Here is a 144,179-nt window from a genome sequence, read left to right as displayed (position 1 = left end):
CGCTTTCTGTTAGCTGGCAGCTTACTGCGAGTTAAAGGGCAACTCCGGTGGTTTTCTCATCATTTTGTGTGTTTAGTTGAATTACATTCCTCGGCATGTCCTGACTCAAACACAAAAAGTCGTTTTTCGTAATTCCTATTAGAAGTATTTTTAAAAAAGAAAAACAACAAATCGAAACCGAAACTGCTTTCGCGGCCAGAACCGACGTCCCAGGTGACGAAATGGTGACGTCACACTCAGTATTAGAAAAACACTCGTACGTACGTTGGATGGTGAAAATAAAGTATGGAAATCATGGCGCACTGCATAAAATGTCTGAAGTAGTTCAATATAAGCCTCACAATTTCATAATCACTCGCGAAGTGGACAGTAACGCCGGTATACTGTTTGTGACGTCAGAAACTCAGTGTTGCCCGTAGAAATACTCTCAACTTAAGCCATGAAAACGGCATATTTTAAAGCAGTGTTGCGCGTGACCAGATTATCGTACGGCGCCCAAATTTTGTAGAATGCGTCAGGACGGAGAAGAGAACCTGTGGTAAAATGTTTACTAGAATATTAGAATGTCAAAAAACTTCCGGAGTTGCCCTTTAAGTACCTGTGTGTCATTTTGGTATTCGCTGATGGCATCCCGTTGGTAAGTTAAGATGCCACTTTCTGCAGGCTGGCTGGTAGACAGCACCGGCCGCTTCCGGGCATGGTGGTCGCAAGCTGCTCGTAACGTCTACGACAAGCGCTCCTTTTGCCTTGCCAGGCAGTACACAGAGCACAGCAGGCTACCGGTCAGTGGAATGCACCATTCTCCGCTCTCGAGCTGTTAGATGCTCTCTCGCTATCTTCGCCTGGGATACATTCTGCGATATTCTCCCAGTGCATGAGACCAACGAAACGGCAAAGCGCTTGTGTGTCTATGGAACCTCGGGCCGACGTAAGATTTCGACATGATGGAATCAGTTGGGAGCGGGGTCGCTTTGTAAATGATGCTAGAGCGAAATAAGAAACTAATACGACGTATTGCATAGAAAAACTAGTTTTTCACTTATTGCTTCATTGCAATAGGGCTGTCACGGACTTCAACGGAGAATGTTTAGCGTGCGAAAACTAGAATCGGCTCGAAAGCGCCAGCAATTCTGCATTTCCTTGAGATGATATTCCTTCACGGCTCCGCTTGCTTCTGTTTCACTGCATACAGCACACGCTTATGGCTGCAACAACGACGGAAGTTCCGGGCTAGCTAGCGAATGGGTGCGGATATTCTATTATTTTGTACGGTGAGACGCTTGAGCGCTTATACTTCCTAAATGGTTATTCACACAGTAAATAACATTCTCCTGGTTGACCTAATCGGCATTTGTATCATATATGCGCCCAGCAGCGGTGGCGGAGTGGTTACGATGCCCGACTACTGTACCGGAGTACCCCGGTTCGAACCCGACCGCCAGCGGCTGCGTTTCGATGGAGGCGAAACGAGAGGTGTCCTTGTGCTGTGTGGTGTCAGTGCACGTTAAAGAATTTCCGGAGTCATCCACTGCGGCATCTTATATTCTGAGTTGCGTTGGGACATTAAACCCTACAAATAAAACATAATCATATATGTGCGTTGGGGGGCTTCGAAACAGCTTGGCTGTATCATTGTGGAATCAGTATCGTTTAGATGGCGCTGCTAGAGCTCCCAGTTGTAAGAGTGCATGATTGCGATTGGCAACTTTCTAGCAGTATGCTTGCAAATTTCTCATCTTTTTCTATGAATAGAAATTAAAAATGAATTCACTTCAAGAAGACCATTTTGTTTTCGCTATTTGTTGATCTTTTTTTCTTTATTTTCAGATGAACGCCACTGTTTCACTTCACGAAAATGTCCTTGACAACGTGGCCATTCAAGTTGCGCACATGGTGAGGGCGCGCAACAGTCGCAAAACTGTGCGAAGGTCTGAAAGAGAGGCATAATACGTAATGACGGCGAGTTGCTGCACGCTTCCGAGCAGTGAAATTGAAACGAAAAAAAAAAAAAAGCGTAAGGATGCGCTGAGAAAAAAACTCCATGAAAGCAGGGCCGACATGCCTGTCTGGTTGCATTGTGTTGAAAGTCAAACTGTGCATACAACGCACGCTCAATCCAATGTATATGCCCTGCGGAGCGCTCGACCAACGCAACGGGATCTGACCAGCTGCAAATATAAAAGCTCGTCACCAGTAGTGCTCCGGTCTTCGACATCCTGACACGTCAAGATGGGCCGATATGAATCGTTTAGCGGCTTACATACTGTTTGCTGGAAGGGCTGGTTTATGCAGACAATTTCGAATTGACCGCAGCGGGAACGCAAAACGGTCAGGGCCAACGCCAACTGCATTTACGCAACGAAATCTTCGCAATGTTGGATTTATTGGTTGAATTTTTATGGTCCATTGTTTGAATTTGTAATCCTGTCTTGTCGCCCTTAATAATAAGAAAGGTAGGTGATGAACGGCCCTGAGCAGGGCTCACGAATTCGGGCCTTGATTTCCCCCAGTTTTTTAGTTTGGCGGTACAGTTTGGTATGATGACATAATATCGCATTCGTGTAATCGATAGAATTTCATAATGGTACCAACTGCCAGCAGTCTAGTGGCGAATGGTTTCGCGCGAAGATAAACACTGCCTCAAATACGTCTAATCAGGGCGCAACCTTGTCGATATTTGGAAATACTATCGTTTCGGGCTCTGATTGGACCTTCGGGCTACAGGCGCAGCCTGAAATTTGGGAGCACGAAAGCCGACAAGCACGAGCTAGTCACGTAGTTATATGTATATCAAAACGAAACTCTTACGAATCCCACACACACGGCAAACGCGTTTAGGGATTTTTTTCTCAAATACATGTTCTGAACTTTCTTCCCTTCCCTTACTAATTCCTCCGAGGAGATATGAATGCTTACGTAGAAGAAATGGAGGGATTTGTAGACTGCTCTGGAAAAATGATGTCGGCAATGTGTGAACAACACTAACTTATTATTGTAAACAGAGAAGCAAATGATGTGATGGCGTAATCACGTGGGAATCTGGAGTTTCCCGCATAATGATGGGAGGCTTATATGAAAGACTAGATGTGATGAAAATAGACGAGGAAAGCATAAATAGTATTTGAAGCGACCATAAGCGACTAATTATAAGGTTTGGGTACAGCGGAAAGGATAATGCTGGATCGCGGAAACATAACGCTAAGTGCCGATTTCGGTATATGAGCGACAAACATTTGATGGCCATATCAGAACAGTAGAGATGCACACAAAAATAAAGAAAGCGTAAATCTCTCATAGAGGTATAATGAAGGGGTAGAAGTAATTTAGACGGAAATATATTTGGTGCTGAAGAAAAACCAGCGGAGAGGCAAAAAGAAACCAGAATGTTGGTGGGACGTAGATGTTAAAGAGAAAATAGCAAGACGCCAAGCATCTTCCAGAGCTCGTCAAAAAGCAAGAAAAAAAAGCGACCACTTCTTGAACATTAGCCGAAATGGGACGAATACAAAAAACAAACCATGCCAATTTTCGGTACAAGAAAAAAATCAATGCTACAACCTACAATTACATGGAAGATATTCTAAAAAATATTCAGCAAGCACCTAGAAATTCCTGAAACCATCTGAAGACACTTGGCGAGAAATCACAAGATACGAGCTGCCATATAAAGGACGAGGACTATAATGTACTGGAAAATGAAGAAAGAGGCCATGCAAATAATTTGCGAAAGGCTATACAAGGATTTTAAAGAGTATAACGACAGCGGAGGTATAAACCTTTAACGGCTCTTTACAAATAGGAAGTTTTTAACACCAACATTGACAAATTGGATTGGAAAAGAGCGGAGAAGAAGGTACATTTGCATACAGCAACACGTTTGGACGAAATGCCAAATAAACTAATTGGAGCACTCGGTAATGAAACGAAAACGACCCTTTCTGCTGCTCTAAGCGACGCACAGAAAACGAGATATCCCAGCAAGCTTGCGAGAGAGCAAAATGAGCCTTCTGTACAAAGGCGAAAAAGATTGCATCATGTCTTAAAGGTCGTTTTGTCTTTCTTATAGGCCGATACGTCTTGTAGGCCAATAATTTCTTCGCAGTCACACAATGCATTGACACCGCGGAAAATTGAAGAACGACCACTATGCATGACGTTTTTAGATATCAGAGGGTTGTGTACGATAATTTAAACCACGCTATGATGTGGCAAATACTGGAAAAGGGTGTATGGGCAAGGAAACCATAATTTAATTGAAAGAGATTTACAAGCAGAATGTAGCAGTGAAATAGCAGGCCTTGGGTGGTGCAAAACGAGTTGTGGTTGGGAGGGGACTTAGGCAGGGATGTCCTTTATAACCAGTTCTGCTTATTGGCTACATCAGAGGGATTGAACGAAAGTTATTACGTGGATTGGGTTTAGTGATGTCATGGCGGAAGGGGGGTGAATCGGAAACTAGCTGCTTACCGTGATTGATATATGACGATGATATTGCTATTCTAGCAGATAGCTAGAAAGGCCTCCAATATTTCTCAGACAGTTTTCGAAGAGAGACAGATGTTCTGAGAATAAGATTTAGCCAAGAGAAATCACCAGTCAGGGTTCCTAATGATGAACCCGGCACAATCACATTACAAAACTTGAGAAGCTTGTTATTTAGATACACGATGGCACAGACTGCTTGCGGGATCAGAGAGAGGACATTGTAAAGTATGCAAAACGAAACGCTGCTGTCATTAAAACTCGCGGGCTCTGGGGATGTAACAAATAAGTTATTCGAAAAATCTTGAAACGCGCAATGGTACCAGGCCTAACGTTACAAACGCTGTGCTTTGCGTGGGATCTGCCACTTCGGCGCTTGAAATAAAGCAAAGAACAGTGGGCAGACTTCCTTCGGGGGAACATGGAGCGACTGCTAATGAGGCAGTTCAAGGTGCTATGGAATGGTCGACGTTCGAAGAGCGGGAAGCGAAAAGTAAGGTGCACTACGAAGAGCGGTTTAGGCAAATGAATGAGAAGAGCTGGGAAGAGCTGGGCGGCAAAGATTTTCAGGTAACTGTACCGGTTCAGTATTAATACGGCCCGGAGAAGAACTAGATGGCTTGCAAATAAATACAAGTGCCGTGGGAAACAAACGATAGAAAAATCTACATGAAACGAAAAAGTAAAATCCTCAAAATTTCCAATTGGCAAATAAGAATACCGGACAAATCGACGATAGAGCTTTATAGTGCGGCTAAGACCAAAATTGAAACGAACTTCTTTTGACAATTCTAAAGGCAGTGATTTACGTTCCGAGGCTAGGATTGGTCGCTTGAGCACGAAATGCTACCGGCAACGGTGGCGCAGTGGTAAGACGCCCGACTACTGTGCCGGAGTTCCCGGGTTCGAACCCGACGATGCGACGGTGCGTTTCGATGGAGGCGAAACGAAGTGGCGTCCGTGTGCTGTGCGATGTCAGCGCACGTTATAGATCCCCAGGTGGTCGAAATTACTCCGTAGCCCTCCACTACGGCTCCCCTTTCTCTCCTTCCACTTTAACTCCCACCTTCCTCCCTTCCCTTACGGCGCGGTTCAGGTGTCCACAGAGCAAGTGTGACAGATACTGCGCCTTTCCCTTCTTGTGAACGAACCAACCAGAACATTTTGACAGTACAGATGACATTTGCTGCCCCTGCAAGCAAAGCAGGGAAACGATTGAACACATTATTATAGAATGTAAGGCACTTCAACCACCAGTGCATGACGCCGACGCAGGGATTCGAGAAGCACTCGGGTTTCGAGACATCCATGGCAGGCTAAATTATAAAGCAGTGGGGGCAAGTCAGAGGCAGCTTGAGGATTGGTGGAAAATGTCAAGGGAGTAGTGCTGGGCTGTACAGAGGAAATAATCAACTAACCTAGAAGAATATTCAGCACCCAACGTATTGCGCATAGGTGACAGATGTAACGTTAAGAGATAGGAAGTGTTCAGAGTGGGTCAGGGAAATAACTCCAGTTATTGATATTCTAGTCGTAATTAAGAAGAAGAAATGGGCATGGATAGGATGTGTAGTTCGAAGAGAGGATAACCGATTGTGTGTGTGTGTGTGTGTGTGTGTGTGTGTGTGTGTGTGTGTGTGTGTGTGTGTGTGTGTGTGTGTGTGTGTGTGTGTGTGTGTGTGTGTGTGTGTGTGTGTGTGTGTGTGTGTGTGTGTGTGTGTGTGTGTGTGTGTGTGTGTGTGTGTGTGTGTGTGTGTGTGTGTGTGTGTGTGTGTGTGTGTGTGTGTGTGTGTGTGTGTGTGTGTGTGTGTGTGTGTGTGTGTGTGTGTGTGTGTGTGTGTGTGTGTGTGTGTGTGTGTGTGTGTGTGTGTGTGTGTGTGTGTGTGTGTGTGTGTGTGTGTGTGTGTGTGTGTGTGTGTGTGTGTGTGTGTGTGTGTGTGTGTGTGTGTGTGTGTGTGTGTGTGTGTGTGTGTGTGTGTGTGTGTGTGTGTGTGTGTGTGTGTGTGTGTGTGTGTGTGTGTGTGTGTGAACAACGTCTATGATAAAATCATGCAGTTTTCTGTAGCTAGCTAAGGAGACTTTGTACGGTACAGAACCTATAGCCAAAGTTGTATAGAATTTTCTATAGCCTCCTATAGAGGTATTACAATGACACTTTTTGGTCAACTATGAAAGGCCAAAGATAGAACTTTCCCAATGAAGCCCATAGACTCTTTGTATAAGCTAAACGCTCATTGTTACTGATATGAAGTCAAGGGTTTGACTGAACTCCGTCTGGTTGGAGGTGAAAACGAAACAAAACCAATTCATGCTTTCTTTTAGCGCATAGAGGAAGAGCAATGATACTGCCCAGTCGGAAACAACTACAGAACATTTTCTGATGTTACGACACAATTTCTGTGCGGTTTTTGACGTGAAACCTGTTGCGACAACAGAACTTTCTGTAGTAACATCAGAAATTTCTGTAGTTACAACAGAAAAGTGCTACAGAACTACAGACAACAGAAATATACTACAGAAAAACTACAGGACTACAGAAAACTACTACAGAACTACAGAAAAATCTGATGGTTACGACAGAACTATAGGATATTTTATCGTATTTTTGACACAGTTCTGTAGTTTTTTTCGACTGGGTGGGCACTCTCTTCCTTTTAATTACCTTCATTCAGCCTCCACAAGAGATCAATGATTGCCCCTGTTTGTCGTCCGGCAGACCTCATTTACACAGAGCGAGAGGACTTGCAAGCCGACCGCGAAGGTGCTCGCTAGGGCCTCTTAGAGAGTGGCTACCCGCTGTCTTTCATTAGCGCCGTGGACCGTCGCTAACTGTCGTCAAAAAGTACGCACCTGTTCCCTATGTGCCCGAAATCAGCGAATCCTTACACTTTGCGGTCGTATGACGTTGAGGTGTAATTCGTGCCAGCGAAAAACTTGCGGAAAGCCTTAGTCAACATGAAAGAAACCCTATCAAACGAAAATTTTCCTGGCGTAGCCTGTATACCAAGCATAGACTGTGGTCCTGCGTATGTGGGTGAAAGCGGAAACTTTGTGCGGAGACTAGAACAGTACCGGAATAAGACTAGGAACAATAAAGTGTCGTCTAATGCAGTGACCCAAAAATACTGAAATCGCGAAGCGTAATATAGACTGGAACGACGCGTAGATTTTAAAAATATTTGTCGTCATGTACATATCGAATCTCTAATCATTAAAATAATCGATAACACCTTTGGTCGCACGCATTAAAACCCCCTTTCTTAGACGTACGCCCGTTGCCTACAGAGGTAATTTTCAAGCCTAAATAGCATGGTTTGCCTGTCTATTCTTCATTGTGAACAAGGCTGCCATCCGGGAAACGTCAGTACTTTCATTTTCCTGGTTGGTGTTTTCCTGCAAGTAACTGATATTTGGAGAAGCTGGCTGTTAAGGATATCCACATGAACCGGTGGTCAGGCCAATGGGACCACAATCTTGCATCGGGTGGTTGGTCATAGGCGTATGCATGGGGGTGGGGAGCAGGGAAGGCTGGCTGCCCCCTCCGCCCCTCGCTCCCTATCTTCCCCAATCGGCCCCGTACCTATAATCTGTCGGACCTGTGTCGTCAATTTTCAGAGTGTAGGGTTATGGCCATGCAGGTTTTTTGACGATGCTGGCTGCCGAGACCTGGGATATATGCTATGCTCCATGAACTCCTTACTTTACACCTTTTCCTCCGAAAAGCCGAGGAATCAAGGGACCATTGGGCGAATCCCTTCGTTGCGTAATTTTCAATTCTGCCTCCAAGGCGAAGATTGTTTTTTTAAGAGCGCTATATGCAGTTGCGATTGCATCACATCAAAGTATATATTATGTAAGAGATCCTCATCTTTTCGCTATGTTTTGGCTGTAAGGACCTTAGTGAGAGGTGGCTGGAGGGTGTTAGGTTTGGCGCGCGGCCCCTTGGTAGCGTTGGCCTGGCGGCTCCGTGGACGGCGGACGGCATCAAAGGTGCCAGCAAAGACGAGGCGTCTTTTAACGAAACAACCTTTACTGTAACATCAGGAAGAAATGGGCAGTGAAGCTGACCCGGAGAGATTACAGACACTCTCACACAGCTGGTGTCTAGCGTCGTGCCGACGGCGCGTCAAAGTAGTCTCTGTCTCAGCGGAGTCGGCCGCTGCTTTTTATAGTTTTTCCAGTTCACAGGGAAAGGGTAAACCCTCACAGGAAAGGGAGAGCCAAACATGTTGGTTCACGACGAATGACTCAATCGCAGATGGTCCGACCTCATCTCCTCCACCTCCTGCAGACGGGCGAGGACGGCGCCCTCTCTCACGAGCTCCAGGCTTGGCCGGCGTTTGCCCACACACACGCACGCACACACATTTGGCGCGTGGCAGGATCACGTTGAGACTTGTCGGCGGGAGGAAGCGTTGCGCGGCCGATGAACGGCGTCGAAATGGCCGATCCGCTCGCGGTTCTGCCTGTTGCTATGCGGTGGCCGCGTCAGCTGTCCCACTTCTCGGTGGAGAAACGTAACAAGGGGTGAGCGCTGCGATGAAACTAGGCTCGCCATAATGCAGAACCTTGCACCCGCCTGTGCGGTTGGCTATGGTGAGGCCGACTGCCGAGATGAGTAACATGTGTGCTACCCAAAGTTAAGGAATGATTAACGGTAACTCTGCAGCGGGGGCGGGGCAGAAGGATCCGTTCAGGAGAGGAATCTGCAATGTCCAGGAGAATTTAACTGTTAATCAGTGCAACAGCCACTCGGATTCTCCTCACGCTTATTTAGAGCTCCGGGAAGGATGGATACGCCCGGTGGAATTGAAAAGCAGGCGTAGAGCGGCAGACCAATAGCTTCAACATAGGCAGATGTCATGTTGCCCTCAGTGGAGTTTAAGGTTTTGCTTGACATAATGAACTGAATAAAAAGTTTCTAAATTTGGCCATCACCACTGACTTTCAGGTAATGCCCAAAAACACAACATGGATTTATCTGCGCGGATAAGTGGTTCAATCATTTTTATCTGGATACGTATTGTTTTATTATTATTATCGTTACAAAGATTGTTGATACTATTACGACTGTAAAGAAGACGAGCTTGTGCTCGAGCCGCGTGGTCTTCGCCTGTTCGCGCGCCTGGCTAGTCTCACTGATCGGTGACTGCTGCTACGCGTTCAGTTCTTGTAGAAATAAGCCCCCACTTTACCTTTGGTGGAGGTGCCGGTTAAGATCCATCCTCTCGCCCTGGAACTCCGCAGCCGCACGTTACCACCTCCTGTGATGCCTGAAGACGCCAAGGCGTACGAGTTGGCTCGGCCGTCATTTGTCCTGGCTCCCTCCGCCAGCGAGACCAGCCAGGCGCCCGAACAGGCGAACACCACACAAGCACAAGTTCGAGCAAGGCTCGAGCACAAGTTCGTCTTCTTCTTCCCACTGTTTCATTCGGGGATGCAATTCAAAGGTGTTTGCAGACATTCAGAAAATACAGCGAAACTGAAAGAAACGAACTCCGTCCCTCGACACTGATATCTACATGTGCAGGTCTACACGAGCGTCCTAAAGTACAGCCGGCCGCCTTTCGTGAACCGCGAGGCGCAGTGGCACTTTGGCGACAACAACATGACTGCCGAACAGCTGTTCTTCTACGCTTACGCCTCGGTACGTGAAGGCTGTGAGGGATGATGCGGTTTCGGAGAGCGAAATAAGTATTATTAACCCACGTGTCTCAAAACTGAGTTGAGGCCTCTCGGACGACGCAGTCATACGAAGAGCCAAATATTCATACCGCTACGGCGGCAAGCTCAAAACGAGCCTATTAAGCTGACATGGCTAACCGTTTACTGCTGATAGCAAGTCGCCGACTGATCGGCGGTCATTCATTTCCAACGTACCCACCGCGCTAGCTAAGCACCGGTGGCGTCCGAGTGCTGACCTCAGCGCTTGAGTTCGCTACTTATGTTAACGGCTGTATTTCGGTGGGAGAAAAGTAAAAAAAAAAAAAAATGTTCGTACGCTGAGCGAGCCATATTGAAGAAGTTATAGTGGAGCTGTTCAGTTTTTCATTTTCTATTGTGCCCTCAAGGCAAACCATCAGACCGATATTAAATACAAAGCAAGAGAAGACAATACTTGATAAAAGCAAAAAACAAAGACTGCAAATATATGAGCGACACAATAAAGCAAATTGTAAGCGGTAGCCGCCGAGGAACAGTTGTGCCAGGAATTGTCGCAATCGAAGAAGGGATGGATTGGTTCGTTTGATATGCGAGAAATAAAGGAATTCATGAATACGGTGGGCTTCAAAACTCAAGTTGCCGCTCCGACACGTAAGGTGCACCGATCAGTCATACATTGTTGCTCGGATACAAACACTAATATATATTGTTAATTTTTTGCAATTGTTTTATTGCCACGAATTCATATTTGTACAGTCATACTTTATAATTCATATTACAGTATGTCTATATACTCCATATAAAGATTCAGCGACAGCCTTTTATATAGTATTGTTCATGTAGGTTTGTGTATAGAGTCGTGGAAAATTACGATAAAAAAACATGATACAAAAGGACTCGTAGAACAGGACGAGCTACATGGCCTTCTCTTGTGTTGCTGTTTTTTTTTTAGCGAATTTCTCATGTCTTCTGAAGATGATGACCAAATAGCCCGACAATTATTGATATGAAAAAAAGAAAAAAAAAGAAAATGTGTCTCGCTACTCGACGGCGCGTTTTTCTTCCGAAACAATGTCATTTGCTTAGAAACCTTCAGCAGGTCGCCGGGACAAGTTGCAAACAGGTTCAGACATTTTGTGCCAGATTTTAACGTAACACATCCATACAGGTTGGCACAGAAAAAATTGCGGGGATGTAAAATTGACACACTGCACTAGTGACAGCTCGCAGGAAATGATTACAATGTCGTCCTTGTGTCACTTCTATGGAATCTTTAGCTACTACGCAGTGGAAATTGCTGACATCAGCAGTGCTGGTGACATCGTTTCATTTGTTTAAGTATCAGATATATATACTGCTACTGCTTGTAAGTATAAAGCTTAGGGCTCCTATATTTCTACATTAAAAGAATCTTCCCGTTGCTTTTTTCTTGATATTTAATGTTTTTTTACAGCCAGTATCTCATCAGAATCACAAAAAGCGTAATTTTTCCCTCACAGAATATGTGCTCAGCGCTAAGTTCCAGAACAGACTATGAACGCCGAATGCGTGGACCGATCGCCCCTGCGAGCTTCAGGTAAGCAGTACATACTGTAATGATCACTTCAGCCATCTTTCTTACTGTCAGCACCATTGGCAGAGAACTAACTTGGTCTTCCAATTAGCACCGACGCCCTCTATACGCGACCTCTAATACGTTGTCTTTTTGCAAAATTCGAAGATAGAAAATTAAGCTTTGCCTCCTGCGCAGCTTTAATGGACAAGCATAAGCGAACGAAACAACCTATGGCATATTGGGCACTGCACGGGCCTGTCGCAGAAAGACGAGACAGCGCTGCTCAGCTTCAACAAAGGAGAGTGTTTTGTCAAGCGTCAGGGCGGGTTCATGTGCACCTTATGTCCTGGGCCATTCTTATGGCGACGTTAGAAGCGTAGCGCGTGGAAGGAGGGGAGGGGGGGGAGAGAGAGAGAGAGAGAGAGATGGTGAAGTCATCGACTGTTTTCCCAGTGGTAACCACGCCCCATCTTCGGGCTTTCGGAATGCCCCGAGTTAAGTACGGGAAGGGGCTCGAAAGAATAGGAAAATGCGATTTTAATGCTTTTGCACTCCAACTGCGATCTGTGCAACACTTGATCGAGGGTAGAAGTTTGAAGCGTCAGGCGAGCGTGAAATGGGGCGGGTGGGGAGAGAGAGAGAGAGAGAGAGAGAGAGAGAGAGAGCAGACCAGTATGTCCAAACAGAATCCCTGGGAGGAGTCACATGCAGAGGAAGAGGCGCGGCATCCAATCAGAAGAGGAGGAGGAGGAGGAGGAGGAGGAGGAGGAGGATTGATGTTCTGGTTGGGGATGGGAGAAAAAGGGGTAACGTGGTGCTTTCAACTGTCTCCTCTATTAAGGGAATCACCACCGTTGCACCACGCGGGGAGTGGGAATTAAAGAAAAGAGGGGTTGGTTGTGGCAAAGAGGGCAAAGGGAAGGAAAAGAGCAGAGCCGCGCCAAGAGCGCACGCACGAAGTGCGAAAGAGCCGGCGGCCGAATGAGAAGGGAAGTGCGCAAGGAGCAGGAAAGACGTGGTAGGAGAGCGGCGGTGGTTGAAGGCGGATGCGGGCTCCTTCATACGCTATCCTTCAACCTTGTAGTGGCCCGACCCCTACTAACGCTTCTCTTCAATCAGGTTGGTGTCGTGATTTCAATCCGCCCACAAAAATTGAACGTGCAGTTTGATCATTAATGTTAATACACAGTCACCCTCGTATGACTCGCATTGACTGCAAATTACTTTGAGGTATTCGAACTTATACTGTTTGGAGATTATGCATGGCGCTGGCGTTGTTCTCCTTAGCCGCGACTTGTCTTGACCTTATAAAGAAACCAACAAGTAAGTATACGTGTTTACTTGTTAAGTATACATAACCAGTCTTGACATCTAAAAATTATTGTTTGCGATATTTCTTTTCATTATATGCGTCTGCTAGGTTTCCGTTGGTGGGAACGGTGTGAAGGAATACTTAATACTGAGCCAGGCAAAGAAACAAGTCGCAACTGCAATAGTTCCGCCTGGTAATACTTTCCGCAAAAGGAGAATAAATGCAGAAATGCTTTCTTTAGCATGCACAGCAGACTTTTGCGGATCTACTTTCACACCCGCCAACCGGATGTCCCCATGATAACGACCCAAGTCTGACACACCTGCACACGTTTAAAATAAGTAATTTTCTTGAAGTGTACGCGGCGCACTCATTACTCTTGGCGCACAGCTTGCACTCTGGTTTGCTCCATTGTGGGGTGGGCGAATGAATATGAAGGCAGCAAAGATGTCCAGCCCTCTAAGAAGAAACCAACCGTTTACAAAAGAAAGCGAAGTACTGAAAACTATGACGAAACGCATACAAGTACCTAAAATAGTGAACGTGAGAGTGAAATAGCTGCCATGATTTTTTTAATTTCTTTTCTCTCTTAAGTAATGTCCACAGCGGCGCTAAAAGTGAAAGAGCTTCAATAAATTCCTGTCTTATAGCAAACTGCATTTTACATTTATGCAGCACGTTTGGCGCACAATGAAGGAACTGCGTAGAAGGGAATACAGGCTGAGCAGGAACGCATGTACCATGCAGGAACGTTTCTTTTCTGGCTTACTTCAATCGTTACCTTCCTGTCGCTTTCAGGGTGAACATTCCCCTGCAGAACATGCGTGCCTTTGCGGAGACCTTCGACTGCGAAGAGAGCGCCAAAATGAACCCAGAGAGGAGGTGTATCATGTGGTAACCAGCGACTCCTCTTTCATCCCTCAGAGCCATTCCTGTGGAACACCGTACTTCCTGAGTCCAGTTAATATGTCCTAAATGAAATACATATTGTACGAATAAGAGATATTTACTGCACAACCCAACATATGTGATTCAACTTATTTTTATAGCTGCTTTCACAAAAGCGAACTGATCATCATGCGGCTTCTGTGCTTTTATTTTTCTCTATTTGCTCAATACTCCTAGCCATCGAAAACACGAGGGCCACAAGTAGAACCAGAAACCATTGCACTCTATAGCGAACACCGCTTCTATCAGCGCTTGCTTCCGAGGTAAACGGGGAGGTAACCTGCTTTACCTCGAAACAAGTCGGCTAGTCATAAACAACTAAAGAACAATGCCGAAACGATTAGGAAGCCGTACACAATAGAAATCAAGTAAAACGCATAGTTAGCGAGATGCTGGGCAGAAAATTAAAGGACAAGGGAAAAAATTACCAGGGTTCAACGCTGCTGAACCAAATATTGAGCGAAAGCATTAGCTACGGGTAACCGAGCGTTCTTATTCTCTTTTTCTTCTTCCTCAGCCACATAAAGCCCCGCTTTAACCAAGCCGTATGAACGTGCCTTAATGGCCTATAGGGGTAAAGTGAATGCCAGGGTCCTAGCAGGCTGATTCTGACATAACCGTCCCATGTGAAACGAGAGACCCAAGTTCGCAGCTCCTGCCAGCCCGTGTGTCATGTGGGGTGTGACGTCACAGCGTCACGTGGGTAAGACGTGGCTGAAGGCTCGACACCTATAGTATAGTATTGCTTTCACAATAAAAGTCTTAATTTTAAAAGTATTCCCTCAATCACCAGAAAGGTCACATACTGAGTGCTTTACCTGAGCAAGAAGACGACAAAGAATCACGTGTTCAACTCTGGTTACACTAAAGACCGAGCGATGGCTGTCCGGTGACATATATTTTTGGATGAACTCGTCGAAACCTTTTCAACGATATATCACGACGTTGCAGCATGAAGTTTAGTTATTACTCACAGTTGACTACTTAACGGTAATTAAGGCGTACAATTGGTAGAGTGTAATCATGATCAATATGGGCTATCCATCGATATGAGACATTTTTTGCAGCATAATGTTAATATTTTGCATTCACCTAGTTAAGGGTGATAAAGACTTAAAATTAGTCAAACGTCATCATACTCGAGGCAAGCTATCCAACGATATATGACGATGCTGTAGCAATCATTAACATTTAGGTTTTTATCGCAGTAAGGTAAGTAACTTAAAAATGTAGGGCTATAATCACTGCAGTGCAATTGTACTCAATATAAGCTATCCAAGTAAATAAATAACCATTGCATTGCTATTAAATAATAAGCGAGACTTGCACGAGGCAGGCTGAGTCTCAGTTTCAACCTGGCTCAGCTTGAAGGTCATCTCGATGCAGCGAGGTATATGGCTATAAACATTCAACAGAGACACTGAGGACTGCCTCCGGGCATGACGATGAAAGTTTGCTCAAACTATGCGTTGACGTGAAGTTTGTTTCCCATGCTTCCTTTTCATCTACACGTTACCACGTGACCGTTAGCGCGATGCCCTTGGCCCCTTTTCTGCCCCTTTTCTCCACTCCTCCTCTGATGGCGAACGCAACGCTGTGTCGCGTAGTGTGCTCAAGTGATTAAGCCGTACAGTTGGAGGTGCATACGTATTCGGTTCAACTCCCTATCGCTGACTACCTTCCAACTTTACTAAGAAATGCATGCTTTTAAAAGGTACTATGCGAGGGGATAAGACACCACACGAATCGTTGCCCAATAATCAGTTACGTGAAAATTTTAAAACGACCAAGGAGAAATCAGGTCAGTTAGTAAAAACAGGAGAAAGATCAGTACGAAACCATTGAGGACGAACTGCCTATGCCGCACGCTTGCGTCGTCTTTCTACTTACCACACTTTGTTGACACCTTCAATAACAACTACAACAACGCCTGATGGATTTTCGCGTATTGGGCTAGTGACGTTTTCTCCTTAATAGATGATTTAACAGAAGGCTGTCAAGAGTTGGTGGGTGTCTGAGCCAACGCCAACACTGCTGGAATATGAAAGATTTCACAATACCAAAACCAAAATTTTAGGGCCAAATCTCTTCGCATATCTCCGACTATCCAGCAGCAAAACCAGCCGTCCAGCACTCAAACACCTCAGCATGGAGTCTCAGCAGCCCTGATACTTTGGAAGGTGCGACATCGAACCAAGTGTCTTACAAACCATCTCCGCCCAGCCAATCCCCAATAGCTTTACCCCGTGTTCCGCTACAGCAGAATATTGTCAGAAATCTGTAGTCACAATCGAAGATACTTCAAATTTATTGAAATAAAATGTGTTAGGTCACTCTGGACACCCGCATTGGAGGAATGCGCAAGTACGTAATGTGTTGCTAGGCTGTGATATGACGACACGCCGGCCGTTACTATAGCAACCGCATCTTTTGTACGTGATGTGCTCGTTACTGATTTTTGGACGCCTTTTTTCCTTATGTATGCTTTGATTATATTTCCTTTGATGGGTCAACTGCCTTTACATGCTTTCTGATCACTTTCGCTCGTTTATTTGGCTATTTCATGTCCAAAAACGTCCATTTCCCGTTTATGACTTCACATCCGACGTCGATATAACTACGTCACTATTCTGACGCCCTCATAGGTCACCTGGCCGGACGTGAGGTGCCACATGCTCACTTTGGACGTCTACATTACCGCGATTAGCTATCCGACTTCTAATTGACTTAACTCTAATTAGCTATTCACTCCACATGCACCTATGTTTTCCCTGCTGACATTTTCTCATTCTCTTTCTACTACATTAATTCGCTTTTTCCTCACACTCCAAACTTCAGCGCAATTCTGCCGACAAAGTTCTAGTGACAAACTCTTCAAACATGGCCCCTACGCATTAAAGTTTTTTGTTGAGCTTGCATGCGCCCGCTAAAGAACTAAGCGATTCGGCGGCGGCGATAACAATAGTGCTCGGTGGACGTCGATATACGAAAGCCCGTTGCATCCGTCAGCGCTCAGTTTAAAGAGAGCAAATAACCATCCAGATAACCGGCCAAATGAACCCGGAAATTTATGAAACAACAAAGAATCAGATACCGAAAGGGATAAATCCGTGTCTCGCGATTACGAGCATGAACAAGATCGTTCAATACGCTACAATCACAGTGATAAGGCAGCTTGCTGGCGGCTGTTGAAAACAAGCAATAAAGCTTCCAATTGTCCGCGGCAATATTAACCAGGGGACAATCGGCCCGGAAAACAATAGACTCTTCAAATAAACCTGCCAGCATTTTTGAGCGAACCTCAACTTCTCGCATTCAGAGTTGAAGGTCAAATCAGGCTTGAAAATTACCTCTAACGAGAGGCGCAGTGCTCAACTACAGCTCGAAACGCCGCTAGGGAGCCAAATTCAGCGAATGCCAGCACCGACAGCTGCTGCGAACGGTACGGGCTGTTCCTACCCTTTCGTTTCTAAGGCCACATATCAGCTGGAGAAGAGAAATATGGGCCAAAGGAAGACAGGAAAGACACCCATTCTGGGCTACATTTGGCCCTTTGAGCGATTAATAGATTGGGACGCTCAGACACCTAGCTAAGTCTAACCCTAACCCCGATCCCTCACCGACATGCCGGCGACACCGACCGTTACCATGGAAGTAATTGTTGGTCACATCACAACCGTAGAAGAGCTCGAGTCAAGCGATTGGACGCCAGTTATATATAAAGTGAAGACCAGCCACATCAAGAAACCTACCTCACCACTCCGGCAAAGCTACCAGCAAGGCATTAAACCTGAACGCTCGACATGCGTTCCACGGCAATGCAGCCGTAACCAGCAGTATCAAGACACCGGCCCGCCATCCACCTGCTACCAAGGAGGCCCATACGACAGTGAAGCGCAGCAAGCAGCTGCCACCGCTCCCACCCAACGCTGTCCGACCGCGACGTGAACTGCGACTTCAAGATATCTCAACGCCTCGACTCCGGAAGGCAGTGCAGACAGAGCTCAAAATCAAGCTGCGCATTTACCCGACCAACAATATACTTTCACCATGACAACGACACACGTCCCAACAGTCGAAACAATCAAGACGCTGACCTCGCTCACCAATCTAAACTGAACCTTACGTGGCCTACATGGCACCCCCACCGGGGACTAACAGAGGAGTCATCACAAACGCCTATGACGATTAGAGCCCAGCATAACTACGTCAAGATCTGGTCCGAAGAGATCCACAGTATACCATACTAGTAGCCTGGCGCATGGACAAGACGCATTCCATCCCAATATATGGGAGCCATTCACAACTACCCTCCATACCGCGGCAGCCCGGACACTTCACCAACTACAGACAGCCGGGTCACCGTTATGACGGATGTACAAGCACCAAGAACAATCTCTGTCCTTGCTGTGGCACGCAGCATCCGCGACAAGATCTGCCTTGTACACCCAAGTGCATTCTGTGTGAGGGTCCTTACATTATCGCCACGGGATCGTGCAAAGGATGCAGCCTTCACCAGACACGCAAGCAGTCAATTCATTAACGAACGCAGCTACAAGAATCGATCGCACCCAAGGACAATTTTCCCCAATTGTCCGGGCTCACCAGCCCAACCAGCAGAAGCAAGCCTGGACAGTGCCGCTGAAACTAGCTATAGAACACATCTGCCTCTTCACCCAAGTACACATTCGTGACAGCGACTACGCGTTTAAAACATGCCCTTGCGAAATCTCAGGAGGCAGCGGCAGCTAAAGCAGAAGCTACAGCAGCCTGAGCCGAAGCCGCCGCCCTTAGCCAATGCACCGCCAGACTGGAAGCCCATATAAGTGCTATTGCCACTGGGTCTCCGATTCCCCCTTCCTGCACTCCTATCTCATCTCAGCATCCGCCACCTAACCCATCTACCGCTCATACGTTGTCCAACAGCTGAAAGTCTAGTTCCCCTCCTTATTTACTGTCAATGGAAGCTGACAAGGAATCCCCTATAAACTTCACTCCGTGCATAACAACCGCTCGCTCCACCCGCAACTCACTATAGAGTCATTTGCTGCTCGATTTGAGGCAAACTTTCAGGAAGGTATAACTCACATCAACCAGGAATGTGCAACTCAAAAGTGCGGTAATCCGCATAACACAAGACAACGCTAATCCTAATCAAAGATTAGAAGTCCTAACTCAAGAATTCTCCGACCGCTATACAGATGTTGAGTCATGGCTCAATTCTTACGCAACCCGCCTCCCAAAGTGCAAGCAGCCCAAAGCAGCAGGAGGACAGGGCAATCATCTCCTTGTTATAGCTCATGTTTCCCACCCCTCTTATATGTTCTCAAATGGCAGATCGAAACCGTAATCTTGCTGTTTGGCAGTGGAACTGCCGGGGTTTTAGCCAGAAGCATCATGTGGTCCACCAACTTCTGTCCGCGCGCTACGGGGCCCGATATCCTTGCTCTATAGGAACCCCCCCCCCCCTCCCCCCGCCAAACACCTATTTTGCCCGTTCGTTCTCTTGCTCCTTCTCCAGAAGCGTTTTTAGTTAGTCGCTATCTCACCACCATCTCCCTTTCTCTAGTGATCCCAGACATTGATAACATTCTCAATTGAACTTATGCCGCAACACACTCGAGCAAAGCGTGTTTTCATCTCAAATGTATACAGTAACCCTATCTGCCACGAAACCAACAATGAACGGCTATTTACACTTGAGAAGCGCGTTGCAACAAGTGTCTACTCGTTGGAGGTTTTGGCGCTCCACATACAGCCTGGGGTTACTCGCACAACACACCGAAAGGACATCGGGTGTGGTTAACTGCGCAACAAACGGGTCTCTCCCTTCTCACCGACCCTACCTTTCCTACCCGCACGGAAAACAGTGTCTGTAGAGACACTGCACGAGACCTTACTTTCGCACATCGTTTCCCTCTCTCCCTCAGGCGTCTTGGTGCAATACACAAGAGAATCTAGGGAGTGATCATTTTATCATCGAAACTCTTGTAAACATTCACCTGCCCTGTAGGCCTCCCACAGATTCAACGTTCACGAAGTAGGGATTCTTTTCGATCGTTTCGAGCAGCCCAAGCCTACGGCCGCATCACTGATATCACCGAACAGTCCAAACTGCAAAACGATGCCTAATCAGTAACTTCAACAATGAGTAACAAGTTAGATGGAAATATGAGTCTATCTCAGACTTGGAACCTTTTTATGCACTTAATAGACTTTGCTAATACTTAGACTGCCCAAAGAGACAACATCACTAATCTAATGCATACTTGCGATTCACCTCCACCGGATGTTCTCCAAGAACAACAAGATCAGTACATTCCCACATACCCTTCTGTAATGCACCCAGACTATACATATATTATGTTGAGGCGTGAAAAGGAAAGAAAAATAAAGAGCCTCTGCCGGTGCCACTTAGCATAACGGGCTACCCAGACTATACAGGATACTACAGGATACCTTAACGACTTCTTCGACCAACCCATCACAGTATAAGAGGTGCAGGGTGAGCTTCTCAGAGGCTTAACATATCTTCAGCCGCCGGTTCAGATGGAGTACACAGTAAGGCACTCCAAAATCTCGATTCCCAATTTACTGCCGCCATTACCGAATTCTTTACCGAGTGCTGGAGAAGGGACACCCTCCTGCCGCAACGGAAAGAGGCCAAAGTTGTCTTCATACCGAAACCTGGAAAAACTGCTCATTTCAAACCTCAGGCCTACCTCTCTCATCTCTAGGGTCTGCAAACTAATGGAGCTTGTACTCCATACCAGACTTTCACAATATCTAGAAGGCAAAAATCTCTTACCCACCTGCAAGTTTGAATTTCGTCCTGGCCTTTCTACACAGGACGTCTTCCTACAGCTAAAACATCCCATTCTCGACTGCATGTAGCACCTATGACACCAAAGCCATCCTAGGTGTGGATTTTGCTAAGGCATTCCATAATGGTACACACTCAGGAATCCTTCAGAACCTTGCAACCCTAGGAGTCGGCGCCAGGTTTCAAAGTTACATCCGAGGCTTCCTTAGCCAGCGCACCGCCACACTTACCTTTGGCGATCACTGCCTTCCAGGAACACAAGGTAAGCCCCCAAGAGCCGTTCTCTCCCCCATACTATTCAACATAGCACTACTTCACTGACCCGAAAAACGCTCAAATCCCCAACAAATCGGAACTAAACAATATCGTCACATATGCACGGAAACGTGAGCTAGCTTGTTCCCCTTCAAACTCAGAACTCTTTTTCTACCGCCCCGAGCAATACGACTCAGGCAGTCTGCCAATTTCCCTAAATCTAGATACACATCCGATCCCTCTAGTATCCAAAATCCGAGTGCTGGGTCTAGATTTTTACTCCCATGGCGTGCACGTAGAAGTCATAAAGACTCTCCATACACAAAGTAAACAAATCACCCGACTGATTCGCCTCGTAGCCAACATCCGGGCTGGCTTAGCGAGCGAAATGCACTTCGCCTCAATCAGGCTTACATTATAAGCCGCGCTACATATGCCCTCCCATACCTGCCCCTGAAACAAAAGGAGAGAGATCGGGTGAATGCATTCCTACGAAGTTGCACGAAAATGGCTCTAATTCTCCCCGGCACATATAACGTCTGACTTCTCAAAACTCGGGGTGCACAACACTTTCTAAAAATTTAATGAGGCTAAATAAATGGTACAAATATCCCGTTTAACCAACTGGGCTTAAGCCCAGTTACACATCTTATTGACGGCATTCCCCTTTCTACAAACATCAGCTCTAACCTCAATATACCACCCATTCCTAAAAACAGGTACGCTAAGCAAGCTGAGGGCCGCAGAATAGTCAGGGCTCACGCCCTTCACAGACAGTATAACGAGGAACAAGAGGTGTTCTACGTGAACACAGCAGAATATACGTCAGGCTCCCGCATGGTCCTGACTGCAGCCGACAATCAAGCAAAGCTTTACTTCAAGCTTTATAATCATAAATTCCACCACAAAGGCAAAAGAGGTAGCCATCGCGCTGGCTCTCATCTCTACATCTGCCACAAAAATTATCTGCGACTCCAAATCTAGCATTCTAAATTATACCAGTTGCTATATATCCCACACTGCTGCTCGCTTATTACGCTTCTGGCTGCCCCGGCGCCTAATAAGCCTTACCTGGACGCCAGCATATGCCGGCCTCTCTGGCAATGAGAAGGTTAATTCCCTAGCCCGGGGTCTCACATTCTGGGCTAGAGGAATGGAGCCTCCTCTACAGGCCGGGGAGCGCCTGCTCTCCGTCCGCAATATTTTCTCCTACTACCGGGACAAAGGAAGTAAATATGCACCCCCAGACTCATCCCTCACCATAACGCAGGCCGCACACTGGCTAAGCTTGCAAATAATAATGCAGAGCTGTGCATTATTATTTTCCTATGCTAGAAGTATGCACTAGTGTTGTATTAGTTTTTGTTTTCTCATTCTATTCCCCCACCCCACCCCCCACCCCCCTGTGAAGAATGTTGTCTGTTTCAACGTTATGTTAATTTTAGTGTGTATACTTTGTGATTGTATATTTTCTGCACTGCCGATGTGAAGCTGTCATTGTTATTGTTTTGGGGGCCTGCGGCCTTGTCAAGTTGTCATTACGACAACTTTTTCTGCTGTGCTCCCTCATCCTATGTACACATTGGGTGTAAATAAAACATTATTATTATTATTATTATTATTATTATTATTATTATTATTATTATTATTATTATTATTATTATTATTATTATTATTATTATTATTATTATTATTCCGACCGCTCCATACCCTAACCTTCTACATGCCCGATACCCGCGTGATTTCGTTCTCTCAACGGTAGGGTCTAAAGTATCAAGGGGCCTTACCTCTACCCACCCACCCACCCACCTACTTACCTACCTACCTACCTACCTACCTACCTACCTACCTACCTACCTACCTACCTACCTACCTACCTACCTCTACCTACCTACCTACCTACCTACCTACCTACCTACCTACCTACCTACCTACCTACCTACCTACCTACCTACCTACCTCTACCTACCTACCTCTACCTACCTACCTACCTACCCACCTACCTACCTACCCACCTACCTACCTACAAAATGCCGTCTGTGGGGCAATGGATTAACACTGCGTATATCAACACTGAAACATCTGTTCAAATCGTCTGAGTGCATTTTTTGTTTTTCTTTCCTGGGGTGTGCTCCCCTTTACTTTGCATTGTGTGATGTTTTTTTTTTATTCTTAATAGCTGCAAAGCCAGCCGTGACAGAGCCAGGAGGTGACGACGTGGCAGCAATTACACTATACAGTTACCTCCGTAACCGTTTACATGCATTCGATGACTGTATGTTTATCTTTAGGTTGCGTTCAGAGACGGCTCTCAGCGACAGTCGCCGTTTACCCATTTTAACTCGCTGAGGGGTGAGGAGAAAGAATTTTCGGAACTCTACCAATGATATTAAACTGAATTATGCATGCTACGCCGGCCTCCAGCTCAATGTGAAGAAATGTCGGTTTGCTTCAAAATTATCAAAGACCTTGGGCGTATATCTTCAGCAGAGATGACATCAGGCCTGAACCCGACAAATTTGCCGCTGTTGGGCTTTATACACGACCACCCTGCATCAAAGGTCTGCGTAGCTCCCTCGGACTAGCCTTATTTTCGCCGGTGCATCCATAATTTCGTACCCTTTACATTGGCTGTTTCCTGCCGGCGTACCTTTCGGTCTCCCGACTGCGCGAGACTGATTCTGGCATCAGATCCATGCTATATACCATTTTGATAAGTCATAGCCAACATTTTGCATATTGATATGCTAGTTGCCGCGTATATGGCGCGGTGGTATACAAAAGCAACAATTGACTAATAATATATGGAAAAGGTTGTCGCTTACGCCAGTCGCTCGCTGAATCCGGCTGAGCAGAACTATCTTGTCACCAAAAAAGTGCCTTACAGTTTTATGGGCTGTTCAAAAATATCGCTCTTACCTTTGCCGCCGGCATTACATGGCAGTAACCGATCACCAAGCTTTCTGTTGGCTCTCTTCCCTGTAAAATTAACTAGCCGGCACGGGCGCTATATTCTCCGACTTACAGAATTTCATTTCACGATAACTCACAAATCTGGCAAGTACCCATATTGACGCCGATGCCTTCTCTCGTTACCTGTACTTCCTTGCCAGCGCATGCAAATTATTTGTCCATCCAGAATGCGAATACCGCGTCGATTGCTGCCTACCTGACACTGCGCCGCCAACTTGACTTTAAAATGCAGAGTGGACTGCTTTATTTGCATGCATAACCTTTCGGCATAACCCTTTGGCAAACCGTGCTTGCCTATTGTTCCCAGTTTTCTTCGCCGTCAGATCTTGCAAGCCTTCCTCCGACGATCCCACCGCTGGTCACTTAGGCTACCATAAGACTTATCAAAAGCCGCTTTTCTGGCCCGGTCTCTGAATGAGTGTTACCAAGTGTGCTGCCTCTCGTGTGCCATGCCAATGCCGTAAACGGTCAACGTTGCCTCCAGTGGGCCTACTTCAACCTCTTCCCCGCCCTCTTAAACATTTCGAAGTTGCCATTGACTGCGGCAGGAAATCGCTGGATAGTAATAGCTGTGGACCACCTCACTCAGTATATCGAAATCAGCCCGTCTGGTTCCGCTGCGGAGCTAGCAATAAGCTCTTTCCTGCGAGACACGGGATCCTCATGTCCTTCTATACGATCGTGGCAAGTCTTTCCTTATTACAATCATGGCTCAAGTTCCCTCATTCATAAGACAACCTCGGCCTACCACCCGCAAATGAATGTGTCACCGAACGCTTTCATTACCCCGTCTGACACACTATCTACATACATTTACATACATCTACATACATACCCTCATCACAGTAATTGTGATTCCTCGGTTCCTTTTGTCACCTTCGCACACAACAATTCAGTTCAACGCACGGCCCGCTATTTTCCGCTTTTCTTGGTTTATGGCCGGTTCCCTGCATTCATTCTGGAAGCATCCTTCTCTGCACCTGTTCTCTCTGACACGCCCTCCTAAAAACAACTCATTTCACGTGTCACCCACTGTCGTGGACTTGCCACACTCAACGCAGAAGCCGCCCAGACTGCGCGGAAAAGCCAATGCGACTCCTCTCACCATGGGAAGGGGATTCAATCCAGGTGACCAAGTCTTATAGCGGACGCCTACCTGCACATCAGGCTTGTCCGGCAAACTTCTCAGTTGCTTCACGGGCCCATACACGATGCTCGAAGAAACTTCACAAGTCCGCTGTCAACGACCGTCGCTGTCGCGGAACTGAGATTGTGCATGTGTCTCGACTCAAGCCCTTCGCCCGCCGTTGTTGGTCGCTTTCGTCAGGAGATTGGGGAGGACCTTTTGTAAACTTCATCCACATCTGATTATCCGTCACCTCCCTTCATTTCACATAAACACGATCCCAATTTGTGAATGTTCTTTATGAACGTCCGCTCGGTACGACAGATCTTCAAAGCCATTGTTGTCCGTGTCAATAAAGCTCGATGTTGCCCAGTTCATGGAGTCATCCAGCTGAGAGCCAATTTGTTCAATCAGGTCTGTCATTCTCTCATTTGAAATAGATGCCAATGATTTCAATGAATGAAATCAGCATAACGTTCTGAAGAAACACACAACGCTGAACAAATTATGTTCTTGCAAAAATGGTACTAACTGCTTAATGTACTGCGTTGTTTTCGTCATTCAGATTATCACTTCAATAGTACATCAGCTCCAGCAGAAGGGTCCCACAATTGGAGTTTATAAGCATTCAGAAATAGTTACTTCATTACAGAATAATTTGCTCTAGTGTTACCTCTGCAAGCTTGGAGTGTCCCTGGGGTTTGTGTCATGCGTGCTTGCCTGTTGTCCATTTTGAGTTGCTTAGGAGTCAACAGTGAATCTTACTGTATACTCCCATTGAGCATCATTGGTTCCAAAACAACTGAAACATTCCAATCGAAACCGCTTGGAATGTTCAGTCAGTTCTATGTGTGCTTGAAGCCAGTTGAAAAGTTACTACCAACGATCAGTCCATTTGGAGCATTCTTATGGTTCCTGTCACTCCAATTGCCACAGCCAATTGGTTCCAAACACATAACAGAAAATTTTCAAACTGGAAAGCGAAGTTTGACCCAGCAGTTTCATTTTGCTTGGGCTGCATTATTTCAGCTAGTAGCAGCTGCACTGTAGTGGACATCGGTCATCTTTGCAGCATTCCCAATGTACAGTGCACTTTGCACCAGTGCGTACAATACCCAGAGGTCGACTGTACATATAATATGGTGAGGCTTCCCAAAAAAAACATAAAATATTGTGCCTCTGCCCGTGCCACTAGGTATATTGTAGGTAGATTGTAGAGCCACAGATGCGAAGAACAAAGAGTAACTTGAGTTTTTGCATCTTCCTTGCAGTTTGCATGACCTTCATCGAGACATGTGAGAGCACTCCAGCTCTTTGGGCTGTGGCTCAGTCTAGTGCCAATATGATCTCCTTGTGTCTCTAGTCCCCCTGATATTCTCCCATGGACTGTCAGCCATTCACACGGAAACCCAAGAGTGAGCCGTCCTAAATTTTCTTGTTACTCCGCCAGAGGCCTAGTGCAATGCTCGCAGCATCACTAATAGTAGTCTGGATAGTGCATACAAAGTGGCCCTTCGTGCCTCAACAGCACATCGGAAAGAACCATTGCTCATACCTCTAGGCATTTTGTGCATGCTTAAAGGCCAAAAAACGGAAATAGGCTAGAACTTACTGCACATTCCATTCCAAATAACCATGAGGTGACTCAGCATTCACATGCATAGTTGTATTGTCAGCAACAATAAATTTCAGTGACGTCATTTGCATTCATTTTCCACCAGTGCACCCCACTACAAATGGGTATTGACACCAATAGAAGGGAAACAAAAAACGAGCTGTGTCCATTCTTTTTTGTAAATTCATTTCTTTTGCTGCCATAGCATCAATTCCAACTGACACTGCCATTTCATTATTGTGGAATTCAAGAAAAGTACATCATAAACATAAGACAATGCACAAACATTTTGGATGCAAAAGCATCCAATGGCAGATTAAATACCAGCGCTAAGCAGACGAGGAATATCCTAAAACAGTTCTGGGGACCTAAAGTGTTCAGCACATATTTTAACAACACTAACATAGTGCACAACACATACAACGGGTTCAGCTAGAGGGATCTCTTGAAAGCCTCCCAAGCATCAACAATACATTGCATTCACATGGCGCACAGCACACACGTAAACTCACATAACCAGCAAGCTATAAAAAGCCACAAAAGAGATAGCGTTCATCCAATATATTATCAAAAATACCAATCAAAAGGATGTATGAAGACTTGACTAATGGTTCTGTTGCTGCAGCCATAAACAACTTAGAATTATTAGTAAGCAAATAAATTACAGCTGAAATAAGGACTGAAAATTATCTTTGCACAAAACACAACCTAAGTACAGAGAGGTGTAATAGCTGAAAATTAAAGAATGGCAGTCTTATTTTAATGACAATCCTTTTACCCAAAGACAATACTTCTATCAGTAGATTTGCTAGAAAATTATTTTATCCGCAAGACTGCCCTACAAAGAAAGCAGTTGAGCAATGATGATAGAACCAGTTATTTTGTATTGGGCAAGTCCTTATGCTATAGGAGACTTTGTTGCTATAGTAGTTTGGGTCCTCTTAGCAAAGTCAGCACCCAGTAATATAACTGTAGCTGCATAGAATTTCGCACCACACTTTTAGTCCAGTTATCAGTCAGCCATAAAAAGAGTTTTAGTGTGGCATCTAAATCCCTCCATGCATTCATATACACAGAGTCCTGACAAGTACATTGCTATTGCAATAAAGGCAGAAAGCAACAAAAACAAACATGAAATGAGTGCAATAAAAATTCTTCAAGCTTAACACCCTCCAGCTCACAGCAAAGCTTTCTCACTAGCACTTCAACCACTTCAAAACTTTAGTTTGCTCAGATATTTCCTATAATGTGCGCACCAACGCATTGAGCAGCACAGTTATGTGTTCTGGGTCAGTGCAATCAATGCCCAAGGAGGTTTGCGCTGGCTCTGAAAATGGCCTGTGTGGAAATCCCCGCTTGGCACTGCATGTAACTTTGGTACTGGCACATCAACAACCTAGACAACGGATGCGTTCTAGCACAAATACAAAAACTTCTCATGTGCATAACATGCTTCATGCTGCCATTTCTATACGCCAATGAAAATTGCGTTCTATTACAATTTGCGCAATTTTACTGCACATTTAGTATCATATCAGCCATCGCATTTGGAATTCTGTAAGCCTGGTCTGAATCAGGCTGTGTTTTTAATAATGTGCTCACATGGTACAAATGAATTGCTGTACACATTCCAAATTCTGTTCCCTGCCTGTCACAATTCCTTCCCCACGGAATACAAAAAACTCCAGAACACTTCTTAGAGCACGCAAACAATGCAGCCATACTTATGGTCTTTGGCACCAAAGACTGCATACAACACACTTGTCCCATAAAGACAATAGCGTGACAGATGGCAAGTGCCTGCATGTATTAAGTGCATGGCATGGATGTGCACGTCAGAACAATTCCCCTACAACTACACCACTACCTTGAGAATAAGGGAAACCAGCATAAGATGCTGTGATTGTCACTGTTCAATCAGTTCACACATGCCTGCAGTACATACAGTATGGCATATTAGACTCAGCTAAATGTATACCTCAACTGCCTTCATGATATTCTTGAATTACAGCTACAGTTAACAAATTACATTGAAACGTCAAGTTGGGCCTAGTTGGTAATTTCTTGTTGGAATCATTTTGTAGCGGTAAAAACACGGACACAAAGAACACAAAACACAAGGAACACCCGTGTTTCGTGTTCTTTGTGTCCGTGTTTTTACCGCTACAAAATGATTCCAATAACAAATTACATTTTACGTCGAAGCTATAGTCATAATTTCCTTTGATGCGCAAAGTTTTTAAATGCTAAAAGTTGCAATCCATTGGTTTAATTATACAAAACGCCCCATCACCTCGCAGGTTCTCTCATGGTACTATTTTGTTGAAAATTTCATAAGTATGACTTTGAGAGCTCATTTGGCAAATGTAGTAATATTACAGTTGCTTGGAATGACTAAAGTTCAGAGTGTTTGTATCCTTCATATCACAGCTTGCCCTGAACTCTGTCCTCTGAGCCAAGTGTGTCACTGTAGAGCCAGTATCAATAAAAAAAATCTCGGTCCTTGCACATTCTCTACGTTAAATATTCTGTCACTACTAAAAGAGTCGAAGTAAAGGTGAAAGATTCACTGCATGCAACGACAGTTTGTGTTACTCATTATCACAGTGAACTACACCATATAGTTCTGCATTTTTGGATGTCATAGCTAACTCCATTACTGTTGCCAATGGTAGCAAATGCTGTGCTCACGGCCAAAAATGTGCAGCAATCGGTTCACCTTATGAAAACATGACACAAACAACAGTCTTCCTTCAACGCTGTACAGCATACCAGTCATTCATTCACTCAAGCAATGCACTCATCGAGCAAAAAAGATTATTTTGCACTGTAGCTAGTGATGCAACAACCAACGAATTTTTCTCAGATTTTTCAGTGAACACTCCTGTTACCCCAAGCAACAAGCCGGTGGTTTCAAGGTCTCACTGTTCTTTACATGGTTCTGATCCTTACTGTTTTCAAGTGCTGAAGTACAAATGTGCTTTCGGTACCCAGTGAACACGGTAACATAAGCCCTTCTTTTATTGAGCATGGCATGCACTTATGACAAAGGCACTTTCTTTCTACAATGTCTCACATACAGAAATATATGCTTAAAACATTTCATCATACAGTCCTAGATATATTTGAATATTCCAGCTGAAAAGGTCCACTTAAGCTCCATGTTCGAGAGCTACAAACTGAGATCCTCGCACTTTCTGAGAAGATTAATGACAAGTGAAAGAAGATAGCAAGAAAAACAAGATTTCTTATACAAGTTAGAGCGTTTAGCTACACACAATAAGTTAGTGTCAAACTGAGCAGAATTTCATCCACACATGCTTAAAAGAGGCATTTCAACGCAGACCGAACTCACAGTTACGATAAAGAACTTTTGAAGAGCGAGCAATGTTTTAAACCGACCCTGAAAGAATATAGTATAATCAATTAAAGCCTATTTAATCTAGCCATGCGTAGAAGTTCGTGAGAAGTGCCAATTCACAGTTTGTTGCATCACTAGTCACAAATGAACATTTCAGGCCCCCAAACGGATCATCACGAGGCACAGAAAAAATGCCAGAAAAACAACATAAATAACATCTGAATATACAAAATATAACCGCATTCAATCTCCCTCCCACAGCTATAAACACGGAAAAACAAAAACAGATGCCAGGTGACTGAACACGGACTGTAGTACATGGCTTGAAAGAAATCATTCAAAGGCTGCGCAAATAAAACTGGTGGTGGCAAAATGCTACCATTTTTTTTAAAAGGAGGATTGCAAAATGATGCCAAGTGCAGAACAATGAAATAATTCACTGCGTGTAGCCCCTTACCACTGCAAAGAGTTGCTGTCACTTAACAAAATAATTATTTTTTTTTAATTTTACCAAATCACTTTGTGAACCGAAGTCACCAAAGGTTATGCGTCACTTACAATATAAAAGCTGTCATGATGTCTAAAACAAGAGATAATGCAGACTACAATAAGCACTAGCAATATCGTCGTCAACGTAGCGCTTCAATGTCTGTAAATTAAATACGAGCACAACAGCATCAAAAGTGCAGTTCTTGAAAGGAGCTTTGAAAGTTCCTATAGAAACAACATGCAAATGCCTCAAAACATCACACATGCTCAAGAACACGTCGAGAGTAACAGTTTGTAAATTACCTCGCTGTATGGTGAATGCTACTAGTAATTCTGACTTTTCAACCAGCACTGAAAATGATCTGTTGAGCAATTTTCATAACAAAAAGAACCCTATATGTATACGAGTCAGAGTAAGGAACCATGCCATTCACTCACTGTCATAGAGCTGCCACAAACCATAGAGCTGTGACAACTGCTGACTCTGTGCCAGCACTGCTGACATTACAGCCCTTCCGTTTTTTATTATCAGTAATGACAGTAGCAGTTCCTTCAAGCTGACAATATTTTGCGCTAACTAAATGTTCAATCCAAGCTGGTTAACTGGATGGGTTGCACCTTTGAGAAGGTGGTATCAAATTAAACAGCTCTGGTGACTGTACCAACAGATTAACAGCTGCAATTTAACTGCTGCTCGGTCTATTATGGGCAAGAAACCTATGCACATCGTATTATGAACCAAGCTGCCATCTTGCCAGAGGAAAAGTTCCCTTCAAGTTCAGCACTATTGGTATACATATATATATCTAGGAGTTACATGCCTTTCAACTTGCCTTCAAGCGTAACGTCGATAAATACTTCAGCAGATACAGGCAAGCCAGGGAAGCAAGAACAATGAACATGAAAACGCACGTAAAGCCCTCTTCTGTTCAACTGTCAACATATTCTGCAATGAGCACGTTGTCAACTGTGTGAATGAAATCTGCTGCAGACACAGACTGGATGCACCGACCACATTCACACACGCCAAAAGTATGTAGTTTTTGTCAATGTGAGTTTAGGCCTCTTTCTTTTAATCAAACATTTTTTTTTTCTAATGTGTTCCTCGTTCTTATGAACAAAGTGCTACGCAAGGCTCCTACAATTAAACGATGCATGTGACACTTTGCCTAGAGCACTTCTGCAGCCAATTTGGCACTTGCACGGAGTGAACAGCCATTCCTTCTGAATACAATACAGCCCCACAGTGCCTTTCTCATGTTATAATACATTTCTGGCAGAATTTCCTTCCTGTCACTTCTTTACTGGCACACAGCACAGACTTATACTCGAACAGTGTGCATGGCAGAGGAAAAATGGAAGCAAAAGGCTTGGACCACAAATCTACAAAGAAAAATAAAATGGATTACAGTTTTCCCCCACCAAAGCACATCATCGATACTGGTCAAGTCTGTTCAGATGGATAAGCAAAATATGGCATACTGCATTTACATGTGGCATGCTTCTGTCAGCGTTGGCACAAAGAAGATGGCTAGAGGAGACAATATCCAATGTGGAAGAAATCCACCACTGCCTTCCCTCGATAAATATATTAATTAGTGCAATCTGACCAGCGAAACAGCTCTAGAATTATAGCCCTCTCACATGGTGACTACCAAACTTTTGACATAAGCCTGCTGAAGCTAGCCTGAATTGCGATTCATAATTGTTGGCTCCATCTCCTCGCACTATAAAAATATTTCTTCCTTTGTACGCTTTCTTCAGCACATCAAGGACAAGCGAAGCAGTGGACACAATCCGTGATACTGCATTGTGCTCTCATAACTTAGATTTGACCAGCTCATCTGCACAGCCCAGGCATGCAGGCATCATCGATCCTTTTTCCATGGTTCTCAGGTACAAGCAACTACAAGACGACTCTCTGCGACACTTTTCTTCTTTTTCGTCTTTCCTAACCACGGAGCAGCAGTCCTTCCAGATCATGATCTAGTCTTTACAATCAGAAAATCGGCAGCAGCAGGTTTGATTTGCTGGATAACACAAGCACAACTTGTTGGTTAAGAAGGGCCTTTCAGTTTAATAAAAAATGACTCAAATGTAAAACCAGGAGATGGCTGTATACACAGCGCTCTTTTTAGTGACAGCTTTAGAAAATACAATAGTGATGTGTTCTGAACCCCTGACAGCCACATAGCATATCTTGACAGTTCATGAATAGAATGTCAAAAGAGACACCCTGATGTTTGAAAGGTATGCATGTCAGTGGTAATGTAAGGTTATTAGAATTGGAGATATCTGGAACAAAGGTTCTATGCTGAAGGACATCTGGAAATGATCCGTGTCTTCTTCTTTTTTCCTGTTTTGCAACTGCACGCAGTGTGGTGCTTTGATTGAAGGCCAAATAAGAGTAGAAATAATGTGAAGTAAAGGTGCCATGTCATAGCTATCAACTGCACTGCCAGCATGTAAGCTCTACATATATAGTGCTCTGCTCGCAAGAAGACAGCAGCCTGTGTTCTTCCTTCCCATATTTACAGCGCTGCACAAGAATATGAGCAACGCAAGTATATATCCAGCATGTGCCACAGTTCAGCTTGAAAAACCGAGCTAACCTTGTGGCATACTGTGTACACTGTTGAACCCTATGTGAGCCATTGCCAAAGACCAAAACTGGCAGTAGTGGGAAGAATGTCTCACGTTTTTCCGCCACTCACTATGGCACGGGGATGGCACACCACTGTTAGGGCCCACGCACTGTGGAAGCACAACGGAACATCATACGACGCACACAATTTTAAGTGACAGCAGGCAGCTCGAGCCATTTCAGAGAAACCTTTCATCAATCAATATTCTGCTGATAAACAAAGACACACACAAGAAAATGCGGCACACGGAAAAGGCAGTCTCTGGTGTCTCGCGCAACAACACTCGGTTGCTGCGCCAGAACTGCTGCAAGCTCAAAAGCCGGCTCGTTTAAGGCCACCATAAAAATGACTACTGGGGCACTGTTGCAGTGCGCGCTCGGCGACACGAGTCCACGTGTTACTGGAGAGCCCCATGACAACGACGATAGGTCAGCGAGGGTGCGACAGGGTGACGAGAAGACAGATAGATGGGCCTTCGTGGCTTGGTGCGTAAACAAGGGCCACCTCATCCAGAATGGCACGGCTACAACGATGGAGTCGCTCGGCGCACAGTGGTGTCCCATGGGCGATCAGCACTCTACTGGGACGCATCCAGCGATGGGACATGTGGCAGCATCGTCTGCATGTAATCCCCAATCCTCGAGTTGTCATTCACACGCACGTACACTTACACCTTTGAACATACTAATGCAGCCATGCGGTTCTGCGCCCAGTTCTATCACAATGCCACAAAGAAGATGCCGAGGCACATTCGAGTCCCCCGGTCACAGGAGGCGGCTCTTCTTGCTCAGGTCGCAATTGTTGATAGAAGGGAGCACGCCACAGCAATGATGAGTGCCAACGTCGCCACTTGTTGAGTTGCAGATCCAGCTGTCTTGGGTTTTGGTGTCGTTGTAGTTCCATGGTGTGGCGGTGATGAGGGAGTGTGGCTCTCTCCTGCACCACAAGAAAGGTTCACGAATCAGGAATGTCTCGAGTAGAACTCGTTGCTGGGCTGGCAGTGCATTTCTAGGTATTAAATTAGCCAACAAAGCAGGAACTAAGATGTATGACTGAATTACCTTGTCTTGTGCTTCTTCTGCCTTCAACTATAGCTTAATCACAAGGAGTGCTTCCTCTCCTTTGGCATTTTTCGCTCAGTTCAAATGAAGAAGGTGAAGCATTGTTCTACTCCTGGGTGACGTGTTATCCAATGGATCTCCATTTAGAATCTATACCTCTAGCCAAATGATGTGCATGGAATATCACTCACACCTAAATGTCCCCTATAGGACTAGTTCTAGGTCTTTCGTGTTGAGAAGGGGGGTCACATTTCATGACCTTATAATCATCATTAGTCTATTTACATACGTTATACTGGACAAAAGAGTGTCCCGCATTCCTCTAATTTACTCGACCCTGTGCCAGCTGCAAATGTACTAACCTCATCTGTCTGCCTGCCCCATGACGCAGACTATACTTGCCCGCTTGAACAATCCCTTAAAAGGCGACTCTGGAATTTTTGACGTTCACATATTGTGACACCACTTTCACAGTCTGCTTTCCTCCCTATCCTGATGCATTCTGTCTAATTTGGAAGCCGAGAGATAATTCATCTGGCGCCATTCAATTTCACAATGTGCCATTTTCGTGGCCTCAGTTCAGACGATTTCTGCAAGAACAGTGGATCTGTAACATCACAAATATTACAGCCACATCACTGCCTGCTCTTCACTTGAACACAAATTATGAGGCCTATATTAAACATCCTAGGTATTTTATGAACTGAGTTGTGATTTTCAGTCTCTGTTTTCACTAGTCGACATGCATGTGGGTGCTTCTCCTGTCCTGTATGCTGCACCGTCGATTTGTCAATTCTGGCCGAGAAGTTTCATTTTAGAGCTGCTATTTCTCCTTTCTTTTCTTAACAACTGTTCTACATAGAATTCTGAAAAACACTTTGTTGTGTTGCAGACAGAGGATATTTTAGAATGTGATGCAATTAAAAACTGAAAATGAAAAACCACCAAACTTGCTCTTTAAATGGCCATCAGTTATTTTCTCTTTACTTTACCTGTTTTGTCCATGTTCATCTTGTCTTGAATTGGACTAGAACACTGTTAACTCATATTTTTCGCCTTCAAGTTTCCCTATGTTACTGCCCTCAAATCTCCTTTCGAAAGATCACTGTGCTGGAAAGTGCCGGTAAGATGCAACTCTTATATACTTTGCTCAAATTTTATTGTCTGTTTAACTGTTGGACACCATGAGCCATTCCCATAATGCTTTTCACATCTTTCAACAAAACTGCAGCCTATAAAGCCGAAATCGGGGCTCTGAAGTGTTCTGCAGTCTTTAAGCACTGAAGAGTCAGCAGTATCCTCCTCAGTTTTTCTGAAGTACCATGCGGCCTTGGAATTCTACTCTGCTCAGCTCTCCCGACAGAGGCTAGCAGGTACCAAAACTGAACATGCATGGCTGAACCATCTGCTACTCGTTAAACACCATCATCATCATCCTCAGCCTGGCTATTCCCACTGCAGGGCCAAGGCCTCTCCCATATTCTTTCAATTAACCCGGTCCTGTACAAGCTGCATCCACTTGACCCCTGTGAACTTCTTTACGTCATCCGACCACCTAACTTTCTGCCGGCCCCCGCTACGCTTTCCTTCCCTTGGAATCTAGTTTGTTGCCCTAAACGACCATCGGTTATCCTTTCTTCGCACTACATGTCCCACCCATGCCCATTTCTTTTTCTTGATTTCCACTAGATTGTCAGTGACTTGAGTCATTTCTCTGACCCACTGTGCACGTTTCCTATCTCATAATGTTACCCCTACCATTTTTCTTTCCATAGCCCTCTGCGTTGTCCTCAACTTAAGTAGAACCCTCTTGGTTAGCCTCCACATTTCAGCCCCATAGGTGAGTACAGGTAGATGCAACTGTTGTATACTTTCCTCTTGAGCAATACCGGTAAGCTGCTAATCATAATCTGCGAGTGCTTGCCAAATGCGCTCCATCCCAATCTTATTCTTCTCGTTATTTCCTTTTCACGGTTCGGATCTGCGGTTACTACCTGTCCTAAGTAGAGATATTCGCCTACTACTTCCAGTACTTCGCTACCTAGCGTAAACTGGTGTTCCTTCCCTATGCTATTAAAAAAAAAAAAAAAACATATCTCATCAAAAAATTGCTGCAAACATCCTCAGAGCACTTTGAAAACTTTGTGCTGCAGACTTCAAGCATGTGTTGTCTTCCTGTTTGCATAGCCCCGCACACCAAGGACAACATCATGTTCATTTCTGTTCCTGGTAAAAATTTATTGTGTGGATCTGGCCTGATGCTTGCCTGGCAGCAGAAGACAAACTGACTACAGACGAAATTTGATTTTGAAAATGCAATTTCCTTGTGACCCATACATTCAGACTGATGATGTAATGACCAAAAAGAACTCCATGAACACCAGCTGGTAGTTAAAAGCAGAGAAATCTGGCTTCCGAAATCTATAGCTAAAAATTGGTCATGGTGCAGATGATGTGCAAAAGAAACTGACTGGCAGTTATGCTGGCTGTATTTTATTTCGTTTTCCGTTTTAGTAGTTTAGTGGAAATTGCCTTTCCCTTTTTCTAATCTGGCACTCTATCAAGAAAGGCCAGCTTCAGCTTGTTCTCAGTGACATACAAAGAGAATAAGACAAACAGCGTTAGATGCACATGACAATGATTCTCTGAGGATGAGCTCATACCTTCCCCACTACCAGAGCCACTGTCGTCCAAGTCCTCATCGTCGGTTGTGCCCTCGCCATGCCAGTCACCACTGCCGCTGCCTTCCATCGTGTACGAGTCCGATTCAGGCATCAGTGACACCTTGTGACCGAGTATTTCCTGCACAAAATGCAAGCACGCATCCACAGTTCACATATCGCCAAAAATATGGGGATACCTCAATCAGAAAAAATTAAAGATCTTTCACAGTGCTTTCATGGCACTAAAATGCTTGAGTCATAATAATTGTTATTACCATAGTTGGCATTAGTTTGCTCTTAGTAAATAACTGCCAGATTGCAACTAGCGCCAAGAAAGTTAAGGGACAGCATCAAAAAGGAACCAACGGTGCAGCATGTTCGGTTCCTTTTAACCCCTTAACCGTTTAGGACGAGCTGCGCTCGTCCTTGCAAAAGCCGTCCCCAAACCGTTTTGGACGACTATAGCTCGTCCTCGCTGAATATATTCTTCCCTTCAGTGTTTCGGACGAGCAGCGCTCGTTTGTGGCTTAGATGGCATTTTGCTCGACAGATGGCAGCACTGACCTGTTAATTTCGTTTTTTTTTTTTTCTTTTTTTTCTACCACATAAACGACTTTTTCGTATGGCAACATGGGTTTTAAAATGGCATCCGGCGGAGGCGACGCGTACATTGCTGGCCCGTGCTCTCGGAAACTACGCTTTTCTGCGTCGTCATCTTCTTCGGACGATGGTGATTCAGACACTGAAGTGTACATTGTTTCAGGGAGCGAGGACGACAGTGACTTTGTGCTGAGTAATTCTTCCGTATTGTGAGAAATAGTAAAGTTCAATATGCTAATTTGACTTCGTGTTTGCTTCAAATATTTTTTAAAGATCGAATGCATGCTTTTTATTGCAATAATAACCGAAATCAGGAATAAAAAAAATAAGCAGTTTTGTTAAGAAATTCGTTGATATAACAAAACGGTGAAGGGGTTAATCACCATCCCTTGTCTTTTTAGTTGCAATGTCGCATTCATTCCCTCAAACACACTAACTAGCTCAACTATCTTCTTTGACAATTATTTTCGGCCGATATCTAGGAATGCTAACATGGAAACGTACAGGAGGGCTGTGGCGAGTCAAGTACAACAAGCAGCATGTCATCAAAATGTGGCGCATACAGAGGGGTGTTTGGTGAAAGGGGAGGGGGTTACAGCAGAACTGCAGGCACTCATCATTATTCATTTTGTTGCTGGATAAGCAGACATTGGATGTAAAATTCAATAGTGGAGATACGATGCACAGCACGGTTAAGGTCTGCTACCAACCAGCGATCACTGTCAGAACCATGCTATCGGAATCACACAAGGTACACTGCACTAACCGTTGTTATTTCCTTCAAGCGGTGAGTGTGCGTGTCCACAAGAGAATCCCATGCTGACGCCTTGTGCCTGGCTTCAGGGTTCTCCTTCTGAGCACCGATGCCTGGTGCAACCACTGCCTTTACATAGCTGTAGAGAAGAGTGAACAACAAATGCACTTTTTATTGGTGCACAAAAAAAAAAACCTACTGCGAGACACAAATACAGAGGCCAAAAAAGAACACTGCAAATGTTCAGATAACATCATTCAGGGTGAGAGCAGCCTATAATCAGTGCCGCCATCAATATGATCAGTACAAAGACCTACCACAGTAAGCTTACCATCACTATCCAGTACCAAATGCTAGCTATCTGTCTTCACATGTTCTATAAATATACAATTCTGCCTACCAGCCCACTAGTTTGCCCCGATGAGCTCTGCACCAGAGGGAAAAAGCACTAGCTACTTCTGCTCTGGATAATTCCAAGAGGCTGCTGGCTGGATGAAGAAGAAGGTTACAAAGGAAGGGCAACTTTCTCTCTTCCTCTAACCCTTCTAAAATTGATCCACGCAAATGTTGGAACCACCACGCATCCTTTGTATGTTTTAAAAGCTCCGATGACTGCATTACCTCATGTGCTATCACCAGCTCACTTTGGCCTTGTTTTCCTTGATATGTTTGTGATGTCACTGCAATGACAGCTGAGACAGTGTTCGGTTTTGTGATCAATCACATGCCTTCAAAATAGCAAGAAATGCAGCGGGACACACAGGAATACAACACCACCACTGATTTCTCAGGTGCCACTAATTATTCCAGCAGAGCGGAGAATGAGCTATAATGTGGTCACTGCTGTCGACGAATCAGACATCACGCTTGGTCTGCAGAAGAATCAAGCACACCACGAAAAGGGATTGTGGAACTATGTGTTAACTCAGTTCTATTGGTGTTGGACATGTTAGCATGGGATGTAAGGGCCGTTGCATGATAGTAATTTGGATTCCTGTGCTTACACAAATATTAGGCAATAGTTGCAGTCAATGACAGTTTAAAAGTAGATTGTACATGTACTTATATTACGTGGACTTGGTATGTATCGTATGAAGGTTCAGGTATTGCCAGCGCTTAAAGTCAGGGGGTCTCGGGGGTCTGAGACCCCCTCCAATATTGACGAGCGGTCTCAGACACCTCTCGCGAGGACGTACAGGGTGGTATATATTAATACCAAACAGGCAATCTATTTTTTTAGTTTTTTGATCACTGATTGTAGAATAATTTCTGCTTTGTCGGTTCGAAAATTTCAGTGTAATTTTCAGCAAGAGTCATTTCATTATTACTAAAATCCGAGACAGAAAAAATCTTAAAATGTTGGTGGAGCTACGCACAGGCTGATAGAAAGGACACACACAGCGATAATCAGAAACACAATGTAAAGTCTCCACTCGGTGGTCTTCATGGGTAAAAAAAGCTTCTAGCCTCTAGAAACCTGCCGTGACCGAAATGCTATATATAAAATAGTAGTTTTATCAATAATATGGCATACATTGGAATTACCGCCGCTTCATATCACTGTAAGGTGTTTTACTTATGCAATCTTTCAGCACAGTGTCAGAGTGTGCATTAATCGCCTTATTGTTTCAGGTTTGTGCCATAAACTAAAGGGGAAAAAAAAAAAAACACGTTTCAAAATTATTTTTCCTTTTGTAAAAATTTATGTATAAAGCAGGCTGCCAGACGCTTTCTCTCTCTCCCTTTATTTCCCTCTCCACATGTGTTCAAATCACTCCAGAACCCCTTCAATGGGGCCAGACGTTAAGCTTGGGTATTGCGAGAAATCAGTATGCACAAACTGATATATTATATACATCAGCTGAGCTAAGTGTATCTCGCTCCTGTATCAAGGAACATTCAGATTTGTATCGTACAGCATGCCCAACCGTATGCATACAGTGAATTTTGTGAACAAACGCCTTTTTTAGGCTGAAAGTAACAGTGATAAGGTCAAGAAGGATGTCTATAGAAGATGTGCAGACTGTCTTCTGTGTTTTTTTTACTTTGACCTACAATTTTTAAGCACATGACTCTTCACTACACAGGTGAGCACTGTCTCAGGCAATTTTTTTATATCATAATTAACAAACTTACTATTACAATATGATACTATTACAATAAAATAAACCACTGCACTCCGCCACGGTGGTGCGGTGGATAGGGTGCTCGAATATTGCGCCCAAGGATGACGGATCGAATCTTGGCCGCAGCAGCCGCTTTTCGATGCAGGCGAAAAGCAAGATGCCCATGTGCTGTGCAATGCTAGTGCATGCTAAAGAACCCCAGATGGTTAAAGCTTCTGGAGCACTCCACTATGGTGGCTCTCATAGTCTTAGTTGCTTGGGGCGTTAAACCCTATAAACCAAACGAATAAAATGGATATGCAAAGCCATGTTCAGTAATTTCTGTTTGAAGTTCATTAACAACTCTATTTGACACACTGTACAGTTTGCACATGTGTTTTCAAAATTACTACTAGAAGATGGTCGGTTTGCTGAAATTTATCAGTCCTTGCCACCAATGCACAACTCTCAACATTGACAATAATGGGACAAAACAGGGAAGCTCAACTGCTCCAAGTTGAAATTAAGTGCAAATGTTTAAACAGAAACAGCATTCAGTAATATAAAGCAGAAAAAGAATACCAGGAACTACATCCAAGTGAAGACAAACTTTCGCTGCATGTCACACACAGTAGACTGATATCTCCATCACTGCCATGTAAACCCACCATTTTGGGTCACCAGGCACCAAATAATACCATTTTGGGTCAGCCTCACTCCGCTCACCTGCTATCCCCTACTATGTTCACCATCTCTCAGAATCTATTTCACTTCCCTAGAATGCCATGATTATTTGACACCAATTTAATATTCTTGATTTCAACGAGAATATCATTTTATGACTTGCGTTTGTTCCCAGATCCATTCTGCTCTCTGTCTTTCTCTTCATGTTATTGTCAGCATTTTGCTCTCCACAGCTCACTGTGCTGTAAATAATCTGAAGCCTCTCACTTTTCCAACACATAGGTGAGATGTCAGCAGTTACTACCTGCCTTACACAGATAACGACTTCTGATGTTTTGCTGCATGCAGCAAACTCTTCTGCCTTTGTATATGGGTCCATTAACGTACCGTCCGATCTGGACGCCGTTCCAGCAGGGTGGTGGTCCTGCAACATCCGGATCACAGACGGCTCCGGCCAGCGAGGAGAACAGTGTCCTCGAGGCACTCAGCTGTCGTAGGAGCTCGCGCTGTCGCGACCGCAGAGCTGCGTCGGCGCCGCGCAAGGTGGCACCCGAGGGCCTCCGGCCGGCCGGCCCCTCAACCCGTGGCTCAGTGCGATTGGCGCTGCCAGATCGCCGCCGTGGGTCGCCGCACTCCAGCTTCACCTGCACGCATGAGAGTGAGTGCAGGCACTTGAGGAAAAGTTGAAGAATTCGGTTGGTACGGGTGATGGGGAAGGAAGAGGCAGACCCTGGTCAATCCCCCACTGTGGGTATGTCCCATGTCTTCCAAGGCAAGAATGGACAAGCTGGGCATAGCAAGTGGGACTTGGGACATTTTTCTACATCCCTTTGAATTGCAAAAAAAACTATGGAATATTGTAAGACACAGTACTGAGCATAATAATGAGTGGTCCAATTACCGATCAGACTCTCTTTTGTCCAGCATTCACCGAGTACTTGAATATGCCACAGTGCTGCCATGGCCATGGTATATGGATACCACAGAAAACCAATAGAACGCGTTTCTTTACAAAATAGAAATAGTAAAAAAAAACTGCAATCTTCCAAGAGGAATAATATCAGGGCCCGTATTCCGAGTCTGCCTCGTTTTTAGCAGAGTTGTTTTCGCAGTTTTTGCCTTTATCTCATTAGTGGAAACGCAGGAACTGGAAGTGGCCGTAATCGAACATCAGGTTCCGGTATTTCCACCAATCGGGCGACACATAGCGATGGTGAAAACGTCACTTCTAAAAACAACGCAAGCTCGGAATATGGGTCCCCGATCTATAGATGTATTCGCAGCACAGACCCTTCTGTATTAGTAGGGCATGAAAAATGATAAAAATGGTGATATAACAAACAATGAAACCTTTGAATAGTTTGTAAATAGCATTCACTTGCGGTACACTATATACTTTCGCTGCTCAATCCAGACCACCTGAATGCTCAGGAATCAATTTTTAGTTTATCTAAACTGACAGAATTATTTGCAAAATTTTCAGACGTCCATATATCTTGCTCTTGTTATGCCAGTTAACTGGATCCCTCCTCACAGAGTCCACTGCCAGCATGCACGGAACTTGAGGCACATTTGAGCGCCGGTTTGAAGGGTATGAAGGGTCTGTGGCCCCTCATGCCGCCCTTCCAAGCATAGCATTTGATCTGCTGGCTCAAATCTCCGGCAATTCAGCTATTTCGGCATGGTTGCGCGATGGCACCTGCCCCTTTTATTCTTCCCTCTAATCTCACACCCACTCATTAGCATACAGTTGTGAGTTGCCACATATGTAGAACAGCACAGATTTAGTTATAAAGCCTCGCTTTGACCAAGCCTTACCAATGTGCCTGCGTTGAATAAGGGTAGCATGTTTAATACGCGATCCAAAGTTCCAGGAGGGTTCGGTTCCCCATCTCGCCCTCCGTTAATCTGTTCAGCTCAGTCTATTTCCTTTTCAATTCCGTCATTGCATGTCTGATATCATACATTTTCGATAAATCCTGAGTTTTTTGTTACCCATGCCAGCACCGACGAGTTCCCCACTGAAAGGGAGCCATGACGCCATCACACAAAAGCGTGCGTGGCGTAATGTGCTGACGACTGTAGAGAGCAGCTGAGGAGCACTAGCAGGGCATAGAACAAAGTTTGAAGCCCAAACGGCTTGCCACGATGTAACACCTGCTGAGCATACGTCCACTAGCACTGGTGGCCCCCCTTTAGACAACGCGAGGAAGTGTCCCAGCTTCTGCAAGAATGACCTGGCTCGGATGCGACGCACGTGCACCAGCTGTCACAACGGCTATACGACAGTCTAGAAGTAAGGGTGCGACAGATACATGGGCCAGAAGCACATAAAACTACACATCGTGCAGCGCGGTGAGCATACTGGGGCATCTAACGGCATGACTTGGTTTTCATACCTTCGGTTCGCGACCTTCAAGTCCGCTGAAACCGATACGCAAGAGCTACATGCCGTCCTGAACATACATTTGTGGCAGCAATCCAAACATGTTGCTTTGTATTCGGACGTCACGAGGGCACGTGGAAGGATATGTTACGCTCCAGATGCTCTTTGTCCATTTCGCAAGCCACATTGTTGCATTTTGCCAGCAAAGCCTTGTATTGAGCCTCTTCAATACTAGAACGCTGGCGGCACTCATATACTTCATTGTTTCATGACACTCACCCTCTTGACCAGCTCAGGCCCATTCTCCATGGCGTGGATGACGGCTTCGGAGACCCTGGAGTCCAGAAGGGAAAGGGCCTCGTCCAGGCTGTAGGCGCCCACCAGCCGCGGCAGCAGCCGGTGCAGCGCGCTCACCAGATCTCCCCAGGGGCCTTCCAGGTCCTCCAGTGCTGCAAGGCAGCCGCCGCGGGCCGCATTCACGCACAGACCCGAGCAGGCTGGAGACAGGGCACTCCTCTTGCTCCCTGCTGCATGCCAGCCGCAAGAAAAAGCCACAAGGTCAATTGGCCTGTCGAGTTTCTTTTTCATGCCTACGCCTGCTGCACACCAGTGCATGTCTGCATCAAAAAACCCTAGGAGCTAGGCTTGTACGAAAATGATGCTTGAGATGCATCACAATTTTAACACTTCTTGGTCGGATAGCTTTACATGCACAGGCGAGTTCCCCTCAAAAGACTTTCAACAACCGATTGAGTCATTATGTAAAAACAATGCGGCTAACTACCCTACATTAGCTAGAGTGGTCAAGGCTGCCAAGAGCTGACCATGTAGTTAGCGAACCCTCTTTCAGGACATTTGCTTCGTTTACATGTTACGTCAGATTAACAATGCAGCACAGTAGTAAAAATGGACGCTGAGGCAAATACGCGAAAAAACCCGATCCTCCCACCCCTCTCTCTCGGTGAGTACTACCATGCTCGCTGTGATGATGTCGGTGCAAAGCGATGCATGAAAAATAAAAACGTGAGGAAAATGCTTCGCTAAGCTCTTCGTCCACGGGTTCCGGAAGTTTTGGTAGCAAAAGTGAAGCAAAATATCAGGATCTGCACTTTGCAGCTCATCTACAAACTTTGGCAAATTGGCACAGACCCAACCTGCACGCGACTGCTCAATTGAGATGGAGGGGAGGCAACAGCTGCAGTATGGACACGCATTGCCTTGACCTCCTCAGCCCTAACTTCTGGTGATTCGAGACAGCCGGCATAGACGAGGGTAAAAAATAATAGCAAAACACTTGCGCGAACGCATGCTGACTCACAATCAGAAAGTTCGCGTCGCTCTTAATTCAAGGAGTGCACGCCCTCTCGACGTCTGCACTAGCGATGAATGCAATACACGATAGTTTCAACATGAGTCACCAGCTGCATTTGCCTCACGTTGGCAGATCGAGCGCTGCGCTGCTTGCGCTTCACGTGTTCCATTGCAAGAACAGAAGAGAGAGCATGCTTTCGCGTGTGATATGGGAAACCCGTCATGAAAAAAAAAATAATAATAATAAGATGCATGGTTCATGTGCCGCGTAATTTAAACTAACCATACAGGAATGGGCAAATGGCCCACGCTCCTGAAGAGAAATGAGGGTATATTATTTCAAAATGTGTATATGACTAGGCAGCTATTTGTCAGCTTAGGCCGCGTGACATGAGATGAGGCGCAGGTAGAAATTTTTGACGTTTTTGACATTTTTGGCATTTTTTTACTTTACGATTCCCGGTGCGTCAAACCAAGAAGGCGTCCCGGAATAAAGAGAGCAAGCAACATCCGTCGCCCACCTTGTCCAGCGAGGTGCGGCGGGGTGGCGCAAGCTCCGCAGCCCAGTGCCCTGGCCAGTGCCAGCGCGCAGTGTGGCTCGGCATCGTCGGGCGGCGAGCTGGTTGCATTGACCACGTCCAGAGCCAGCCGCGTGGCCCGAAGCACGGTGCGGACCGCGCCCAGCGACTCGGCCAGCGATCCCTGCGACACGAACAGCAGCGCCGCTTCTCAATGCGTGCCAGTCTACAAACATGTATTAAGGTGAAAGCCTTTATTGCCTCATCGTTGTCGTCAGCAAGTGTCACACTTTTGTGGCAGCTGTGATTGGTCGAGACGGGATGACGTCATGGAGATCTTGACCAATCATAGAGCAGCACCACAGTATATGCGAATGTGTGCCTTATATGGCCATATGCCAATGATCAATTACTAATTAATGGCTAATTACTAGGTGTAAGTTATTACTAATCACTAATTAAAAATTATTAATGCCTTACAAATTACTAATACCTAATTACTAATTATTGACTAATTATAAGTAACTTCTAATTAGTCTTAAGGTGCGTAAATAATTGCTTATTAATGCCGCACACCTGGCAAAATCAACCACACAAAAGTAAATGTAGTACTAATTAATGATCAATTACTAATTAATGGCTAATTACTAAGTGCAAATTATTACTCACTAGTAAAAAATTATTAATGACTTACCAATTACTAATACCTAATTACTAATTAATGACTAATTATAAGCAAATTGTAATTAGTGCAAAGGTGCGTAATTACTTGCTTATTAATGCCGCACACCCGGCAAAATCAACCGCACAAAAGTAAACGTAAAACAACTGCGAAGGTACAAGGAGCGCGATCTCATCGCTGCCAAGCAGAATTCACTAAATAAATGCACTCGCAGAATGTGAGAGTAGTCGCTCGCTTTACTCGTCGCAGCATTCATCGCTACATGCGCAACAGTTGCATAGCAGAATGCAGCACTCAGGCTTTCGCCTTTAATTACTTTCGTCACCAAAATGTCCTAGAATTTTTTTACCACAACTGCGCTGTCAGCTCACGTCAGTGCATGAGTGTAAGCTTTTAGGGGCCATCAGCGCATGCGCAGTTGGCGCTTCGAGGAACCGCTTCAAGGATCGCGCTATGCTAAATCTTTCAGTGGAGATTCGTAATCCAGCCTCTCGGGACCCTTTCGACCGGAGTTAGGTTTCCCTCAGGCCGCGATCAGGCACATGCGAATGGCTTGGTTAAAGCGGGGTAAATATTGGGTTGTTTCAGCGAGCACTTTCAAAAATTCCTGATAATAGTGAGTTCATAATAAAAAAAAAATCAACAGGACGGTAACGGTGTTCCCTAATGCAAAATTTGAGCGCAGCTACTTAAACCTATTTGCGATATACCCAAGGCAAATAATTTTAGACATGTATGTATGTATGTATGTATGTATGTATGTATGTATGTATGTATGTATGTATGTATGTATGTATGTATGTATGTATGTATGTATGTATGTATGTATGTATGTATGTATGTATGTATGCGCGTGCGTGCGTGTGTATGTAATGCGTATCTGTATGCATGCGCGGTTACGAAGCACACTTTTTTTTCTCACGAGCCAAATTAATTTTTCAGAAGAGGAAGAAGAAACACGAGCGAGCAATGCAGAGCTCGTGGCTCTTTACTCCGCTCGGTTACACCACCAAAGGCGACGCGGCTCAACCGCCTAACGGGCGCGTAAGAGCTGCGCTATAAAAATTATTCGCGGGAACAAACTATCAGCCATGGCAAAAAGACAAGATGCTACACAACTCTTCTAATTATACAGCTGCACACCTAAAAACCCGCTGATTAACCTTTTTATTATCGCATTTATGTGGTTATCCACAACGTGAAGCTGCGAGCCGTGAACAAGGCGATTCCATATAAGTTTTTTGAACGAATAAAAATTCGTTTTTCTACAGCGCTACAGCGCCAGCAAATCCGACGATTGCTTTCCAAACGAAACCGAAGCTCAGCGCAAGAGACGCACCGGAAGCTCTGTACAGACGCGACGTCCGCCACTGATGTGTCCAATACTACGCACGGCCGCACCGGAAGCTCTGTACAGACGCGACGTCCGCCACTGATGTGTCCAATACTACGCACGGCGTTCATTTCAAACTGAAAATGGTATTGCGCCACGTTACGCACATGATTTTGCCTCCCAGATCAGTGCAAGAGAAAAGCCGGTCATTGCCAGCTGCGCGGCCAATTATTTTAAAAGAGACGGAGCGAAAAAAAGTGTACGAGGCGTCACAGCAAATCAGGTAGTTCGAATTTGGCGCCTTGGCTACTGCTACACGTCATAACGTATGACGCGCTTGCACCAAGCTTTCTGCGCATCTCATTAACATAGTTTCGGTTTCGTACGAGAAAAAAAAAAAAACGATCGGATTTCTTACAACTGCAGGGCGTTAGAAAATAAGGTATTCTTTTCAAAAATTAATATGGAATCATACACGGCTCCGAGCTTTCATTGGGTCTAACCACATAACTGCGATAATTAAAAAACTAATTATTAGGTTTGGGCTCAATAATTGTATAATTAGTCGAAGAATTTTGCAGCAAACTGTGTCCGCCACGCCTGAGAGATTGTGCCTGAAAATGTGCTTGTTCAAATTTCGAACTCATTAAGGCAGAAGTCTTCCTAGGCTATTTTGGCACTGGAAGTGTCTGAAAAATGTCGCCAGATGTGAAGTCATCAGTTGGTAACGTCACTAGGCATGATTTAGAGTAGTGTGGTGAAGTATATAAAGATCATGATTAATAAAGTTATGGTCATTAGGCATAAATTCATAATTGTGTTATTAATTACATTATTAATTAGGAACTGAAGTTTAATGCTCATAACGTAAATGATTGAAAATAAATCTCTTAATTAGCATATTAAGTATATGTCGTTAATTATGTTAATCCCCCTAATTAACGAGGTAAATTAGTGTTGGTATGTGACGTCATACCATACATATGATGACGTAACACACAAGACCAACCAGCGTGCACTAACAAAGGAAGCACTGGAGGTCGGTGTCTGGGAAATAGGGTGAAATAAAAAGTAAAAATTACAAAACGCCGCGGCAGCGCTAATGCTTTCTCATTCTCCTATTGCAGTTTGAGCAGTTACTGCTAAGTTTTTTTGTTTTTTTTTTCAATGAATTTTTGAAAGCTTGATAAAAAACCCGGTATTTGTAAGTGACGGTAACTTAGGTAGCATACATAATGTTTCAGGTTATGGCGCGAGAAGACAGCGACAACGTGATTTATATCTGCAGTCTACCAAGATACACGACGCCAGACTAGTGCTTTTGCACATTATACTAGCTTATCCACGTTATCCCTCCCCCCTCCCCTCTTTTTTTTTTTTTTGGCAGCGAGACAGGAAACTTTACTTGGCCGATCTTGGTATCATGCGGAGCCAACGACCAAACACGATACACATAAATATATAGCATTATACATTAAAAAAAAAATACTAAACATGCAGGGAGCCGCGGAGCGGTCCTACGGGTAATACTAGCAAAACAGGTGTCGTAAGGCGCACTGAAAAACGCCGCATTCGTTATTTCTTATTGTTTTCGTTCTGGTTACACCGTTTCCGATAATTGGGTAGGAGGCCGAAAACCGAACGGGGGCAATAACGGCAATCTGGCGAGGAACACGAACGCGCTACGTTCAGTCACGTTCGAGGCCGGTGCACGGATACAAAACGCGGGTGACCCATTTTTGTCGCGAACAGCTGTACTGCGTATGGTACGGAGACGCGATTTCCGCTTTTGTTCAGTTGTTGGAGCCACTATCACGCCCCTTATGTTGAGATTACTCAGTTTAATCGTGTGTTTAGAAGCCCTTTGCAGCACTGCGAAAGCCAGCGGCGGCCTGACCCAATCGGCAATGCTCACTAAGAGAGATAATTGCGCTCCTACGCGCCTATCGCCCCTGCGCAACATAAAGACAATTGTGCTTATACTGTCGCCTCCGCCGACTGCGTAAGAGCATAATTATTTTAGTGTGCATCGTGATTGGGCCAGGTTGCTCTTGCTTTTCAAAGTGCTGCAAACAGCTTCTCAGGCCCGTTTCATACGCTGCGAATTACATCGGCCTGCGACAGATGAGAGCGTCGTTGTAGTTGCAGACGACGTGCGGCGCTTTTCCAACCTGTTGCAATTCAAATGCAGCATCGGCGTGGTCGGTCTGCGACTGACCAATAAATAGGGCGTGTGCCAAGACGTCTTGTCATGGACGGTCTATTCGGAGTAGTCCGCCGAAGCAACGGACTCGAAGCTAGAGTACAAGGGCGCTCAAAGAAGCAACCCCCCTCCCCGCTTATCCATATTAGGCCGGCTGCTCCGAAATGACCCCACGCGAGATGACGGCACTGCTTCTTAACCTGTCTGATCTCATTCTAGGAGCATGCTTTGCTTCTAAACGCCTTCGTCGAAAGTCGCAGAACGCCGCATCAGCGACAGCACCGAAGTTTTTGTTCCAATCGCAGCATGTGAAAAGGGGCTTGAGACATAGTTGCAAGGTGGCATTCAACAAAGGGCAACAGGTGAGGCGTTTATCCTGCAGTGGATGCAGTATAGGCTAGAGTGGGTGAACGAAAGCGTAAGGAAGTCCGCGAGTGGGTGGACGAAGAAGTGACCAAGGAGACGAGTGAGATCGCACGAGTGAGTGAAAGTAGAAGAGTGAATGAATGTGCGATTAGGCAAGCGAATGAACGACTGCGTAGGCAGGATAGTGAGTGAATGAATGGGTAGTCCAGTGAGTAACTGAGTGGCCAGGCGGGTTATCAAGTGGAAAGGCAGGACTAGTGAGTGAACAAGGCAAATTGGTTGTGGCATCACTCGAGGCATTTGCAGTACGCGCGAAAGAAATTCGGCCGGTATATACGAAGTCCTTCGTTACTCACGGTCGTTTCGCTGTAGAGGCGTTCGAATACAGTCCTATCCTACGGCGAATAAGGGCGACAACCATTTCTATTGAGTAGCTATGCTGGTCGTGAGCGCTTGAATATAACGAAGGAAGCGCGCCCACAGTTGAGTACGCGAAAGATTCCCTCATGCATCCCCTCTGAGGTAATATGCCGCCCACTGCTGTGTCGCGGGGCACGCCGCATAGCGACGCGGTCAAAGCAGAGACGTGCTTGGAGTAGCGACGCTGGGGATGCAGCTCGTTGACGCTCGCACCACATGCGACGACGGAGCGCGCGTCCATCACGCGGCTCCGCGTGGTGACGCGTTTGGCCCAAAACGATGAGTGATGGCGCCGTTTCCTTCCGCGAAGGAAAAACAACAACAGCGGAAAGAGGCCGCGAGGATGCACGGCGGCGGAAGGAAAAGCCCGCGTAATGGCCCTGGCAGTCTGCCGCGACTGGGCGCCCTTGTGGGACGCAGATCCGTCACCGGGCGTCGACGGCAGGGACTCGATATCCTTGCCGGTGCCATTGTCTCGCACGACACCGGTGATCACTCGCGAGGAGCCGTCACAATGATCCCCGTGGGAGCAGGACGCTCCAGTGTCGGCAACCAGCAGGACGGCCGAACGCGCACCAGCCACTGCGGTCACTGATATGTGGGGCGAACTGCGCCGATTGCAAGCACAGAGACTTCTGGGTATACTGCGCAGTATACTGGACCTTTCCTGCTTCCATATACGGCGTAAAACGCTGGCGGCCCTAATGCTGAAGAGTTGACATCAACGACATCCACTATGGGCACGTACGACGAAATAAGGTGGCTGATCTGCATTTCTCGGAGGATGTGTTGCTCACTGCGCCACAAAACTGCCTTCCTTGCTTTTGTTAAAACCACGCAGGTGGCATTCGCGTCCAAAACATGGCTAATGGGGCGGATTTCACGCCAAGGATAGCTGATTGTCCGCTACTGATTACGAGTTCGAGATGGTTAGATCATACTGCTTCACTGCATGGGAACAATCGACAGGAAGCCTCCCGTGTCTTTTTTGGTTTTTTTTTTTTAACTAAAACGCTAGCATTATCATCGAGGGGCAAAACAAAACAGAATTGGTTAATTCCGACACTAAGCGGAACACCAGCAAGAAGAACATAGCCATGTCCCCCAACCTTGAGCCTGAGCGGGGCGTCGCCGAAGGGCCGTAGACGTCCCTGGGCCCCGCGAAGGCACGCCTTGTAGTCGTCGCTGAAGTCGGCCAGCCGCGGGTTGACCGTGTGGAAGTAGACGAGGGGAAAGAGCTCTCCGAAGAAGGCGTCCACGGGGTCCTCGCCGCCGGCAACTTCCTGCGGCTCGGAGAACTCCTGCAAGCCCAGCCGCGCGCGCAGCGCCCGGAACAGCCGACGCACGGGGCCCCGGGCTTCGGCCGCTACGCGCTCCGCGTACACGTCCGAGAAGAGCAGCTCAGTGTTGCGCTCCGCCTCGGATACCAGGCTGGACAGCCGCTCTGCAAAGAAGGAGAAGGAAGAGAAGTCGTGAGACTGGAATGTGACCGCGGTTGTCTTTGGTGGAAGAACATAGGGTGGGTGTGGTGATCATGCCGGCTGACCCTTTACACGACGTTGACACAGGCGACACACACAAAAGGTCCAAAAGGTGCTCCTCAAGGAAAGACGGGAGACTGTGGTATCGCCTTAAAGGGTGAACAGCTTGAGGGAGGAAAATCGGCGATGCTAACCACAGCTAGCTCCCTTAATTAACAGAAAGTGGGTCGTCGAATATCAGACAGCAGAAGTTGTCTGAGGTACAATAAAATCAATTATCGGGCTAGTTGGTTCAAAAAACTAAAGGAAATGTTGACAGTGCAAAGAATGAGGAGCACGAAGACAAAACGTGGACAGGACGGGCTATGTAAACCGACTGATTTTATTGCTGTGGAGCAGGCAGACGAAAACAGTGTCGAAGTTTTCGACCTTCCAAGCATGGTCCAGAATTTGAACGATGGAGGAATCTAACACATTCACACTGCCAGCAAGCACATTATATTTGATTTGGAACTACTCCTTACCAACGGTTTGTCTTTTCTTATTACTTACGTTTTCAAATGCCTTCATGGTTTATGAATAAATTTTAGTTTTGTTTGTATTTTTTTACAAAGTTCAAAAATAGATTTCGTTATGCAATAAAGCTTAAATTGAAATTAGCAGCTTTCTCTCGCACGCACAATGAATGATCGACTGAAAAATATGCGCACGATCTGCCGCTGACTGCCATGCGGAATTCCTCCGCTACAAAAAAAAAATAGTCTGTTGTTAAATCTTTATGGCGTATTGGGTATCTGCGTCGCCCCATACAGCATTACAGCATTTTTCTGTTCCCTAAGAGAGGAATTAACCTTCAAATTGAATAAAAAGATATAATTTGATGTATTGTGCTGTTTTGATATAGTCAAACGTTAACCCATTTCGTTTGTAGCTGCGATTAGTCAGAAGGTATAGTCCATGGATGTAATCTAAGCTCTATCCGGCTGCAAGCATGCTCATGAAGGGAAGCCTACGAATGACTTTTCTTGGGACATGGTTGGTGTAGGTTCCTCTAACTAGCGAAAGGATTCGTGCCTGGCTCATCCTTCACGTTAACGACGTCCCAGAATCGAAGCGTTTACCAGAAATGAGTGGTGCAAGCAGTTAAAGGCAGGGCAGCGCCCCTTCTGAAAATACGGGAATGGGTGAGTCGGTGCACTAAATCATGAGTGCAGTCATATCCACTCACTATACTCAGCTCACATTTGTGAGTGTGAAGGAGTGGTTGTCACTGTGAGTTGTCATGATTGTGAGTGTGAACGCTAATGGGTGGCTATGAGCGTGATTGAGTGGATATGGATATGGGTGGACGTTAGCGTCCCTCCCCCCCCTTCCTCAATATAGTTCTACACCTCATTAAGTCATGAGTGCAGTCATATCCGCTCACTACTAAACTCACATTTGCGGGTGTGATGGAGTGGTTATCACTGTAAGTTGAGTGTGAACGCGGATGGGTGGTTGTGAGTGCGACTGAGTGGATATGGATATGAGCGGGCGTGAGCCTCCCCCCCCCCCCCCCCCCTCCCCCTCAATCAATATGTTCTATCCTTCATGGTGCCGACCTATTTGGGGGCGAGGGGCGGAGGGGGTGGGGACGTTATGGCGATTAATCCCTTCTGGCTCCTTGTTCCGAAGTCCGTGGCTTTCGACAAAGTGCGTCAATCGCGTCTGTCGGCCAAACCAGCGACTTCCTCTCCACTCATTCCAAGCCCACTGCATGACTGTACGGTGTCATGGCAGCGCCAATCTGGAGTGGCACTAACGACCTGCGGGCCTTAGTGCATCATATTCGGTTGAACGCATCATGAACAGACCTAAAGAGGAATGACGGCAGTGTAGGGTCTCATCGGACCAGCCCAACTGATTAGGAACAGACAGAAACGATAACATGCATGTTCAGCAGCGAGTTCCCACAGGTGACCGCTTTCCCGCGACCATCAAGAATAAGCAGCAGAGAGGAGGCAGCGCATTCCACCGCAGTCCGTTCACACTCTCCGTGGGTTCGATGCCCATATCGCCGGAACTTCTCGCCGGCCGTCTGGCTCTCTGCACACATTGCGGCCGATGACGAGGCCGCTTTTCCTTGCTTTCTTCTCATTACCCCGCTCGCCCCTGGCCGGGCCAGGTTAGAACAATACTAAACTAGGTAGGCACACAGGGTGTGAGAGGGGAGAGAGGGGGTGCGGCGTCTAATCCGGCTCGGCCCGCGAAAGAAAACGAGTCGACGGCGGCGTTCCACGCATTCCCCGCCGCACCTCGCGTCTCGCGCTGCTGACCCCCCTCTCCTTCTCTTTGGCTGTGTCGTCCGCCGCCGCCACTGCCCGAGATGCGCCACGCGGTGAAGCACGCATCCCCCGCTGGCGTCCGCGCCTTCGCTGGTGCATATCTGCTGGCAGACAGAGGTGACCAACCCACCATCTCATTGCCATTCCCGATGTGCGCTCTCGAAACGCGTCTCCCTTCAGGACGGCGAGTCGAGCGAGGCCGCCGCTATCGTGTTGATCTGGTTTCTTTTCGAGTCCGGATTAAATCGCGCGAGTCATCCAATCTGCAGAATGTCAATCAATAGGTGCGCCACAAACTGATCTTTTTCGCTCGGAAATGGGAAACCGAACAACACGGCATGCGTCCGCCAACAGTGCGGAGACTGAGACATGTCGCCTGAAGGTCTCGAGGGCAGACTCTCGTACAGGACAGACTGCGTCGACTGTCTCCGCACTGCTCTGGTGAACTTGTCTAACGTCAGGCCGTTGTGGGTCTCGACTACATAACGCGGGTTCTTTTAAGGTGACGGAGGCCGAGTCTCGACGTAGGCGTAACGTAAGTCGCCCCTATGTTACAGGCGATGAAAGCGCACGCTAACAAGGTGGTCGAAATTATCCGAAGCGTTCCACAACGGCGTGTCTCTGAGTCGTGTTGGGAAACTTAACGCCATGCACCTAACCAAACATAATTAAACGCGCGTTTGCCGCGATGTTTGCTCTTCCACAAAGGCTGGAGGAGGCTGAAATAAACCATCCAAGAAGGTTGCACACTACCTGATTTTCGCTCTGCGGAGGTGTCGTGTCGAAGCGGTAGAGCTTGCAAAATAGAAAGGGGGAGCCGTGAGGTTGTGATGTTTGTCCGCTCTACCCAAATCCGTCGGTGCCTTTTTTCCGAGCCCCCTATGCCAGACAAACGCTAAAGTGTGGCATACTGACGCCGATGTATTCAGCTCCGTTCACGGAAAGCCAAGTAAGCGCGCAGCGTCAAGTCGATAAAGTAGAACCCAGTCATTTCTCGTGAGAGCGTCGTGCATTGCTCCATTTTAAGCTGTGACGTGAGCTGGAGTAACCGCTCGCATCACGCCATCTTGTGATCGACGTAGAAACGCCGACCAGCCTACCGATTCCTTCCGGGCCCGTAAGGACATGACTGGACCGACGGCCACACTGCTCAAGGGTTTAGCAACGGGTGTATGCTGGAGTAGAGATCCTGGTGCGCATCCGTGAACAGCCGCGTCCTTCCCTCCCTACCACCGTTCAGTTGACAGTGACACGCCAATTAGTGGGCCGCCCGCGCGCGAACATCAGTTTCACAATGGCTTGGGCAGCAAGGGCTCGCTCGTTCTTCATACCCTGCAGCGCCTGCTCCTTCATGAGTTGTTTTTCTTTCTTTCCTGCGACGGTAGAAACTGCGGCGCCGTACGCGACCGCTGACGTATGTCTGGAGTCAGAACTTGGCTACGGCAGCTCGCTCAACTACACGACGCAGCGTCGAGGTGATGCTTGGCGACGTTTCTCTCAACTGCTGACCTTCCTCTGGAGTTACTGTTGGTTTCGCGTATATATAGGTTTCAAGACATGCCTGCCGCTGTGCATTTCATTTCAATGCCGCGTGTCGAAAGCACACTACACAGAGGGAGTTAGTATAGTTGCTCCGATTTCCATCTAGTCATAGTAAATATATTCTAGTTCAATATAACCTAGGTAACCATGCATAATCCGGAAGTCACGGACTTGTCCATTGGATTGTATCTCACCATCCCTGCGCTTCCTGAATTTAACAAACGTTTGTGTATTCACATAATTCGTCACTTCCGTGCCCGCGGGTAATAATCGCCGCTTTGAAAAGCCTACTCAACTCGGCTACTAGTTTTACATATCGCTGCTCTGCTGCACTTGCGTTCTTGCGCGCGTCTGTAACGCTACCGGAGGCTGAACGTGCAGTCGAGAGAAAATAGAAAGGAAAAAAAAAAAAAAAAAAAAAAAGAGCCGCGTAAACTTTCAGCATTATTACTCAATGTATAGCAACTCTGCAGTTTTGACAGCTGAGACCGTGTCTTTCGTCACACATGTATCCTAGAATTTAAGAGGCTCGGCGAATAAAATAGGCCCTGAACAGGGACCGTATCCGTATTTTGCGTTTGATAGTGCGCCTTTAATAATGCGCGCCTTTAAAGGCTGACCTTCAACGGGCCAGAGGCCACAGTGCAGGTGTATATCGCTTAACCATGGCACCACCTATAGTGCACCACCACCTGACATTTATCTTCACGTCTGACGGCAGATACCGCATCGCGTGTTCTCTCCTGTAGTTGACAGCGCCCTCGGCTCCATTGCCTCACCAATTTAATCGCTTCAAAACCATGTCTGTCCGTAACTAAACCTAAGCCTAAGCAAAGGAAAACCAAGCAAAACGAAGCTTTCGCTCCTCATAACTATATATAGTGGGGGGTTAAGCACCAGACTTTTTTTTTTATTTTTTTTTTATTTTGCTCTGCACTACTTATTAGGAATTTCTCAGTGTACTCACAGAAACGCTGCGTGCAGCTAAATCCCTTGAGGCATGTGGCTACCTTTATCACCTTCTAACCACTTTCATTCCTGCCTGCTCCTTCCTTGGTGGGATGGGAAAAACAAAGCCCGGAAACAGGATTCAAAAAGGACCTGATCAACTGGGTCGTAAAGGTAGCCTCCGCATGGGGACCACACAAGGGCTCTGTCCAGCCGCCAAATATATACGCCACTTACAGGCAATAAACGTATCTCATTTCACGCAAGAGGTCATCTTTAACGCGAGTTTTATGGTTTGTTCGAAACTCCCGCACGAGCATCATGCGGCTGCGAGTGACGTGACCTTGTCCACCAATAGGGATTTTTCGCTCACGTCCAGCACCACCGACGATGACGCCGGATCATTCCACGACACGTGACGCTCCTAAAAGTTGTCGCGTTAGAACGAACCATCAGCTGCATGAGGCAATCCTCTGAGGTGCGATGCCTCACGCAGGTCCATGTCGGTTGCGAAACTACTGCCCTCATGCTTTGCGTTTCGAAAGCCGGAAAGCCGAGCCAAAACACGGAGGCGCGCGAAAGTCTCGCCTCGTCGGCAGAAATTCACTGAGCCACTCGAGGCTCGCGGGGCACAGAAGATATGCACGAATCCTAATTTGACGCCCGCTACGAGGCGGCCGACAAGGCATATCGAGTTCGAATTTCTGGAGAACGAGGGCGCGGAGCGGCCAGGTGTGGCGCATACCTGCGCAACAGATATTGTTTTCTCAACGACGCACTTCTTCGACAGCTGCGGCGGCCGAGACGTGGCACGTCGCCAAGCTGCTCTCCTGTAAGTCAAGCTGGTCGTCAACCACGGAGAAGGCTGTTTTTGAACGCCGAAACATATTTCAAGAACATTTGTGGGTCACATGCTTGCCTCTCTTCGAGGAAGAGAGAGAAAGAAAGGAATGCGTAGACCGGTATTCTCCGGAATGATTACGCAACTAAACTCTCGCAACTATATATATTTTTCGTGAGAGCGCTGACGCGAACGTTCTGTCACCGCGCCACGCCATGGAGGTCGAGGCCACCGGAATGTCATTGCGTCTGGCCATTTAACGTTTTCCAGCTCCCAGTCATGCCGAGAAGTGTGGGCTGACTGTCGGAATCAAGTCACAGACGATGTGATGCTTTCCACTAGCGACGGGCCAATACGGCTCTCATCGGAAATTAACTCGGCAAGGTTTTAAGCCTGTTCAAAGGTTTGGGCGAACACGGCGCCAACAAGCCAAGCCTTTAGCTCGTCTAAGACTCCAGGGGAATCCATCTCGGCGCATCGAGCAAATCCGGGCACAGTCGGCCTTACTCGGTGGAAAAGATGTCGCCCTAACTCGGAACTTAAGGAGAAAAAATAAACGTGTCGGGAAAAAACAAAAAAAAAAAAACAAGCACGTGATTTCATGTCAAAACTGTACGCAGCCGTTCCTTGCGCAGCGTTCCGAGTGGTGTGATACCATTTCGCCTCCCATTTATTAGCATCCATCTGCTCAGTCGAGTTGGAGACAAGTTTGTGAGAGGGATTCGCACCTGCGACATGAGTATACCTCCAATCATATGCGTTGGTGCCCACCCAGAAGTGAGACAGATATTGCTGCCTGCATTTACTAAAAAAAAAAAAAAAAAAAGTAGAAGAGTCAAATGTTTAGCTGTTTGCATAGTTCTTTGCCAGTCGGAAAGTTCGGTTCCGCTCTTTAGGGAGAGCTAATAGTTTTTTTGTTTTCAGCGCGTGGTATCTCTACAGCTGAGGTGAGTGCAACGAGTAACCGCAGCTAAACAGCTGTGACGCTTACTCGTGTTTATCTGTCGTCGTGAGTCCGCCTTACACGATGTCGTTTAATCTGCCGACTAATTAAGGCCGTATCCAACTACGAAGATGCGCGCATAAATAATGCGATTGCATCTTTGCCACCGCTCGATGTGACATCGCTCAAGCAGGGAGTGTAATGAATAGAAGAGTCTATAGCTGACAGATGTCCAGTCAGAAATCACGAGACTACATTCCAATACCATCTGGAGCGGAGCAGTAGTGCCGCGTTCAGCTGCCCAATCAAAAGCCGTGCGGTCAGTCTGCGAGATGAGAGCAGTCCCACTTTCGTGGCTGCACTAAGAGCTCAGATATGCGTGTCAGCTGCCGCACGAAAAGAAGGCCCCTGACTGACGCTCTTTTCTTGTCTCCGCAGCACGAAGAAGAAATTATGAGGACACTCCAGTCGCTTCATAGTGGAATGCGTCAGCATTAGAGGCAACAATGCAACTCCAGGCATAATTGCGCAGAAAATCCGATGTCGACGTTGCGGGCGAAAAACCACGAGAACTGACTGGTCGGCGGGTTGTGGGACGCCTCGAACCCACATGACGCGGCCGAGTGTGCAGTCGCTTACTAACCCGGTACCAGGATTTTTGAATACTGGGTCAGGACATGCCATCCTTGGGCAAAGCACGCATGCTCACACGGCTTGATTACTCTGGATGGTCGGTTGCTCTTTGGGCAGTTTACGACTAAGGGCAGTGTGTCTCAGAGGCACACCTTAAGGAGATGAATGATTGAATGAGTAGCACATGAACAATAATCCGCTAGGAAGCCGCAGACTGAAGCTATTATGACGCTATCGCCTGGTACCCTTAATAAATTTGTTCTTGTTTTTTATTTTTATTTTTGACCGCTTACATTTCCTGCAGCGCAACCGGCAGCCGACGCCAGCGCACCCATAAACGTTGGAGCTTGCTGCTTCTGAAAGTTTGCTGCGACAAATGGCACGATTACAAGCCGACAGGATTAATCCAAGTGGGGGGAGATTCGGGAGAAGTTACACACCGGAAAGCGGGTCTTGGCAGTGTACACGACCGTCCACTCCGCCGACGCACGCGCGCGGGGCACCGGCGCCAAAGCGCGGAGGCGGACCGCGTGGGAGCTTCGCGACGCCGCACGCAAGAGCGACGGAGGCGTCCGCGACGCCGTGCAATGGGAGAGAGTCACGCTGCATCCCGAAGAGCGCCGGAGAGGGAAAGACGCGACTGGAGGAGAATTTGTTGCCTCCATCCTCCTTTGTTGATCGGTGTTAGGTGCGGTTCCCTTGCAAGCGCAGCCAGCCGCCCGTCATGTGAAAATACGTCATGTGAGAACTGGGCTAAGCGGAAGGCTCCGATGCGCCAGAGCCGTACATAGAAAATGAAACTTAAATGAAAATTTATTAAAATTTTGTTTACCCATTTACCGCTGTACATACCTAAAAATAAGCTCAGCGGCTTCAGCACAGATCGAGGTAAGAACGGCGAAGAAAGGTGCGAGTAGGCATCTCTTTCTTTCCAGCCCTTCCCCAACCCTCCTTCAGAGCTTCGTCTTCTCAGAACGCATTAAAGAATTGCAGAGAATTTTGGCTAGCATTCTAATATCGTGCGAACGCGGGTTTACAGTACAAACATTCGGTGGCTATGGGCCTGGTGCTCTGTAGTTTCCGCTTACAAGTGGCGCCATCTGGGAGCTGCCGCGACAAATGGCAGAGGTTTAACTGTGGCCTTCTCGACCAGCTCCGGTACAACGGCGCACTTGATCGGGGAAGTCACGGCGTTTAACCCTGTTTGTAGAGTCAGAGTTCGCAGGGGTCAAGTGGATGCAGCTAGCACAGAACCGGGTTAAGTGGAGAAATATGGGAGAGGCCTTCGCCCTGCAGTGGGTATAATCGGGTTGATGATGATGATGATGATGTAGAGTCATCTGGGAGCCAGTGCGTCAAAAGGAGGCTTAAACATATACTTAAATCGGGTTATAACGAGCGAAAGCACCCTCCACGATGGTTCAGTGGTAAAGACGTTCGGCTACTGAACTCGTGTACCTAGGTTTACCCCCCCCCCCCCCCCCCCTTCAGTTCAGATCCGCTCCGAAGGTTCGTTTTAGTGTGTGAAACCACTACAAGAGACCGTGGTCAGTCATAGGCTTCATCCCTCTCTGTTGCTTGGCGAACTGAACGACCCGTCTGGGAGACTCACCTGACTTGCTTTGAATCCCCCGCACGAGGTCACGTGGCTGTGACCTCACGAAACGGCTTAGCCAATCAGAGCGGCGGAACAAGCGTTAGATGATTTTGCAAAGCTTTGAGACTCTGGATCTGTGCTTTTCCACAACACCGTGGTCTACGCCTGGAAGTAGCAAAGCGGTACCCTGATGATACGTTCATCGCCCTACAAGGCGTGGGCGCGCGCTGTTACTTGGTGGCCATAGAGAGCAAGCGTGGCTAAAACGTGCGCCTCAATAAAGGCTACGCCAGCAGTGCGCCGGTATAACGACCCGAAGTTACGTGACAACGTGTGGAGCAGAAGCTACCGTCCCCGAAGACGAAGTCTTCCTCTTGATGCAGGCGTGCGCGCGAACGAACTGTGCAGCGAATAGTTAAAGCTATCGATTTCTTGTGTTGTTTTTCTCGTGAGAGGTGCAACTTTCGCTTAGCGAGATTATTGCATTTGGTGTTCGACAGCCAGTGCAGTCACAAAGTGCCGTAGCTGCCTCTTGCAGCCGTCGCTGAAGACGTAGAGAGAAACGTACGGATACAACGAAGCGACTGATGATGGAAGCAAGCAGATAAAAAGGCGAGTCATTGCTTCTTTCGAGGCAACACGGCGTAGCGACAATTATGCGCACTCTGGGGCAGCGCACGCGTCGGAACGAATGATGAAGCCAGTGATTTCGCAAAACCTCGCCAGGCTCTCCTTTCAAGGCGAAGCGAGCCGATGGACGACGACCAGGCGAGTCGCGAAATATTTTAATTTACAGCCGGGCCGGTTCTTATCTTCCGCCTGGCAGAGATAAGACCGCCGCATCTCTTCTCCACGAATTCTCGATGCCCTACGCGAGGAAGGCCCACCGGGCATGCCGGTGTCACTGAACGGCCAAAAACTCTGCACTAAATGTGGTTCCCATGCGGTCGTATAACTACTGGTCGCCAAGCCAAAAGCGGGCAGCGCGTTTTCACGGTCGTTCTGCTCCTCCTCCTTTATAGCTCCTTTCTTTTTCACATTTCGCGTCGATGTCTCGCGCGAGCGGGCTGCCCGACGCACCTCGGAGTCTTTAAACGCTTCAGTACAACAGCAGCAGACAGGGAGGGGCACAAAGGCATCGGCCCGCGCAGCAAATGCAAGCGGGCACGAGTCTGCGGTTGAAAACACTTTAATTTACAACCATCGAGCCGGTTTCCCTTTATCTCTCCGGCTCAGCGCGTCGCCAGCTACCGCCGGTCCATCCAGCGCGTTGTTATGCGTGGCAGAGTGCCAACGCTGCCCGCGAGTAACACGGGTGGTTGCAGCCATAGGACACACCTGAAACACCTTCTCTGGCTCTACCGTGAACGTCGCGAGCGCGGGGTGTAACCAATGACAGGCCTGGTCACCTGTTTTGGAATATGTCGTTTCGACAGAGTTTCGTCCAGTCTCATTTCACTGGGTGGCTGCTCCAGGTGAAGCAGGCCACGAAGAAAACGTTACTCTGATCGTGACGTCACTTCCTCGTATAAGCGCGGAGCACGATCACCACTTACGCGATACCTACAACCAAATGTTTCCGGTGTATTGCCGTCTCGGAACATAAAGTTTCTGTGCAATCAACTGACACCGCTTGGTCCACGCGAGGCTTGTGGCACCGATACGAAGAAATGAGACCATCGATTTGCTTTCCTGTCTCCTGCATCTGGTACAGGTCTGTGTCCGACAGCGCAGAAGAGAAATTTTTTGCCTCAAATCCGTATCCCGCAATTTGTTCTCTGAAAAATAAAAAAAAAATAAAAAAAAAGAAAGAAGAAGAAAACGTAGCACAGAAGAGAAGCACTACGAAAATGTCTGTTTCCGTGCAGTCACTGATACGAGTGTTGTCTGTCCTTGTATCTTCCCTTATCCTTTTTCTATAATCGTGAACCAACAAGCCCTTCAAGCATCTACACTATTTTCTATTACTGTGTATGACCGTGTCAAACCAGCCAAAGTCAAATTTGTGTTACTCTGAAACATTTATGACTATTAGGTTCGTTTTCCATTACGAGCCAGTATTAACCCGCATTAATTCCAATAAAGAAGATTCTGCGCAACAGAGCAACTAGCGTCATATCTTACGGCCCGAATTCGCACTTGTTACAGGGGAGCTAAAAGATTAAGTTCCGCCGAAGCCTTCTGCCGGCAAATGCGACCAGAACGGGGAATGCAGCGTTGGCGGTGAAGATTTCTCGCGGTGTTTTGTTCCTCAATACAAAGAATCCAAGTTTGAAGTGGTTCCGCGTGCAAACGTCGTGTGCGGTCAGGCCTGGAGGGCCGTATTCGCCAATGGTTTCCCGGACTTGGGTGAACCACCCGCGTAATCAAATTGTATCAATAAAATTTATTCTCTCTATCTCTTCAATCGAACCTGCATCAAGGGCCTGTCAGGAGCGCGCGATTACGGTGAGTGTGGTTCCAATCTCCGTTTAATTTCTCTCCACCGTCGGCTCGAAGCAGTCTTAACCTTAGTATGGGCTGTGGTGCGCACCGGTGCCTCGTCCTCAAGACAGTCCGCTCGTCACAAGCACCTACCCATCACTCAGACTAAGTGTCCATGTTGCGCTCTGTGGTGTCGGCACCCACTCAAGAACAACAGGCGGTATAATTATTCACGAGCCTTGCACTGCACTCTACTGCTCCCGCCCTTTTGTAGCGAGAATACACTATGCCAACCTCTTCGCCTGTTCGCCGTGATCGCACTTTCGTCGTGGTCGCACCTTGGCCGTGGTCGCACTGACCTTGAGCCTATACTCCACTCTACCCGCTAATATCTCACTACTCTACCAGGTTTAACCATAGCTAAACCACAGCCAACTTGTGGCTAACTAGTCACTAACCAGTACTAATGACTGGCTAGTCAGTACTAATTAGTCATGACTAAATAGTCATGAGTAATGACAATTAGTTGTTATGACGTCATCGCATTGTGACGACAAGATCGAATGTGACGTCACATCCGGCCATACTAATAACCGGAAGTGACGTCATAATGACCAGGCCGAAGCATCGAAGAGACAAATCTCTTTGTTAGCCTTTAGTAGCGGAGGCTCCCGTCCCTGTGTACCGGGGGTGGAGAGTAAGGGGCTCCATTTACGGTGGACAATAAAGTTTGTTGTTCATCCGTCCACGCATATACGAAGTTGACCCCGCCGGGCGTTCGATCCAGGCGTCCGTGTGGCGCCATGCATTTGGCACTCCTTCGAACGCCGCACCACAGAGCACATAGAAGCAGAGCAGCAGGCATCAGCGTCGAATGAGAGGAGGAAGGTGGGAATAGAGAGAAAGCGGTGCCGTAGTGGAGATCAGCGCGCAACAGACGCCTTCGCCTCATCGCACTTTCGTGGTCAAAAGTGTCCCCTATAGCATAAATACAGCTGAAACCATACATTAAAGTACTATGTGCAAAAGCTATGTCTTTACTTTCAAGCCAAACCTAGTGTAGCCATGCAGATAGCTCTCGTGTAACTCCAGGTTTAACCACAAGCTAAACTGCATCAATTTTTTTACACTTCCTCCTTTATCACTTTCCTTGCGGCATGGTTAACGGGTACAACGACTTTGAGACAGTTACCATGCCTTGCCTTTCGCCGCAAGCATTTATCACTCAAATTCAAACACCTTCGTTACAGATCGCTTATCACCCGGTTACAAACACGGGGAACGTTTGGTTCCATCGCGGTGACCTTGAAGCTGAGCCACGGTCCACACTGAGGCTTCGCCTGCTTACCGATTAGTCTCGTCTAGTGTGTTATGCTATGAAGCTGGTGCATGGCCACATGCCTAACTGCCCACTTGATCATTGCTAATGACCTTTGACACTGAAAGGTGCTTGATTCTCATTAACGTCACAGACCACGTAATATGGACATTAACACTTAGTGTTAGTACAAACCAATCAGAACAAATATCGTTTAAGCGCGTTTAACGACTGTTATTTGCGGAGAGCTTGAGGCCAAAGGGGATTAGGAGTGGCACCTACCCATGCATGAGCACGTGGACGCTTATGTTCCAGCAGGCCCATAACGAGTACCCACGCTGAGCTCATATAAATCGGTGAAACAGCACCCTAAAAAACTAACCTAACCTATACTCCGTTGAAGCACTACGAAAGGCAAATGGCCGACCAGTGCCGTTAATAAAGGTGGCGCGCACCATGTTTACGTTATTGCGCCTTTGTGGCTTTAACGCCGACAGCTGCACAGTATATATTAATGCAGGTTTCAACAGCGCCCGTCAGAGCATTATTGTAGGAGAAATGTATTTTAAAAGATGGAATGCCGAAATTTGGTGCTATACCTGTATACACTGGAATACTTCAATGCCAATATCATGGTGGACAGTACACAATATAAAAAATATGAAAAACGCACTGGACAAGTGTTGAGAGGGAGCATCAGTTCGCAAGCCAAGCCGACGTTTCGACAAGTGAGCTTGTCTTCTGAGCCACTTGTCGAAATGTTGGCTCGGCTTGCGAACTGAGGCTTCCTCTCAACCCTTGTTCAGTGCTTTTTCGTACCGTGTAGCCATCTTCTTTCTCTCGTTCTACACAATATACAAAATAGACGCACAACAAAACAGAGAAGCAATGCAACAATTCAAACAATGTCCAAACCTTCCCCTGTTCTTTCTTGCCGTCGCTCCCCTCTGCACTTCATCTCGCTATCGTCTTCCCATAGCTGTCCCTTTTCTTTCCGCCGGCCGCAGCTGGGCTGCTTAAGATATTAGCAACTGCGGCGACCAACAACATTCTTTTCCTTTCTTTGTGGGCATTTTTAATAATCTCTACTACCAACTACCACCACAACCAGGTTGAGATAGGATCTTCGCTGCAAGTGCTCGAGCTGTGCTTTAAAGCTCTGTGTCTCTGGTAGACAGGGGAGCCGTAACAGAAGGCGTCTTGCGGCCACAAATGTGGCTCTTATATGGCTTTTTTTCTAGTGCGACTATTATTGCAACTGGACCCATCTTCGAAATCAAACAAAGGAACGTCATTCGAGGAATTGCAAGCACCTGGCTGAGCAGCACTGCGGCCACCAGTCCGGAACCGAATCGGGGTCAAAGGCCGTCGCTATGCCCCTCTTCGGGCCCACTACTATAAACTATGCACAGTGGTCGTCACAGCAGCAGAAGGAAGCGGCGTTATCGGGTGCCCGGCGCGGCGGCGCCACGGACTGTCGCGGCCCCCTCCCTCGACTGCCGGTGTGCACCGGGAACCAGTTGGCGGCCGCCGCGGGAACCGGACCCCGAAGGACGACCGCACAGCGCGCGCACCTACGCGACCACCGCTGCCGCTCCCGTGGTCGTCGCCGTGCATTCCCGCCGGGCCCTTGAACCGCCGCCGACAAGGGGAGGGGGCGGCCGCCGAACATCTGGCCCGGACCGACGTCTCGCCCGGTTACGCTCGCGAGGAGTCGTTTACGAGAACGATCGCTACTGGGTCGCTGCCTCGTCGCCCGGTCGGCTGCCCCATCTACCTGGCGGCGCTCTGACTGCGTTCACGTGGCTGTGATGCGAACAGCTAGACGTCATACGTGATGGAGATGCGCACGGAAAAGCCAGACATGGAGTGTCTGCTGCAAAGCTCTCCCAAGCAGATGCAGTGCGCGAAGGCACAGACAGGAAACTTCAAAGCCACGTGTCACTCTGACCCCGCATCGCATGTCAAGGAGTTCAGTGACTGTGGCATCGGGGAATCGCGCTCGATAGATCCCGTTTGGCGGCTATGGTAGTGACACGCAGGTCATCTCGGGGGCACAGTTATGGCGCAAGGTATCGTGTGCAAGGTGGCCACCGTAAGCCGCAGCACGAAGCACGCCGGACCTCGGTTCCACGCAGGTGTGAGGCAGTGCGCGACCGTTGTCTCGGCGCCGAACAGCGGGGCGTGGCGGGAGGAGGCGCCTCTGCCGGGTGGGTAATGGACGGCTTCGAAAAGGAGAAACCGGAACCGTGCGCTGCCGTTATTACAGCCGGACGACTCGGCTGCCCACCTGTGCCTCGCACCCTGAAGCCGCATTCCGTGCGGTCGAAAAGTCGTTTGGGGAAAGTCAACGACGCTAGTGCAGTGTGAGCCGACAGAGGCTACGCAGCAGCTGTTTACGCGCCTTCCAGCGCTCTCTTTGCTTTTGTCTGCGCTGCGCTGGCAAGCGTGAGCAACAAATGCGAGACGAGCGGGAAAATGTAGCCTAGAAGAAAAGCGTTTAGTTATATTTCCCTATCATAGACTTTCTGAGGCTACATTTTCCTCCAGGCCCTTATGATCAATGAAAAACGACCGCTTCTGTTCTAGGCACAAAAGATGCGAGCACTGCCACCAAGATAGGGCAATAGAAAAGCGTTTTCACCTAGTTAACGGTATAGCAACTTCCAGGAAAGCACGCGCAGAAGGAACACCTTGACTGGGCCTTCTTGCTTTCTATTATCCTAAGCTGCTTTGCGCACGGCAATGCGTACGTTTTTCCCGATGGAAAAACCTCCAGAGCTACCGTGCTGTTTGGGAGTGTTTTCAAGAGAACTGCCCAGCTGTCTTAGCCAGCGGTAAGGGTTTTCGCTGGAAGCGCTCGGGCAGCTATGACCAAAACACACTGCACCAGCCGAGTACGACGCTACGCTCACGAGTGTACCTGATGCGCTTGCGTAGCAGGAAGGAAACGCTGATAAAAACACACCACATGATTTCGGGAAACCTCGTTCAACAGCGGGGACAGATGCCACCTCATCTCTCGAATTATTCGGTGCAACCGCTTTAGTAAACCCTTAACCTCCCACAACCGTTGCCGCCACCAAGTACAGCCGACCATGCGCGGCTTACAGGATACGTGAAACCAGACATTGTTTGCGCAAATGCACGGTTGGACAACACTTGGAATGCGGCAAATCACCCCGAAATATACTTCCATCGCATTCTTACGGCCCACATCCGAAACAACCGGGAGTGTTCTCATCTGTTTGGTACTGCAACCGGAGATCAGTCTCACCTTCAAGTGCAGTGAGCTCAGTTTAGAAGTTCGCTAGCCTCGCAATCCTTGTCCGCTGAATTTGAGTCTCGCGTGCAATCAGCAGGAAGCTCCGACAGTAAGGAGCTTCAAGTAGCTGGGCTTCGAAAGTCCGCAATTCGCAGAAGACCATTCCATTCTGGAGAACGCCCTTCAGCACCGAAATCATACTAGACAATAGACGTTAAAGAATCGGATGCCAAATCTAATTTCACAGGTTACCCATATGCTTCCGGAAAGCGGACTCGAGGATCTCGCACTCCTTCCTTCGACAACAGCGGCTTCAAACAAGCTGTGTACTCATGCTGTATGCTTATCGAAAGGGTACAGAGGCAATCGCAAAGCCCGCACGATGAGTATTCAATCATGAATACGTCCTTCGGAAGAAGAGAATTTGCCCCTTTCATAGCGGGCTTAGCAACTGAGTGATCATCTACGATTTACTGTGACCCAAGCCGATGTGTGAAGCTATACGTGATCACACTTCCTCTGCTAGCGAGAAAACTGGTGAGACACACGGCATCACCCACTAGGTGAGTTTTTGTGTGTTCGTGCTTTTTGCGAACCAGTGGAACCTCTCAAACAAATCTAACAGCCAGATTGGACGCTACATGGCTCGGTCTACAAGCGTGTACCTTGAATGATAAACTTCACTTTGGCATGCTTTTAGTCAGTGGCCCACGTGAGCAGCGGCAGTGTGGCCGGGGCAGAGCCAGAAAGCAAGCAAAATCGGGTCAATAGTGAACGATAGAAAGACGTAGAAGGAAGGTCGAATAAATTCTTCAGAAAAAGCTGTCCGCTTGCAGGGCCTCGTATCGTTCGTTCTTCCGGTTTTGCTTCTCTTTTGCATTTTTTGCATTCATTCTTTCTTTCACGCAACGCGTGGCGCAAAGCCAGGCCGGTTTTTTAGACCAGCTCGAGGGAGACCTAATCCCTATCAAGATATGACACCCGGTTCAGCGGCCGGACGAAAACCGCTGCTACAAGCAGATGTACCTAAGATCATCGCGCAATCTCAGTGCTTCAGGCAAGTCGTTATTTTGGCTACCACGGGGGGGGGGATGCTGTCATACCTCTTGGTTGTCGGCCTGCTCGACCCCAAATCGCAACAGAACTTGCGATGATAGAATTTATAGCCTCCACATCAAACATATCGCAATGGTTTATACCTTCGAAGCGTTCGTCAAGCTGCATGCCCAGCGTCCGCAAGACGATTGAATAACGTCAGAGTGAGACGTTGCATTATTTCCCAAACACTGAAGCTGATATTACGGTCTTCGAACGCCAGCTTAAGCGCGGTTCTATATATATGTGAGCGTGGCATTCTTAACTCGCCTATATCAGATGATTTCTCGAAACCAAAAAAGACCTGTTTCGCGCGCGATAGTATACGACTTCACCTTCCGTATAAGGGCATCCTGGAGTTTGATTCGCCCTTGGAATGGGATCGGGAGGCTGGTGCACATCCCGGTTTCCTTGCAGCCAGTACGCGTGAGCATGTCCCGAAGCGATCCTTGCGCACCTTGTGCTGAAGCGGCGTGAGCGGGCAGATAGCAAACCCGGATGAAGCAACTTTCTCACCGATAATGAAGCGAACCGAAGACGGCCGATTCGCATCGAGGTAAAGCGACTCCGTTCGTACGGGGATTTTAAAAACGAAAATACCGTCGTTCTGTGAGGTAACATATTGCGTCACGGACCTGCCAGGCATTTCATGCCTGGGGAACCCGTGCTCCCTAACCGGTCGGAAAGGCGTGGGCGCGAGGCTTTAGCACCGTGGGCCGCAACCACGGCGTGACGAAGCTGGAACGGAATGGCATCTGGGAGAGGAAGAAAAAAAAAAAAACGCGCGAGGCGAAGACGACGACGTCGCCGAAGGCAGAAAGCGAAGAGCCTGAAAAGAAGCAGAGGCGATGACGCGGAAGCCATAACGCGCACGCATTCCTCGACAGCAGAGCTGCAGCCTCTTCGCGGCCAAACAAACGAACCTTCGAGCCGGAAAGAAACGCCGGAGTGGAAAGAAAAACGGCTTCGAATAAGCGAGCGAAAGAAAGCCGGCGCGCGGCCATGGACCCGCGAGGAAGGGACGGGGCTAAAGTTGGGTCGCTGGAAAAAGCCGACGACGACGACGATGCTGGCTGGCCGGACGCCAGCACGTCTGGAAGCTCAGCCCGCGGGGTCGGCGCCGAATCCCACCCGTGGGCCAAGAAGCGAGCAACGAGAGACACCCGCTGGCCGGTGTTCAGCGACGATATACGCTAATGTCTGCGGCCGGCGTGTCTCGCGCCAGGAACGATACGATTCCCTGACACCTACGATGACGGAGCCAGCCTGCAGCGAACTGGTTATTACAGCTGCGAGCTATGCATAAAGGGCACTTCCACAGGAACGGAGCGCTTGCCAACAGTTTAATATATTGTAGATAGGCTGCTATACGGCTCGGATGGCGGTGCTTCGATGTGCCATGACCGCTAATCCATAGAGCGCAACAGCTCTTTTCCAGGCCGGGTTATCGTGGGTCAGGTGCCGCAAGGATGCTGCGCTTGCCGGCTATATTTCTTTTTTAAAGCGAGGATATGTGGTTGGCCGTGGACGGCTTCCACGCCGTTTCGAGCAGGCCGACAGTGAGAATTGATGGTGGCCATTCAAGTCATGGGCGAGTCTCGTCTTTTGTTTATTTGAGTTTCGTCCACGCTTCGTTCGTACAGGGTCCGCTTCCGTGCCAAGCTCACATTCGTTCACGGTCCTCTCTTGTGTTTTTTTTTTATTTTTTTATTTCCTGGGGGATAAAATAAACCCAGCGCCTACAACGAAGTCCCGCACCTCATCAACTCGCGAATTACGCAACGCGGCACACAGCCAGCTAAACGTGCACTGCGTGTGACCCGAGGCAGTCCGGCTAGCATACTGGAACAGCATAAGGCCGAAGATGAGTGTCAAACGGAGCTAAAGGCCATTTCGTCACGGCACACCGCCAGCAGCGGGGACGCTGCTGCCCACCTTGCAAAACACCGTGTCGCGTTGTTACAACCCGAGGGCTGCAACTAAGTGGCCCGCCTTTCGAAAAAATTTATGCGCTAGCGGCCTGTCTTCTAGCTTTCTTGAAATAAACTTATTGTGGTCGCTCTCGGTCTGTGTGCTTCATTTCTATTTCGCCATTTTTCGACGCCTCAGCTAACAAAACTACAATGTTCGTTGTATGGAAACTGCGTCGGCCAACACACACGAGGCCGAGCCCACAGATGGGTCGGCCTCTGAGCAACGGCGCCACGGCAGCAGCACTTATCGGTCTCGTGACCGGAAGCGTGCGATGATTGAAGCCTTCTCCGGTTTCCGGAAGTGAGACAATAAAACATCGCAGTTCTTTTGTCGCAGATGTCAATCAGCACTTCTTTCCAGGCCTACAAGAGACGATCACACATTTGTCACCGACAATTGTTGCGATGTGAAACACAACGAAATAAAAACGCAGGACGACAAAGTTTATGTACCGCTTAGACTGCAGCTGTGAATGAATAAACAGTGACCAGCGAGAAAACGAGTGTGAACATTTCTTCTCACAGCCATTAAAAAAACGGCAATTACAGCCAAAAAAGGAGCGCGGAAATTGGTGCGTGCATCAACCTCCCAGACTGCGTAAGGCCCTACCCAGCTTCTCCCCTTACGAGCCGTGCCTCGCAGTGCTCACGACGGCAACGACAGGCTCTTCCTCCTCGCTAAGCCCAGCACATCTGACTCTGGGTCAGCTCGACTGTTCAAATGCGTGCTCGCATATGCAACAAAGGCAGTTGGTCGCACGGTGGCATATCTCCGAAGGCACGCAAGCCGCGCCGACAGGACGTTCCGTGAGAATGCCCCGCCGAAACTTGCGACCAGACGAAGAACCGCACGAGGGAACGTCGGAACTAGTCGGTCCATCGGGGATTACCAGCGTGCCCTTCTGTGCCATGCATGGTCTGAGCAACAAGATAACGAGCGCCAGAGTGTTTACCCAGCGTTGTGACAAAGGCTCATCTCTATAAGAAACAGCCGGGCCCCGTAAAACATAACGCTATCGATCAGTTTTGCGCGACTCCTCGTCGGGAACGGGTGCGCGGTGAACTGGGAAAATGCATTCCCGCCGGCACTTACAGAAACACACGGTCGGTCGACCACACGCGCGCCTGCAAACTGTACGGAAACTGGCCTGCGGCCACGGAATGCCCGGCCAAAAAAAGACTGGCCAAGCCTGGAACTTTTGCACGCATCAAGCAATCAGACTTCCATAGCTCATGCATGTCCACGCAGGCCAACGGCACAACCAAAGTGCTGCGATAGGCATGTTCGCGGGTGCTTATATCAGGTATTTCAAGGAAGCCCGACAATAATATTTAACAATAGGTTTCTCCAGATGCGTGCACTGCAGATGCTTCTGCAGTGCACGATAGTACCAGCGTTCGAGGACATCAGAAAACATGAATTACGTTAAGCGGTAAGCTAGTTAACTCACTTCTGAAGCATTATATGTAGGCGTCTAGCTAAAATTAAATCACTTAAATCATCAATGAGTAAAAATAAATTATGAAGGCCTTTGAGATCGAATCCCGGCTGCGGCGGCCGCTTTTCGATGGAGACGAAAATAAAAGCGTCAAAGTGGTGTGCGATGTCAGTGCACGTTAACGGACCACCGCTGGTCGAAATTTCCGGAGCCTTCCAAAACGGTGTATCCTGGGTCGTTTTTGGACGCTAAACCCCATAAGCCAAAGCAAACAATTTGACTTGCAGTCAACTATCAGGTGGTAGCCATACGAGTTTTGAGAATTTCGAAAGGACGAAGATTACCGTCAGTTCTGTATGGCTGAACAAGTTGGCACCTCGAGCCGAAAGACGCGCGGGTGATGCAGCGCGGGTGGCGCCAAGTCACCTTCACTGCGCAATTGATTGATGGCTTTTGAAAGCGCGCATCTTTCGGCGGCTCGAGATGTAACTCGTTCGGACATAGAGAATCGCCGGTGATCATTCCGCTTTCAAAATTCTGGAAACCGGATGGCTATTGTTGATGGTCGGCTGTAAGCCTGTAACTAGACGCCTATATTTAGGCTTAAAAAGTTAGTTATCAGTAATTAGTTAACCAGCTAGTATTTATTCGTGTGATTTCTGGTGCCCGCCAACAATGGTGCAGAATCCGTCTTCATATCTCAACAACAACAACATCAATAATAATAGTAATAATAATAATAATCATAATAATAACAATAATAATTGGTTCACAGGAAGGAAAAGGCACAGTATATGTCACACTTGTTTCTGTGGGCACCTGAACCGCGCCGTAAGGAAAGGGTGCAAGGTGGGAGTGAAAGTGTAAAGAGACAAAGAGGAGCCGTAGTGGAGGGCTTCGGAGTAATTTCGACCACCTGGGGATCTTTAACGTGCGCCGACATCGCACAGCACACGACGCCTCTTCGTTTCGCCTCCATCGAAACGCAGCCGCCGTTGGTCGAGATCGAACCAGGGTCGAGATCGAACATAGTCGAGCGTCTTACCGCTGCACCACATATGGTACTCCACTGATGGGGCTGGGGCAGGTAGATCACCGCCGCTTGCGGCGGGGGCTAGCCTGCCACCGAATTTTTCTGTTGTACGGCGTCATTGCACCCGCCACTGTTTCAGTGATGGACGACGGCTGTTGTTGCGTCTTTCTCTCCCTCTTCCTTTTCTTGCTTCTCTATCTTCTCTTCTGTCTGCACGAGGCAGCGGATGTGGCTCAGCTACAGAGCCAGTAGCTGGCCCGTGCATTTTCTTTTCTTTCTTCCTATACAGCCCCAACTACAACAACGGCTGCACCACCGCGAAGGGGTGCCTCTCAAAAAGCGCATATTTGAAAATTAGCGGCTGATTTCCCTGACACGCCATGTATGCCACCTTGCACTAGACTGTCCGAGCGCTTTCCTCTGCAACGCACCTATACCCCGAAGGCCTTCAAAAAACTGCAGCAGTAAGTCCGTCTCCACAAAAAGCAGTCAGCTTCGTAAATTCCATTCCGCACAAGCTGGACAGTCGCGGCACGTCTGTTCCGTGTTGGGGTGGCACGAAAATGGCCGCAGCAGTGGACTACACCTGCCGGGGCAGAACGATATATCTATGCAGTCACGTGTCTGCAGCAGGGCGTATTCGGGCGGAAACAATGGACTAAAGCGCACCTGACGCCAGCAGAGGGCGCTTTTGTTTTGCTCGCGGAAAGTATAGAGTCCGCGCAACAGGACGGCGCGCCTTTTACACGCGGACAGGCCGCCGCTTCCCACGCAAATGAGCCCCGCACAGCAGGAAAGAGGAGGGGTCGATGCGCCTTGATGCCGCTCGCGGAATAAGCTCAGTGCGTCACACGCCGCGACCACAGAGGCAACTCCAGCTGGACTTCACCCCGTCAACACAACTAGTGCACGGCAAAAGTGCTCCAGCATTGCGCTAGCTGCAAATGCACAGGTCGCGCAGCCCCGTCGCGAGGTAGTGCAGTGGTTAAGGCCCTCGACTACTGTTGCCGGGATGAGGGATAGAATCCCGGCCTCGGCGGCCGCTTTTCGATGGACGCGAAAGCAAGGCGTCAGTGCACGTTAAAGAACCACAGGTGGTCGAAATTTCCGGAGTCCTCCACTACGGCGTCTCTGTCGCTTTGGGACGTTAAACCCCATAAACCCCTTAATTATATGCTTGCCGTTTCCGGGAACCCATCGGTTGTCTTCCCTCATTCTCTGCTCATTTCTCTTCCTCGCTCACAGTGTGGCCATGGCAACTGGCAAATCTGAAACCAGCACTCCGCGCGTGTAGTAAAAATGGTGACACCGTGCAGTATACGCATCCGTTTGATAGCTTCTCGATCGTTAACCTTATTTCAGACACAATGTGCTCGCATGGCGTAAGCGCGCAGTAACCCCTCTCGTCTTCGGTGTAGTAGAAAGTGGATTGTACCAGTGCTGCGCAACATTTCCTTGCCCCAGATCGGCTTAGTGCACCGTTTCATTTAACACGGGAGCAGCGCCTACGCGCAAAAGCAGCGCTACGCAAGCTAATGTGACCTGAAAGGTGGCTTGTTCAGAAGCGGCAGTCAGCTGCGGAAAAGAGTGGAAAGATGATAGAACGGGCCAAAAAAATGTATACCGAACAGCTGGAATCAAAATAAACAAAAAAAAAAATACCAGACCGGCGTTCAATTAAGTAGCGTATGCCTGTTCCGTATTAACATTTATTCTCTTTTTTTTTTTTTTTTTTTCAATTTTCCAGGGCGACTATCGACCTTCCATCCTATTCCGGGAAGCCAACGAGCGGTCATTTCTCACGACTTTTTAATCAACCGCGCTACCCTGCGCGGACGTGGCTCCCAGACACCGTCACCTGGTGGGAGGGTAGTGCGAAATAATCTATTACCTTAATAAGTGTGAAGTTCTACAGCGCTAAAGTATAGTGCAAGTATATTCTAGGCACTATAGCTAAAGAAAGACTAGCTAGACAGCGGAGAAGATGCGCGCTGTTGTTAAGAGCGCACCAACTTTGCACAGTAACTAGTTATAACTATTTGCTACCACTCATTTCCTTAAATGAAGTTTGTAAGGTCGGCAGGGTTTCCATTCACTCGGTAATCTCATTAGTGACGGAGGCCCAGGAGTGGGCGTGGTTTGGCTGGTGATGATCCGCAACCCAGCTTGGACTGTCACGACAAAATTAAGGCATATGCTAGGACGGACCCCTTCCTCCTTCTCTTTACTGGTTTCCACAATGACTGCGCCATGCTGGGGCCCAGACTTAAAAAGAAGGGGGAAAAAGTTACCGGCACGACCGCCTCTTGGGCCACCTCGTAGTCTAAAGGGGTCGCCGACCGCGGTGGCTTAACTATATAAACGGGTGAGACCGGGATTAAGAGGCGATCGCTCAGAATCTGTGGAATGCAGTTCTGGCCGCGCAAAGCGCCCAGCAGCGACATTCGCACACGGAGGGCGCTCCTGTGCCGCCTTCTTTCATTCTCTTCCGCACATCCAAAGAGCAGGTGGGGAAAAAGAAGAAAACGGCAGGCGACGTAATCTCTCCTTCTCTTCCCTGCCGCGTGCCGAAGAGTTCCTTGATTTGTCGGCCGTCCCTTCTGCTGCTGCTGCGCTGGCGGGGAGTCGGCCGACCACCTCTTTCTCTCTGTTTGTCCTGCCTTCGTTTTGTCAGCCGGGCCGACGGACAGAGGCAGCAGCAGCGACCGGCGGCCGTGTTATCTTAATTCCGACATCCCGCGACGGCCAAAGACTCGATCCCACGGTGCGCAGGCGGCAGCCGCGTTGCCTGACGGACTGCCGCCTTTCCGAGACCCCAGCGAGGGGGTGAAGATGAAGACAGCGCCATCGTCCGGGTAAACTGGCATTGCCCCACGCGGAAGTTGGATTATGAGCGAGCAGAGTGACGCACTTAAGCGGCCCCGATTGGAGCAAACAGGCGGGAACCCGGCGGTCAAGGAGCCGGCCTTGTTACTTTTCCCGGCTGGCGCACAGTATACGCCCCACAACGCACGCTCTTTGATCGCGCATCCTCGGCAGTCCAGCTTTGCCCCACCTTTCATGCGGCGTTCTTCTAGTGCCGAAATATACGCTGGGAAACACGGTGCGAATATGAGAAAGTAACTGTTCACATCTACACTCAATTACACCTACACTCAAGCAGGGGGCGGCAGAATGTCAGGTGGGCGGTTAAGGTTGAAAGTTATGAGTAGATGTAGCTAACACATGTCCAGGTTAGTTGTAGTAATGTGGGAGAGGTCTTCGCCCTGCCGTGGGTAGAGTCCGACTGATGATGATGATGATGATGAATCGCACTAATAAAAAGTTCCTAATTAATTATCTAAGCTATTACCTTAAACCTGCTCTCGCCAGCAGCTATCCAGTGTTAAATTCCACCATAGTATTTTAAAGCGCACAATGATTCCAATGATTATTTATAAATAATTACCATCGGATTTTGCTTGCTCTCGTCAGTCATCAACATCAGTCGGACTGTACCCACTGCAGGGCGAAGGCCTTTCCCATGTTGCTCTAATTAACCCCGTCCTGTGCTAGCGGCATCTACTTGACCCCTGCGAACTTCTTAACCTCAGCCGCCCATCCAACTTTCTGCCGCCCTCTGCTACGCTTTCTTTCCCTTGGAATCCAGTTTGTTGCCCTAAGCGACCATCGGTTACCCTCGTTTCGCAGTAGATGCCCTGCTTACGTCCATTTCTTTTTGATTTCCGCCGGAACGTCATTAACTCGGGTTACTTCTCTGACCCAATCTGCACGCTTCTTATCTCTTAATGTTACACCTACCACTTTTCGTTTCATAGCAATCTGTTGTCCTCAACTTAAAACCATTTTCGCTAGCACCCCCCGTTTCAGACCCATAGGTGAGTACAGGTAAGATGCAACTGTTGGATATTTTACTCTTGAGCGATACCGATAACATGCTAGTCAGAATCTATGAGCACTTGTCAAAGCATTCCATCTTAATATTTTACTAGTTATTTCACTTTCAAGGCCGCCGCGGTGGCGCAGTGGTTAAGGCGCTCGACTGCTGTATCAAAGGATGCGGGATCAAATCCCGGCCGCGGCGGCCGCTTTTAGATGGAGGCGAAAAGCAAGGTGCCCGTGTTCTATACGATGTCAGTGCACGTTAAAGAACCCCAGGTGGCGGAGATTTCTGGAGCCCTCTACTACGACGTCGCTCATAACCTGAGTTACTTTGGGACGTTAAACCCCATAAACTAAACCAAACTTTCATGGTGCTGATCTGCGTTACGGTTGGTCCTAAGTAGACATATTCGCCTACCGCTACCAGTGTTTCGCTACTTATTGTAAACAGCCGTTACTTACCGAGGCTGTTGAGCATTACGTTAGTCTTCTGCATACTAATTTAGGCCTATATTCCTGCTTTTCGTGTCTAGGCCATCAATTATTCTTTGCAATTCATCCCCTGAGTTCCTTAACAAGACAGTGTCATCTGCGAGTCGCCGGTTACCGAGTTATTCTCCATCAACCCTTATCCTTAACTGCTCCCATTCCAAGTCTCTGAATACATCCTCTAAGCAAGCTGTAAATAGTACTCAGGAGATCGTGTCTCCTTTTCTTATGGCAATTTTATTACCTTCTTTATGCAGAACCTCGGTTGCTGTGCAGCCGCTATAGATACATTCCAGTACTTTCACATATGGCTCGCCTACACCCTGCTTTGCAATGCCTGCATGACTACCGGGTTTTCCTCTGCCGAATCTAATGATTTCCCTTAAGCTTAGAGGAAATATTAGAGGGTCACCTAAAAAGCTAGCTAACACCTCCGTTCGAAACAACCTGAAATTTCCACATTGGCATTGCTGCACCAGCGGGCGATGAAACGGTTCGAGCCCGCACTTCTTTTGCCGAGCCTGGGCGCTTCGGCGCTTTTTGAGTACCTTCGCCGCTCAGAAATTAGCCAATGCTATTCATATCCCAATAAGAGACCGCAGTAAACTTTTACCTGCCAATTTAATTGCCTGGACATGATTTTCAAAACTAAACAAAGAATTCACCATGGATACATGTGCAATGTCTCACCAAACCCCCTTACGATACGAGACACTATGGTCGTTCCCAATTGGCTCCCGCCACACCGGGCTCTACACCTGCACGACCATGCACGTGTGTCCGTTTCACCGGGCGATCAAGGAAGGCGACTCGGTCGTAACTGCAACCGGTGTAACTGGCGCAGCAAAAGAACAGCAAAACGTAACAGCAGCGGTTATTACTGTGCCCAGTTGCGCTAGCGCAAGAGAAAATAATGAAGGCAGCGCTTTTATAACCGCGAGCAATCTTTCATCATGGCACCAGACTGCCCAGAAGCCCTCATTAGTTTCCCAAGCGCGGACGCTTTAGCCCAGCAACTCGTAATTAGCGCGATGTCCGACAGAAAAGAGAAAACAAAAAAGGAGTTTTCACCCATACCGCTTGCCGCGAGCTCGTTGTGTGCAAGCATTTCTAGCAAGATTTGTTATCTTGGAATCTTCGTAACCACCTTCGATAAATCATTAGCCTAGCTATAGCCTAGCTTAACCACACGGATACATCCATCATCGAGGAATCGGACCAATATGTAAACGCCATGGCTTTAGGCACAGGACGACGGGGTTACTTGACAGCATCTATTACCAGAGTGCGAAACACGTATGCAGCAGGAGAGAAGGAAGCAGCAGATCCCTCTATGGAAGCAGGAAACGTTAGAACGGGCTAACGTATCGATTGTGACCACCCACAATTCGATGAGGGCGACACTCACCGCGGAAGAGCACCACGGTGTCGTCGAGGAAGCGTCGCAGTGGCGCTGTGGCGTCCCTTAGCCGGAAGCGGAAGTGGTCCCAGGAGGCCTCGCGCAGCCTCCGCTCGGTCTCGCGCGTGCAGCACGTGCTGGACGATGACGCCAGCGGACACAGCGTCAGGGTCTCGCCTGCACACAGAGGGAGAGAAGGCTCAGCACAGGAATATATATCGTGAGAAGGCGGAGCGCCATCAGAGGCTGCCCTGCACGCGCACAACGACAACATAGATTTATTATTAAAATCTGCGTTTTCCCATGAACACGGACGAAATAACTGCGTGAATGCACGCACTCAGCCCTCTTATCACGAGCAAGAAAATTAGCCACGATATTGTGTCGGTGGATAGCTCAAACATGTAAAAATGAAGCCATGCTTTCGCAAAACTGAAAAGGCGCTATACTTATCGGTGGGCAACTCAGACGCATTATAGTAAAAGCGAGGTGCCGAATCAGAAGCGAGACGTCCATGAGTGCGGGGCGCCTTTCGTACAAATCATTGATCAACTGTTCAGAAGCACTACCCGACAAGGTCAAATCCGATCATGAAACTTTGGCGAAACCTGAGGGTGTCCTTTGCGAAACTTAGCGCAGCAACTATTTGCAAAAGGCCAAGTAAACCATATCTGGTACTTCCTTTCCCACCCAGGGTCACCTAGGTGGACATTGTACACTACGGTGAAAAACACCTTTGACCTTAGATATTTGCGTTCATTTTTGCCTTTCGAACTACACAAGCCTCCGCAATGATTTAGCGGTTTTACGGGGGTTAAACCACGGCTATTGTTATTCATTTATGCTGATGATATAAAAATATTCTAGGTAATACATTCTTTTCAAGATTGCTTGTTATTGCAATCGGACATATCTGCTTTTTCTGATTGGTGTGCGAAGAATCGACTCACCCTCAATTCTTCCAAAACTAGGGTTGTCTCATTTACTCGTAAAACACAGCTTTCTCTACCATTATTCTGTGAATTTTGTGCTGTTGGACAGGGTTGATTAAATTAATGACCTTGTACTTTTTGACCGCACCTTCAGCTTCTCCTCTCATACTAAACGCATTGCTCAGCGGGCTATGCGCACACTCGGATTCGTTTGCAGACTTTCGAGAGAGTTCCGTACTCCACTTCCGTTCTTAAAATTCTACCTGTCCATATGCTTGCCGCTTTTGGAGTACGCGTCGGTTGTTTGGAATGGCATTTGCAAATCGAATTTGAACAAGGTTGACAGAGTACAAAAAAAAAAAAAAATTTACGGATATTTCATTATCGCTTTCCTTGCGTAACTTCCTCCTCTCGCTCCACCAGGAGCACCCAACTAAAACTTCCTTCTCTTCACTGCCGTCGTATCAGAGTCGATATCATTTTTCTTTACAAACTCCTTCATGGACACATTATGTGCCCTCAGCTCTTAGAGTACATCGTACTGCGCATTCCCTCTGGACAGAATGCAGTGGTTATTTAACTCTTTTCGTCCTCACCTTGACATCTTCCAAAACTCGCTCTGCTCATTTATATTGGATGTTCGTAGCGTGGTATTCTAAATAGTACTTTATCACATATAACTCCCACTTTCTAGCCTAAAATATTGTATTTACTAAAAGTTTTGCTTTTTCTCCTGTTCAATGCTGTCTGTATCTTGCACTGCTTTTTATCCGTTTCTTATTTATATTTTAAGTTTAAACTTAAACTTTATATTTGAATCTTACTGTCCCGCGTTCCAATCTTTTTCTTTATTGTATTTTCCTGTATTTCTAACCTGTCTTTTAAGTACCGCGCACTTGTTGCGCCTAGAGTGGTTGTTTATTTTATATATATTTCTATATTACTATAATCAATGTCAGTTATTTGTTGTTGTTTTTTCTATCTACCTTTCGTTTTCTTTTTTTTCTTTTTTTTTTGTGATGTGCTCAACAATTCTCTCACTGTGTATATAAGACATGCTACTCATTGATTTCTTTATTTCCGTGACACTTTTCGTCTCAGTTTCATTTCATGTGTTATTTATTTCTTCTTTTGTGTTCTCTCTGTGCGTGTAAAACTTGTTTGTGCATTTTCATTTTTTTTTTTACTTGTGCTGCAGCACGAAGACCACATGGTTGTTCCTGCGCACATTAAATAAAGATTTATTATTATTATTATTATTATTATTATTATTATTATTATTATTATTATTATTATTATTATTATTATTATTATTATTGTTGTTGTTGTTGTTGTTGTTGTTGTTGTTGTTGTTGTTGTTGTTAACCGCCCACTTGCACATTGTCCAAGCGAACAGGGGAAAAAGCAGAGACCAGCGCGTAAGCGTGGCTCCTCCTTGTCTCCAATGTGCACAGCAGGAAGAAATACGTTCACTCGGCGGACACGTTTTTATTATTGCGATAGCAATACTGGGCAAGGTTTCGAGCCGTCGCGTGGTCCCGGCGGAGGTCATGCTTGACCTTGAACAGCCGAGGCGCAGGAAGAGGAGGAGGAGGAGGAGGAGCAGAAGAAGGCGACTGGTAACCTACACTCTCGCGTCATACTCTTAAGGGATGAACTTAAGGGTCCCCAATAATGTAGCACCTTAAACTGATAGGGCGTGGTAGGGGGATAATGTAGCAGGCAAAAGAAGCTTCCGCCGTTGCTATCGCAATTCAACTAGGGTTAACCAGAGTTAAACCACAACTATTTTTTTTTTTTTTGCCGCATCTACTCTCCGCATTGTTTCTAAATGTGCAAGCGGACGGAGGTGCTTCGATCCTTACACATTCAACACGAACGCTTCCCATGGCGACACGAGAGTTCCCGTTATTTGGGGTACATATATCCATGGTTTCTTTCAGCGCTGCCAGTGTATACAGACGAAGTAACGCTTCAACCTTTCGACTAATCATGCCGAAAAACAAAGGCTGTAGCGACTGATGCGAACGTCAGCGGACGACCAGAAACGAGACGCGTACCCCTCGGGGCACAACTGCCGAAGCGGCACCTGGCGGCTCGGAGAGCACGCCTAGCGTACCGGTCTCCAGCCTTTGGCCAGATGTGCTTCAGTTTCTGGTCTCTATACTATTAAAAAAATAAACAAAAATATCTCCAGGTACAAACGAACGCCACAGAGGCACGCGACAAGTGCACATCGGAACACCTGTTTTTGTGTTCACTAGATGTCCCCGGCGTGTGAACGTGCAGTCGTCGGCACACACGGCCCAATTCAATTGAGACTATAGTGAACTACTGGCTCATTATAATCCAGACGTTAGACGTTGGCCGCACTCATGTTCCGCCAAATAAGCAAACGTAGGAGCGTCTCCAGTGGATGTGACGGCACAAGCCCAATTATAAGGTTTTCGGGGCGTCATTCTACACGCACATCGAACAAGGAGCCGCCCTCGTTTAAGCAGCCCCCACACTGCGCCGCCTTGCAGTAAAAACGCAGCGCAGAAGAGTGACGAAGCAAGACAGCCCCGTCACCACTGTCGGTTTGGTTTTTTCGGTGGCAGCGCTGGACAGCGACCCACCGAGTGCAGCACGAAAAGCGCGACGGCGCATCGATTGGATTGCATACCATTTTATTTGTCAGAAAAGGCAGAATGCAGATGGTCCGCGCTAGGTGACCACGGCTGACAGCGACCCGAGTACCCCATTCAATGAGCCGGGTTTTAATTCCGAGGTCTGAGCTGACTTACACGGCCTCCCTCTGCTCGAGAGTAGGAACTTGTATTCGAGATTGCGGCGGCGGCTCCCCTTTACAATTCCACAATACGTGATCATAAGTGGCTATTTCACCGCATAGTGCACATTCGGGGAGTCATAAATGATCGCGCCTGGGGTTGGCTCCGGGTGGATCTCCTGCTCCTCATCTAAGGCTTTGTCTGGAGGGGGAAATATCCTCGTTTTCAAGCTTAAAGTGATTAGTAATGTTGTAAAATGATGCTAGGCCGTCCTTCGAGAAACTCTCAGAAACCGCGTCCCCTGCTCGGCAGACGGATCCTGGAGCTTTGATGCGCGTCGCTTCGTTACTAGGGTTCCCCGAGTGAGGGCGCATCGAGGCCCTCGTTATTATTTGGGCACCGTTAAAACACCCGGGATTCCACAACGCCGCACACCGCTACGAGCACCGATTTCGAACGCCATTCACGACGCACATGTGTAATATCTCGGCCTTTCATGTATTCCCTTTGCATTTTTATTTTTCCTCCTGCGCTCGCGAGCTAGTGCGGGCGCGAAATAAAGCGCCGGCGAAACAAGCGGCCTTCGTTTTCTGCCGCCCACTTTTTTTTCCTTCTTTGTTTTCGTTTTTTTGTTTTGTTTTGCTTGTCTAGTTTCGCCCTGTAGTTCTCGCCGAGCCGCCCAGTCTGCGCGGCTGCGCCCGAGCGACCGAACGGGGCCAGACGGGAACAGCTGTTGCCGATCGGGCCGGCCGAGCGTCTGCGCACAGCACCATGCGCACGGCGACGCTTCGCCGAGGGCCGATGCGCGAGGAACGACGATGCTGCACCGGGCGACGCGCGTGTTGTTCCGGGAGCCGTCTTAAGTCTCTGCTCCATTCATAGCGAGTTTCATTCAGTCCACTCCTCAAGGTCATCGGGTGCCCAATGTAAAAACGTCCTCTAGACAGTTTCGCTATAGTGTTCCAGACCGCGCCTCCATTCCGTTTATGTTCAGCACTCAATTTGTCCCTGGATTCTTTAAAACGCGCGCCACACTGAAACTTCGTTCTCAGTACGTCCCTCATCACAGGAGTGCGCGCCTATCTGTAGGAAGGACGCTGTTATGGAAGCGCCAATTGAAACGAAATATTTTTGAACAGTGCGGGCCTGTTGTGCTGCTTACTGGGTGCAACGCGCATGGCGGGAAATTTAGAATTAAGTCGATAATTCATCTATCAGCGTCTCCGGTTTCCCCTCTTACGGCATAGCACGGCCTTTACGGCTGCATGACAGCATCGACAACCACGAAACAAATGTCACGGCCTGCGTGACACACGCTCGAATCATCGATTAAATGGACCCGTTTACCGCCACCGCCACAATCGTCACATGCTGGCGTGTACTTGGCCGAAACAGCGAATGGATTATTTGCCCAAACTAGATTTCTTCTTCTGAGAATGGGCTTCCTGTGCTAATCGATAACACTTGAACAGTAAACGGACAACAAAGCCATCTCAAAATGTCGGAATGTGGGCATACAAACTACCCCAGGTGCCACCTCCTGCACATTTGCGTGCACTCTTCGCTGCTAGGCAAACACATCATGTTGTGAAGCCCACTTGTTCGCCAGGAAATGAGTACCGGTCACTCGCCGAGCTCGGCTTCGCGTTCTGCCAAGAGACCAGCTATGCGACAGTTTTCCTAAATTTATGTAAAGCTCACTGGTGAACCGCGCCCCAATCCCGTAAATTGGACTCCCATATTGTGCCATAGTGTACATCTTTCTTTTTATTTTTACCTACCCTGTCCTTTCTCCCTATGGCTCACCTCTTTGATTTCCTCTGCCTTCTCTTCGCTATCCCTTTATTTCCGCCGCCTCGGTTCAGGTGCTTCAGATATCAGACAGCAGATACCAGGGCTGAGAAAAATATTATGTCCTTCCTTTTGGATATATAATAAAATAACCATACTGCTGCTACTCCCGGAATTTTTTTTTAATGGAACACTGCCTGAGCAGATGCACTTGGAATAAGCCGGAAGTATGTTCTACCGAAAGCAACCATCACTGCGGGAGATGAAGCAGTTGAATAAAAATGCGGAGAGCGCTGTGGAATCTACACTGCAGAAATGCGAAAGCCTGAGCGTTGCTGGTGTACACGGTGCATCCCGTTTTCTATCGTTATCAACTAAATGCACCGTCATTATCATTGCTAATGTCATCTTTGCCATTATCACTAATTGCAGCGTCATTGTCACCGTTACTATCGTACTCACTGTAGACAAGCAGAATTACAATGTGCGTTTCACGATCACGGGCCCCGCTGTAAATTTCATTGTTAACAGAAAATAAAGAAAAGAAAACGGACGTGGAGTAGTTGGTGCTCGGCTGGGGATCCGATGGTTGGAGGTTCGATTTCCGGTGGAGACCGGATTTTTCTCTTTTTTCTGATGACGTTAGTTTAGGTTTCGGGTGATGACGTTATTTGATTGACAGCTATAGTGTGACCGGACGAACGAACGTCGACAGTATGAGCCATTCAAGGCTTCCGCCTTAATAATTGCCGATGTTTCTATACTGGAACGCAGGCGTACTCCTCGCCACCTCCAGAAAAGCTCTGAGAGATCAATGGGCAGCCGATGCGCCTGATATTATTGTTTCCATTCTCGGGCTCGCAATCCGACAAGCTGTATGTCGCAAAGAGAGATAAAAACGGCGAGTAGCAGCCGCCAGTGCCGTGTAGCTTATGTACACCCGCGCTGAGGCGGCAACTCGCAACGCTGCTGAAAGACTCGACACTCGATATGAATGGATCCGCACATGCGCGCAACTCAGATCTCGCGACCCCGGTCGAGAGACGGGGAAGGGACTCTGCCGATGCACAGGCAGCTGCGCCGTCGGAAATTGATCGCTTTCAGTTTTAATACTTTGTTCCTACACTGGTGCTGCGGCGCGGCGGGCGGTGATACTGTTCGCCCAGCGCGGCGGCTCCGCAAAGCGCATGCGCGCACAGCGGGGCCGATGATCCCGCTCCAGCTGAGCGGCGCAGACAGCCGCGTGGGACACGCACTGTCGCCAGCATCCTCATTGCGAGTAGGAGCAATGTGGCCAAGCGCACTGCACGCGCGGCTTCTGGTGGTGGTGCTGGTGCTGGGCTGATTACGATCTGCCAACCTGCGCCACTTCAGTGAACCAAGAGCCTCTGCACTTTCCTGTCCAAGCTGAACACTAACATGTGGTAAAACGTTTGTAAAGAAACAATTATAAAGACGCAGAAACAGACCTCCAAACAGGCTTCGTCAGGAGCGCGAGCCACGCAGCGCCTTATGTGACGCTTCTGGCGACCGAGTCCAGCTCATGCCGTACTCGGGATAAACCGCGTGGTTTTAAACATTGTCCCAGCTTCTGCATGTGCTGCCGCCAAATATGACCAGATTACTGATATGACAAAAGAACCGAAGATAGCCGTTTTTCGGGACGATCTACAACTTTTCCACGGACATTTCGTTCCTCGAGCCAGTAAATGAAAAGCTGACTAATTAGACCACTAATTAATCATTCTTCTGAGCGGAAAACTGCCGGCTAGGATAGGCGACGATCTGCAGATCTTGATTTCACGCGGAGTACGGCACAGCGTATGCTGGTACAGCGGGAGCATGTTCACCACGTCAGCATGCCGGGCTTCACAAAGAGCGCATCACCGGAGTATTCTAGTTCTGTACAACCGGGCTATAACCTTGGAGCGGCAAATTGAAAAAAAAAAAAAAAAAAGAAAGAAAAAAAAGAAAAACAAAGAAAAACGGAGCGCCCAGTGCTAGCGTCGTCAATGTGGCGGTGAACAGCCGCTTTATGCGTTTGCCTCTTTACCCACTGTACGGCACCCCACCGACCGTGACACGGATGATGTGTGGGCGGTTCACAAGCGCCAAGGTGACTCGACTGGTTTCCCCCTCTGTGTTTTATATTTCTACGTGAGCATAACGAGGCGTGGTCTCCGATAAGACATAAAAACACTGCTCGTGCACAGCGAGTAATGGGCGCTAGCGTGGAAAGCAAACCTTCGGCAGCCAGAGCGGAACCGAGTCGGCGCTCGCCTTGAACCGTGACGCGAGGGGCCACCACCAGTGCCCGTGCGCCAACCAAGCGTGCCTTCTCAAACTCTAGCCGACCCAGCAACCGCTCCTGAGCGTTTAGCGCGCAGGTCGACGACGCGGTAACAGACGGAACGCTTTTGGCTCCCGTTCGCTGGAAAAGCTTGCGGCAAAGCAGTCCTCAAGGGTGCACCGAAAACGACTAATCGATCTAATTACCTCATTTGACGCTGATAGCGTGTAACGGGACGAAGCACGCAGTATGAAAAACAGCACACGAGCCCTTGGCAATGGCGAGCAGATCGGGAGCATGAGCTAGATGTTTGTAACGAAGGGGGGGGGGGGGGGGGGGGGGGGGGGACGTTCGACTTTGGTGCACTGTCTTATTAGTTTATTTGAAGAACATTATATGCACGCCCCGTAGTGCGCATACGTCGTGGCGTGTCACAGGCGCCCAATCGCTCGCGTGTTATTTTCATTGCGGAAGCCATAATCCGGAGCCAACTACCTCGAGCAAAATCTTGCCTGCTTGTGCAGCCGCTTCACAGCAACGCGCCGGCGCTTTCATCGCCGCAGCGCAGCTAGAAGACGAGGACGTTGTTCAGTCATTATGCAAAAGAGCAACCTGTGCGGCACCGCCTTCGCACGTTAAAATTTTAGCCAACAATTATCTGCATATATATATATATATATATATATATATATATATATATATATATATATATATATATATATATATATATATATGTGTGTGTGTGTGTGTGTGTGTGTGTGTGTGTGTGTGTGTGTGTGTGTGTGTGTGTGTGTGTGTGTGTGTGTGTGTGTGTGTGTGTGTGTGTGTGTGTGTGTGTGTGTGTGTGTGTGTGTGTGTGTGTGTGTGTGTGTGTGTGTGTGTATATTGAAAGGGGGTGTTTACTGTCCTTTAACAGGGATAATAGCCCTCTCCAAGTTGCACAGAGAACCACACAAGAACACAGCCAGTCTAGGCCTCCACAAGCGAGCTCGAGCAGCGCAGCGGCACTTCGTCTCTTCTCCTCGTCTTTGTGATATCCTTGCCTAGTTCATCCTCGTCTTCGTAATATAATCGCAGAGTTCCCTTTTTTTTTAGGGGGGGGGGGGGGGGGATGTTGTCCTTTTCGCGCATATCGTTCGGCCAGACGTCTGACAATTAGTTGCAGACAATGAATGCCTTCGGCACCGAGTCGCTTCTACCGGAGGCCCACCAAGGTCGAGAGCTGCAATACGGCATTGTTCAGGATCGAAGGCATCGGCTCCAGCGTTCAAGGACCAATTGGCGCAGTCAACCAACAAAATGACCTCGAAGAAAACGGATACGCTTTTAGACCACTTGGTTCGGCATGAGCAATTCACGGACGGCAGACAAGGACGACCGGAACAGTACGTCGATGTCTGACCGACGACGAGGCGGCCCAAAGCTGGCCGTTGACTGCACTCGGACGTGCAGCAAAATGTAATCTCTCTTGATACTTTTTTTTTTCTTACAGCACACAGCCACACGGGCATTCCAGATAGGTACAAGATAAAATGTGATAAAAATATTCACTTACTAAAAGCAACAAAGGTGCACGACAGTTGTCACCCTCGGGCAAAAAAAAAAAAAAAAAAACGAAGCGCAGCATATCAAGCACTACCGAAATTCACTGAAACCTCCCCACACTGTCACTCGAACTCACTTCAACGTTCCCAGCGGCAATTATTGCTCTTCGCACCTCAAATAAGCAACCGCGCTTCCGTCTACTGTGCTGCACTGCATGCATAACAAAGTTAATAGAGAGTTTTAGTTTAGCGTTAGCGTAAATAGCGGTGCTAACGGAAATAAAGTTAGCGTGCCGCAAACGACTCCCTGTCGGACCGAGTTTTAGTATAGCGTTTAGCAAACGCCACACAATCTATTTTGTATGGAGGTATCAACAGCTGAGGATATATTCGAAGTGCTTGCCAGCGCTACCTGGTAGCAAAGTGTTGACTGAAATGAAACAAGGCGGAGCCGCAGGTTGAGCCGCAGCGAGCCGAGACAAGCTCATCTTGAACTCACGAGCAAAGCGAAACTTTTGCGAGCAGACGAACAATTGCGTGCGCTTTCTGCGCGATGTTTGGCCTCTTCTGAACTGTCTACCACTCTGTCGGTGCCTTTCAACTATGCCGTCAAGCTTCTTGAATGATTCGCGATATTTATCGATGTTGACATGGGCAGAGATTGACGAACTGCATCTAGGAGTGCGCGCTCGCGAGCTCGCTCGTGCTGACTTGTTTGAAGCGGACAATTTGGAACTCTACCTACAACGCAAAAGTGAGCCGACCATATACCGCTACCGTTCGAAGAAAGGTTTATTGGATATATCTTCTGTGGACCCTGCGCTGTTTAGGTTGCAGTTCCGTTTCGAAAAAGAGGATTTTGAGCACCTTCACAACTGCCTTGCTCTGCAAGGCACTTTCACTAGCGCCCAAGGCGTTAAGGTCCCTGGCCGACATGCACTTTGTATTGCACTAAGGCTGCTTGCGTATCCCAATCGCTGGTGCGATTTGGAACCGATCTTCGGTTTGCATTCGTCAGTGATGTCCAGCGTCACAACTCAAACTATCAGCTACATTTTTGGTCGTTTTGGGCACCTTTTGAGAGATGTCAACAAGTCGCGGCGGTCTTTGATAGCACGAGCTGTGAACGCTTTCTCCGTAGCTTGTTGTACGTTGCTCGCAATTTCTGGCCATAGCGACGAATCCCTAAATAGATTCAGGTTCCGTACTTCTCGCAGCATTGCGACGTCGTCATGAGCAGTGAACCGTATACGCATATTTACGTTGCACCGTGCTCCGACTCTGGCACTGGACATTTTGATTACGGCGCTTGTCGTCTGCTTTCGTCTGCTCTGCAGATTGATGGACGTGTGCTACAAGAACCTCGCCTGCATGCCCCCTTGAAGTGAGACTTTGACCGTAGAAAAGATGCAATGCAAACTTCACAACGAGCTCAATACTCTCGCATAAAATGTTTATATAATAGCCAAAATTAGTAATAAAATATAGTAACCGCCGAAACGAGGCTTTAAACCAATTCGCTGCGTTCAGAGTGGATGCATCGTCGCAGGCGACCCTATTAGGCCTAGGAGCATTAGATTCCAGACCGAATCTCCACAACAAAGCTTCTTTACACTTTGCACATCATCGTCGAACCAAGATTAGTCAAATCGAATGATGACAGTACCAGTAGTTGTCCGTAAACGTGCCAACCGGAACTGCAACGACTATTTGTTCGTTTGAAGCGGACGGCTGCCCGATCCATGGACGCCGCCATGTTTTCGCTCTAAATGCGCAAAAGACGATCGCTAAATTCTCAAAATTGCGTGAACGCGCTAGCGCTATTTCTATGCTAGCGTACAGCGCATGCGCATTTTTCCGTTCCGCTATTCCGCTAATCCCGCAATCACCGTAAACCCCTCTAAACTAAAACTCTCTAATTTCTGTACGTAGATATTATTCGCATTTTTTTTTTTTTTTTAAGCAAAATAACACATGTGCGATTAAGGTTCAAGTGCGTGTTGTACTTTCGGCTCCGCTTGTTCCACACGGAGGTGCAACGGTCTCATTAGTTAAGGAGGCATGGACTCCCCAGTAGAATCCCCTCCCCGCGTCAAGACGCGCCAAAGTAAAGAAAGGAGGCTGCACTGGCACAGACACCGAGGCATAACCCGTTGAGCGTGTCGAATAGCCCGGCTGCGTGAGCTGGTCATAAGTGCGCGCGCGTTCTCCTCTTCGAAGAACTTGTCGAAAATAGCATCTTCCCTCCGCTTCCTCTCAACCGTTTTCGTCCTCCCCCTCTTGACGACAGCGTCCGAGTTCCCACAGAGCCAGGACATCGGTACAAACACAACACGATAAAGTCAGGCGCCCACCACGAAGCCAACCCACTTCTGTCCCCGGAACACCGGTCGTCGACGACCCTTCGGTCAAAGAACGCCGCTGGAACTTTCAGGCCCTACTAATGTCGCGCGGTCAGGGAACCACGCAAGCGCACACAATACGCGTCAGGCGCACGCGACGGTAAACGCGGTACCATATTGTCCCTCCGTGGGCAATTAACCAGAGAATCGCGCAGGCGCCCCTAATCGCCGGCCGACGCTCGCCGTCGTAATCGGTCCCAGCGCGGCGGATACACGCTTGCCGCCGACGCACCATCAGCCGCCCACACGGGCCACTCGCCCACCCTCTCCCCCAGACCCCTTCCTCCTCCTTCTGGGCCACCCTACTTGGAGCCAGCGGACGCACGCACAGTCATCGCTGGTTGCTGCATTCCGGGAGGACGATGATGATCCGCGCCGCATCACACCCTCCTCTCTTCGAGGAAGACGCGATGAGTGCGACCCCTCTCCCCTTGCTGCTGCTGACCTGCACTTCACCTCACCTCCTCGGCGGCTGTTGTTCTTTGAGTTCTATCGCTTAACCAGGAAGCGAGGGAAGAGGGTAGAACTCGGGGGAGAGGCTGCAGCGGCAGCCGGTCTGCTTAATTAGCGCGAAGCCGCTTCTATTCACTGGAAGCAGCCACCCCTGCTTGCTTGGGGAAAGAGCCTGATTCACGCTTTCTCGCTTCGGAGCAAGGAAAGAGTGGTCAAGTGGTTATAGGCTATTAGCGGGCGGCATAGCTGAAATTTTCCGGAGAGGGGTCGTAGCTTGGGAATGGCGTGGGTTTAGCAACTGATGCAGAAAGGCAGACGGGGCTTGCTTTGCACAAGCACCGGAGTGTACGGCTGAATGTAAATAAAAGCAAAAGGGAACATCCCCCACAGCTAACCATTAAACGGTAGGTGAAGCGGAATAGCGGAGATCAGCAGTTTGAATGATGAACACAGCGTTTACTTTTTTGTCACTCAAGTCCCTGATAGGTATGTTTCCTTAAGGCTGCTTGAGAAACCAGTGCTTTATGATGCCACTATGTGTTGCGAATAATATCCAATTTACTGCTGTGATATCCTTTATGATTTTTTTCTTCGCCTGTGCTTAGTGGAATTCCCAAGATGGAGTAGATTTGTAATAAGAGCGTACTTATACTCTTTAGCCAAGAGTCAAGCGTAGCCATAAGGCTACAAAGGAAAGGCACTATGTTTCTCAGAAAGCTGGATATAGATGTCTTTGCTAGCCGCACGGCTGCGCTTAGATGTGTGCTAGAGAAAGTGATCCTTGTCTTTTTCATTTACCCCCCTGTAATTTTTTTTTCTTACCTCCCCCTAGAGAGTACCCGCTGCACTGGTTCAATGGCTGTGCGTCTTTCTGTCTGACCAACACTCAGATATGGGCGAAACACGGCAGCTTTCGCCTCCTATCAAAATAAATCCCTCACCCTTCAGTGCACCTTCCGTCATAGCCCTGATACATGAGCTCGAAGATGACGTTATTCAACGATAACCTATAAGCACCATCACCGCACTGATGCACAGGAAGCTGTATCGAATGACAGCAGCAGCGAGAACAGAAAGTTACAGGAGATGCGTAACAGGCAGCAACATACGAGAAAAGCACCCGTCCATACAGTGACTGTTTCGCAGAAGCAGCTATGAAATCACGCATTTGTCAAACGGAAAGCTGAGCCAACGATAGGAGTGAAGTCTCCTAAATCGGGTCCGGGTCACAGTCGCTCGTTTAGGTTTAGGCGGAAGTGAGCGTCTGCCACCTCTGCGGCCCTTTTTGTATCTTCCGGAGGAAATCCGAGGAGGGACACAAATCTTCCCGTGCATTTCTAGAAATCGGCGACAGGAAGGAGCTTCTAGTTACAGCCGCTGTATGCTCTCCTGTGAGCAAGTACCGCATGATAGGCATACCTGCGGCCATAAAAGAATGACGATGCCTCACTGCTGTGGCCACAGTTAATCGGTTCAGGACACCATGCACTTAACCCATTAGATCCTACAGCATCCTACAGATAGCAGCATTCTACACAGTAGTATAGACGGCACGGTGCAACCAAGAGCAGTTATTGATATCCTAGCTGAATGAACGATGAGAGGAGATGTTATGCGCAGAAGAGAGAACGGACACGTTAGCACGACGGAGAAGGAAACTACCGAGAGAAGGAAGCCGTAGCAACGGGGAGAGGCGTGGGTGACCCCAATGGATTATGTTGAGATGTGCGGCAAGAGGACGGCTACAATTGCGCAGGCCACGGACAACTGTGGATCAACGAAAGACGCTTTCTTCTAGACACGAATATATATAGCCGTGGGGATGCATGGTGGTCCTGACCAAGTGGAAATATGGAGGCGGTGTGGAAACCTATGTCGCCGGCGCATCTGAATGGTAGTACAACCATAGATGAGCACGCGACCACGAATACGGTATTTTTGCCGCGATGATCGACAGTGATATTGTTGAGCGCATAGCCACTTGGTTGCACAACTACTTTTAATTCCATCGGAAATGGGCGTCCTCTTCCTCTCCCCGGCACTCGTGCCGGGAAGACGGGGCAGCCACTTTTTTAAGCAGTCAACGTGGCGTGAAGCGTCGTTTAACCACCTGTCATTCCCTGCATTAGCGAGAAAGGTATTTCCCCCACATTCACCTCTGGTGTTGTTGTGCTCTCCCATATATTCTCTTTATGTTCCTGCACTCGTCGATACATCGCTGTTTGGCTACAATCAGTACGCCTTTTTTTTTTCTTTTTTTTTTTTACGCAGACGACGACTCGAGAAGCGCTTCCTAAATACACCGAACTGCAGTTTAAAATCATACGGCTTTTCGACGCGTTCAGCCGTCAGGTGTTCTCTCCGCATTCTTGACGCACTCATCAAATCATAGCCGACAGGTCGACATCGAAAGTGTCCACCATTTGCGGCCTTCCGTTGAGTCATGTAATCCATGAGGCAACACGTATCATCCCAAGCCAGCTCTCAATTAAACTACGACTGCTTGGCTTCCAGGCAAACTTATCGGTTAGCCAGGGTGGCCGACGACGAACGGAACCAGAAAGTTTTAAGTGACCTGACCTTACGACAGACCCGCAAGGGCCTCTATCAAGGAAATGTTGTAAATGTTGTAATCAAGGTTGTAATTTTGGACGTTCGGCACGCACACCCAGAGAGAAAGAGGGATACACACATGCATAAACAACTGCTCAAGCGGAATAATGAAGCCCTCACTATACACAGGCAGATATTGTTTTTGTGCCCCAAAAGGAAACATTCTTTACGAACCGCCGCAAAGTGATTAAAATCCACAGTAGCAAATGCCGAAAACTGACCGCAAATATGTATACGGAGATATCAATATATTGATCACTCATTTATTTAATTACGCGGCGCCGTTAAAGGCCCCGTTCTGAAGAAACTCCGAAGTTGTTGGAGCGACTAAAAGCATTCATGTATTCTTCATTTATTTTTATTTATATATTTTAAAATTGTAATAATCATTATTATTTAATAGGAATGTGCAAGATAAGAGGCGCAAGTTATAAGATATTGGTCATTAAACGCGCAGATGTTGCATCTACGGAACCGCAATAGGCAGCCACTGACCCATTAACGAAAGCTATAACGTCCTCCATAATTTATTTATTTATTTATTTACGGAATGCTTTATGGGCAATGGTGGCTGCATCAGCCTAAGCAAGCTCCGTGCAGTTCTGATTTTCTTTTTTTTTTTATTTCTGCTTCGTCCGCGCGCAGAGCTGCATTCGTTTCTTTATTATTTTCTGTTTACGCGGGCGAGGCTCGGGACGACGAGCTGCGCACTTCGCTTAAGTCGGCGGCAATCAGAAACGGAGTGGCGAAACACGCCCGCCCTGCTTGCTTCGCGCCATCAGGGTATGACGAAGACGTGTCGTGCCATCTGGAGGAAGTTGTGCAATTAAAGCTCGTCACCGCCGCCGTTATCCATGACGCCTGGCTTACACCGCTCGCTGCTGTCGCACCGCTACGAACGACTGTGTCACAAGCCACTCTGCATCCCACACTGTATGCAACACAACCTAATCACAACGCAGAAACTAACTTCAGAATTTAGTTTTTTTTTTTTTTTTTTTTAACTGATCATCATCCTGCTTTAAACATTATTCATGAAAGCAAGTAATTGAATGCTTGCAAAAGAATATCGTTTGGTACATGTTGTCACTCCAAGCGTAACCATTCTATTCACTTTTGTATTTTTCTTTTCTTTTTCGTTCTTCACTATAGAGGCGTTCAGTAAAGTAGAGCAATACACTCTACCCATTATGAATATGCACTGAGCGTGTCTTCAGCACTGAGTGCATTGTGCTCCTGAATTGGAGCAAGAAAGGGACAGACTCTTCGTTAGGCATTTATCTGCCTTTTGGTATGCAACTTAGACAACTGTAACTGTGTTGTCTGAATAAAACACTTCGCATTGTTATAGCCTTGGTATACCTTTCAGTGCTGCCAGCTTCCAAAGTAATTTTTCCCCGAATTTTATAACCTGCGCATCTAAATTACAGAACGCAATGGTACAACAAAATTTAAAAACGAAAATAACAAGTGCCGGTTTTTTGATAAAAATCGTTCTTATTAAAATAATAATAATAATAATAATAATAATAATAATAATAATAATAATAATAATAATAATAATAATAATAATAATAATAATAATAAAATTAACTGGTTCACGGGAAAGGAAAGGCGCATGTATCTGTCAAACGTTCTATGGACACCTAAACCGCGCTGTAAGGGAAGGAAGGAAGATGGGAGTGAAAGTGTAAAGAGAGGAAGACCAGATGATCGCTACTAAAGTTTTCATGACGTCTTCGTTTGCAGTGCTGAGCAAAGAGTGCGGATGTAATACGGCCAATTCCCATAATACCTTATATCTAACTTACGTAAGTGCAAACGTAGAGAACTAGCTAGCAACAAGGTCTCCGAATTAGTACCTAAGCTATCTTAAAATGCTGTTGGCCCTTCGCTCAGCATTGAGATCCGCGCAAGTCTCACAGTCGCCTAGCTAGAAGCTTCACTCTGTTCATATTGATGTCTATGGTGCCGTTTCACTGGAGCTTCTACTTTATATTTACTCTTATCGGTTCTAAGCGCCGGCGTATAACATACCCCGAAAACCTGAAAAATATTTCTGCTACCACACTTTTCCTTAGGCACCACTGACAACGTGCAATTGCATCCGCACAGTCCGGCGTCTGTTGTAATGTAAAAATCGACAGCAAGCCTGTATGCTGGCTTCCCAGTAGGGAAAGAAATGCCCAGAAGGACAGTACGGTCTACTGTTAAATGGAACGTGTCATCGCGTAGCTTTAACACTTTGCAAAGCGCTGACGCCGACAACAGGCGGGAATGGCCGACACCATGTGCATGCTCAGAAAGAGCAGCCGGCCGTGTTTACTGCACATCCACCTTGTGCGATTGTTTGCCGCCGGCTCTCTCGTGATTGTTGGCTCTCTCGATATGTGCGGAATGCTACGCATCTCGACAGACGGAGAAGAGCCCGAAAAGGATCACTGCGAATAAAAGAACTACCGGAATCAGAGGCGCTGTGCCGATTTTTGTTACAGCGCACTTCACATCCGGTTTCGCGCTTAACCAGTCTGCGGCCCTAGCAGGATAGGCCAAGGCGCGGGTCCTCTCCCCCATTTAGGTCGCCAAGCCGCGGCGACGTCTCTCAGCGGGACAGTTGTGTCCTCGCCGTTCGCGACAGCCACGAGACACAAGCGACGCGTTGCGAGCGAGCAGCGTGTGTGACACTCGTGACGCAACGGTCTGGAGGGAGGGGGACGACTGCCTAGCGGCATGAGTGTCGCGGCGGCGCGTGACGGCCAAGCGCGCCCGCCGCACTCCGAAGACTTGGGAGAGCACTCTCCTTCCCCCTCGGAGGAAACGCGATCGTCGTCGTCGCTCCCAAGGACGCCGTCATTGGGCTGCCCCCTCCCTCCCGTTAATTGACGCGAGCGCGAGCCCGGCGTGCGCCCCCGCAGGGTGCGACTGCTGCGAGGAGGGTATGGAAGCCCCTCGCCACTCGGGCGTTGCCGCAGCCCCTTTTGTCTCGCAAGTGGGGGGAGGGGGATGTGGGCCGCAATGCACGCGTTTTGAAAGAGCAGACGCTGGCATACTGGGACACTTGCTCCTCGTGTGTCCAGCCTCCGCTGGCCATCGCCAGAAACTTCTGAATGGCTATCGGAATCTTGCTCTCCCTGCTGATACGGAAGGGCAATTGCTCTTCCCAGCTCGGAACCAACTTTCTGCTCACCGGCTCCTCCTGATTTATCTGGAGGAGTCTGGCCTCAGCTCTGTTCTGTAGGCCTGCATGGGCCTATAGTGCTTCGTGCGGAAATGGCGGCGACATATGCGGCGTCAGCAACCTTCCCCTCCCCAACCTTCCCCTAATCCCAACTTCCCCTTCCCCCTGGTCACCAAGAGTGATGCCACAAAGATGGCTAACATAAGACGTGACCAGTACCCCCTCCCCAAAAATAAACCATAGTCACCACCACTACCACCAGCAGACGCAGCGCGAGTTGCGCATATCTCTCGGTGTCGGCTTGCGCACGGCCGGGGCACGCCCCCTGATATTCAAGAAGCCGACGACGAACGCATGGGTTGCGCGTAGATGCACGCGCGCAGCAGCGGCACTGCACAGGGCAGAGCGCGAATGGCGCATCCCTATCGAAGAGCTGCACACTTTCTTTTCTTTCTCCCCCTTAGACGATGAACTCTGACTGACGGCTGCCCTGTGCGAGAAACACAACCACCGACTCCGCACACGGACTAGGGTAGAACTGGCGCACAAAATAAAACAGGAACGAACCGACGGTGATGGACACCGGGGCGAAGTTGATTGCCCCTTGCGTTGCAGCGTCTGAGCAGATCGCACGAATACAAAAACAAAACCGCAATAGACTCGCTGCTACAACAGGCGTAACAATCAATATAGCGGGACACACATATATCTGCAAAGTATACCTTTTCGTATCGGTTCTGCACAGCCAAGGTCAATCCGGGCGCGTGCACTAACTTAAGATACATTAAGGACACCGTGTTACCGCTAACATGACGTACATGCGCCACTTTTACCAAGGCGACCACAGCACCGTGATATCGCGAAAGTTGCTAGCTTACGGCTTCAGTCAAGTAGAAATTCGCACTTCCTGCCAGTGAATACGTACATCCGTTTCATTAGTCTCGAAGCCTCATGATTGAGAGAACTCGTTCTCCGACGTAAGCCGTATTTATTCAGTATTTTATCTATTTCGTTCAACTGCATCCTGTTTGTGTGCGGCTATGCGGCTGCTGCCGACAACGCGGCCATCTGGCTCGAATCTTCCCAGCGCTGGGCCACGACACCAGCACATCATCGGTCCGCTTCGCCGGCCAGCCGACCGCGGCTACCTGACTGCCCTCAATAAACGGAGGCTGCTTTCAGTCATCGGGCCGCTTTCCCTATCAACCGGCCTGGGCTTCCTGCAGCCATATCCACTTCCCCTTTTCTTTGCATCTTCCCCGTCGACCGCGAAAGATTTTAAGCAGATGCATGTATAGACGATCGCTGCTGCCACATAGGTGCTTGCAAGTTGCCTAACAAAATAGTTCCTGTAGTGAGAGCCTTCTTCATGAGGTGCCTTCTAAGTGGAAGATATCAAAACGTCGAGCAGCACGCACGTATTCGTGTGCTGGGCAATCGAGGGAGTCCACTGGTTAGGCGGCGATTCTGTTTCCCTCACGGCAGAATTAGGTTCCTGGGGCACCAGGATTCGAAATACCGTCCTTTCGCGTACGAGACTGCTGAGCTGATGCTCTACCTCCGCCATCGTCTCACTACGGACCGAAGAATGGAGGCGAAATTTTCTGGGGAGAGCGCTTCAAGGAAGGGCGAATGCCGGCCTCTGCGATGCTTGTTGGGAGGTTCCAGACACCACTAGCGCAAGGAATTGTGGGAACTGCCATATAAGGCAAGCAACAAAAAAGATACTGCACATAACGGGAGCCTACTGTACATATGCATCTTCGACCAAGCGTTTGCCTCATTTTCCTGGTCGGCGCCCGCAATTCGGACATTGATGAACGCTGGGCGAGATCCAAAGAAAAATCCACAGCATGGAGGGTGCGGGATGCAGACAACGTAGCGGGAGAACAGCGGGCGAAACATCCTTTCGGAAGCTGCTACGAGAATAAGGCGGGGATAGATGGCATTTGCATTCGACCGCCACGCGTTCCCGAGCGGCGAATCAATAACGGAGACAGTATTCGTGGCTGAGAGAACGAAGGAAATCGGCTCCTTATCTTCAAACATGCTGCGCTCGTGCACGACCCCCACGTTTAAGCGAAAAGTGACGTCAAGAAAATGCTTTTTGATCGAGGCCATTCACCGTGGTGTGCGCAGAAACTTTCTGTCCCCATCACTGCTTGCAAACACAGTAGTCAAAAGTTATCATTTCCCATTCATTTACCGAGCCTGAACACAGAGCCAGGAAATCTCGTTACCTGACATGCATTTGACGGCGCGGGCTCCGGAAACAGCTAAGTCGGAGCCCACATACTGGTGGACCTTGAGACAAAACATAGGCAGACACTAATGCCTGCAGGTCGATCAATGAAAACAACCAAATATATACCACGCTACCAAAGAAAAGCATAAACATAGTGAGGTCGCATTAAGTCCTACATTCCCCGCTCCGCCTCTCCCCCTTCAGTTCTCCCGAGCGTCCGGTATGGAAGATGACATCGTTATACTTGTTCAGACCTGCTTGCCCGCCGCACCTCCAGCAGGTGCTTCTGCTACCGGAAGCGGACATTCTCGACATTCCTGCCAGGCGGAGCTACTTTCCACTGCTGACCACTGCAGCAAAAGGCGCAGAAGCGGAGAGAATGAGCCGCTTCCGAGGAGACAGACCGGCGCCGGAAGGGAAGAGAGAGGTGAAGCCCAAGGGCGGAGATGGGAGGACCACGGGATGGGGTCAACGAGCGTCCGGTAGGCAGCAGCTACGAGAAGTCTCGCAACGTTGACGTCACCATACGGCACCGGGAATTCAAGAAAAAGCAATGGGAGCGCCAACCGCTTCCCCCCTCTCCGCGCGAAGGCCTCACACGACCACCACCACCCACCGCCAACAGCAGAGGACGAGCAAAGAAAGAGGTGGTGGGGAGGGAGGCTTAGCTCAGTTTTGACGACCGATTCCAAGGTCGCGACTCAAAGAGGAGGCGTGCGCGGCGCAGATTGGTCATCCCTTTCTGCCACGTTCTTCTTCTCGCCTGCACCGGCCGCCCCCGAGCTGCGTCGAGCCCGTCGCCTGCTGATGATGCGCTGTTGTTGACTGGAACCGAGGGCGGCTAAAGACCCGGAGGCATGTCCGAACGCGCTCCTTCGTGTAACGCGCTGGCGGGCAATGAGGCGCCCCCTTTGTGTATAAAATTGCCTTCGCACTTTTCGAAACCATAACGGGGGTCAACGCGCCTCCGCCCCAGGGCGGCGTTTCTCCAACGACCGGGACGCTTTTCGAAGACGCGGCCACGCGCCGCTTCTTTGCTGGGCACCGTTCCAAAACGACCACAGCCAATTTGACCAGACAATCCCCCTACCCCGGTCAACGAAAGCTGTAAGCCGAGGTGAAGGACTCTCGGCGGAAGACGATATGTCTCCGGCGGCGGCGCCGTTATGGCAGCTCTTCCCATTCATTCCCGCGTGTCTGCGCGGTCTCCGCACAGTTCGCTGCCTGCGACGCGGCCGGACCCGTAAGCTAATCCCTCAGCCGAGTCTAATCGGCTGGCCTCTTCGGAAGTGCACAAAGTGGGAATCCGATAACAAAGGGCCCCATACTATGTGTCCCTTTTGCTGTCCACTCAGTGGGAAAGAATACAAAAGGGCATAGCCTTTTTTCCCGGAAAAAGCGACGTTCCGGGAAGGCAAGTGTCACTGACCCCTTGAAGTTCTTCGTAAAGATGGAGCCTTTCATTCGAAGGGCGTCTGCTTGAACAAAAAGGCAAGAAAAAGCTGCTCACAGAGGTAGGATTCTGTCCCAGCGGCAGAACTACCGCGGCCGCACTCCGCTTCCGTTGCACATTAGCTACTGAAATGTCGCTGATGCAGAGATACTCCAGTGGACCTGACATCAAAAACCACCAGACAATTAAGGTGCCAAAGCCTATAAGAGTAGATGTGACACGGTGTGGCCGGCTCAGTCAGCACGGTACAAACGAAGACAACGAAGATCGCTGCAGGTGGCAAAAAGCGCCAAAGGACGTGCACTGGGTTCAATATGCAGGATTCTCCATGATTATATAATTGCAACTGGCAGGTTCAATTACTCTTTTAAATTTCTTCAACGTCTTCTCTTCCCAGCAAAATATTAGGTTCTTTTACTATAAATGCTCTTCTGTCGCTTTTCATCAATACATTATTCAAACTTCAAGATTGGCGCTAATTCGCTTGTGGAAATTTCCATGTATACACCACTACGCCTCGGTCAATGGTCAATCCCTGGCATGTGGGTATGTGCTATGTTTCCAAAGGTCAAGAACTAACCAACTCAACGAATTGCGGAAATATGCGCGTGCACGCTACCGTTTTCGTCAGCTCAACGAAAGTCCATGATCACTGTATTCCAGACCAACTCGCTGAAGAACGAGCGGGTTGAAATGCGGAAAAGGCAGAAAAAAAAAAAAAGTCTTAATTAGCAAACGCAACCGCGCTACACGTAGAAAAGGAAAAGAAAAAAAAAAAAGAAACACAGCTAACTTAAGGAATACTGCCCCAGAACGAACAAGCAAACATCAAGCTTCTGCTGCCTATAAAGGCAGCAAAGGGACGAACTCGCTTCTCACACAAGAGGTGCACGATCAAAGGTTAAAGGGACACTGGGACCGCGTTTCAGATGCAGTCCGCGCGTCGCTGGCCAGAAACTCAAGTCAGCGAAGAGTGCGCATTCCAAGGTATCATCGCCCAGCGTCCTCAGCCATAGGTCGGGGGCATGTCCCGCACTTTGTGGATAAAGAGTGCATTGCATTGAATCCAGATGCATTGAATCGTTCGTTTTTGTTTTTTATTAGTCAGAGCTTTTGCAATCTGGAAGCGTGTGAACGATAGACGCAGTGGGCACCGCAGATGGCACGCATGTCTGTTCACAGTGAAGAGTCTCCTTTCCTCAAAGGCTATCTTCATCATGACAGCTGGTAAAGTGAAGAATGTTCCGCCGAATAATTGGAGAACGCCGGCTCCCAGTAAGAGAAATACCAATTAGCCATAGAATTTTTTTTTTCTTTTAACTTTGCGCCAAGCGAGCAATGTACTGCACTATTAATCCACGCACCCGCGTAATTTCTCTTTCCCTTAACGGCTCAATCTGAGCAGGACACCTTAAATACACGTAACTCGCCGAGGTGGTACAGTGGTAAGACGCCCGACTACTGTCCGGAGTTCCCGGGTTCGAACCCGACCTCGGCGGCTGCGTTTCGATGGAGGCGAAACGAAGTGGCGTCCGTGTGCTGTGCGATGTCAGCGCACGTTAAAGATCCCCATGTGGTCGAAATTACTCCGTAGCCCTCCACTACGGCTCCCCTTTCTCGCTATCCACTTTCACTCCCACCTTCATCCCTTCCTTACGGCGCGGTTCAGGTGTCAACATAGCAAGTGTGACAGATACTGCGCCTTTCCCTTCCTGTGAACCAATTATTATTATTATTATTCTGCACTGCAAGATGATACAGATGAGAGATCAGTACAAACACCCCTGGCAACTCGCGATATAAAAAGGACAAAAGGAAACAGTGCGGCTGCCCCACAACACAAGAGCTGTTGCGCGGCCTTAGCCGCAGTAGCAAAACACGCCTCGTCTTCTCTGTGTGCTTTCACCGCGCGGCCCTCACTGACAGATCAATCAGTCCCGCCAAGCAAAATTACGCGTTCTACTGAGTACAGGTCAGGCACGGAATGCAGACATGGAAAATTACCCCCCCCCCCCCCCCCCCCCCCCATATTGGAACAGCCATCACTATCACCCATGGCTGAGAATTCCTGGGGTATATCTGGTTTGAATTCACTATGCCAGTTTCCTTCCCGCCCTGTATACACGTCTGCACCGAAGCTTCGTTTTGTTTGTTCACGCTTCATACCTCTGGGATCCCGACATACCTTTCACTCTCCTGAAGGAATCTTTTAACGTCCGCTTAGTTTCCGCCTCCTAGAGCATGCGCGATATATTTTAGCGACTCCGTTGTGTGCTACTGGACACTGGAGGTCTTTACTGCGGGCATGAATGTGCCCATACGTGCCGAGCTCTCCTTCGGTGAACTGAACGGGAAACGGACAAATGTGAGAGGAAGCTGCAGGCACAACACTGCTCTTGTGGACAATTCAAAATATGTGAAGAGGAGCCCCCTCAACACCACCGCTACCTGGCGGCCGCTTTGAATCGTGTGAATAAGCGCCGGTGCAGGTCGCAGCATGCACGTCGTCCCTCGAGGCCCCGCGAGCGGCGGCCCGTGCGCGGACAGAGGACGGGGGCGTCCCAGTGGGCGGTCAGCTCGGCTACGCTCGGCCGCCGAGGCACGTGGGACTACGAATGAGAGGGCCACACCTCCCTTTCTTCCGGACCGCCGGCCGCCAGGAATGTGGAGGCAAGGGGGGTTACTATCTGTTCATCGCTAGAACGGAAAGGGCCAGGTGGCGGACGTGCAGGACCCGGCGTCGATGACGGCACACTGCGTTCTTTTTCGATGGCATGAACGCTGGGTACCTGGGCGACATAAAGCTCCTGGCGACTACCTGTCTCCATGGTCCTTGGACTGCAAGATGGGGCCGACAACCTGAGCACGAGAGGCTGGTTCGCTGGTCAAGCCGCACGTCCAGCAGGAACAGTATCGTAGAACGCTGCAGCCTTTAACTGCTGCTGGCCGAACTAAATATGTCATCGGGGAGGGGACGATTCATTTTCTGGCCAATAATCGCAAGCATCTTACGCCTGGCCAACTTGGAGCGCGCGCTCGAGGGCGGGCGAAGGGCCTGGTACAAGTGGACTTTTCCCACTTGCGCATGCGCACTCCTGCGACAGTGAAGGCGCAGTTAGATCCGCGCAGATCCCACTGAACTAAAACCCTTTCAAATAAGTGTTCAGCATAGCTCACTGGATGTCGTTGCTCTGCACGATGGGACGCAGGGGCGCCCCAACACGAGAACTGGACAGTGGCTCAATTCCAGGAAGCCGAGATGTCGACACGGCGCCTTTCGAGAGCTCGCCAAAAGCAGCTGGCAGTAAACCCGCCGCTTTACAAGCTGGACAAGCACGTTTTCTGCCGCCCACTTGACAAAACCTCGCAGGGCGACTGACGAGCTTGAACAGCTGGGTGTCGTCGTGGCGATCGGAAGAATACTGCCGCAGAAGGAAGTCCTGCCTTCCCGCTGCGGGAATTTCCTTGCTCCCTCTGTTCAGTACAAGACGGGTTTCGTCAAAGACAAGTCACAGAGAACAAAAACTCCCCATTTGCGACTTTGAAAAAAAAAATTAGCTGTTTAGCTCGTGGTTAAAACTGGAGTTGCGCGAGACCAGTCTGCATGGCTACGCTTAGGTTCGGTTTGAAAGGAAAGACATGGCTTTTGCACATAGTAGTTTACTGTATGGTTTCAGCTTTATTAATGCCGTAGAGAAATCACTTCACGTATGAGCATCTCTTGCCGTTGACCATTCTCATTCGGGTGCAGAAGTCTTCCAGTGGTATGACGTCGTCTCTACGTCGAACTCTGGGGCACACCGCCGTCACAACGTTCGAACGAACCTTCTGTCCTAGCAACCCGCTGTTATTGTTCGCCTCTGCCATATTTCAAATCTGTTTTACCCAAGTAAAGTCTCCTGAACACTATTCACACTTCGCATTCTATAGAATAATTTTATCTCTCAATATCATCTCATCAGCTATAGCCCTCCGGGTTTAGCTGAGTTGGTACAGCTATTGCCCCGCATGGGAGCCAGTCCCGGGTTCGAACCACGATTCCGGCGACGGCGGGGCTTGAGTTGACGCTAATCAGTAATCACTCGTTTATAACTAAATCCTTGCGCTCACATCGACGATCCTCTACAGTTTCCGCAGGTAACAACTGTAATTGATTTCTTGGGCGAGCTACGCACTTCGTCACAACATTGTGATATCCTTGGTGCCGCCAGCCGTAGCCGTGGATTAAAGAAAATTAGTCGGAGCTGCCGAAGGTTCGACTGAATAACAGCCGATGATTTGCAGGGTCTGCTTCACATTATTCGGAAAAGCCTGCAGGATGATATTGCCTTGATCGGCAGAAATGGTGGGCATACCATTGCTCCCGCCAATTTTTTTCTCTTCCCCCGATCCACTTTCGACGAAGAAGCGTCGGGGAGTCGCTGCTCGCGCGATATCTTAAATCTGGAAGACGCGCTGTCACTGCCAATACGCTGTCACGTGATCCCGATAAAATATGTGAGTAAAATTACCGATTAGACTAATGAGCGCTCACTTAGTGAGTGATACGATCCCTGGCCAGGGAATGGCTGGATGGAAGATTCTTGGTCGTGCCCATACGTTTCCTAGTGTGTATAAACACGTCAGGCACAGAGATGGAAAAGATCCCAAACAATAGTTACATCGATTGGCAGAGTCAAGAAGGACACCAGTAAAAGGTGCAATTTTTCGCCAAGGAGGCCCAGGATTAATTTCAGAACAATTTTCATCTAGGCGACGCCTTCTCAGAAGCCTTCCCTTCCGAAGTCGTATCTTCTGGGGACTTTCTTCTCTTCTTCTTTTTTTTTTTTTTTTTTTTTTTTTTTTGGGGGGGGGGGGGGACATTTTTAGCCAGAATCCTATGAGTAGTCTCACAGAACGCTCAGCACCATTTCCGCCGAAGCAGAGCTATAAAGGACGCCACCACTCCCGAATCTCCTCGTGACCTGTGAGAATGAGGCACTCTGTTCCACGTAAAGGCGGGAATGGAGCGTGAATTTGGCATTACGCAGCACACGAAGGCGTGTTTTACATTTTCATACTGGCCGCTCTGCGCATGCTTTGTTCTCCCTACTCGATTATCCAAGTGTTTTCATTGGATTAGGCACGTGCTGTCGCAAAGTAGCATTCATTCCGGTGGTGTCCGACAACACGGAGGCGACATCGCCAACATCTGCAGCGGCGCACCTCCCGGCGACACCGCTGCGCACACGTAGTACGTCACACGAAAGCGCGCGTCGCAACAGCGTGGGCGGCTTCCGATTGGCGCGCTCGTGCAGAGAAAGACGCCGCCACCGGCTCTGTGAAAAGCGACACGCCGTCGACACACAAACATCATACAACCGAGCGAGCCGCGGCGACTCATCGACGGCTGGACTCTCGCGCGCGCCACGGTCCCACGCGGCTCCGGTGGCGTTCGTCCTTGCACCGCCCCATCCGCGGGGACACTTTCCTCGGCAGCGGATATCGGCAGCCGAACAACAGCCACCGGTGCGCAGGAAGGACTCAGACATCGGACGCCTGCGATGCAAGGACCGAGAGCGACATCACCGGCACTGACTGAAGGCCGCCGGCCCACCGGAGGCGCACCGCGCGTTCTCAGGGCGCTCGTTTAGCGCGGGAAAGTGATGTGCATCTGCTGGTCTTCCCACCAACCGCCGAGACAGAAAAGACCAAAGGAGCGAACACGTCCTGCGACAACGATGCCTCCAATAACTTCCCGCGACCGCATGATGTTCACACGGCCTGATATGTGCCTATTTGTAAGGCAAAAAACTCACAACGAGAAGAACCGGCGGCGTTCTGTCCGAGAGAAGGTCATGAAAATGCATCACACGTCCGTGTGACGCAAAAGCTGTGACGTCGTAACCTTGTGATACAGACCGATCATCGGCATCTTTCCAGATTTTCATAACAAAAGTGTGACGCAATAGTTTGTCATACAGCGTTCCGAATGGGTCATACGATTTCTCATTGCATATGGATTCAAACCGACGACCTCCATCCAAGTTTATGCCTTCAAGCCGAGGTTTCGGCTCCCAGATGCCGCGTAAAGCATGTCAGTCCACGTCGAACACTGCATTCCCTGAGTCTAGCTACCGAATATTTTCCTTCTGTTGCCGCAACTACTTTAGATAGCACCTCTTTGAGAGAAGTTTATAGAACCTGATAGGCAACACGTCCTCCTCAGGGCCCCTTACATTGGACGGCTGCGCTTTCCCTGGGCCCGTTCCTTTTCCGCAACAGAGACATTGCCACTCTGCCCCAAAGAGCGGGACAAAAGAAACGCATTCATAAGCATTTCAGCCCCGCCAGGGTGGCGCAGTGGTTACGGCGCTCGACTGCTCTGCCCAAGGAAGCGGGACCGAATCCCGGCCTCGGTGGCTGCGTTTCGATGGAGGCGAAACGGAGTGGCGTCCGTGTGCTGTGCGATCTCAGTGCACGTTAAAGAACCCCAGGTGGCCGAAATTTCCGCAGTCCTCCACAACGGCGTCTATCATAGCTTGAGTCGCTTTGGGACGTTAATCCCCACAACCCACCAATCATAAGCACTTGACGCCATTCCAATCGCCACTCGTCACTATTGGTTCAGTGCTCGAAATGACATTAACCGTCGACAGTTACGGGGTGCCCAGTATGCTATGTATCATTCTCTGCTTGCCGCTTCTTCGCCAAGTACGGCAGAACAGACATCACATCGGTGACGAATGGACGAAGCCTCGAGAAATAATTATTGCGCCGGTACCCAGGCAAAGGTCATGCGCGCAACACAACGAAGCTCAATGACGTGTAAAATGAAGAACAGCCACAACGCATAGGCCACGTATACAAGTGTCCACAGAAAGTGTGAGTGCGCCTTTCCTTTCCTGACAACCACGTCAGAAATGCACCCACTTCCGGTTGGCGTGTCGACACATCCACTGGATGCCGACATTAGTCGTATGGTTAATCTCGACGTCTGATTGACTTTACTTTTATATTTTTGGTTGTAATTATTTAACTAGTCATCCTATCAACACAATTCGTCTTTCTTTCGCATCCCCGCATGATCCTCTATCGACCACATCCATATTTTTTTTTATCTAAACTCTTCTGAGAACGAAACAACGGCCGCGGACACGACCTTGCCGAAAAGCCTATATAGGCTTTCGCCTTATTAAGCCGTGTGCGAAAGCAATGTTTTAATGCGAAGGAATTTTGCCTCACGAGTAGTGTGTACATGATTTGTGGGCGTGTCCGCAGGAACTATCAATAGAGAGAGAAGAACCCTGCCACCACAGGGTTACGAACAGATCAGCTTCCTGGCCCAGCAGCATGATCGGCTGCTGCGATAGTATTGTGCTCTTCGTGTAAGACTGCAACACGCACTCACCCTGTGCAGTAAACACCGTCTTCGTCCATGCCCGACGGTGCAGCCGAGGTCCGCTAGCTAGTGCCGGGCGAATCCACAAAGCGGCGTGGCAGAACTCGCGACGCTTTCGCATCACTGCACCTAAGCAGGCTTGAGCGTAGACCCCTGCAATTTTTGCTCACAGGTTCACCATTGGCACGAAACTTGGCAAAGTGTTAAACATCTTTGAATGGTTTGTTTTTTGGGGAAAGGAAAAACGCAGCATATGTATCTCCTCTCGACAGACGCCTACTTCTAACAGTCAATCAGAGGTGTTTGGTTTGGTTTGTGGGATTTAACGCCCCAAAGCGACTCAGGCTATGAGAGACGCCGTAGCGGAGGACTCTGGAACGTGCGCTGACATCGCACAGTACACGGGCGCCTTGCTTTTCGCCTCCATTGAAAAGCGGCCGCCGAGGCTGGGATTCGATCCCGCGTGCTTGGGAACAGTAGTCGAGCGCCGTAACCACTGCGCCACCCTGGCGCGGACAAAAGTAAACGGAGCACGCAATTCCTTTGTAAATTTTTTCACGCATTGTATAATTGAAACTGGCAGTCGTGATATACGTGCCTTTTTACGTGGACAAATATTGTTTTCTGATCTCCGGGGCAGAAGGCGTGATTGTAATTTGAACGGCCAAGCATTGCTCCGTTTACATATGTCCGCACCTGTACATATGCCGTCGACTCGAATATAGGGGGTATTCACGTGACGTCACAGCTGACGTCAGCACGCAGCCGATGCCATCTTTGCGTCCTGTTCTGACTAGTACTAGTACGGGGCGGCGGTTAGCTTAGCTGTTCGTGCACGTCCGTTTGCTCTGTCACTCTGCCTCATGCCAGCACCGTTGTTATGAGAACTCAATCGGTATCATGAGTGACATTTCGATTTATCGGCAAAGTGTGCGCGATGCGGACAGATACCTGTTCGAAACAAAACTTTGGTACCGACCTGTGTGCAGTCGATATGCGCAACTGCGCGGTAAGCGTCGGCCTGTGCCCACGCATAAATATATGCGACATTCATGAATTCCTTGCCCTAAGGACGAGCTTCGTCACAATTAGAAACCAATCGCAAGCCTACTGACCACTCGAAGAAAGCAGCTGCGTTACAAGCGGCTGGGTTAAGAGCCGCGGTTGAAGCAGACGAACTGGCTCTTTGTGCAATTACGTGCGTGCCGTCCAACGTTTATACCAACTAACCAGCTGAGCTTTTGTAGCTGATATTCTGCATAGAAATGGCGTTTGGTAGTCAGTATCTTTTATACAAAACTTGTTTGGTGTACTGGCCTCAGTCGATCAGAAGTCTGATGTTTGCATCGTCTGTGGCGGTAAGGAAGCAAAAGAAACCGCTGCCACAGGGCACAGCGATGACACCGGTGGCGCCACCTCGTTGTCTTGCGGGCTCGAAATAACTTTTTGAAATACTCTTGAAATACAGCGCAGTTTTGGCCAAGCTAAACTTGATTTGTTATTAGAGATAAATAAGTTTATAAAGGTCTTCAAACCTTCTGCAAAACAACTCTGCCCGCCTACGTTCCTTCGCCGAATCTGCATGCGGTCTGCTTTGATTAGCAGCCGACACAGACGATGCGAACACCCGACTTCTTCTGATCGAGTGAGGCAAGTACGGCAAACACAAAGTTTAGCGAGCCCTCTTTGAAGGATTTTATTGCAGAAAAACATGACGAGGAGGTGTTGGCGGTGCGCTGCATGCATGCGCATGACTGGAAGCGATACATTGCCACGCTGCTCTTTTACCGGGAATGTGTCTTCCGAGCGCGTGAAGAACAGTCATGCGCGGATAGTGACAAGAGCTGGCTGCTAGGGCACATCTGGAAGATTCCAGTCCAGCCCATTTTGACATACATGTCTCATATTCCATGATACTTGTGCGGTTGAGCCGTGCCAGCCATACGTGACGTCGCATCTCGGTGAGGTGGCTCGTTCGAGTGGAGTTGTTCGTGTGTACTTCTGGAACCTTAAAATGCCGAGGTTGTTCGCGCAGCTCTTCAGCTTCCGTTGTCTATACTGTGAACGCGTCTATTACAGTCTACGATAGCTCAATAAACAACATATAGATGCGGATGCCACTGCTTGTAGAACCGCACGACAGCACTTGATACTACGTTCGCCCTGTTCGTTCCGTGGACACAAAAATGGCCGACTGCGCCTCAATTACCCACAATGCACCACGCACAGCGCGTCAGTGAATACCCCCTATAGTCTCTAACCTGACTAGCATATGAATGCAAAGTGGGAAACGAAATGGTACGACACTGCTCTGAACGCTAGAATGGTCGCTTCACAATTACGATGCGGAGTTGTATCTATACCCACTCCACTCATGGGGCGGCTATAACCTCTGCCTCGATCATCCACGCACGAAGTCTCGTTGTGGTTGCGTCTCCCAGCGAACCCGAACAACCAGCACGAAAGCCCCTTGGCCATGTATGTAAACAATGAGCAGCCACCGGTCACCGTTATCGACGCTCTTATCTGCTTGTGCTCTTACCGAGCAGCCCTGTGCACAGTCAAAGAGCGCCCATTGAAGGCCCGGATATGGAGCTCCAGGCGGGAAAATAATCAAATGCGGTCTGCATCATTTCGTTGGCCAGACAAAACAGAGACGACCGCCAAGGTGGAGGGCTGTTTCGAAACAGTGGCCGCAGTCTGGTGCGCACACGTGTAAGCACCTTACCTCCTCGAGCAGCGATGCAGGGGGCAAGGAAAACACCCTGGTCAACGCTCACATCGGCTATAAAACTGCACGCACCCGGTGCCTGGGTTCATTAGAGTACACCGCTCACGTAGGAAAAGTGGTTAGGGCGTGCGACTACTAAGTCAGCCAGGGGTGCCATTCTGGCGGCGGCTGTCGCATTTCGATGAACGCCAAACGCAAGGTGCCCGTGAATTGTCTGATGGCGGTAATTGTAACCCTGGGTGTTAGGAGAATGATCCATAGCACCCCACTGCCGGTGTCGCGCTAGGATTTCAGGATTTGATTTGTTTCACCGAACCCAACATAACGGGGAAAACCAAACGGTTACTGCCGTGCCCCGTTAATTTGCCTAAGCAGTTCGGTCAGCCATCTTCGTCGCACATATCAGGAAATGGCGAAAGCACGGGCGCGGCCGCTCAATGGAAACGCACTGTATGCCCAACGCACCACTGACAGTTGCAGGATTTTTTTAGCGAGAATGCACTATACTCCGAGAGGTGCTACAGCTGAAGTCGGGTAGGTGTTTCTTGACTGTCAAAGGGCCTTGAAGATTTAGTAACAGCGAATTTAAAAGTTAAACCAACACAAACTATACTCCGAGAGGTGCTAGAGCTGAAGTCGGGTAGGTGTTTCTTGACTGTCAAAGGGCCTTGAAGATTTAGTAACAGCGAATTTAAAAGTTAAACCAACACAAGCTATAATATTCCACGAGTACCCAATGACTGACCATGACTAACCATTGGTCATCAGGCCTGACTATAAACCTTGACCTTTGACGACGGTCATGACTAAACCTTTTATTTTTCTTTCGGGCACCTTTGAGCTATAACAAAAAACAAATAAATAAAGCATTAGGGCCGCATAAACTATAGGGCCTTTAACAATGCCTATTCAGTCCGCGAATTTTCGGTACTGAGGCGAAAGGTTTGGTAAATTGTTAAACGTCTTTAGCTGGTTTCGTTTTTGCGAAAGGAAGCCGCAGTATATGTCTCTCCCTTCTAAGTGCACGCCTACATTTACAATGAACGGCACATAATCGCAGGTGTATATGTCGTCGGTTCGAACCCCTCACTACTCTCCAACTTGACCAGTGGATGAATGCCAAATGGTAAACAAAAGGACACAAAAATTTCTAGGGGGTCCGCGATGCCACCCAACGCCGAAACGTTCGCCTTTTACGCCCCAACCATGCCGCCGCTACAGGTGTCAACGCCCAGCTCATTGGCAGCGCTCCGTTCGCCTTGAGTCGGGGCATTGTTGCACAATGACCGAGGCGTTTCGAGACCACTTGGCAAGAGCCCGGCCATTCCCACACCCTCTGCGCAGTCCTGTATCCAGTTTCACGGCACCGCCATTCAAGTATGCGCCGCAAAATAGTGACGGCGACGATTCGAAAATGCCAACGACGAGGAGATTGATGGCGCGCAATGCGTCACGCACTTGCCGAGCCATGACTACGCTGGCTGGCAGAGTTGCCGGCCATGGCTCTTGTTTTTGTTTTCCTCTTTCACGGATGAATCACACGAGTGACGCAGCGACGTGTGCTAGCGTTTTATACGGAACGTCTGAATGAGAAAAATATAAAAGCGCAAAAGGTTTCGAAGAAACGGCGCGGTGATGCAACTTCTCTCGGAATGGCAGATATGATGACGCGATGATGAACACCCCTAATTCAGACGCTTGAAGTCCAGGGGGCTTCCTTCTAAGCCTCGTAGCGAGCCAGACTCCTTTGACAATTGTTGAGTAAATACCCGTGGAAGTGGGCAGGGCGAATTACAACACTGCCGATGCAACAATATATACCAATACGGCGCAGATCAGAAGCAAACCGCTTGGGGTCCAAACCTTTGACAAAGGCTGTACGTATATACATATACATACGGACGCTATATAAATTGTAGTGATAAGAGCATAAGACAAACAAAGGACCGAGAGACGTACAGTCGCACTTTGGTTGGAAACTTTTTTGAGAGCAAAACTAAGCGGATGTTTGATGCACAAGCGAGTAATATTTACATTTGCCCTTGTGCACAACTGCAACATACGTTGCTATTTCCGTCACGGGGCTCCCGCCGCGGTGGTGCAGTGGTTAGCAGGCTCGACTGCTATTCCCAAGGATGTGGGATCGTATCCCGGCCGCGGTGGCCGCTTTTCGATGCCGATGGAGGAGTAAAGCAAGGCGCCGGTGTGCTGTGCAATCTCAATGAACGTTGAACCCCAGGTGGTCAAATTTTCCGGAGCCCTCCACTACGGCGTCTCTCTAGCCTGACGTTCATCTAAAAAAAAAAAATCAAGCCAACCGTTACGAGACGCGAACAAGAGTTAGATTGTGGAAGTGTGGTCCATATTATTCTGCCCGCGACTCAATATATAAAGGGGGGTTAACAGCCACTGAAAGCGATGAGAGCAAACGGTAATGTTTACTTCTAACTTGCGGCGTTTAACTGCAAATTGGCGGGCTAACATCGTTTTTTTTTATTTATTTATAGGAAGGGAAAGGCGCGGTAACTGTCTCACTTGTTTTCTGTGGACACCGCAACCGCGCCGTAAGGGAAGGGAGGAAGGTGGGAGTGAAAGTGGAGAGAGAGAGAAAGAGGAGCCGTAGTGGAGGGCTACGGAGTAATTTCGACCACCTGGGGATCTTTAACGTGCGCTGACATCGCACAGCACACGGACGCCTCTTCGTTTCGCCACAGGCTGGCAATCGATGAGGAAGCACAAAAGACAAAACCACACGCCGACAGTGAAATCTCAACGCACAAGCACCCGCAAGCACTCTAACAATGTGACAACTGCTACACGACCTGAACTCGCATGAAGGAGACGCGGGAGTATCTGATGGTTTGGTCTCGTCTTTAGGGTTTAACGTCCCAAAGCGACCCATGCAATGAGAGATGCCGTAGTGGAGGATTCCTTAAATCTCGCACTGACATCGCAGCAGCCGGCGGTCGGGATCGAACCCTGGAACTCCGGCACAGTAGTCGGGCATCTTAACCACTGCACTACCGCGGTGGGTGGCCGGAGTGATGAGGGGTGATGAGGTCGACAACATTCCTTTGGGAACCGTGGGAAGGCAGCAGTTGGCCTGAGGTTAGTTGTGCCGTACAAATGGGAACGACAAGTATACAGTAAACAAAACTCCGGAACGCATACAAATCCATCCGGCTGAGCGATATATAGTATAGCTCTCGATGAAAACAACCTTGCATCTGCCACGGTGCGGCATTCATCAAGTGCCGATTCCGCGATTCCTGCAAATCGCAAGCGTTGCCGCTTCGGCCTTCGGTTGAATATCGATGCGATCAGACTCCTAGGATGCCCGTTCGGTAACTGCTGGCAGAAAAGGGAGCCGCGATTCGACCCCCGCCGTCAGGCAGACGATGCTTGGGCGCCGTCGACTGGTCGCCATTGCTTTCGCGACCGCAACGCACGTAGACCGGCGGCAAGTGTGGGAAAATCGCCGGGACTACATATCCCGTCGCGTAATGCCGGGACCTGCAGTGCCCCGAGCACGTTTCCCGCATTCCTCGCGACGGGAATTAATGCGCCCCCGAAGCAGTTCCGCCGCGTTACCGGTCCGAACGAGTTATTCCGTTGCCGCTTCTTTTCTTTTCTCCCCGGTAATTCGGAGTGGGCACTCAGATCACGTGCTGCGCTCGCTCTTTTGGCTCCCGTCCGAGCCGGTAAAGTCGCCCGGGCGCGATTTCCTCGCTAAATCGTTTATCTTGTTCTCCTTCTTTTCCTTCGACCCTGCACTCCCGCTTATGTATACAGACACGTGGTGCAGAAGCCGGCCTCGCGTCGTCTGCTCGAGCGGAACACGCCGTCTGCTCCGGCGGCGGCCAGCAGACGACGAAAAGCAGGAGCGCGGCGGCAGCGGACGGCGCTAAACGCTACGCATCGCCAACTCTCACCGCGATGAGAGACTTGGGCAAGAGCAAAACAAGAGAACGTAACAAAGCTCAGACCAGGCTGCAGTTGCTGCTGCTGCTGCCTAACCATGGCCAGCACCGAAGTGTTCTCTTTCATTCTTCTTTTTTCTCTCTCTCTCTCTTATGCAGTTTCTGCACTGAGTTTTCTCCATTGCTCCTTTCTGTCCGTGGGAGCACTGGTTTGCCATGTTCTTCGGCGAGCACCTTGTTTACCCATGCCACGGTGTACGCGTTACAGGGGAGACGCCTCAAGGAGTGTTCCCAGGCGCGTCGCTCGGTAAACGAAGGCGGTCGACGGAAATCTCGAGGCGGGGGCGCATAAATGAGATGGCCACCGGAGTGAGGCTGCAAAAACTATACCGACTGTTCCCACCGTCAAAAGGAGCTCGAAGGTGCAGTGAGTACGTGCGCCTCTGCCAAGACAAAGACACTGGCCATTCTCGCCGTCGGAGCGATGTAAAAAGAAACCGCTGCCGTCAGCGTTGTGGACGTTTACTTGAAACGCGACGTGCGCGCGCCGTGCAGTTTGCGGATGAGCGCCCAAAAGAGACGGGCATTTGCGTATTTCTTTTGGCTGCGCCGTGTACACCGGAGGTGCGCAGGGCTCAACGGCCGATTTTTTACAGACGCAACGCTCGGGTTTATTTTTCTCCTCCCAGTTCCCTCTCCGTCTGGACAAGCTGCACCAGCTTCCGCGTCCCGTGATCAGAAGAGCGAGAAAAAGCCTCCTCGCAACCCCCAGAGCAGTTATAATCATCGCGCCTTATTTCCAGCTGCTCAGACATGCGTCAGACACTGTCAGCCGTTGTGGAGATTTGCTGTAATAATCCACAGATTTCTTTCCCCCTCAAAAAAAAAAAAAAAAAAAAAAAAAAAAAGGTGTGTCTACTCAGGAGCTCTTTTTTCTACTCATGCACGAATTTGACCCTCCGCTCTCTTCGCAGATCCAAGCCATAGTGACCCTTGATGTCCGTAACGCTTTTGATAACCTTGCCCACGATCCTCTATTAAAAATCATTGCCTCTACTGGCTGTGGTCCAAAGATGTACGCCTACCTCACGGCATTTCTCCGCGACCTCACGGCCAAGTTCCGTCTCCCCGATTCCATATCTGATCCTTTCCCCCTCACACGTGGTACTTTTTAGGGCGCTATTCTGTCACCCACCCTTTTTAACCTTGGAATGGCTCCTCTATCTCGTATTCTAGCGTCTATCCCAAATCTAAAACATACATTCTATGCAGACGACCTTACTCTTTTGGTGCACTTCAGAGTCTCCTGGAGCAGTAGAGGAGACCCTACAGCAAGGTATCGACGCAGTCGTTAGTTAACTTGATAAAGTAGGGCTATTTCCAGCACCTGAAAAATCCGAACTGCTGCTGATTGCAAAACCTCGCTATCAACGCCAACATAACCAGCTAATCAATCTCACAACGGCAGGTCACCCCGTTCCTCGTGTATCGTCCTGCCGGATCCTTGGAATTCATATCTGTGAGTCAACTAATCAGGCCAATCCATCTACAACCGTTAAAGTTCGCAATCAACTTACGCATCTAGTTCGCCGCATAGTCAATAAGCACGCCGGTCTACGTGAGGGTCAAGTCAGGCAGCTTGTCCACGCATTAGCACTTAGCAAAATATTTATACAATTTTTTACCTTACTCGAACCTGTCGCCAAAGAGATGAGATTGAGGTTGCGCTTCATATATTGTACAAGGCTGCACTTAACGTCCCTGTACATACGTCCACGGAGCGCCTATACTCTACGGGGCTGTTTTTGCCCCTGGGAGACCTCATACACCAACACCGAGACAGGCAAGTGGCACGTCTTTCTAGCACCAAACAAGGACATTGGATATTACAGCAGGTTTCACTCAAACCTACTTACCTCCCTATAATTACCCCTCCTTCTTCGCTCCCGGATAACCTCGGAATAACCCCCATTCCAAAAAATGTTGAACCCGATACTAACCCAGGCAGACGGTTCCGCTCGAGTTGCCAGTCATGTTCCCCCTACAGATTCCACGATCGTCAACACAGATGCATCCCGAACTAACGTCGGAGCGGCTACTTACTCAATTCAGAGCTGTAGCGATGTAGTGACGCATATACCCTCGGTCCGTACATAGATCCTCCTCCTACAGCGACTCTCGAGGCCCTGCCAATAGTCGCTAGTATTCAAGACCTCGCACAAGCACCCTCTAACCCTTCAGGATATACCATATACATTGATTCAATACAGGATATACGCGCCATTCATACGGGTCGCATTCCTGAAGAACTGCACAGAGCTCTCACCAAACTGCGTCCCAACACTGTCACACTGAGGTGGATTCCTGGTCACGCTGGAATCCCAGGCAATGAGGTAGCGCATCGCCTCGCCCGCGAACTTCAACACCGGGCACCTGGGATTCTTTGGCCTTATCCACCCATGTGAGACACTACTCTTCACTACAAAAAAGAAATCAACATTCACTATGAAAACATTAGAGAAACTCTTCGTACACTTTCTCTTCTTTCTCCTCCTGATAAATCACTCAATACCACGCAAATACGTATTCTTAGACGCATACAACTAAATACACTGCTTACTCCTGCCAGATCGTTTCTACACCGAATCAGACATTTCCCCGCATGCCCAAATTGTTCCGAACACTACGCAAACTTAGAACATTGCTTTTTTTCATGTCCTGTCGCCATTCAATCACCCCACTTTCCACACCCTCCTCCCCCAATGTGGCGGGCTTGGTTAGCATCTGAATGATCAGTTGGCCTTGGTGACCCTGGCCCAGGACATTCTTGATGCTTAGTAATGCGTTGAATAAAGTTGTTTCCTCCTCCTCCTTTGTGCGCGATTCGGTCAGCGCTTGCTTTATGTGGGCGCGTCATTCTCTGGTGCGTGGCGCTGTAGGAGTGAATATGCACCACCAACCAGCTCGCATCAGTACCGTGGTCAATTTCTGCACCACCGCGGTATTTGCTTACGCTCATCCAACCGCGTAACCACCTTCCGTGAAGGGGCGTAGAAAGGCGAACAGCGCGATTTGTGCTGCTTGCAGAGCAAGCAATCACCTTTCTGAATTCCGACTCTTTGGAAGATTCCGGCATCCACGCGGCCTACATGTTCCTTCTCCAACTACAGCTGTAAGATTTACCCTGCCCAATGCTGATGGGCAATGCGCCGGTTGCCAGCTCTTACCGCACAAGTTGCCCGCGCTTATACTCCGTTTTATACATGAAGTGCAACACTGCCAATGCTACAGCTCTTGTTTGCGCTCTCCGCATCCGCGATGAAAAATAGTGCCTACTCTTGACGAGAGCAGATAATAGCTATTTTGTCTGCAAGCTTAATACGTCTTACATTTGCCATCAACTTCATAAAGAGCACCTTTTTTAAGGAGAAAGGATCGGATTCGGTGAATTTGTATGTTTTTATGTCGTTTGAGTTCGTGTCGCGTTTTCGCTGCCCCGCTACCTTGCCAGCTGTGCCACTAGATGGCGCTGGCTGTGCCCTCTGCGCTGCGCATTTCTTTTTGAGAAAATGGTTCTTGGGTGCGCATTTTTTCTATAAGATCCGCACTGCGAAGATGCCTAAGCACGTGAAGCAAGTTATTGCAAACTTGTATGCTCGGAATACAGTCCGTTTCCGCAAGAACCACTCTACTACAAAACGAGCGTGTAGTGATACGCCTCCATTTTTTTCTTGCGGACTACTTGCGTAGCTTTCGCTGCGTTGCACCTGATGTATGAAACGGAGTATAGATACCGCCGCATGCCTCTCTGTTTCTTCTATCCCCTTGTTTCTCGATCCGCTAGATACACTAAGAAAAAGAAGCCCAATAAAGTAAAGGGAATAAGCAACTGTTCTCATCCAAACCTGTCTTACGAACACAGTGGAGAAAGAAGCCCCGAGGCGATAGAAGAAATAGCGAAGCGCTGTCCGCGTCAGCCGCGGCAAATCTCGTAAAGCTGTGCGCGTTTTGGTCTGGCGATACTGCCCCTACTATCTGAGGAACGCCAGGGTAATGCAGCATTGGCGACAACTCCGCGCATAGCTGTGCCACACATGTTAAGAACGAACTTACAAAGAACCGACACCGAAGTGCGGGACGGAGGAAAAAAAAAAATAAATCGGAGTGAGTCACCGGACATGGCCGACCGAGTGCTGCCAGGGATCAACAGTAAACACATTCCGCCGCTCAACGGAGAAACCGGGTTATCACGCAAACAGGCATCCTTATGCGGCGTCGCATGAATGTTTTATGAGCGATAGTGAATTTCGTTTACTCTTGTTTTTGCCATCGACGTTCACCATGGCCTTAGAACGGTTACACTGAATGCCGAATACACGTGCGTTATAGCACTGCGCGCGACGAGCGGCGCGTGGCATTCCGAGGGGCAGACCTGCAGCGTAGTACGGCCACTCTTGAAAGCCCAAAACGCTTCTGCCAATTCATGCTTCGATTAGATGCAACGCTCCAGCGCATGCAGGGACAGTTTTAAGGCGAAAATTTCAGTACAGGTCTGCCGGTCATCTGCAACAGCGGAGCAGGACGATGTGGATCTGAGCCAGTTGGTTAATGTCTCAATTGAAACAGCTGGAAAACGAGAAAAATCACGCATGTAAGAGGACACGACGCGAGGCTATAAACAAGGTCAAAAATTAAAGAGCACTGCAGAACCTGCATTGGAGTAATGCGAAAGCACGGATGCTGCTGTTGGTTGCTTTTAGTTGCTTCTAGTTGCTTAATTCACTCCTTCTTTGCCCATTTTAGTCTTTGGTACTGCCAAATTGCCCGCCAATCCCTTCCTATGGCCTTGTTCGGCTCTACTTCCGGTTCCGTGACGTCATATCCTGTACGTCACGTCATTTCCCTTCTTGTTTACCCATTTTAGTCTTTGGTACTTTCAAATTGCGTCCCAATCCCTTCATATGCCCTTTTTTGGCTCGACTTCAGGTTGCGTGACGACACATCCTTGACGTCACCTTAATTGACTGAGTTAATTAATTATTTAAGTGTCTGATACGTTCAAATGTGGCGCCAAGTCATTGGCTAATGACACCATTTTCGCCTTTACTTTTACATTTCTTGCCTCTAATTAATTACCTAATTAACGTATCGGCCTAATTACTTTTTCGGGCACAACTTTACGTCACCCTCTATCGATTGACACCACTCATTAACCTCTACCACTTTTCAATTACTCACAACTGCTGCGGACATGATTTTGCGGACAAGTTCTGCGGACAGAAATCTGTGAACATAGCGAAGTAATGCCTTCGCAATTAATAATTAAGGACGCGAATACGGCCTCCTGTCGTGGCCTCTTCTCTGTTTGGTGTTTCTCGTTTGGCTGTTATTTTATTTGACATATATAAGGTACTCCTTATATATACTTAATTCTTAATATTTTAAGAAAACTTTTTTGTCAGCATGCGAAACAGTTTCCATGCTCTCAGCAGCTCACACTCGCGGGATGAACCCAAACATGCATTGCTCATTTCAAGCCGGCGCACTTCCTCTGCGCACTGGAGGTGAAGGAATCAGTAAATATCCCTTGTCTTACTACCATCTTTTTTTTTTTTTTTAATTCTCGAAACACCGGGCTTACACCGCTTTCTCCTCCGGCCTAAAAGCACTTGCTGCTGGGCTAGTTGGTTTCGATTCATAATTAAATAGTTTTAAGGCGCAAAAAACAGACAAGACACATAGGTACGTGACAGGCCAAAGGCGGTTGCGCAACCTGCCGCTTGCCATTGCGACAACCACCGTGCGGCCAATAATTTCTGGTTCGCCTTCCCAGTTGCAACACCGGCCGTAGCAGCAACGGAAAGGGAGGATGCAGAGCAAGATGCATGTATTCATGCGGTCCCCTAATTGAGTCTGCGCACACATCATGCCATGCCGGCGCGCGTTCGGCGTTCAGTGCGGTACAAGTACCGGAGACGAAGTTATACGATGCCTTCAAGGCATAGAAAGCAAAAAAAAAAAAAAAAAAAAAAAAAAGAAATGAGAACAGAGAAAGCATACTCCCTAAGGAGCCACCTGAGTACGCCGCTTGGGGGGCAATAAGGCCGTATTTAGGATTTGCAGGCCATGGCGCTTCGTCCTGTCACCTACCTATGTGTCTTGTCTGTTTTTTTGCGCCTTAAAACTATTTAATTATTTCCCCTCCTGCCTTTATCTGGCAGGCGAGAGGGACACAGCCACTGGATCGATCGCTACGAGTTTGCATCAGGCCTGCCTGAACCGTATGCCGCTTCTCGAGCACGTATGTGATTGCACCGCTTGAAGCGGGAGACAGACTGGACAGAATGCGGGAATAAACAGCTGCCAACGTTGCAGGGCCGCGTCCTTGCCCCGTCGGTGCCTGTGTTAACCTTTTAATGATGGCGATACACACCGCGTCCCCTCGAAAAGAACGTGCACGCAATGCCGCGGCGCTGTTACGTGACATCACGAGAGTCGCGACATCGCAGCTGCACACCTGTACACTATGCGCGCGCACGTCTTCCCGCGGATGAGTCCCTATCAGTAATTGCCGTCGCTTCTTTTAGAGCCGAGGCACCGATCTTAGCGCCGTCATTAGGAAACTCCTCACGCGACGGGGACCAAAAATGGTCGCTATATTAGCGGCCCCTCGAGAGGCCACTCATTGAAATGCGAACACACGCGCGTCGCGCTATTCTTTTCCACCAGACTAAGGACATGCTCCAAGGGCGAGCGCGTGGAGACGCGTCACACGAGAGTAGAAGGGAAAACGTCGCGTTATTAGGCAACCCCCCTCACGACGCACCGCAGCGGACAAAGGAGCCGCTTGTACGGCGACGGGACCGATCGGCGGCGGCGAGACCCTCGCATCGCCCGCCGCCGTAGGCCGCTAGCGTCACGCGGTGTTTCGCTTTGCACAGGGCCCGATTTCGCCGAGCTGCGTTTTAAAAACACTGCACGGATAGAGGATATGCAGAGCGCAGCATAAAACTGCAGATAAGCGTTTTCCTCTTTACGAGCAATGCGAATTAAGTCCTATCTGAGTGCCGAAGTGGCGAAATTCCTCCCCGAGTGCAAAACGAGTGGTGCCTTTCGTACTGCAGTAACCAGAATACTGCATCAGAGCTCTGGATCCCTCACAACTAAACCGTATGTTGATAAGAGACGAGAAAGACAACCGTTGTACCTCCATGTTGATTGGAGACTTGAAAGACGGACACACGTCTCACGGCCAGCTAGAGCTTATGCTCCTCAGTTTGCACCGGGGAAGCCTTGAATTACGTAATTTCTTCACGCGCCGGCCGCCGGCAACGTGCTCTTATGTGGTTTAGCTTACTTGCCTACCCCCGGTGTAGTAAAAAAAGCGGTCCCCGCGGTATCCCCTCTGGCCACGCTGGCACGCGGCAAGTTGATCAACTCTCGATCGCCACGGTGCTTCGAGTTGTGATCGTTATGCCGCTAATATCTGCCAGCGCCCAATGGAACCCAGGAAAGCGGTTGTGCAACTTGCCGCTTGCCATTGCGACAACCACCGTGCGGCCAATAATGTTTGGTTCGCCTTCCCAGTTGCAACACCGGCCGTTGCAGAAACGGAAAGGGAGGATGCAGAGCAAGATGCATGCGATCCCCTAATTGAGTCTGCGCACACATCATGCCATGCCAGCGCGCGTTCGACGTTCAGTGCGGTACAAGTACAGGAGACGAAGTTACGATGCCTTCAAGGCATGCAAAGAAACAAAAAACAGATAGAGAAAGCATACTCCCTAAGGAGCCGCCTGAGTACGCTGCTTGGGGGAAAGAAGGTAGTATTTAGGATTTGCAGGCCATACATCAGGCATCGCAGTCGGAAGCACTAATTAGGAGATACACAACCTAGCAAAATCGTCAATAATTGCGTGTGCATGTGCAGTGTTTCACATTAAAAAAAAAAAAAAAAAGCAACGGAGCGGATTTGAAGCGGTTGGGTTCATAACAGAGAGCCTTAACTACTGAACCTACTTAAGGAATCTATACTGAGATTACTGAAGGACCCCGCAGGTGCTTTCGCCCATTAAAACCGATTCACACGACGCGTGTTCACACGTCACTACTAAGTGAGGCACGCTGTCGGCCCGGTTCTGCCCCATTCAAGATAATGCGCACTATAATTGCGCTCTTGCATGCCAGTCTCCTCGGCGCACTACAATAGATAATCGCGCCTTTATTGTCACCCCCACCACTTGGGGGTGCTGGCGTGTATCATAGCACAATTACCTATTATAGTGCACATCATCCTGACTGGGCCCAGGCGCATGGTTCCGGCTACCATGCGGGGAAAGGTAGAAGAAAAAGATTTTTTTGGCGCCATGGGGAGTCGATCTCGGGACTCGAGAGAGCGACGTACGACCGCGATCCGGTCGCTCCTGGGCAGTTCGGCAGCGAACGGTCGCTCCTGGGCAGTTCGGCAGCGAACGTTTCGCGCACCCCTTTGTATTACTGACTGCTTTACTATTTAGAGTTGGTTTCATTCATTATCACCAAAGACCCTTGATTTAGGCCATTACATAAGAGGGGGGAGCGGTCGTTACATTATACAATGGTCAGTCCAAATTTTGTTTCGACCATATCAGCAGTACAGCAGGATAAATAGTCTATCCCTCAAGCCTATTGGCCCCCTTTTCAAAGGAGCGGAGCCATAAAATCCAGCAGCTTCATCACAAGACACGCTTCGCTGCACTTCGCTACAGCAGTGCATTTCAAAATTGTGTGCGGCATTAATTTCCCCGGACAACGAAAAACTCGGCCACGCGGTTTCCGCGTGAAATGTACCCGACCTTGCTTGCCCGCAGCTTCGTGTATACAGGCCGCTGCCCTTATCTTGAGGAGAGCACCGGGCTTCGCTGCTTTTCCCGCTGCCTTTTATCTCGCCGCTCGTTATCTAAAAACACTCGTAGAGGTGAAGCGACCACAGAGCATCGGAGGTTTCGGGACAACCCTACGTCACCAACTTGAAGACTCTCTCCGCGTTCAACAGCGCGAACTCCTTTCTCTTTCGATTGCTCGCATGACCGTAACCATTCGATCGATACTGCGAGTTCCCTCTCCAGGTTTCGACAAAGATGGAAGACCAGCTTGCCTTGGTCAGCCAGGCGCAGGATATGTTGAACGCTTAATCTGCGTTCAAATAATCTCTCTCTCTCTCTGATGTAAACTTCCGTTCCCTGGCTTTCTCTGCAGCCCCGACGACGTTTAATTCGGAAGTAAGGGGTGCATTCATTGGCGACGACCTTCAAGTCAACAATGAAATGGTTGTCACGAGGCTCGATTTAAACACGCGAGTAAGAGGAGAAAATTTTGTGAACACCCGTGATCGCTGGCTGGAAACGGATATGGCCTTTCTGCAGTTTAGCCTCAAAGGCTCCCGTTGAAAAAACAAAGCGCGAATGTATATTTGATCTCTTAGTGAAAATGGTCGGTGGCGGCGATATTCGTAGCCGGTTTTCTTTTCTCTGTAAAACTTGCAAAAGGTCAATTAGATTTGAGCGAGTACCCTATAACTATTTTTATTACAATGTGGTGATGACTGGATAAACGGCACCCTAGATACGTTTTTCTGTTTCTTTTCAGCTTCAGCCACAGCTTTTCACCGGTGTGCTAAGACACACTTCTCCGTCCTTTCGAGGTACAACGAGGGTACAAATTTGGCGGGTAATATGAGAGGGCAAAAAAAAAAAAAAGAGAAATAAAGCACTGTTAGCCCACGCAGATCAAGGGAGAGTCGGCCTGATAGATCGTTTCTTGTTATTGCGAGCACCCAGGTGAGAGCGTTACTAAATAGAGATGCCAGTGGCCACACAAGGCCACGTTGTAGCACCGCTCAAGCCGTGCACCACCAGGTCTATACCATATTCTGCGACATCATGCGCATCATGATGTCGCAGGACATCATGTGCAAAGCTTTGGGTTTGCTTTATAAATTATAGCAGGTAAGCGATTCCCCACTAAGGCTGCAGTTGGTATCCTCGTGCGTCAGGGCTTAACTTAAAAGTCGAGCAGCGGCAGAAACAGCGCCTACTCTAGAGAGGTTTGTAAACTAGCTCGATGCAAAAAAAAAAAAATCACAACTTGTGTAAAATGCTTGGTAACCGTAATATATCGCTGAGCCGCTGAAAAGCTGGAGCAGGAAACGACACCTGTGATTGCGCACCATGTTCAGGGTCGTTTCGCGTTCTTTGTCCAAGTCTTTCAAAAGCGCAGCGATATATGACCACGTAGATAACCAACTGTATAGCCCAGTTCGAAAACCCGTTTTCTGAACAATTCCTCTGCAGAGGATGCACCCTTAAACAAAGCAGCTAGAGTGCAGGAAAAAAAAAAAAAATACGGCTTTGTTGCTGCCGCGAGTTCAATCGCTGGACTTAAAACGGCGTGCATGAGCGCTATATATATATATATATATATATATATATATATATATATATATATTCTGAACTGAGTACATTTTGGGCAATCTTTATATCTGCAAGTTGATCTGTAACAATCCGCGGCTAATATCGTCCACCGTATAGCTACTTGCCATTCATGCAGATGTAACAACTTGCAGAGCTAGAAGAAGGAACAGGGCAGGAAGATAAACGATAGCCGCCTGAAGGCAATAAAAAGAAAGAATTGCCAAGGATGCGTTTTTTTTTTTTTTTTTTTTTTTTTTTTGCGGTGTAAATCACGTAAATTATAGGTAGCAAAGTCAGTAGCGGTTTCTTTTCTTTTTCCCCTGTGCTACAATCAATTCAATGAAATTAAGCGTGAGTGAACTGGAAAAGTGAGATAGGCTGTCGTCATTTCGTCACCAGTGCAAGCGACTGCCACAACACTGCCACACTGCTGCAGCAGAAGTCTGCCAGGCCCCCCTCTCTCCGCAGGAGCCGCCCAAGACGCCGATGACTCAGGGCCCTGCCGAAACAATGGCCGCCGGCTATGGCGGCACTGCTCTGTGCCACGCCCCGGCTCAAGGGCGTCGAGATGATGATACCGCCGCCACGAGCCTAGTTTGCATACGCTGCAAGGATCAAGACTCTGCAGACGGGGAGCGACCTTTCCTGCACCGACCGCAAGGACGCGCTGCCGTAGTCGATAATTTTTCCATCTTCGTTTTTCGTTCTGCTCTTTTGTTTCACTCACTTTGCCTGACTGAGCTGTGTCGACCGGCCTCATATGTGCGCTCGTTTCTTTTTTTCTTCTTCTTTAGTGCGCTGGTGAGTACACTCGTAGGATCATGCAAGCCGAGCATCGTAATAAAGGAGTAGTTACTCACAGACATCATAGTGCTTGGGTGGATGTCAATGAGTAATAACTCTCTTATTACAAATATACTCCAAGCCGATCATCAAAATTGCGTGTGCCGCCGCTCTAATTAGCGAAGCTGCTTCGCGGAGTCACAACCACGTGGCCTTGACCGAGTAATTCAAACCAAGGCCGGTATAAGCCTATGACTAATCGTGGCCTTACATTTACCTTTGACCCAAACCCCGAGCCAAACCAGCCCTTCTCAGCACACTGGCCTCAAGCCCCCCTCCCCCTCTCATTTTAATCCCTGCCTTCCTCGAGTTGATTTCTTCACTCGCTCCACAACCTGAAACCCCACAGCTAGCACGTGCGCTTCGAGCGAAGGCCCGCAATGAGCAACCGTGCTGCGCATATATGCGAACGACGTTCCGGATTCGTCGCTTGCTGCGCACCAAAACCGCGAAGGAGAAACAAGAACAGCGCCAACTTTCGTGGCACGAGCTTCCCAGACAAGTGCACCAAACGCCATGACCGAGAGCGTGCTGTCATAACGGCCACTTGGGCATGGCGCAGTAGTGACGGGAACTTCAACCCTTGCTACCGAAAGAGAAGAGAATAAATCGAGGGAGCGAAAGAGAAGGTGTGGAAAAACTTCAGCGCAATTCTCTTCCACACGCGTGCGACGCTTTATTCGTTCATCGCCAAATTTCACAGCATCAATACGCAGCGCCTAGAAATAAGCGTTTCAAGGCACCTCTAAAAGTTACATCTACAAAGAGGAGACAAAATCCGCACCAGGCTCAGCCAACGTTTTCGCAACGCGTGCCCCGTCGCGTATTCGTTAGCATTCGACGCTCTCGTTGGAGCCCGGCATATTCGATATTCCGATATCTAAACGCACGCTCTCGCATATGCGTGCACGGCCACACAACTGCGGCGACGAAGGGCGGTTCTCGCTGTGAGCGATGACAGCGCTGACTCGCGCGGAGCAGATCCGGCACGGACGTGCTTCCCGCGTGCTCGTGCCGGCTTAACAGCGCCAAAGCAGAGATGGGATCTCGGCAAACGCGTACGAAGACTCTCCGGGATCAGAGCGGTATTCGACGCAAATCGGAAAACGCGCATTCGAAAACTCAGCACGGTTTTTCGCAGCTTCTCCGCCTTCGTTCAGAGGCAAACAACTTCGTTGGGTGAGCGTGCGTAGAGAAGACGACCGACTGGGACGAGGGCTTTCCCTCCCCGGATGACCTTGCTCGAACGACGACAGCCATCTCTCGGCCTTCCAGCGATCTGGTCATGGAGCGTATAGACCGAAAATACGCACTGCGCGATCGTCGCACGCACACACCTGTGCCCTTCGAAAGAGCGGGCGAGTCGGTTCGTCCCAGTATTACCAACATCGAAAAGAGATGCAGTGATGGATGTTGAGCCAGGAAAGGTCACGAGACATAAACTGCAGTAGCACTCATTTCTAGGCAGGATCCGGAGGCCAAAACGACATTTATGGCACTAATCGTCACAGAACATCCAAGTTCCCCGGCATTTTCAGAGGAAAAATCATCGCGCATTCTGCAATGAGGACCGAAACATCGGGGTGCGTATGCATCTCGCTAAGACGTCCCGGCGCTGTCGCATAAATCTCACAAAAGTATGAGTCAGCTTTTGCAACAACATGCCCGCTTCATGACATGCGTACGGCCGCGTCAGCTATATGACACAAATAATAGAAGCCAGCAGGAGATAAGTGACTACGGACGAAAACGAAGCCCCAAGGAACAAAGAAAACGCGCCTCTAGGTCTGCTTTTCCTGTTCGCCCTTACGCTATGGTGGTCAGCACCATCACTGCTGCACCAACGCATCAGGTGCATCACCTAGCTCGAGTAGTGTACACGTTCCGGAAGTCATTTCGGCGGTCACTTAACCAAGCTCCACTCCAAACGGATTAGCAAGGCTCATCAAGTGTTCGTCTACTCTGCGCACGTGTTGGGGCGTCGTCGCCTGGGAACGGCGTCCCTTTTTCTCGTTCTGGCGGCGTGAGAGGAACTCGCGGACCTGACAGTCGGAGAGAGATGTGCTAGCGTTCCTGGGCGCCACTCCTTCGGCGGCATCCACTGCCGCACCAGAAGAGAGGGGCGGTGTCGACGACCTCGGCGGCTCGCTCCCCCGTCCACCGACAAGACGACGCTACGAACGCCTTCTCGGCGACAACGACGATTGAATCCCCACCCGAATGGATGGCGATTAGTGGCCTCCTCTCTGACACACGATTCTCCAGTATGTGTCGACGTGTTGCACGACTGCTCCGGATCGACGTCATCGGATACGTTGAGAAGCGCAACCCTTGATGCGCGATCGGTGGGGCTTCCCTCGGTTCCCGCCACGCTCTTCCTGCTGTCACAAGTGCCGCACCGAGAGACCGTGGCGCGCGGAAAGTTGTGGCAGCATAGCAGCCGCCTGGATGAGCCACCGGTTTATTACGTTTCCTTTCCGAGATGCCGTGCGGTGCTTCGTGGATTCGCCACTAAACCTCGGAACATTTAGCGTACTGAGTCGATCACACTTCGTCTATACCGCTCGAGCGGTTTGCTCCAGGGCAAATGGGGTGATAGCCTTCTTTGTTCACGCCACTGTGCTCGTGTCCTTACGATACGTATAAATTTGGAGTTGTGCTAATTCGCAAGTGTTGTCAGCGAAACTCAGTACTTGCCTCCCGAGAATTACCCTTAACTCTGTACGTCCCTCTTCGGCTGCTCGGCATACGACCGCCAAAGAAATGCAACGTAATTAGCCGAATACTTCGTACTTAAATAAAGCATCTGCAGCTGATGCGCGAACCGAAGTATCACTGCGGCCACTCTCTGAACTCAAAGTTGAAACACTGTCAACAAACCGAACTTGACCCACATCGACAGCTTGTAATGAGAAAGGTGCTTAGCGTAGCTTTACAGGCTATGGGAAAGGTCAAACGATGAAATGCAGGCGCCGCCAATTTCGGCTGATTTCATGAGCGAGACAGTTCAGTTCCTTCCAGCCTTGGTTTCTAAAGCTGGGACATTGGCTTCCAAACTGCGCTCTCACGGGGCTCTTTTCAGTCCTGACGTAGCGAGTCGAAATCAGGCGAAAGGAAGAAGTTCCATTCATACATTCACTTTTCCGAGCTACAGATGCGTCTTTCGGTGTCCAAGAAATACCAGCATTACTGCAAATCCGTTTTCGTGAATAATAGGGAAACTTCAATGCCGCCTTTCCATAAAGGTAGGGCTCCGACATATACCCATCCGGCGACGCCATTATTATAGGGTGACACGTGGCAGCCGCACTGGGTGGCAGCTGTCCAGAACTGCCGCGTGTGGCGACTGGGTGCGAGCAGCCCCGGTGATTTAATTCCCTGGCGGGCTCGGGAGATACACACTATAAGAGCGATACTAAAGTTTTGCAATGAACGGCCGCTTGCTGCCAGGTGTTCCGTCGATGCGGCAGAACCTGTGCACCTGATTCGAGTAACCCAACGGCGGAACGGTACCTTCTCCTGACGTGTATTCGACTTTGTCAGCTGCGTATGGCGCAGCAGGAGGAGCAGATACACTACACGAACAGTGAGTAATATTTCTTCCTCCACACAAGACACGGGGCGCGATTACTCAACAACCAGCTTGTGTTTCTCCCTCTTCCGGCTTGCTTAAAACCACGAGCACTCTGCTCGCAAAAAGGAAAATGGTGGGAGAAGATAAATCCGGGCCTCTATTTGCACGGCGTTAGTGAGAAACGCAGCATTTACTTCAAAGAATTGCCTAAATCTGCCTCGCAGGCTCGTGCAAGCCTCGCTATACAGACAATTTATTAATAACCATAACACCTTGGGTCAGCACGTGACAGAGAAGAACATGGGGATACCAAACAAAGCAGCAATGGGGCTTGTTGGCTGAACATTTTTGAGGAAGTGCGCGCTACACTAGGAAACGGGAAAACGAGGAAAAAAAAAACAGGGCGAACAGCGTAACAGCACAAGCGCGCTGAAATGGGGATATCATGTTGGCCGTAGCGACGAAGTGCGGATTGATCTCTGCCACCGAAAATTCTTTGACGCGAAGTAAAATCTTTTCAGTCGGCAGGCGTTTAGCCTTCGGCGGAATGCTGTACAAGCCGATACAGCCCGCGTGTCCGGCAGCCAAAGGTCAGAACCGCCACGGTGGCGGACATTCGAGGATAGCCAACCAATGACATGCGAGCATTTTCCTTTATACTCAACACCTCCTTAGCCCAAAGTGAGCACCTTCAAAAACGACTGACACCAGTCTCGTGTTCAGCTTTGTCGCGCGCCGACAGCCAGATATGAAACTTGTCTTCCGAGCCATCTGCGGCGCCGTAATCCAATGGACTTACGAAGTTGGCGCTCACGGGGAAAAATAGCGGGTAGCATAAAAAGTAATATCGTCCATTCGTGAGCGCAAGCAGAACTAGGAAAGTCCAAGATTGTTTTTTTTTTTTTTTTTTTTTTTCCGCCTTGTCTTGAAGAGCGCCTGTCTGCCTGAAGCCAGTAGACGGACATCCCTGAAACCTTCCTTCGCCGGAAAGGATGACCTTACCTAACACTGAGCTCCTAGATGCAGAACCCACTCTAACGGGCCAAGACTAAAGCAATTAACAAATTGTCTCCGGCCGAAGACGCGAGGATTGGGAAGCGTGCTTCGGCGCCTAAACCTCCGTTTTCCGGACAGAAAAAAAAAAAAAAAAAAGTCAAAACACGCCAGTGAGGCGGACAGATCGATGGAACCAAATGAAAAGGCAACAGGAAGAAAAAAAAAAAGGAATCCGCCCTGCAAAGTGCAAGTGATCCGCAACTCCCGTGCCTGCCGTAACTTTCGCTGGCGCAACTGCACTCGAACGCCCCTTTTCCTCCAGTCTTCTTTTCTTGCGGTGCCCGTCGTCTGTTCCTTCCTTGCTCCCTCCCACTCCTCCTCCTCCTCTAGCTGTCAAATTGGCAGCGGCTGCTGCCAGATTATGCAACGGTTCCATGCATTATGCAACGCCCGCAAGAGCCGGCTCTTTTTTTTGCCCCCCATTTATTTCATCCATATTACCTCGCTGTACAGCATTCGTGGTTCAGTGCGCTCCTGCAACTCCCCCGGGCTGGTGAAGCACTGCGACAATTTTGACAATTTTTGGACGGTAGAGGTAGCCGGGGATTAATTTATCCTCCGTGTTGCCCTGTTACTGCCGAGGAGGAAGCTATAAGGGTCGAAGCGTTGCTTAATAAAGACTTCACTATTCCTCCAGATTAATTACGCGAATGCATTACGAGCCCAGCCTGCAATGTAAAAAGAAAACAAATACGCGCTAATAAGGTCAAATAAAAGGGAGGTAGCGCTGCGAAACCCGAGAAAGTGCTGAAACTAATACTGAAAATAAACCCGTCCTATGAAATTTATCGGCCAATGCCTGGTATCAAGTTCCCATCTATAATCTACTAGCGGAAATGGAAATAATTCGGAGCTCAAATCACGGCACCGAATGCATCTAATCACTCTTACGCTTCGATTAGTTGCCTTCGGTTTCTATATTTAAGCTGTCCCCTCGGTTCGCACGTATTGGTTTCCGATAAAGATCGAATATTCCAGATTCGAGTGTTTCGAAAATCTTCGAAGTTTGGCCCGAAATCCCGTACGGATCTGATTTAAAGTTGGAATCAGTCTGCGTCTTCTTGGATCCAAATCCCGTAGGAATTGGTGACCCTATGCTGCAGTCCGGTACTGAAAAGCTCCGATTGCAAGTCCCCACTGGAACAGCGGCCGGCACCAGGTGCGCAAAAAAAAAAAAAAAAAGAGAGAGAGAGAGAGAGAGAGAGAGAGAGAGAGAGAGAGAGAGAGAGAGAGAGAGAGAGAGAGAGAGAGAGAGAGAGAGAGAGAGAGATGTCGGTTTCTTCACTTAACGATAGAGTATACAAGCGACTTGTCGGTAAGTCTAGAAGTTGTTCACGGATGCGGATTTATTTGTTTTTGTTTTTTTTCGCACTGCGATCTGACTTGGCCACCGAAGTATGGCGCCAATATAACAAACCATTTAGATGCGTCGGCAGACACTTCCGTGTGATGCGTATGTAAGCTTCCCAAAGTACACAGCCCTGATGAAACCCGGCCTACAGTATGAACACGACTGACGTCAGCGACCTTTGACGGCGGCCTAATAGTTGTTATTATACTTATGACCGGCCTATCATTTAAAACCGCATGGAGAAATCTTATCACACATTTAACCTTCGGGATTTTATTTTGATGTGTTTATGTGTTCAGCTTTAATTAGTTTGTCACACTGTCTTAATGTACGGTTCCAGATAAATCGGTGCTCATCCGCGCAGGCAGTCATCGCCACAGGACAGCTATCAGTAGAGCTAAGCAAGCGAAAATGACAGGGCTGACAAAGACTGGTCTGAAACTCACGAGTTTTTCCTCGCAACGCTATGCTCAGCTTTGTGGCTCGCGTCAAGACGGCTGGTTATCTTTTGACGCAAAAAAGAGCCCCGCATACAACAGCCCGTTCCGAACGACAGGGCGATTGCCGGGCGCACACTATGCATATAAAGCGCTCCTCCCAATTCTATCGTACGGGATTTCGGCGAACAATTTCGCGGCGCATATGGATCGAGGCACACAAGAGCGGCGGTGTTCAGCGACAAGTCATCAAGTCGCCGACTGAGGAAAGACAGAGGCGAAAGAAACGAGACAAGAGAGCAACTTGTTCCGCACGCTCTACAAAGCCTGCCCTCGCTCTGCGTTTAGTTTAAAAGCCAGCGAGAGTCTACGTTAGCGCGCTCCTTTGAAGTCTCGAGAACGTGACGTTCATGGGTTGTTCGGGAACGTTAGTCGCGGCGTCTCTCGGTTGACGGTCGCCGACGGCGCTAAAACGATCATAACGATTTGCGGCGGCGTCTGTATAACTTCGCAGACAAAAAAAAAAGTGAGCCACTTTATTGCGTCGTTTCGTGACTGTGCAACTTTTGACTGAAATTTATTAATTGGCTCTTTAAAATTGCGACGGAAAAGAAGCGATCGAGCTACCGAACGATACGAGGTTGCAGAACTTCGATCTTCGCGCGGCGTTTCATTTCCGTTTCGCGCGCGTCACGAACGGGAAGCGAGACCGGAAGTACGCGGGTGCCATCGCGTGAGCGGGGCACCGCTTTGCGTTGCCGTTGAACAAGACTGTTCTTGCAAGCAAAGCACGCAAAAAAATGTTCTCTTCTCTGAGAGGATTTCATTTTTCTTTCTTTCATCATTAACATTAACTGTGCCCTCCGACGGCTGGAGTTGATTTAATACTTCAATTATTCGCAAAAACGATTACCTCTCGATGGGAAAAAGAAAAGAAAAGAAAAAAAAAAAAAACGCCGCCACTTTGCTAAAAGGGCGTGGTTGACGAATTCGTTTTACTGCCCACGGACGGAAAATTTCACCTGTTTCGGGTGTTCGAATGTAGTACCAAAAACAAAAGTATAATGTATACGATATGGAGCGGGGAAAAGTGCGGTTCGGGGAGGACCGCAAACGCATTCCGCTTCCGACGGATGCGGGCGACCATGTTGATAACTGTGGGCCGTTTTTAAACTGTATATCTGTCTCTTTCCCTACTTCGTCATTTTTATTTACCTTTGAACTAGAACGCCCTGCAATAAAAGCGACTTTGAGCACCAAACTAAACTTTAAGGTTATTTCGCGATTTTTTTTTCTGAGAGTATGTCGGTAGTGCAAAATACTGCAAATCGAGCTGCGATAATTTCATCTTGCTTCGCATTTGCAAACCATGGTGACTGATTACGGAAAAAAAAAAAAAAAAGAAAAAACTCTTCGGAGTGCCCTGTGTTCCTCCAGACAAGTAACACCGGTATTACGAAGCGCTCTGTATAGCGAACGAAGGAACCCATGTTGAATTAGTCGTCCTCATTTCTTTGCCCGTTAGAAGGGATGGCTCTTTTAACCCATCGAGAGCATGCAGGAAGAAATATTCTCGTCATTTTTATTCCCTCTGAAAATAACGCGTTACTGGCTGCTTCACGGCTACCTAGAAACTGCGCTGGTTTGCGCCGCAGGTCATCTGAACAGCTCCAGAGCTACGTTTCTGCACAAAAGTCAACTGCCCTGCATTCATCTCTGCCGGCTCGTAAGGTAAATATGTGCACTTCAGCAGTAACCGCTTGCAGCAGCAACCCCTGTGGTATGTGTTCTTTCATGTCAAAGTAAGTCATGTGGCCGATATAACGAAGCCACGAAAGAGACAGATACCGGTTTGCTAAAACGAGATTCAATCTCGCCGATTTCCGTCTTCAGGGCATTGAGTATCAGGCAGTATAGTATAGTATGCACGTAAAACTGACGCTTCAGCTTTGGGACGGATGACCTCTTTGTAGATAAACTGCATCAACTGTAAGAAAAATAAAGCATTTTATTTGTTATTTTTCTCTCAAGAGCGGCCGAGATAAGGCAATGCCTGCACGATTGTGTTGTTCTACACGTCGCTTGCATAACGACGAAAAATTCCACCCCGCTAGCTTGAGACAAAAGAAACGAACAGCATTGTTCGCTCTTCTCCTCCACTGTATCTGATAATATAGCAGCAGGCTTTCTCCCCCTCCCTTATCCGATTCGTGTTTGCGAGTAACAGTCACGCACTTGACAAGGTGCGACGAACTACCGCCTCAAGAGAAAAATCACGCCACTTATTGCAACTAGGAGATGCTTACATATGGCGACGCTAACGTGTGCAATAAAGTAGCCACTCCCCTAAACAGTTCCGGTGAACATTTAACGGCGCTGTTGGAAATGGCAAGGACCGTATTCCAAAAAGCTTCCATTTGGGATCCCCTTGGTTGGGCAACGAAGCCGCTCTTATCATGCACCTACCGAACGCGATCATTAGCGACCGCATCTCAGCATTGGCTGCATATGGTGCACGTGCAGTGGTTAGCTTGTGCTGGCGGCGAATGAAGACGGGTATCCGCCTTCCCGTGATTTCTGTGACTGACCGCTCGCTGCTTTTATCTGATGCTGCCGTCCGACGAAATGGGCATCGTGGATTATATGGCTAGGTGAACATGCGCCGCCAAAGTAGACAGTCGCCAAGCGTTCGAAGATGTACGAGCTTCGTGTCGCGCGCCCAGATTGTTCGTTATCCGAGACGGCCTAACGAATACCGGTCATTGAGCAGTGACTCTGCATGCATTATTATTCTAGCGCATCAGCACTCGGGATATCAGTCCGACGATAATAGGCCATTGTTTTAGAGGCTCAAGCCATCTAGACTAGCGGAAACAAATAAAAGTAAATATTTCACAATTTCCCTGAGCCTGGGTTTCGAAACCGCGGCGTCGCAGAGAGATGACCTTAGCTGGCCGCTGCATCATAGCGGTCTTTTATAGCCGCAACCGGACACCTAAACTATGTCAGCGCACAAAATGTCCCAGTGGGATTGGCCACTATGTCCGTGTACCGCGAATGGCTGCCTTCCACCATCAGAGGACCTTTAAACACGAAATAACGCGGACGGAAGGAGCACGCAGCCCGCAAGCGCGACTTAAAAAACGTCCATCTCGATCTATATTTTTAACTCTATGTTACCTTTTTCATCAAGCAGTGACGCGCCGCCGGAGCAACGAGTGGAGCAGCGTTAATCTGGGTCAGACCTCCCAGACGCCCCAGCGCAGTCCCCGGTTGTTGGTGCTCCTACACGAGGTACTCGTTCAGGTCTATCTGTTGACGCGGCCGTCGCGAACCCCAACGGAGCGCACCCTCTCCCTTCATCAGCTGGCCTGGAAAAAGCGCACACGCGACTCAGATGAAGCACCAAGTAACTGCGCCTGCCACGAGACCACCAACTTTGAGCGAAACGTCTCCGAGAACTACGGCTCTAGGCAACGTGTTGAGGACAATAGTACACCAAGCCTGACGTGAGCATTATCGCGAAGTCCACGTGGGGCCGACTTCTCAAATGCGACGTAACACGGAGACCTCCTATCTGACGAGCAGTGCCGCGCTAAAGGCTACCTGGAAGCTGTTATAGGGCTATAGTATTTCCCTTTCACAGATATCCCACCCTAACCACACCCATTACATCTCGCTGCACCCGACCCCAAGTAAAACAGCTTCCGACTCCCTGAGCGACTTGTTTCTCCGACCACCTTGTAATAATAATAATAATAATAATAATAATAATAATAATAATAATAATAATAATAATAATAATTGGTTCACAGGAAGGGAAAGGCGCAGTATTTGTCACACTTGTGTCTGTGGACACCTGAACCGCGCCGTAATGGAAGGGAGGAGGGTGGGAATGAAAGTGGAAAGAGAGGCCGTAGTGGAGGGCTACGGAGTAATTTCGACCACCTGGGGATCTTAACGTGCGCTGACATCGCACAGCACACGGACCACCTTGTAGCAATTTCAGTTTTCCGCAAGAGAGTGCAAGAGGCCAGGTGAGTGCACTGTCTGAGGTTATCTTACACGTGTTCAGCCTACCAGCAATCGAATGCAAGGCGCCTGCAGATATGCTTCAGGAAATGCAGCAGACAAGAGTTCGGTTTCACCCGCAAACACCACGCCACTGCTCGGTTGCAAGCAAAACACGCTAACAAGTGGTACTCATAGCGTCCCACCGGCAACCGCACCAAAGCAATACTTTCGCGCTCTTAGTTCGCTCGGTTACATAGAATACAGAGGAGTAGAAAACATGCGACCTGTGCGCACCGCTGTTGCCACTAACGTGTTCTAGTGACGTTGGTTGCCACAGTGTGTTTCATTCGGTTACAATGAACTTTGGGTGTCGGCAATCGGTTTTCAAAGCAGCGACACGGAACGCTGCCCCTCTCAGCCAGACACCTCTATCTGTCCAATGCCAAAGCAGACACCGCTGTCCTTTGGACGTGGCCCGGATCAAAACGAACGCCACGACTCCACGCGCACTGCAATTGTCAGCGACTATTTCAATTCGCGGTCGGTTCAAAGTCCACCGCGTGACGCGACGATCACGAAAACAAGCCTGCAGTCTCCGGCTACCGGATCTCTCCCCCTCTCTCACGACGGAGGCCGGCCGAGCAGGTGAGACGTACACTCCCGGGGCGGCAAGCTTTCTGAACGTCCCGCTTTGCCGTGCCCACGCTCGCACCTCAAAACGCCCGCGCGGTTTCTTTCCAGACCGGCTCCCCATATCGCTCGCCGCTCAGGCCGCACTCTACCGGGCGACACAGAAGAGCATTTCTCCACCCGCGGCACCTTTCACGAACCACAGAGAAGACTTCTACGAAAAAGAGAACCGGAGGGGGCGCGCGTATACCTGGCAGAAAGACCTGGCCGCCCGCGGCGACTCTGCCGAAGGGCCGTGGGAATAAAGCCGTCCCGCGGTACGAGGCGCGAACTAAAAGCACGGGAGGGGAGGGAGGGACTAGGGGATGCAGCGGTCGAAACGCACTTGCGCGCACCGTCACACAAAAGGAAGCAGCAGCTACTCCTGCTCCGGCCAGCGGCACCCCCCAACCCGCCCAGGGGCAGGCTGCGCGGGCGACAAAAAAAGAAAGCCCGCTCGTGCACATTCCTCGGCGGCCACCTCCAACGGCCGCCACCTCCCTAAGAAAAAAAGCCGGCCAGAGAGATGGGAACGCAGGCGCGAAGTTGTAAGCGGAGCGATTGCTGCCGGTGAGGAGCGTGCCACCGACCGACCATATGGCCGAGCGCGCGCGATCAAACGCACCACGGGCCGACTCCAAACAATCGAAGCCAGTTGCGCAAGGCCACGACAAGAAAAGAAAAAGAAAAAAAGATCGACCACATGCACAGCCCGCGCGACTCACCGGAGGTGGGAGAAGCGGCGAGCACCGGGGTCCACCTGTGGTCCCCGCCTCCGAGCGTCGAAGATAGCAGGTCCCGCGCCGCGCTGCAGCCGTTGGCGTCGGACGTCGACGACGCCGCGCTGGTTTCAGCGGCGGAGCAGACGACCGCGGAAGAGACGGCGACGAGCACGCCGCACGCGATGAGCGGCAGTATTCCGAACGGGCGCGCCATCGCTGGACGCCGGCACCTGGCAGTGATGAGGAGGTCCCGTTGTCGTGCCCGCATCGTTGTCGTAGGCGAGCACATCTCGCGCACCGTCCACAACAAACACCGGCCGTCGCAGGATCCAAACACTACTGGAACGTCGCTGCCGCTGAGACGAACACTGCCGGCGAGCACAGAGAAACTGCCGGCGAACCGGTTTAGGGGCTCCCTCTTGGTGCCGCCGTTGTCGGAGGTGAGGCATGCGGCGCCCTCCAACGGTCGCCGCGAGAGGGTTGAGGAGAAGCGCTCCTCCTCGTGGCAAGCGCGCGTGCTCTGGTCGGGTCAATATCCCGGAGGACAACCAAATCCGGCCGGCCCGTTTCTTTCCGCCCTCCTCGCAACGTTTCCACGGTATGCAGGTGGGAGAGAGATGTAAGGAGCGGCGCAGCTGTTTCATTCATGCTTTCCAGAGTCGAAATTCGCCGGGCGTTTCTCCAGAAGTCGGCGCGGTCGCCTCCGGTGACCTATACACGAAGCATGCGGGCCTTCCTCGAGTGACACCGCGGGCTCTCGTTGTTCCTTTAAACTAAGGTTAGAGTGTAGCGAAAGATGCGCTACTCGAGGACTGTCGTGAGTACAAGTCGGCCTCGCGCTTCAGATACGGCGCAGGCTCTTTCCCGCTCGTAGCGCGTACGGTGTTGCGTGGGACGATTAGCGCGGGCGCGGTCGACGCTCGGTCGGTGGCGTGGGCGCGCCGCCGGCGCGATGTGCGCTACGCCGGGCTGGAAACCGGGACGGGATGTTGCGCTCTCGTCGCCGAGAGATCGAAAACGTGGCAGCGGTGGTGCAAGGACGTGTCCTTGTTTGGTCGCAGCTGTCGCGCACTCGACGCTTATTCTGGATTGCCACGTTAGAGACCCCGAGCGAGCAGGTGTCGCCTGGTCAATCTAAATGCCGTCCCGCGATACGTGACCTTGTAGCGGGTCATGCGCGGTCGCGGGCCTCCGCAAACGCTCAGGTCGTGGACACCTGGTGCTGCCGAGTGGCTTAAGTACCACAGCGGTCAACGTGACTTTGAAATTGACCACTTACGCTGGCAGCGGTTCCGCGGTATTATATTTCGAACAGAACAGCTCAGCTTTGCTTGAGTGTTGCATATCCAATAGGCTTGCATAGTAATAAAAAATATAAACGGCCGAACATTATCGAAAATGGGTTGTACAAGTCTAAACTTGCAATTTGATGAAAAAGAATCAGCCGAACCAAGCCAGCTGGCACCCAGGAGCAGAAACTGCAGCTTGGGCCCGGTGGCTTGGGCCTGCAAGAGAAACAAATTGGCTGTAGTAAGACGGACTTGACACGCACTGCTGCAAGCAGCGTCTGTGACAGGTTAAAGTGAAAAGTTTGGGCAGATCAATAAAAATTGTTTGCTGAAAATCTTGTGCAGACCACTGTAAAATTAACAATATATTTGTTTGTTTGTTCATCTCTGTTAAACAAAGCCGGGGCGAAAGCTAAAGGCTACAGTGCCTGACAAAGGCTTTCGCTTCGGATGGCGTTCAGGGGGCAGATTAAGGAACGTTTTCTAACAGCATTCAAGAGGAGCATTTTAAGACATGAACAACTCGAAAATTGGGCCCGAGTGCCACTACTGGAGCGAACGGCGCTAGTGTCGACCTAGGGTAAAAAATGGAATAACATGACTCCCCTTACTGCTGCTGAAGCAGACGCTCGATTTAATTTGTCCGTTTTAAAAGCTAATAGTCGCGTTTATTTCTGTAGTTTTGGTTGATAAAGAGTGCCAGCTTTGCACTTTTGGATCTTGCATCATTACTGAGGCTGCTGAAGTTATTTAAGCTGTTGCTACGGTCCGTTACTGCTCTGTACCTGGACGTAAGCGAGGGAACCCGCCCAAGCTCCCATTGCTACCCGAAATAAGCTCGCAGAATTCTCCTTCCTTAATTAAAATTTGAATGGGCAAATCAGCGAGTGATCATTCTCATGATGTGCGCTGCAGACATTTCAGCGAGCGACATTTTGTCCGTAGAGTAAGTTCGGTGAGCGGCAGAAGAAACGGCGCGCGCGTTTTAATTGGCGCTTATCACTTGTGAATTATAACGATACTATTGCCGGAAGGATGGAAAAGATGCTGGCTTCTTCATGGAGCAGTACCCTCCCCAAAAAATGAGGGATCGTGCGAAGGCCAGAAGGTTTCAAATACACGGAAGTTTCACTGAAGTGAACTACAAGATTCTGCCGCCTCGGGCAGCGGTATGCATGGTGAGTTGTCTCAGGCAGCACCTCTAGTACTGTAGCAATTTCAAATGACAGAGTCCGGGAATAAACTAAAGATAGAGCATTGCATATGCATGTTGGGATATGCTGATCGAGATATGCGTAAAAAAAAAAAAAGAAAAAGCACTACTGTGCGCGGGGAAAACAAATTAACCAAGAGTGCCAATGACGGTAGTCAGTGCGCAAGAATTCGCTGCGTGGGACACACGTCTACACTTGCTAAAAAATTAATCCATGTCATCCCCGCAGCCAAATTGCTTACTCTACTACGTTCAAGGGAGCAGGCGAACGGTGCCGCTCCCGCCGGCGCTTTGCGAAGGCGCTCAACATCTGTCAGGCTCCTGACAGTCCTCTGCTCTTGCACAGGAATCCCATTACTTGTACACTGACTGCTTGCACCATACTGGTTGTGTGGTAGCTTCAGTTTTTTTTTTTTTTTTCCTTATCCCAATAGCAGAAATGCTGCAGCCGGCGCGCGTCGTCGTAGCAAGAACACTCGCCAACTTCGATAACTCTAATTCGGTGAAGTGCTTTTTTGCCGAATGACTGGGTCTCATACCTCAAAATAAGTTTATACAGGCCCAGCCCGAGGTGTATATTAGGTAAATAAATGAACGTAATGCTAACGCATAACTGAACTGCCTAGAAAAGCATCCTACAGCAGCCGTTCAACGTGTGTTATCCCACTTACTTCGTAATGCGAGCGCTTCCGAGAGGTGGCGCCACGGTATGTCCTCGCGCCCAATACAGCAATTTGGTCTGAAGAATCAGTCACTGCATGGCTAACATTATGAAGAGAAATAAACCTACTGCATAGGCGGAGTAAAGAAGATTAATTTGACATAACATTCCTGGTTGCTTTGCAATAAACAAACATCAATTAAAGAAACAATGAAACACAGCTATAGGTGATATTAATACAACAGTTTATGGTGCTTAGTGACACAGTATATGCAGAACACCAGTAAAAACAAAATTAAAGAGCGCATGCATCTTTAGCTAGAGAAAATGAGTCAAACAATATATATAAATGTACAAATGTGATGTCATGCTTAAGAAAAAGGGCTTTAAGAAACTTTGGAGACAAGTTTGTTAAAATTTACTAGCGCATCGATACGATTCATGAAAAACAGCATCTGGTGGTCCATATGTTGTCAGCTGTAGTTTGTTCTTGTGGCAGCTGTCCTTTTGGTCCTCTGCGAAGAGAATGCTGCGAACTTGGCTATGTATCTTTGTATAGCTTGTTGTTCTTGGTGTGCTGTAAGAGCTTAATAATTGCACCGGTTTGCTTTGATTACTAAGTGTTTTGAAAAGAGCGGATGTGTTGGCAAAATATAAGGCTTGCCACAAAAGTTTTCAAATATTCTGTGTTTCTTTCTGCAATAAGATCAACTTCTTATAATTTGGGGTGTTGTGGTTCCCCGGACCGGTTCATAGTAAGAAGACCGAGAGTAGAAGAGGGTGTAGTACGAAATTTTTTCTTCAACCAAAGGAGAACTAGATCTTTTATCTTATCATCATCATCATCATCATCATCATCATCATCATCATCAGCCTGACTATACCCACTGCAGGGCGAAGGCCTCTCCCATATTTCTCCACTTAACCCGGTTCTGTGCTAGCTGCACCCATTTGACCCCTGCGAACTTCTTAACCTCATCCGCCCACCTTTCTGCCGCCCCCGGCTACGCTTTCCTTCCCTTGGTCTTATAGGGTCCTTTTATCTTATAGAGACAATCAACTACTTGGCCTACAGGGCACCGTTTAGTTATCTAACCGCCACCGGCTTGAGTGACAAACTGTGACTGTGGTTCACGTCCCTGTTCTCTTCCCCTCTTTAATCCCCTTTTCCCCAGTGTAGTGTAGCCAATCGGATGCCTTCCTGGTTAACATCCCTGCCTGTACTCCTCCTCCCTATCGATCTGTCTATAACTCCTTGGCTCAAATCTCTTGCTAGATAGCTAGCATGAGTGTTTCAATGTTACAAGAACAGATATGGATATATGGCGTTTTTACAACATATAGGCATATTTATTGGTCCAAGGATTACATATTCGGTTTTGTTCGTTTTTGACATTAGTTTAATAATATCAGGCACAAGGATAGTAAGCTGATGCAGTTATTCGCCGTGTCCTGAAGTGAAGTGACTGATATGCCTGAAGAAAAAAAAAGGTATTGATGTTATCTGCGTACATAATTTTGGTGAACTTGTTGCGCTGGAGATATCATTTATGAATGAGTTGAACCATATCGGTCCAAAACTTACACCTTGCGGTACGCCATTCACTATTTTTAATATTGACAAATATGCCCTATTTAATGCAACATGGAGCGATAAGTTAGATAATTTCTGATCAAGTCCAATGCAACACCTCGTATACCGAAGCCGCGAATCTTCATTAATATTATTCCATGATCTCCCCGAAATATACCTGCTGTATCGTCAAGTCAGGCACACACAACAAGCGCGGGGAGTGAAAAGCGAAGTTTATTTGGCGTTCACCGTAGACAACTCTTTGGTGGCGCTCGTGTTGCATCCTGGTTGCCGGCTCAACTACTGCAAAGTAAGCCAACTACCTATACATCATCGTTCCTTTGAAGCTACTCTCAACACAAAGAACACAAAATAACTACTACGGGATTTCTTGACGGAGAAACTCGACAACCTGCTGCATTCCCTTGCAGGCCACTGACAGCTGCGTTTTACCAACATGTCGAGCTCTTCCAAAGCGGCGCTTTGTGCCTCACTCATTTCCAACACGACAATGGCAAAAGGTTCACCTGTACCCCGGTATCAATTTTTAACTCAACTCCGATACCTCCTACCTTCGCTGGTGCAAGCTGCTCAGACTCTGCCTCCACGCCGTGGCTGCTTACCTCCAGAATGTCAAACTCGTCCTCAGTTGTTTGCTCCTCGTAAACTTCGTGCATGGTTTATCGTGTGCAACACGGTGCAAAATGACCTTTTTTTCTGTGTTTGTGGCCCTCCACCTGCTGCCGGGCAAGCTGGCCCCTTGTGAACATAGACACACTTATCGCAGCGTTGTCTAGTCACCACTCGTGGCTGCGTCCCTTGTTTCCTGGACCCCCGGTTCACGGTGTGAATTGCTCTTGTTCGTTATACAGTTTACTCAGCTTGGTCGTTAACTCGCCCGTCTTGCACATGTCGACCGCTTTCTCGGGGGTTAAGTCCTGTCGCAGCAGCCTTTGTCGGAGGTTCTCACTTGCGGTCCCATATACGATTTGGTCTCGAATCATGGAATCTGCCAGACTGCCGAATCCTCATGCGTGGGCTTTCAGCAGCAGATCCCGGTAAAACTGCTAGAACGACTCACCCTCAGTCTGTTCTCACATGCGAAAGACAAAACACTCGGAGGTCTTATTTTGCTTCGGCGAACAGTAGACAAGGAACTTGCTCAGCATCGTTTCGAAGGTAGGCTGGCCTTCCACTCCGAACGTGTTGTACCCGTCGACGGTTTGTTCCCCAGCCACGTGCAATAACAATGCGTCTTCTGTGCGTCGCTTCTGGCCACCGTCGGTTCTGTCGTCGTCATGAAGATTTCCAGGCTTTGCTTGAAACGTCTCCAGTTCTCGGCTACATTTCCGGAGAACTGGAGCGGCTCCGGGACTTTCAGTCCCTCCATGTCAATGGCGTCTTTGTCACTTCTGACACCATGTATCGGCAGGTCAGCCACATACAACGAGCGCGGAGGGTGAAAAGCGAAGTTTATTTGGCACTCACAATATACATCTCTCTGATGGCGCTTGTGTTGCGCCCTGGTTGCCGGCTCAACTACTACAAAGTATAAGCCAACTACCAATACACTTGCTGTGTACAGGTTTCGTTCGACATTATACATTATTTCGTTCTAAATGTTTAGTAATGCCTATTCAGTTGCCTTATTCTTTTGGATCC

The 144,179-nt window shown here is 48.6% G+C and overlaps 2 protein-coding genes across 2 annotated transcripts in view; one reads left to right on the top strand and one right to left on the bottom strand.

The window, feature by feature from the left end:
- LOC146200575 (neprilysin-21-like) overlaps positions 1 to 14,025 on the top strand; it is a 21,237-nt gene extending 7,212 nt beyond the window's left edge. Inside the window, exons 3-7 of the mRNA XM_084592962.1 lie at positions 664 to 782; positions 1,828 to 1,893; positions 10,013 to 10,129; positions 11,646 to 11,722; positions 13,812 to 14,025. Coding sequence (XP_084449088.1) covers positions 1,828 to 1,893; positions 10,013 to 10,129; positions 11,646 to 11,722; positions 13,812 to 13,911 — 360 coding nt within the window. The 5' untranslated portion in view covers positions 664 to 782 and the 3' untranslated portion in view covers positions 13,912 to 14,025. The remainder of the gene's footprint in view (positions 1 to 663; positions 783 to 1,827; positions 1,894 to 10,012; positions 10,130 to 11,645; positions 11,723 to 13,811) is intronic.
- A 12,764-nt stretch (positions 14,026 to 26,789) lies between these two features.
- Positions 26,790 to 143,194, bottom strand: LOC146200574 (glypican-5-like). Its single transcript, XM_084592397.1, has 10 exons — positions 143,090 to 143,194; positions 137,785 to 138,301; positions 78,970 to 79,137; positions 51,444 to 51,778; positions 45,334 to 45,514; positions 43,781 to 44,028; positions 41,503 to 41,759; positions 38,339 to 38,465; positions 36,973 to 37,111; positions 26,790 to 34,184 (listed from the first exon to the last, which is right to left on the bottom strand). Exons 1-10 carry the CDS (start codon positions 143,192 to 143,194, stop codon positions 34,036 to 34,038), a joined length of 2,226 nt encoding a protein of 741 aa, XP_084448523.1. The 3' UTR covers positions 26,790 to 34,035.
- Positions 143,195 to 144,179: the final 985 nt, after the last annotated feature.

This window comes from Amblyomma maculatum, chromosome 2, assembly GCF_055883805.1.
Source record: "Amblyomma maculatum isolate TAMU_Amacu chromosome 2, ASM5588380v1, whole genome shotgun sequence".
NCBI lineage: Eukaryota > Metazoa > Arthropoda > Arachnida > Ixodida > Ixodidae > Amblyomma > Amblyomma maculatum.
This window is presented reverse-complemented; position numbering and strand designations above follow the sequence as displayed.

Excerpts from the sequence above, each read along its gene's own strand:
- LOC146200574 (XM_084592397.1), bottom strand. The coding sequence starts at position 143,194 with ATGCACGAAGTTTACGAGGAGCAAACAACTGAGGACGAGTTTGACATT. Across the intron at positions 138,302-143,089 it reads AGCAGCTTGCACCAGCGAAG|AGCACGCGCGCTTGCCACGA; the intron begins GTAGGAGGTATC and ends TGACCCGACCAG. Across the intron at positions 79,138-137,784 it reads CGCCGCTTCTCCCACCTCCG|GCGAGACCCTGACGCTGTGT; the intron begins GTGAGTCGCGCG and ends CTCTGTGTGCAG.